The sequence below is a fragment of the Peromyscus californicus genome, unplaced genomic scaffold, assembly GCF_007827085.1.
Source record: "Peromyscus californicus insignis strain IS unplaced genomic scaffold, ASM782708v3 Scaffold_19__1_contigs__length_69161282, whole genome shotgun sequence".
NCBI classification, from domain to species: Eukaryota; Metazoa; Chordata; class Mammalia; order Rodentia; family Cricetidae; genus Peromyscus; species Peromyscus californicus.
This window is the reverse complement of record NW_026294491.1, coordinates 1,390,698-1,531,050: the sequence shown is the minus strand read 5'-3', so window position 1 is coordinate 1,531,050 and position 140,353 is coordinate 1,390,698. Positions and strand designations below refer to the sequence as shown.

The following is a 140,353-nucleotide window of genomic DNA, read 5'->3' as shown; positions in this document are numbered from 1 at the left end:
TGCACCAGAGGATGATTTGCAACAGGAGACCTTCAGTGCTTATCTGCAACAGATACTCCAGCAGAATCCACCGATAAAAAATTTAAAATACATAAAACAAGGGAAAGAATAGAATGTGGAGAGGAGAGATGAGCCCCTAGCTCCCCCCTTTTTACTTTAGCAAAATATGTTTTTAAGGTATGATGGCAGCGTTCTACTATAGCCTGTCCTTGAGGATTATAAGGAATACCAGTCTTATTAATGACAGAAAAATCTTGGCAGAATTTTGAAAATCCCTTACTGCTGTAGGCCGGACCATTATCAGTCTTTATGCATTTTGGTACTCCCATGTAAGCAAAAGCATGAAGACAATGATTCTTTACATCTTTAACCTTTTTCCCTGAATGGGCAGAAGCAAAAATTAGAGAAGAATATGTATCAATCAATAGACACATGGACATATTGTAATTTCCCAAAGGAAGGCACGAGTGTGACATCCATCTGCCACACATGATTAGGTAAAAGTCCTCGGGGATTAACTCCCAAATGAGGAACAGGTAAAAATTCAGCACAAATAGGACATGATTCAACTATCTGGATGGCTTGTTCCCGGGTTATGTTTGTATGATGACGAAGAGATCAGCATTAAGATGATAACATTGATGAAACTGAGTAGCCTTTTCAAAGGCACAACAAACGAATGTGACAGCCATATGAGTAATGGCATCAGCCCTCTGATTACCTTTGCTTAGAGGTCCAGGCAATTGGGTATGAGCTCTAATATGGCCAGCATAAAGGTTATGTGAGTGGGACCATATGAGTCCTTGCACTTGCAATAAATGTTCATGAATGGGAGAAATGGATGGTATGTAGGCTGCTGTCTCCAACGGCATAACTGCATGTGCCACATATTGGCTATCATATTAACACTCTCATCAGAAAACATCTGTAAAGCAAGCAACAGTGCCTGTACATCTGCCATCTGGGCAGAAGTGCCCTGGACTTTCATTCTCTTCACTATGTTACCAGAAACTACCACAGCAAAACCACTTGAAGTGCCATCAGTAAATACCACACAGGCCAGAGGAATAGGAGTCATCTGTACTATCTTGGGAAATATAACAGGATGCAATTTAAAAAATTGACACACATCATTGGATGGGTAGTGAGTATCAAACCGACCCTGCATAGAGCATGTCAATATGGCCCAATCATTATCATTAGCTTGCAACCGTGGTATTTGAGACTGGGTGTATGGGGTCACCACAATATCTGGCTCCTTACCAAAAGTTTGAACACTGATCTTGATTCTTTTAAATATAATCTGAGCAACAGCCTGAGGATAAGGAGTAATGGTTTTTGCTGGAGAAGATGGGGAATGTACCCATAGAATAGGACCTGTTTGCCAAAACACTCCAGTAGGTGAATGAGAAAAACAAAATATCAAATACAATAAGGGAGAAGAAAGATCTATATATTGCATGTGAGCCTGCTCCAGGGCCTCTTGCACACATTGTAGGGCTGTACGCCCTTCAGCTGTTAATTCACGGGGAGATAAAGGGTCAGGGTCGCCCTTTAAGACATCATACAAAGGATGAAGTTGACCTGTTGGAATCTTTAAAGTGGACCGAAGCCATTGAATATCTCCCAGAAAGGTTTGGAAATCATTAAGCGTGCGTAGCTGATCCGTACGCAGAGCAATCATTTGTGGACATATGCCTGTTCGTAACAATTCATGACCTAAATAATGATAGGGAAAGGATACCTGTACCTTTTCTGGGGCTATTTGTAAATTAGTCAGGCTAAGAACCTCTTGTAATTTAGAAAAGGCATCAAAAACAAGTTTTTTATCTTTAGCAGCCAATAAAATATCATCCATATAGTGAATTATATAAATATCTGGAAAAGCTTTTTGAACTGAAGCTATGGCCAAAGACACATACATTTGACATATAGAAGGGCTATTGGCCATTTCCTTGGGGCAAGACCACCCACTGATATCTCTGATAAGGTTCTTTGAGATTTTCTGATGGAACACTAAAAACAAATTGAGAACTGTCCTCGGGATGCAAAGGAATGGTGAAGAAACAATTCCTCAAGTCAGCCACAATTAAATGTTTAGGAATTGCCACAGGGGCAGGCAAGCCAGGCTGTGTTGCTCCCATGAGAAGCATGGTTTTATTTACAGCTCTAAGATCTTATAATAGCCTCCACTTTCCTGACTTCTTGAAGAGGTCAGTTGGGATCTCAGGATTCTTGTGAAATTATAGATATATCCAGCAACAGAATCCAATAATCTTTCAATCTTAATCCCATATAATTTTATTTTTAATTTAGGTTGTTTATCATTGATAACTGTTTGTCAAAACACCTTTTCTCCTGTACTTCCAAAGCCTCCAGTTCTACATATAGGTGCCATTTTGCATTTAAAATATGAAAGTAATAATAATTGAGCAATTCTATCACCAGCTTCTTTTTTTTTTTTTTTTTTTTTTTTTTTTTTGGTTTTTCGAGACAGGGTTTCTCTGTGTAGCTTTGGAGCCTGTCCTGGACTAGCCCTGTAGCCCAGGCTAGCCTCGAACTCACAGAGATCTGCCTGGCTCTGCCTCCTGAGTGCTGGGATTACAGGCGTGCGCCACCACCGCCCGGTCTATCACCAGCTTCTATTTCCATGGTCCTTTTTACATATGCCAATTATAAAAACATTAAATACAATCTCATAGGATTTGAAGAGGTAACTTTAGGTAATATTCTTCTACAATATTTTTATAAAATCTTAAAAAGAGGATCCTTTTTTATAGATCCCAAGTAACACATTAGCACAAATAGCCAATTATTAACAATGTGGACCAAACATTTACCTGTATTTTATTTACTGGAAAAATAATTTTGTAACCTCTTTCTCAGTAAGAGATTATTTTTTATGGGTTTTTGTCCTACCAATCACATTTTTTAATAAGCTAACAACCCAATCCATTTCAGGTGTTATATTTCTATAGAATTCTAGAAAGCAACTTAAAGAGCAGAGTCAAATTTTCAGTAATGATCAACAGACAAGAGCATACCTAATATATAGTTCAAAATTATGAATTCTGTTCCTTTAGTGTATCTACCATGAGAATCAAACATTCATCCAAACATTTATTAAGACAATCAAAAGAATAGAACATCCTTTATACAATGAATGATTAATATCCCTGGAAATTCTAACAGCATTGACTTAACATTCCATGTCCTGACCGAAACCATTTTTCACCAGAAGTTGGGCCCATTTAAACTTTTAGTGCCCTTCCCTCCCTGGGCCTCTGCTCGCTTGGCGCTGGCTGAGGCTGCAGGCTTCGCTTTGGCTCTGCCTGGTGCTCCGGCTCTAGTGCCAGCGCCTGTCCGCCTGTCCGGGCCTGTGCCCCATCGCAGCTCTGCCTCCCACCTGTCTGGGCCATCTATCTGTCTGCATGAGCCTTTGTCCATCATGCTGGGCACACACACTTCCGTCATGCATTCCCGTTTAAGCTTTCTCTTATTCCCATGAAGAGATTACCTAATAATGCGTTATTCCCACCATAAGGGAAAAAACAGAAAAACATTTCCCATGAAGGGATCCTAAATATAGAATTATTCCCACTCTGAGGGAAAAATAAAAAAACATTTGAACCAAAGTCAAGCAAACAGACAACAAAACTTTAAGCTCTGGGCTTGCTTGCTTGCTTGTTCATCCAGCAGCAGTGAGGCCTACCTGCCGACTCTTTGTAATTCAGATGCTGCCCCTCTGTGCTGCCAGGCAGAAAGTGCTCAGAGTTTTAGCTATCCTGAAAATTCTAAGATTGGAAAGAGCGTTTTCTTCCTCCATTACCACTGGGAAGAGGCTTTTCTCTTCCCTTCATCCTTCCTCTACAGGGGTCCAAAATCTTTAGGCCTAGTTTCAAAATTTTTCCCTTTTTTACTAGGAAAATCTTTTTTTCTTGATTAAAATTTTCTCCCTTTTCTAATGGGAAATTTCCTTTTCTTCCCTCTTCTCTATTGGGAAGATTTCCTTTTTTATTTTCATGAAATCTTTAGCTGTCTTGCCCTATCTTAACTTCGGTGCTCTCCTGCTTCAGCAGTCCAATTAACTGACTGTGAGCTGGCTGCACCCATTTCAATTCAATTCACCCTTACCTTTTTTCTTCTTTAAAATGCTGGCCAGCCTTACTTGGGTGTCCATCAGCGACGTCCCTTCTTTCTCAGATCTCAGTAGAACCTCCATTTGTAGCCATAACACCAGTTCACCATATCCGAGCGAGGGGCTGTGGATTGAAAAACAGAGACGAGACAGCCGGTCATTTGCGTCAGCAGAATGCCGAATGTCATTTATTGAAAGAGGGAGGAAACCTTAAATACAGTCTTACAGCACAATGGGAGAACAGAGGGCAGCAGTTTGCTACTGATGTTTACAATCTTGCATCTAAGCTGTTAATGCCCAATATGTAGGATACACAAACAAGGAACTTCCCTTAAGCATTCAGGAGCGTGGAAACTGGCAGGGAATTAGCATAGGGAGGACATCAAGGTCAAGGTCAGCAAGCAAGGCAACAGCTACCCAAACTGGGGGCCAGGGCCCTACAAGAAACTATCAGCTCAGTTTCTACCCAAGACCTTCAGAGATAATTCTTCCCTCACATACTCACCTGCAGCAGTAGTATAGCGTCCTATTCCACCTGTGAGGAGAAAAGCTGTGAGAGACTAGGGAAGTCCTGGTCCCCAGCAAGCTTTCAGAATTGTGACTGCAGACTGGGTCAGGAGGCAAGAGGAAGGAGGCATGCAGGAAATGAACCAATGCCAGTCTAGAGGTCTGTCCTAGCAGGAACATTCCCCTCTGGCCTCTGATCTCTGAGAATCAAGTTCTCATCACCTCCATCATCAGGGTTATGAATGTGTTCTTCATTTTCCAAGTGCTTTACAGTAAAGTGATTGTCAGCATGTAGACCCAGAGATAGGCATGGGTGTGCACATGGGGTGTGTGTGTGTGTGTGTGTGTGTGTGTGTTGCTTCCCATTCACAATGCACCCTTCTGAACCTGCTAAATTATAACAACAACAAGAAACAAACAAACAAAAAAACCAAATCAACCAAACAAACAACAATAACAACAACAAAAACAAAAACCAGACCTTGTTCTTCCATACCTGTGTTCTTTCTCATCCAAATAATTACACCTCCAATGATAAAACCTAAGATCATCACAGCTCCAAGGACAGCACCAACAATGGTCATGATGGGGATGGACTGAGGAGGCTCTAGGAAAGAAAGGGAAAGGATGGGAAGGTGAGGGTCATGGTTCCAGCTCTCAGGTCTGACTCTGCCCAGGGTCTGTAGAAGGCTCCAGCTATCTTTGTCCCATTTGCACCCAAAGCTCTACTTACACCATCTCAGGGTGAGGGGCTCAGGCAGACCCTCATGCAGCACATGACATGTGTATCTTTGCTCCTCCCCAAAAGGCACCACCACAGCTGCCCACTTCTGGAAGGTCCCATCCCCTGCAGGTCTGATCTCCACAAGCTCCATGTCCTGTGTTTGTTCCTCCTTATCCCTCTACCAGGTCAGGGTGATGTCAGCAGGGTAGAATCCCAGGGTCCAGCACCTCAGGGTGACATCACCTTGAGATCTGGGGTGATGGGTCACATGTGTCTCTGGTGGGTGTGAGGAGAAGAGTTGGAAAGCTTGTGCATTTTGCATTCTTCCTGGGACTCCAGCAGGGTCCTGTGACCAACCTGGAAAGGGTCAGAAATGGGATGAAGGAGAGATGAAAATCTCCTGTAGCTTAGACACAGGATTCTTGTTGTGGGATGCCTTTCTGTATGCTGCAAATATGTGTGACTCCCATTGGATAACAAATCAAGCTGTTTTGACCTATGGCAAAAAAGCTTACAGCCAGGTGGGAAATTCAAGCAGAGATACAGAGAGAAGAAGGGTAGAGTTGGGAGAGACGCTAGCCCACCTGCCACCAAAGGAGAACAAGATCACAGCAGACCGGTAACTCCATGGCCACGTGGCAACATATAGATTTATAGAAATGGGTTAATTTAAGATGAAAGAGCTAGCTAGCAAGAAGCTGAAGCCATAGGTCACACAGTTTGTAATTAATGTAAGCCTCTGAGTGACTATTTTATAAGCAACTGCGGGACCGTGGGTGGGAGAGATTGGTCCCACCGCAGGGCCAGGCAGGACCGGAGAAACTTTTGGCTACATGTTCTGGATAATCTTATCTTTGGGAAATTGCAGATATGGGTGAAAGAGCCCAGGGTCATAAACTCTAAGTGTCACATCAGGAAAAAGGGACTTCTCTTCTGACTGGGTGAGGCTGAGGGATCCAGCATCACTGATGTCATACTCCAGAGACCTTGAGTGTGGACAGAGAGAACTGGACCTGAGCAAGGCTGTGTCCCACACAGGTCTTCAGACTGAAGGTTAGCTGCCTTGGTCATTTCAGGGACTTTCTCTTCTTCCCTGCTGAGACACACTCTGAACTGTCCTGAGAGAAGGGTGAGCCTGGGAGAGCCAGTCCCTGAAAAAGTGTCAGGACACGCCATAGAACTTTTCACCTCCCATATGGGAGAGACAGGGAGACGGGAATATTATGTCTCAAGGAGAGACACCCAGAGTTTCCTCTAAAGCCAGGAAGGAGACAAGGGTGCACACTCTCCACCATCCTATTTGATACAGTGATGATTTTATATAAGCTATCAGAATTAGACAGAAGATAGGCTTAAAGGAGATCCTAATAGGAAAGGAAGAAGTCACACTATTTCCAGACAACATGATTCTTTACTTAAAAGACCCTGTTGAATCCATAGGAACATTCTTGTGTCTAATAAATATTTATAGTTGCCAGATACATAAATCAATATAAAAATATAGCCTTCATTTATGCCAGCAGTGTATTTTAGAAAAAGTGATTCCAAAATGTACAACAGTCAACGTTATTCCAAAGACACTAACCAAAGAAATGGAAGAACTCTGCAATGAAAACTTCAAGACACTGACACAGGAAATCACAGAAGAGAATGTTAGAGGATGGAAAGACAATCCATGCCCTGGACTGGCAGAGTTAACATTGTGAAAATGCCCAAACTACCATCATCATTATATAGATTTAAAGCAATATTTCCAAAACCGATGTATTTCATAGTTTTAGGAAAAAAAGACAAGAATCTGTACAGAATGACAAACAATGTTCAGGTGTTACAATCCCAACCTCAAATTATACTAGAGCTATCTTCACAAAGACAGCCTGGAACTGACATAAAATAGACGGGAGAATAAGGCATAGGACAGAGATCCTGGAAACAAGATGACAAAGGTATGAGTGCTTAATTTTAGACAAAGAATGCAAAACACACATTGGAAAAAAGATCCCATTCTACCCATGAAGCCGCAACATTGTTTTTCTGCCTGAGAAGATGAATTTAGATTCTCACCTTTCACCTTGTACAAAAGTAAACTTGAAATAGAGCAAAGACCTTATTAAGTTCCAAACTTGAAACACCCAAACTTCAAGAGGACAACCTAGGGGAAACCCTTCCGGATACTGGGGTAGACAATCACTTCAGACTAGGACAATATCAGAGGAACTAATAAGTCCATATATTTGCATGAAAATAAAGTCTCTTCCCAGCATAGGACACAGTCAGCAGAGTGACCAGAAGCCACAACAGGAGGAAACCTGTACCAGCTGCAGACAAGGGACTAGAGTCCTCAGTTTACAGAGAACTGCAGAAACTAAATACCAAGGAACTACCATTGTCAATCAACTCATGGGGAGAGTACTGAACAGACAGTTATCTTAATAGTAGAGAAAAACACTAATAGCCAGTATTCTTAGTGTGTTCAGTACCTCTAGCCTTCACGAAAATGCAGATTAAAACTACTTTGAGGGGCTGGAGAGTTGGGTCAGAGGTTAAGAGGACTTGATGCTCTTGCAGGTTAGATGCGCTGTATGTAGCTCCAGTCCCAGGGGATCTGGCACCCTCTTCTGACCCCAGACACCAGGCACACATGTGGTGCACATCCACACATGCAGGCAAAACTCTCATCCACATAAAAGAATGAAATAAAAATGAAAATTAAAACTGCTGAGATAGCCCTTCACCCCATTCAGAATGGTTGTCACCAACAAATCTGACAGCAAATGCTGGAGAGGAAATGGAGCGAGAGGAGCCCTTACTCACTCCTGTGAGTGTGCGCGTGTGTGTACGCGCACGCGAGTGTGTAAATTAATACAGTCATTGTGGAAATCATTTCAGACATTTCTCAAAAAAATTAAAAATAGAACCACCATATGACCCATTTATTTTACTCCTGGGCAGAAGTCCATGTCCTACGGTAAGATATTTACACCCAATGGTTAATGCTAATTTGTTCACTAAAGAATTGGATTAAACCCATCAACAGATGAGTAAATAATGGGAATTTGGTATACTTATAAAATGGAATCCTATTCAGCTCTAAACAATGTAATCACAACATACTCAGAAAAATGGATGGACTTAGCATGTATAATATTAAGTGAGGGCAAACAATCTCAAAGGAAAAGTACATTGTTTTTCCTCATATGGGGGATATAGCCAACGATATATGAATATATGTAAACAAGTGTAGATATGTGTATACTCTAACAGGACCAAAAAAGAACAAGGCTAAATACTGGATGAGAAAGGAGTGAGTGCAGGTAATGGACTTGAGTTATGAAGCAGGTTATAAATCTAATTGTTTTCTAGTTCTAAATCTGTCATGGATTTTATTTCTTCCATTTTCCTTCTTCTTGCGTGTTGGTGCCCGATAAGTGCATGAATTATGTTGATATCGAATGTGTAAAATCCAAAGTGAATCTCTACAAGTTCATGGCTCCTCTAACTGTACAGAAATTCACTGAGGTATATAGCCTTTGTTCTGGTTAATTTCAGTGTGTGACTGTAGAGAGCCGTGCACGGCCGTGCCTCAAAGATGGCGTGGCGTCTGGCTTCTGCCTTCCAGATGGCAGGTGCTCCTTATTTGGCTAAGGCTAGGATCTGGCTTGCTTCCGCACACCTGGACCTAATGTGGCTTGCTTGCCTATGTCTGACCCTATCGGCATTATCCACGTGGCACTACGGGGTTGATTGCCCAGTGGCTATAAGGGGCGTGGGCTGGCTTTCCCCAGGAGGAAGATTGGAGGAGATAGCAGATCAGAGGAAGATCAGAGGAGAGAGGAGATCAGAGTGAGAGTGAGAGTGAGAGTGAGAAGATGGCTTTCCTCGGGGTCAGAAGATTGTTCAAGGTTCCTGAATAAACTGCTTGGAGAAGAGCCTGGCGTCGTGTCTTCCTTGCTGGTCGAGGCGGACGCGACAAGTGGTGGCCCATACGGGGAACCCTTTTAAGGCTCAGAACTCTTCCCAGTCAGGGCAGTGCACTGGTAAGTCCCCAGGTAAGGCGGGGATCCGCAATAAAAGCAGGAAATGTAGAGCCGTGACCAAAACGGATAGGGAAAATTAAGTAGAGCCGTGACCAAAACAGACAGGGAAAATTAAGTGGAGCCGCGACCAAAGTGGACAGGAAGGTTAAGTGGAACCGCGACAAAAGCGGGCAGGAAAATTAAAGAAAGTGAAAGCAGGTGAAGGAAAAACTGCTGCTAGTATCATGGGTGCAACTTCTTCGCACCCAATTTTTCTGGCTCTTAACGAGCTGCTCCTTTCAAAGAAATTAGAGATTAAGAAGAGTAACCCGGAGGTTTGGAGACAGGTTAGAACTGAAATACAGCTAGCTTGCCCAGTGTTTCTCAATGCCCAGACTCAACAGAGATACCATGACCAGATAAATCAACTAGCAACAAGGGCATGGAAGTCCGTACCTAATAAAGGGGAAGTGAGCGGCAACCTTACTAAGATCCTTCAGGGACCTATGGAAACTTTTTCAGATTTTGTGACCCGCATGGTCGAGGCTGCAGGCAGAATCTTTGGGGACCCAGATGCTGCGATGCCGCTTATAAAGCAGCTAGTTTATGAACAATGTACCAAAGAATGCAAGGCTGCGATCACCCCTTATAAGAACAAAGGTCTAGAAGTATGGATGAAAGTATGCAGAGAATTAGGGGGACCTCTAACTAACGCAGGCCTTGCGGCTGCAGTTATGCAACTTAGTAACAAGAAAGGAGGGAACACTGGGGCATGTTTTCAGTGTAGAAAAATGGGCCATCTCAAACGTAGCTGCCCTCAAGGAGAAGGTAACTTCTATAGTTTCATTAAAGAGTATAAATAAGTAGATATTAATATGTTATATGTGAGTTTGTAAAAATGTGTAAATGTTGAGTGTGAGTTTAGGCCTAAGCACATGTTATATGTGAGTTTGTGAAAAGGTGTAAATGTTGATTGTGAATCTAAGCTTAATGTATGTGGTGAAAGAACCTGAGACACAGAAGGTTAGTGTCCTAGCAGACTGCAAAGCAGGCAGTCTGAGCGGTTTTCAAAAGCAGAAGCCGCTAAGCTAAGAATGGTGGATGCCACAACCAGCACAACAAGGCATCCGCAGCTGAGATCTGTGGAAAATCAATGCAACACAGAAAAACCTGAGCTAACAGCGAAAACGGTGCGGTTTAAAATTACTGACTCCGCAGATGGGAGTACAATTAGTGGAGGATGGGATTCAAATTGAGTAACGAATATTCTAAGGAGTCTCAGGAAATTATGATAAAGATGGGATGTCATCCTAGGTTTGGTTTGGGGAAGTTTCTCCAAGGCAGAAAAGATCCAGTTCAGACGCAGAGTAGACCACCTAGGCAGGGATTGGGTTTTTCATAGGGGCCACTGAGGAAGGAATTCCCATTTCCTGGAAAACAGAGGACCCGGTATGGGTACCTCAGTGGCCACTTTCCTCTGAAAAGTTATCAGCGGCAGAAGAGCTAGTAAAAGAACAGCTTGAGACTGGACATATACGACCCTCTGTGTCCCCTTGGAATCCACCTATATTTGTCATTAGAAAAAAAAATTTGGAAAATGGCGATTGTTACATGACCTTAGGGCTATTAATAATCAGATGCAGGTCATGGGTCCAGTGCAGCGAGGGCTGCCGCTTCTATCGGCTCTGCCAGCCTCCTGGCATATTATTGCCATGAATATAAAGGATTGTTTCTTTTCCATTCCCTTATTTCAAGAATTTGGATGCCTCGGGAAGTTCATCAGCAGATAGGCATCATAATCCATACAGCCCTATGAAGGGCAGGGTGAAGTGGAAAGATATCCTCACGGGTAGCTGGCATGGCCCCGATCCCGTGCTGACATGGGCACGAGGTTCTGTTTGTGTTTTCCCACAGGACCAGCTAGACCCTATCTGGGTACCTGAACGATTGGTGCGACGGGCCCCTCAGACAGAGAGACGTGATGACACCCCGGAAGCTGATGTGCCTGATCCTGATAGCCTTGATCATGATCGAAGGAGTGGGCGGGATTAGGTGCCCTGGCAGGCCTACTGGTACTTGTCTCCCTGATGTGCCTGTGGTGCATTGTTCGTTTAAGGGTTTCTCAGCAGCGCAATGCAGCCATGATTATCCAAGCCTTTACAGCCATAGAGGCTGGACAGTCTCCCCAGGCCTGGCTGGCCGCATTAAAAGCTTTATCGCGCAGGATGCGAGGCTAGTGCACTGCACTTGGGTCTAGCTGTATTGCAAAACCCAAGAAGAGCAAGTCTAATTGCATGTGGGTTGATACCCTAATTCCCACCTCTGCAAAAAAGGGTATCAGACGGGTCAAGTGTTCTCTGGGTGGATGACACCTGGACTAACACCAGTACAATGTCCAAGTTGTTTTTTGGCAGAGATTAGACCTCTGCTCTTGCCTGCTGCTTAAAACAATAAAGGGGGAACTGTAGAGAGCCGTGCACGGCCCTGCCTCAAAGATGGCGTGGCGTCTGGCTTCTGCCTTCCAGATGGCAGGTGCTCCTTATTTGGCTAAGGCTAGGATCTGGCTTGCTTCCACACACCTGGACCTAATGTGGCTTGCTTTCCTATGTCTGACCCTATCGGCATTATCCACGTGGCACTACGGGGTTGATTGCCCAGTGGCTATAAGGGGCGTGGGCTGGCTTTCCCCAGGAGGAAGATTGGAGGAGATAGCAGATCAGAGGAAGATCAGAGGAGAGAGGAGATCAGAGTGAGAGTGAGAGTGAGAAGATGGCTTTCCCTGGGGTCAGAAGATTGTCTCAAGGTTCCTGAATAAACTGCTTGGAGAAGAGCCTGGCGTCGCGTCTTCCTTGCTGGTCGAGGCGGATGCGACATGTGACTTGTTCGTAATAAAGTTAAAAACATTAAAAACATGAAGAGACAGGGGCATGACCCCAGCTGAGGGGTTTCTTCTTCCTCAGGACTGAGCCCAGCCCAAGGGCAGAGGGAGGAGCTGCCCGCAGCCCTGCACCTGTGCGCTGCAGCGCATCCTTCCCGTTCTCCAGGTATCTGCGCCGCCACTCCATGCACGCGCCCTCCAGGTAGGCCCTCTTTCTCTCTGCAACACCAGCCTGCTAGAACTTGTGCCAGGTGATCTGCGCCGCCTTGTCCGCCGCCGTCCACGTCGTCAGGTCGTCGTTCAGGGCGATGTAATCGCGGCCGTCTTTGGCGTACTGACTGCACCCGCTGAGGAGGGCCCGTCCGACCCCACGTCACAGCCGGACATATACTGGATGGTGTGAGAGCCTGCCGGCACTGCATGGTCATTCATGCCCAATTGTCCTGCCTGGGAATATCCCCGCCCTGCGGCCCCGCCCACCCGCGAAATCCCCTAAACTGAAAGTGGAAGTGAGTTCCAGTCTGGCTCTCTAGTCCAGAGTCTATGTGGGTCTTACATTTTGGTAAGAACCTCGGACCTGGGACCCGGGGCGACTCCGGCCCATACGTAGGGACGTGGAGGGGTCGTGACCTCAGACCCGCGGTCACTCACCGCCCTCGCTCTGGTTGTAGTAGCGGAGCAGCGTCCTCAGGTTCACTCGGAAAGTCTGCACGTCGTTCTTGACTCCCCTCCCGCTCCACCCACGGCGCCCGCGGCTCCATCCTCGGGGTCTCCGCGTCGCTGTCGAAGCGCACGAACTGCGTGTCGTCCACGTAGCCGACACGGATGAACCGGGGCTCCCCGAGGCCGGGCCGGGACACGATGGTGTGGAAATACCGCAGCGAGTGCGAGCCTGGGGGCGGCGCGCGCGCGGTGAGACCCCGACCCTCCTCCCGGACCCCGGGCGGGTGCGCGGGCCCGGAGGGGAGCAGGGCGCGGGGCTCGGGACGCGGTGGAGAAGGGCGGGAGGGTCTGGCCGGGCGACGCGGGGACGCGGCTTCCCCGGGGCCGCCCCCGCCCTCCCCGCAGGGTCGTTTCCCTCCCGACCCCGCACTCACCCGCGCGGGTCGGGGTCGGGGCCAGGGCGGCCGCCAGCAGCAGGAGCAGCGTGCGCGGAGCCATCGTCCCCATCTCGGATCTGGTGCGTCTGAGTTCCGCGGGCTGCGTGGACTTTATAACCCGTGACCGCGGCGACGCTGATTGGTTCTCCGGGATCTCGGCACCCAGTGGGGGTGAGAACAGGACACTTGTCATCAGTGTCCGGGCAGAAGGACCCGACACAGGTTAGGAGCTGGAGTAGTGAAACTGGGGACCTGGGGATCCCCAGCCCTGGGCTCCCACCCCAGACCTCACCGCCTGGGGACTGAGACTTTGCTGAAAACACTTAAAATTGGAATAAAAAGGTAAGAATACTGCCCTACAATAGCTTCGGGCAGATGGGAAGCCAGGATAATTCCTTCTCTTTGAAAGCTGGGTCTTCAACTCAGAGTCCTCCGAACTCCACAGGAGAACTGTGGGAGAATTCCACTGACACAGGAAATCATAGAAGAGAATGTTAGAGGATGGAAAGACAATCCATGCTCCTGGACTGGCAGAGTTAACATTATGAAAATGGCCACACTACCATAATCAATCTACAGGTTTAATGCAATACTATCGAAATTCTGATATATTTCATAGGTTTAGAAAAATAGAAAAATTCATATGAATCACAAAGCCATGAACAGCCAACAACCCTAAGGGCTAAGAACACGGCTGGAGGTGTTACACTCGCAGCCTCAAATCATACTGCAGAGTTGTGATGACAAAGACGGCCTGGAACTGGGGTAAAATAGAAAAATCAAAGGAATAGAATAGCAGTCCTGGAAACGAGACGACAAAGCTGTGCATACTAATTTTCAACGAAGATTGCAAAAACACATATTGGGGGAAAAGAACCCGCTTACAGAAGATGCTGCAACACTGCGTTTGTTTCTACCTGAGAACATGAACTCAGAACCTTTCACCTATATAAAAAGTAACCTCAAAATGGAGCAACAACCGAAGTTCAATACTTGAAACACCTAAACTTCAAGAAGACAACCTAGGGGATACTCTTCTAGATACTGGGGTAGACAAGAGCTTATGATAGAACAACAGGAGCTCATTAGGCCATGTAGCAGCTAGAAAATAAAGTCTCCTCACACCACAGGGCACACTCAGCAGAGTGCACAGGAGCCACCATAGGAGAAAAACCAGCTGGACTATAGACAAGAGACTAGAGTTCGGACTTTGCAAACTTCTGCAGAGATTAAATACCAAGGCACTTGTCAATCCACAAATGGATGAGGGAACAGAATAGACAGTTATCTTAAAAAGAGCAAACCCCATAAATGGTCAATAAATATTTTTTAAATGTTCAGTATCTTCAGCCATCAGGGAAAGGCATATTAAAACTACTTTGAAGGGGCTGGAGAGTTGGCTCAGAGGTTTAGAGCACCTGATGCTCTTGCAGAGGACCTGGATTAGATGCACTGTATGTGACCCCAGTCCCAGGGAATCTGACTCCCTCTTCTGACTCCAGACACCAGGCACACTGGTGGTGCACATGCGTATGTACAGGCACATACTCAACTCATAAAATAATAATAAAAAATGGAGCCAGGTAGTGGTGGAGCACGCCTTTAATCCCGGTACTTGGGAGGCAGAGGCAGCAGGATCTCTGTGAGTTCAATGCCAGCCTGGTCTACAAAGGGAGTTCTAGAACAGTTAGAGCTGTTACACAGAGAATCCCTGTCTCAAAAAACCAAAACCAAACAAACAAATCGCCCCTACAAAAGAAGAAGAAGAAGAACAAGAACAAGAAGAAGAAGAACAAGAAGAAGAACAAGAAGAAGAACAAGAAGAAGAACAAGAAGAAGAACAAGAAGAAGAACAAGAAGAAGAACAAGAAGAAGAAGAAGAAGAAGAAGAAGAAGAAGAAGAAGAAGAAGAAGAAGAAAAAGAAAGGAAGAAAGAAAGAAAGAAACGAAAGAAAGAAAGAAAATAAAAACCTTGAGCTAGCACCTCTTACCAGTCAGAATGGCCGTCAACAAATCTGACAAGGAATGTTAGAGAGGATGTGGAGAGACAGGAGCCCTCACTCACTTTTTGTGTGTGCACGCGTGTGCAAATTAATACAGTGTTGTTGAAATCATTTTGAACATTTCTCAAAAGCTTAAAAATGGAACTACCACATGGTCCAGTTATCTCACTCTAGGGCATATACACCCAGAGAACTCTACACTCTATTGTAGAGATATGTGCCCCCCATGCTTATTGCTGTTTTATTCCCTCGAGCAAACAATTGGAATCAACCCAATTGTACACCAACATATAATGGTCTACATTCAGCTCTAAACAATGAAATCACAAAATACTCAGGAAAACGGATCGACTTGGAATGTACAATGCCACACAATTTCAGAAAGAAAATAAACACACTGTTCTTCCTCACATGTGGGGATTTAGTCGATAATACACGTCCACATGTAAACAAATGTACAAGTGGGTATAGTACAACATGACAAAAGGAGAGCAGGAAAGGGTTAGTACTGGGGAGACACAGGACTGAGTGCACGTAATGGACACGGGTTATGAAAAAGGACAAAAAGCTATTTATTTTCTACTTCTAATTCTTCCATGGATTCTCTTTCTTTCTTTTGGTGTTGGTGCTGGGTAAGTGCATAAAAAATATTTGATAATGAACTGTAAAATCCAAAGTGAATCTCCAGAGGTTCAGAATGGCTACTCCATCTGTATAGAAATTCACTGAGAGGTATAGAGTTCGTTCTGGTTAATTTCTGCGAGTGATTTTTTTTTTCTTTTTGTAACTTTTTTGTAATAAAGTTTAAAAAAATTAAAAACATGAAGAGACAGGGGCATGACCCCAGCTGAGGGGTTTCTTCTTCCTCAGGACTGAGCCCAGCCCGAGGCAGAGGGAGGAGCTGCCCGCGGCCCTGCACCTGTGTGCTGCAGCGCTGCAGCGTGTCCTTCCCGATCTCCAGGTATCTGCGCAGCCACTCCACGCACGCGCCCTCCAGGTAGGCCCTGACTTCCTCTGCAACACCAGCCTGCTCCCACTTGCGCCGGGTGATCTGCGCCGCCGTCCACGTCGTCAGGTCGTCGTTCAGGGCGATGTAATCGCGGCCGTCGTAGGCATCCTGACTGTACCCGCGGAGGAAGCGCTGGTCTGAACCCAAGTCACAATCAGTCATCCACCGGAAGGTGTGAGAATCTGCGGGGACCCCGCGGTCAGCCCCGCCCACCCGCGGTCAGCCCCGCCCACCCGCGGACTCCTCTAGAGTGTAGGGGAAACCCGGTCGCGGTTCGGGGCTTTCCGGAGCCCAGCGTTTTTGAGATTCCGCAGCCTCGGGCTGAACCTCGGACCCGGGGCGACTCCGGCCGGGACGTAGGGACGTGGAGGGGTCGTGACCTCCGACCCGCGTCACTCACCGCCCTTGCTCTGGTTGTAGTATCGGAGCAGGGTCCTCAGGTTCACTCGGAAAGTCTGCTCGTGGCCCTTGGCTTTCCGTGTTTCCCTCTCCCAATACTCCGGCCCCTCCCGCTCCACCCACGGCGCCCGCGGCTCATATCTCGGGGTCTCCGCGTCGCTGTCGAAGCGCACGAACTGCGTGTCGTCCACGTAACCGACTTCCATGTACCGGGGCTCCCCGAGGCCGGGCCGGGACACGATGGTGTAGAAATACCACATGGAGTGCGAGCCTGGGGGCGGCGCGCGGTGAGACCCCCGACCCTCCTCCCGGACCCCGGGCGGGTGCGCGGCCGGGAGGGGAGCAGGGCGCGGGGCTCGGGACGCGGTGGAGAAGTGTGGGAGGGTCTGGCCGGGCGACGGGGACGCGGCTTCCCCGGGGCCGCCCCCGCCCTCCCCGCAGGGTCGTTTCCCTCCCGACCCCGCACTCACCCCGCGCTGGTCGGGGTCGGGGCCAGGGCGGCCGCCAGCAGCAGGAGCAGCGCGCGCAGAGCCGTCGCTTCCCCCCCCTCCCCCCGCCCCGCTCCGCTCCACTCCCTCCCCCACCTCCACTCCCCCACTCACCCCTACAACTTCTCCCAGATCTACCCCAACTTCCCTTCCCTCCCCCACTACATATCTTTTTATTATTTCTTTAGTTTTTTAGAAGAGACCGTCTCACAGCAGATGTCCTGGTCCCCTGGTTCTTACCTTTGTTCTGACTCCTCTTCCTATTTGCTCCCTGAGCCCTAAGAGCAGAGGTAGTCACGTAAACATACTGACTGGGGCTGGGCACCCCGCGGCCAATGTCTGCATTCTGACTAGCTATGGCTTTCCGTAATGATCTTGGTCAGTGTCTGTAAAAAGAAGTTTCTTTGATGAGGGTGACAGCTACACTTATCTGTGCAAATAAGGATAAATATTTTGTTCTTCTAATCCTTACCCTGCCCTAGTCCTCCTGGGGACTTACCCTGGGGAAGTTTCTGTGCTGGAGCTGAGAGGAGGTTGGGCCAGTGGAGAGCACTGGCAACAATTTAGGGAGAACAGAAACATTTCAAAAGCATCCTGGGTGCTGGGTTAAAAGTTAAAAGGGCCAGAAAGCCGTCCAGGCCAGTGCTGGGTGCACACCTGGGTCCCTCTAGCAAGTTCGTCTTGAGATCTCAAATTGAGTCTCCAGAAACAGACTGAGGAAGGGGAGGAAGAGGAGGGAAGGGAGAGAGGGGGAAAATGTGTTTTTTTCCAACATAAGGCAAAGACTTGGGTGGTAATAGCACTGGATACCCCCTTCCCCTAGCGTGTTTTCCAGGTTGCAGTCTCCAGTCTCGGTCAGCACCCTGAGCACTTGTCAGAACGTGAGCTGCTGTGCAGGTCACAGGGCACAGGGGGCAGGGCACAGGGCGCAGGGGGCAGGGCACAGGGCGCAGGGTGCAGGGCACAGGTCACAGGGCACAGGGCGCAGGGTACAGGGGGCAGGTCACAGGTCACAGGTCACAGGGCACAGGGCGCAGGTCACAGGGCACGGCGCAGGGGGCAGGTCACAGAGTGCAGGGGGCAGGGCGCAGGGCACAGGGCGCAGGGGGCAGGTCACAGGGCGCAGGGCGCAGGGGGCAGGTCACAGGGGGCAGGGGGCAGGGCGCAGGGCACAGGGCGCAGGGGGCAGGTCACAGGGCGCAGGGCGCAGGGGGCAGGTCACAGGGCACAGGGTGCAGGGCACAGGGCGCAGGGGGCAGGTCACAGGGTGCAGGGGGCAGGTCACAGGTCACAGGGCACAGGGCGCAGGTCACAGGGTGCAGGGGGCAGGGCGCAGGTCACAGGGCGCAGCGCGCAGGGCGCAGGGGGCAGGGCACAGAGCACAGAGTGCAGGGGGCAGGGCACAGGGCTTAGGTCACAAGGTGTAGGGGGCAGGGGGCAGGGCACAGGGGGCAGGGGGCAGGGCACAGGGTGCAGGTCACAGGGGGCAGGGCACAGGTCACAGGGCACAGGTCACAGGGAGCAGGGTGCAGGGGGCAGGGCGCAGGGGGCAGGGGGCAGGGCACAGGACTTAGGTCAAAGGGTGCAGGGGGCAGGGCACAGAGCGCAGGGCACAGGGTGCAGGGGGCAGGTCACAGAGTGCAGGGCACAGGGCGCAGGGGGCAGGTCACAGGTCACAGGGCACAGGTCACAGGTCGAAGGGCGCAGGTTGCAGTGCGCAGGGCACAGGGTATAGGTCACAGGGCATAGGTCACAGGGCACAGGGCTTTTCTTTCCATTGCACTGGGGAGAAGTATTGCACAGTGGCTTTGTGGAAGCCACAGCATCTTTTGAGGTTGAGGGACATTAGCTTATCAAACCTTTGGGGAAGTAATGATATTCATGGGAAGGTCTGTGCCTGAAACCACAAACATTCTCCCAGTCACCACAAGGAGAAAGAACCTGCTGCATAGATGCCCCTGGGGGGTAGGCCAGGGGGGAAACAACGAAACAAAAACAACCCTTTCAAGTTCACTGTTTAGAAAATTCAGAGACTGGATGCTAGGCTGCCCCATGCTACCCTCATGCCCGCTCCTTCACACAGCGTGCAGTCTCCTGGGAAAAACCCACCCCTGTCCTTAGAGAAAAGAGTGGATCCCAAAGGTGTTACCTCAGCTTTGTACCCACACTTGGACCAATTCTTCCTGAACCTCGAGGACAGGGCAGTCAGGCTTGCTCAGCACCAGCTGCCCTACCAGCCTGCATCCCCAGGAGAATCCAGACAGTCTTATCCATTTCATTCCTTGTGGTTCCGGGGAACCTTGCAGTCTAATTTCAAAACGTCAACGAGGGGCTTCCAGAGTGGAAGCCTCACCTGCCCTGACAACTAGGTTGCTGAAGGGTTTCAAACCACAAGCTCTGTGGTTTCCTTAAAGGGTGTAGCCTTCACTCACCACATTTCTGATTAGATATTTTAAAAACCGGGTTTATCTGTGGGATTTGTGGCTAGTTCTAAAAAAAAAAAAGTGTTCATAATTTCACTTTGTTCTTCAAGCCACTGTGTAGTAAACTCAGGCAAGATATGGAGCCTAGCGGGTCCTCTTAGGTCATGGCTGTCTCAGCCTGCTGTAGACTCCTACCACCCTATTAAGGAAGCATTCAAGCCCTAAGAACGGCTTCCAGGCAGAGAGTGGATTACCAACTTAGTCTCTCAATATCCTACAGAGCCCATTCTTAAGATGGTCTAGGGTGAGGTGGGTTTCCATGACTGGAGGTCAGGGTCCTTCCTGCCCTCCCAGATTGGTATACCCTGGAGAATATTGGCATACCTGCCCAACTCAGCACGAGGATTCTCAAGCAATCATAACTCAGCTCAGCGCAAAACGGAGGAAACTTGATGTATTGTATTGCCAGCTTAGTTCCTGTTTCTTAGAATCACAAACCACAAAGCTAGAGGGAGTCAGGTTCTTTCTCCCAGGAGATTTAAAAAAAAAAAAAAAAAAAAAGGTATGCTGCAACCAGACTGTGGCCACCAGTGAAGATGAGTGTAGATTTCTACATCCTGTGTAGAAATTTGTGGTCTACCCTCTTCCTAATAAGGCTGATACTATCTCGTGGACTGGGGTGATGTTTGACATTTGATCACTCACAGTTCGCACACTGCAGTTGGTGCAGCACAAGGTGGATGGTCTGCAAGGAACCCAGGACCCTGGTCTTGAGTTGTAGGATCTAGTGCTCACCATGAACCACAGTCACTTCTTCTCCTTGGTAAGCAGATCTGGGGTCTGTATCAGGTGGGAAAGCCAGGGAAACCCCCATGTGGCTGAGCTCTCATTATTTAGGGGTTCAGAGTAGGATGGAAGGCCTGAGTTGGGCCCCGGGAGTGGAAAACTTTTTCCAATGATGAATCCTTGCTAGTGGAGGTCAATATTTCTGTAATTACCACTCAGTGATGGGGTGCTTTGAAATGCCTTCATCTAAGGCCAACTAACTGTTCAGGGTACCACACCTATCCTTGTCTAAGAACTGTCTCTTTAATTTTCAAGCGTAAAATGCTATATTAAAGTCATTAAGATGTATATGTGATCCTTATTGAATTGTCATGTTGGCCTCTGCAGTGTCCCTCCAGTAAGGGCACACCTGCTCTTCCCACACTCAGCTGTGGCTTTGCAGGTTTTTTTTTTGTTTTTTGTTTTTTTTTTTTTTTTTTTTTTTTTTTTGTGGCTGCTTTTCACAGAGCTTCCCTCTCTGAGGTAAGACATACTTTGCTAAATCTGATTTTTTTTCTTTGTGCCCTCAGGACATTTCTCTCTCCGGGTTGAGACTTCTTTGGTTCTCCTCCAATCCCATGCCTTGGGAGGCTGCCCACCATTGTGGTCACCACAGGAGTGTTGGTAGCTGCATCTCTCTGGCTGTGCCGGTAAGTGTAAGGATTATGTCCTTAATTACGTCACCAGCCTGAGACAGCACCCCAGCCTAAAAAGCAGGCGTGCCCTCTCTGTGCTCTCTTTCCTCCGCGGTCTCTCTCTCTCTCTCTCTCCTCTCTCTCTCTCTCTCTCTCTCTCTCTCTCTCTCTCTCCCTCTCCTCTCTCTCTCTCTCTCTCCTTCTCTCCCAATAAAGCTCTAGAAAGGTAACCATAGCTCATGATTCTTCCGCCACCGCAGCGCCACAGCGCCACCGCTTAACCAACAGTAAGTAGCCTTCTTAGCTTTTCTTTCACTTCCTTTTTCTCCAAGGAGAAGAACAGGATTATGCTGAGGGCCATGTGTGTAATGATGGTGCAAGGTATGTGGGGTAGAAAATTTGACCTATATTGATGAGTTCTCAAGCGGTTTGTCATAGCCAGTCTTATAAATGAGCCCTGATAGAGACAAGAGTAAGCAAGGCTGCCCACTCTCTCTTCACCCTCTTCATATTTCTGTATTCTCAGTGTCAAGGGACCCACCCTGCCTTGAATATGGGTTTCCTCTACCCAAGCCAGACCCTGTGATCCTGGGCCGCATTCTGCAGCCCTGCTACCTACTTCCTTCAGTTTTGCCTGTTGAAAACCTACTTTTCAGCCTCCCGGTGGTAATGCAAGTCTTTAATTCCAGCACTTGGGAGGCAGAAGCAGGCAGATCTCTGAGTTTGAGGCCGGCTTGGTCTATAGAGCAAGTTCCAAGACAGCCAGGACTACACAAAGAGACCCTGTCTGGAAAAACCAAAACCAATACCCAAATCAAAACAAAACAGAAAGCAGAGAGAGAGAGAGAGAGAGAGAGAGGAGAGAGAGAGAGAGAGAGAGAGAGAGAGAGAGAACATGCTTTTTTAAAAATGTTATTATTTGATGTACATCATGCTGCTTCAGACAGTTCTGTTTAAGCCTTTGTGTAGGAAATGTTTAATATTTCTGAGCCAAGCCTCCTCCCTAACACCCAGGAAGCTTTGTTTTCCTCATTCAGATATGGAGTACTTTTAGCTGGCTGGGGAGGTGGAGTTCAATTATTGACCTAAGGCAATCTTTCCCCAGCCGGAGCCATTTATTTTTCTCCGCCCCCCCCCCCCCCAGACAGGGTTTCTCTGTGTAGTCCTAGCTGTCCTGGAATGCACTCTGTAGACCAGGTTGGCCATGGATCAACCTGCCTCTGGAGAGTTGGGAAAGGTGTGTGTCCTGAGTCATTCCTTAAACTCTCTTAATTTTCTTTTCTTTTACATTTTGGTGTTTATAGGGACTTCATAATCCCTGTGAGTTTCAGTTTGCAACTTTCTATAATCTTTAACTGTTTTGCACGTGTGTGTCCCTGGTTTCTTCTTCTGTTGCTATGATAAAATACTCTGACAAATGCAGCATAAGGAGGAAGTGTATTTGGTTCACACTTCCAGTGCGTAGTCATGGAGTCAGGAAGATGGAGCAGCTGGTCCAGCCAGGACGTAGAAAGCTCCAAAGGCTACATTTAGCTAACTTTCTCCCTCCTATGTGGTGTAAGACTCCAGCCAAGGACAAATCACTGCACATATTTAGAATGGGTCTTCCAAACTCAATCTAATCAAGACAGTGCCTCCCAGGCGCACGGGGGAGTAGCTTAATCTTGATTATTAGTTAACTTAATCTTGTTAATTCCTCGGGGTATGCCTGGAGGCTACTGTCTTAGGTGAGGTCTGGATTTGTGTCAAGTTGGAGATCAATACTGACCACCAGAGTAAATTATCTCTTCACGCCTTCAGACTCCTGCTGGTTTTTCTGAGGGTCCATTTCTGCTTTCTGGTCTGTTTCACTGTCAGCGCTCCTCCACCTCTGCCTGCTTTCCTGGGTGAGTCCCTTATCCTCCTCAGATCCATTTCACACCTTTGTATAAAACATCTTTCAACTACCTGAAAACATACAAGGATAACTGTGGTAGAAGAACTTTACAACATTGGAATTTCTTCATTTACAGGGAAGGATGGGGAACCCGTGGGCAGGAACCAGATATCCAAGAGGAGGATCCATGCCAAGGGCACAGCAGCCCTCCTAATCAACACAGAGACTAAGTCATCCCCATAGGCTCCCCAGCATCTCTGGACAACAGCATCAGAGGCTGCAGACTACTGGGGCCACTACAAAACCCTGTTGTGGCAATATATTGTGTACCCCAATAAACTTGCCTGAGGATCAGAGGACAGAGCCAGCCACTAGATTAGACATAGAGATCAGGCAGTGCTGGCACACAGCCTTAATCCTATCACTCAGGAGACAGAGATCCACTGAGGAGTTGGCGAGGTGAGGTTGACTGTGGCTGTTCTGCTTCTCTGATCTTTCAGCTTTTACCCCATATGTGGCTCAGGGTTTTTTTTTTTTTTTTTTTTTTTTTTTTATAAGACCTTTTAAGATTTGAGCAACACGCCTATAATGGGTGATCAAGCAGAAGTGAAGTGATTGGAAACAAGCATTCTCAGGGATTATAGACCTCAGTTTCCTTCCCTAGACCATGGGTAGATCAGATGGCCTTTACAGACTTAAGGATTAGATGTAGAGTAGGGAACAATTTTTTTTCTTTGTGGGATAGGGAGAGGGCTCAAGACAGGGTTTCTTTGTATAGCTCTGGTTTGTCCTTGTGTAGACCAGGCTGGTCTCAAACTTAGAGATCCACCTGGCTGTGCCTCCTGGGTGCTGGGATTAAAAATATGTTCCACCATCCCTGGCTAGGAAACACTCATTTTATCAGGGACATAGTCATTGTCTTCTACTACATGTCCAGAAAATACTGAATAAATTCTTAAAACATCTGAAACAGCTGGCACTTCTGTTCTTTGGGAGTTGAACTAAAGGCAAGAATAGAAAAGGAGATAAAAGGAAGGGCTGGAGGGAGGCGATAGCCAGCAGGGTGGAGAAGAGGAGGGCAAGGCAGGAAAACAGAAGTGGTGTAAAGGTGGTTGCGGGGCAGAGGCACATCAGGGGAGGCCTTGGTATTGCTAGTGTGATGGAGCAGTGTCCAACCAAAACGTACCTAAGTCACAAAACCGAGGCAGCCACTAAGTCTAGCCACTGAGCCTGCGAGTCCCTGGAATAGTGGGAGGAGGGAACTGATTCCCCAAAGTTTGTCCTCTGAGCTTACATGAACCATGGCACCCCCTCCATGCAAATAAATTAGTAAATATAATATTAAAAAAATTCTTACTTGAACTTGGATGTTCCGTGCAGTCTCCCTGGTTTTCTCCAAAGGGCAGACAGCTGCATTCAGCTCTATTCCACCAGTACAGAGCCACGAAAAAATTTACATGAAAGCCTAATGGTGGGACAGTTGGTGTGGTCAGTACCATTGTATTTGCCTAATGTGCACCAGGCTGTGGGTTCTATATCCCCCAGGCTGGGGGTCAAGACAGTTTGTACCCAGCTGTGTTGCACAATATTTAAGCTATGGAGGGCTAAAGGTATGAGAGCCAAGGACACATGTGGCCATTTGTCTCTCATAGCACCTAGGGTGGGTGGGGTACCAATTGTGCGACTCTCTCTAAGGATGACTGAGGCACAGCTTGTGCCGACAGCTTCACTTGGGGCAGGAAGACAAGGAGCAGATTTTTGCCCCAGCTCTCCACTCAAACAGAATCAACAACAATTAAACAAATAGTACTTCTCAGAAAAAAAAAAAAAAAAAAGGTAAGTGGACTGTGCTCAACTGCCCCATACCCAGTGACTCCCAAAACCTCAGTTTCTTTACTAGGAGAAATCACTTCATTCAGGAAATGTAGTTCAATAGGGAAAAGCCAGCCTTGGGAACCCTTAGGCAGAGCTTCAGAGACTAAGACAGACAAATAGAAACAAGATACATTATCCTCCACATCAGTCAGGAGATTCTTCACCTCAGCGCTGACAGAACAGGTGCCCCCAAATCACAGAAAAGATAAGCCTGACTTAAACTGTTACTAATTCTTCCATTACAATCCAGGAATCACAAAAGAAACCATTGCATGAGGCAGACAGACTTCACATGTCCACAGCAGTGAGCTGTGCTTGAAAACTGGCTCCCCCTTCATTCAGACAGAGGCTGTTAAGAACATCTTTTGTAAACTTAATTGAAATGGAAATAATGTTGAAACTGAGGCTGTCAAGATGGCTCAGCCCATAAAAGCATGAAGAGCTGCTGCTGTGTTACCGATAAGACCTAAGTTCAAGTCTAGGAATCCACATTGGAAAACTAGATTTAGTTGACTAGTGTCTGAATGTGAGTCCAGCCACAGCACTCCTATGGGGAGATGGGAAGCAATGACTGAGGACTTGATTGAAACCTCCCCAAAGCAGCAATAATACATATCATGCAAAGCAAAACACTAAGAACCAAAGTGTCAGTAGAGACTAAACTCTTCAGAAATTTTCCTCTGACCACCATACATTCAGGGTTCTCTAGAGGAACAGAACTTATAAAGAGTTGGGAACCACAATATCTATCTATCTATCTATCTATCTATCTATCTATCTATCTATCTATCTATCTATGGGATTCATTAGAATGATTTTACAGGTTGTTGTCCAGCTAATCCAACAATGGCTGCCTACCAACAGAAGGTCCAAGAATCCTTCTGTTGTTCAGCCCATGAGGCTGGATGTCTCAGCTGGTCTTCAGTATATGTCAGTCTTGAAGAAGTAGGCTCTAATGCCAGTGAAGAGAGAGTGAGAACAATCAGGCAAAGAGAGAGCCATCTCCCTTTCTCTGTGTCCTTTACATAGGCTACCAGAAGAAGGTGGATCTTTCCATCTCAAAGATCGAGATTAGAAATGGGTCTTTCCACTTCAAATGACTTAATTAAGAAGAAAAATCTCACAGTGTGCCCAGACATTTGGGTTTTAGTTAATTCTAAGTGTAGTCAACTTGACAATCAAGAACAGCCACCCACACCCCTGTCTTCTTCTGTCAGATCTGTCTCTAAATAAATTAATCTGCAGGTAGAGGAAGAAGAGGAGGAGGAAGAGGGAGGAGGAGGACCAGAAAGAAGAGAAGGAAGAGGAGAAGGAGGAGAAAGAAGATGACAGGAGAGAACAGAGCCTCCCAGAGAAGCTCCTTAGCCTGTGAGACACATGGTACGTGTGGTAGATGACCATGGCTGAAGGTCATCTCCTTTTCATTCATCACTAAATTTTGTTGTTTTTGCTGGAGATGTAGCTCAGCTGGTAGAGGGCATGATGATGGCCAGGAGTTCAAGATCATCCTGGGCTACAAAACAAATGAAGCCAGCACAGGATACTTCAAACAGTCAGCTTCAAACCTTTTTTTGTCTGTCCTTTTCTTAGCCTGACAGTTCCACTTTCTGCTTTCTCTTCCTGCTTTGCTCTCCAAAAGGATACAAAGTTAGGGTCAGGTTTCCCCTCCACCGCCCTTTCCCAGCGCCCCTCTCCATTCCAGGTACCTACCAAAGTTCCTGGTGCTGTTCTTCCAGGGCTTTGCTGGAGCAGCAGAGACAGAGAGGAGTCTGAGCGCTGCCGCACTGCCACCAGTAATCACAACAGAACCAGCTGCATTGGAATGAAACAGACGCGGTAAAAACCCTAGCTCGCTGTTAAAAACCAAACAAAAACAAAAAAACAAAAAACAGAGTGCTAAACAAAACAAAAAAACAAAAAACAAAAGCATTTCTTGATCTTCCCGCTGCTGCTGCGGTCAGAGAAGGGTCTGCGCTCCTCCAGGGGGTGCATGGGTTTTTTTTACTGACACAAATTTCTCTCTCTCTCTCTCTCTCTCTCTCTCTCTCATCTCTCTCTCTCTCTCTCTCTCTCTCTCTCTCTCGTGGGGTGGGGGGTGAGTGTCTGCATTCCACCACATGCTTGTGACAGCTACAGTGTAAATTTCAAGAGATCTTTTGAAGGAGACCTCCACACAGCAGGCCGGGATTAGGCACAAACCACACCCAAACACCTGTTTCTACAGAGAGATCCTTTATTAATCAGGAAAGAAAGTTCAAGTGGCTGCTTTCTGACTCAGGCCAGAAAAACAGCAGCAAATGACCTTGCAGGTCTAACTCCCCCCCCCCCCCCCCCCCCCCCCCCCCCCCCCCGAGACAGGGTTTCTCCGTGTAGTTTTGGTGCCTGTCCTGGAGCTCGCTCTGTAGACCAGGATGGCCGCCTCCCGGTGCAGGTGTAATTTTTAAGAGGAGAAGGGGAGGTCTGTGTTAGAATGGGCTAGGATGTGTCGGTAAAGGAGGGAGAAGGGGAAAGGAGCAGGGGTATTTGTCCCGGGGGGGGGGGGGGGGGTAGAGAGGGGGAGACAAACGTGGCACATAGGCAAATGGTTTATGAAGGTAAAGGGTGAAAACCCTGTGTTAAGATGAGGTGTTTAATTTTAATTGAGCATATTAATTAGGTGAACCAAAGGGGGCTTTTGAGCTGGGTAGGTGGTGGTAGGTGCCTTTAATCCCAGCACTCGGGAGGCAGAGGCAAGCGGTTCTCTGTGAGTTTGAAGCCAACCTGGTCTACATACAGAGTGAGATCCAGGACAGCCAAGGCTACACAGAGAAACCCTGTCTCGAAAAGTCAAAAGGAGGGGGGGGTACTTTTTATTGCTAAACTTTGGTGGTCAGCCTCAGGAGGAAGTGGCCAAATAAGGGAATCGACTATTCTAGTTTTGGGAGTGTAATCTAGTGGTTTTTAGCAAGGCAGGAAGAATGGGAGAGAAGGGCAAGGCCTGCCAGAGGTCAGCTTTTTAAGGATTTCCCTGCACATGCGCACGTGGGCTTACGGAGCTACGCCACGCATGCACTGATTGCACCACACATGCACTGATTGCGTGACTGCACTGCATGCGTTTGTGCAATCACGCAGCACACTGATGATTTAAGACGGAAGACCCCCTTGCTTAGCTACTGAACTGCGCATGTGCGGTCATACAGCTGGAGTGGCAGAATCCTAACATACAGGAAGTAGCTTTCTCTTTGGATGAGGATTTCTAGTGGTAAGAATGTGGCTGGCTTCTTTCTGCTTTTCTGATCTCTCAGTTTTTACCCCAATATCTGGCTCCGGGTTTGGATATTAACATTGAAAATTCCAAATTTGGGCCAGCAGTGGCCATTTGTCCAATGTACATTGAGGCCAGATTTGTGCTAAGGGCAAAACAAGTGAGACCTGACTAAAATCTCACAAATTATACTTTTTTTTAGATTAGCCTGCAGCCAAGCTAAAGGTGTATCCTTTGGAGGATGATTTAGAACATATGGCTGTGGTGATATTTTGTATATACGCTAACAAATAAAGCTTGCCTGAAGCTCAGAGGGCAGAGGCAGACCGTAGAGGCCAGGCAGTGGTGGCACACACCTTTAATCCCAGCACTAGGTGGGGTTGAGACAGGGAGTGATATGGCTGGGCGGAGGGAGGAACACAAGGCAGGAGGAGACGGGCTCCTGTTTGGCCTGAGGATTTGGTAGAGGTAAGAACTATTGAAAGAGTTAAACATTAGAAAAGAGGAACGAGCCTCAGTCTCAGACCCCCAACCCCACAGCCTCAGCAGAACATTAGAAAAGAGGAACAAGCACCAGTCCCAGACCCCCCCCCCAAACTGTTAGCCTCAGCAGAAATATTCTTGTGATATTTCTTATGGCATCAGGAGAATAACCTTGTGATATTGTCTGGGTCTAGCAGAATATCCTGTGACTATTCTAGGAAGAAAAACAGCCCTCCATGGAAAGTCTCCATGGCTATACACCCCTCCCCGGTACTGACCTTTAAACTAGCCAATTATGTATTGCCCCGAATGCTATGCTAATATTATGGTTTTCGCCTTTAAAAGATGCCTGCAATTATTGTTCGGGGCTCCTCTCACTGAATTGTGTAGGGGGGTCCGTTTGCACAAACGATTAAAATAAAGCCTCATGTGATTGCAGCAACTGGTCTGGAGTCCGGTGTCTGGGGCGCCCACCAGAGAGGATAGTGCCCTGAGTCTAGGGTCTATCATTTGGGGGGCTCGTCTGGGATTTAGGGCGATCCCGGACCCCGAATTCCGTGACTAGTTGGAGGTAAGATTGAGCTCTCTCTATGTGCATTATGTCTGTTGTCTGTCTGGCTGATCGGTGCCCGTAATTTGTGCCTGCAGGACCTGAATCTGTTTTTGGATCAGTGGGGGAGGCAGACGTGCCCTGAGACCCCTGGTCCCGCCCTGGAGTCATACTCCAGGGTTGTCTGGGGGAGGAGAGACCCAGTGTCTCTTGTCCCCCGGGAGCAGGGCCATTTGCCGATCAGCGCGGTTTGTGTTGGGTTTGATTTGTTTTTGTGGTTTTACTGTTCTCCTCACTCTCTGTCTTCACTTCTCCCCGACTATTGGACAATCAATAACCACCCCTTTGAGCCTGACTTGAGACCACTGGAGAGACATCACAACCAGAGCTCATACTGCCTCCATGGAAGTCAAGAAACGAAAATGGAGGACTTTCTGCTCCTCGGAATGACCGACATTGGATGTGGGCTGGCCGAGAGATGGCACTTTTAATGTTAATATCATTTTGCAGGTCAAAGCTCGGGTTTATCAGCCCGGGCCCCAAGGACACCCGGACCAGGTGCCATACATTTCAGTCTGGGAAAGCCTAGCCAGGGACCCTCCACCCTGGGTGAAGCCTTTCCTTTCGTCTTCCCCATCCTCTGCCTCAGAGCCCAGATCCCTCCCCCATCCTCTGTCCCCCCTCATTCCCGTACCCTCCTCTTCCTCAGCCCCTCCGGTATCCTCCCCCTCTTCCTCTGCCCCTCGGGTATCCTCATTGTATCCTCTCGGGGAGCTTCAGAGGGAGAGGCCCAAGAGCCCACCAGTTTTACCTGATGGACAGGAAGATGTATTGTTATCAGATCTCCCACCTCCCTACGCCCATCCTGAGCCCCAGGGAGACTGCCAGCCCCCTCGGAGGGGGGCTACCCCTTCCGCCCCTTTCCCAGAGTTAGCAGAGAAGAGGGAAGAACCGGGAGAGCTTTCTCCGCCTCTGGGCGGCCGGCTGAGCACTCCGCGTGAGCGGGCGTGGGGAGAAAGGGGAACTAGGAGAACTTTCTCTGCCTCTGGGCGGCCGGCTGAGCACTCGCTGTGAGCGGGCAGGGGAGGAGGGGGAACCCGGAGAACTTTCTCCGCCTCTGGGCAGGCTGCGCCTGCGCCGCGAGCGGGCAGGGGAGGAGGGGGAACCGGGAGAACTTTCCCCGCCTCTGGGCAGCCGGCTGCGCTCCCGCCGTGAGCGGGCAGGGGAGGAGGGGGAACCGGGAGAACTTTCTCCGCCTCTGGGCAGCCGGCTGCGCTCTCGCCGTGAGCGGGCGGGGGCGGGGGGGTGGACCCGGAGAGCTTTCCCCCGCCTCTGGGCAGCCGGCTCGCGCTCCCCGCCGTGAGCGGGCAGGGGAGGAGGGGGAACCGGGAGAACTTTCTCCGCCTCTGGGCAGGCTGTGCCTGCGCCGCGATCGGGCACGGGAGACAGAGGGCGTCCTGGACTTCACAGGTTTTTCCCTCTCCGCTTGGTGGCTGGCCAGGTCCAATACTGACCATTCTCAGCCTCCGACCTCTACAACTGGAAGACTCATAACCCCTCTTTTTCCCAAGACCCCCAGGCTCTGATTGGGCTGATAGAGTCCATTTTACTGACTCACCAGCCTGTCTGGGAGGACTGTCAACAGCTTTTGCAGACCCTTCTCACCACGGAGGAGAGACAGCGCGTCTTCCCTGGAAGCCCGCAAAAATGTGCCAGGAGACGACGGCAGACCCACTCAACTACCCAATGAGATAGACGAGGCTTTCCCCCTGACTCGTCCTGACTGGGACTTCAACACCGTGGCCGGTAGGGAGCGGCTCCGTCTCTATCGCCAGATTCTCCTGGCGGGTCTCAAAGGGGCAGGCAGGCGCCCACACCAATTTGGGCTAAGGTACGTGCTATAACTCAAGGATCAGAGGAGGCCCCCCCGCAGGTTTTTTAGAAAGATTGACGGAGGGATACCGTATGTATACACCCTTCGACCCTCAAGTGCCAGACCGGCAGGCTGAGGTGATAATGTCCTTCATTGGACAATCGGCTCCGGACATCTGCACTAACCTACAGCGACTGGAGGGGTTGCAAGGATATACATTGCAAGATCTAGTTAGGGTGGCAGAAAATGATTTTTAACAAGAGAGAGACACCAGAAGAGAGGGAGGAGAGGATTCGCAGAGAACAGGAACATAGAGAGGACCAGAGAGATAAAAAGAGAAACAAGGAACTGACTAAAATCTTGGCCACCATAGTAACAGGGACAGAGCAGAGCAGGCCTAGGCAGAATAGAAACCTGGGGGACAAACGGAGGCTGCGAGTGGATCGCGATCAATGTGCTTCCTGTAAGGAGAGAGGACTTTGGGTAAGAGATTGCCCAAATAGAGGTCAACAAGGGAAACCACCAAAGCCTGTTCCTGTGCTATTGTTGGAAGAAGAAGACTAGGTGAGTCAGGGCCAGGAGCCCCCCCCCCTAGCCCCGGGTAACCCTTAAAGTGGGGGGCCAACCAGTGACCTTCCTGGTTGATACCGGAGCACAATACTCGGTCCTCACCCAGGCCAAGGGACCCCTCAGTTCCAAAAACATCATGGGTCCAAGGGACCACTGGGGGAAGGTTATACAGATGGACCACTGAACGGGAAGTCCACCTGTCCATGGGTCAGGTCACCAGCTCGTTCCTGCTGGTGCCAGACTGTCCATACCCACTGTTAGGAAGAGACCTCCTCTCAAAAGTGGGGGCCCAGATCCACTTCCATTAGAAAGGGGCTTTGGTTGCTAGCCCTGGAGGGCAGCCCCTCCAAGTGCTGACCCTACGTTTGGAAGATGAACACCATTTGCATGAAGGGCCCCCGGCACCAACTTCCCCAATGGACCCTATATGGCTTGCTGAGTTCCCCTCGGCCTGGGCAGAGACTGCAAGTATGGGGCTCGCTATCCAACAGCTGCCCCTAATAATAAATTTAAAACCCTCAGCTGCTCCCAGTATCTATCCGCCAATACCCCATGACTAGGGAGGCAAAGGATGGAATCCGGCCCCATATACAAAGGCTGTTACAGTTAGGCATTTTGAAGCCCTGTCAATCGCCATGGAATACCCCCTTACTGCCAGTTAAAAAGCCCGGCACAAATGACTACAGGCCGGTTCAGGACTTAAGGGAAGTGAACCAGAGGACTGAAGACATTCATCCTACTGTGCCTAATCCCTACAATCTGCTCAGCACCTTGCCACCCAGGTCACATCTGGTATACAGTGCTTGACTTAAAGAATGCGTTCTTCTGTCTGAGGCTTAGCCCTCAGAGTCAGTCCTTCTTTGCCTTTGAATGGAAAGACCCAGAAACTGGGTTCTCAGGGCAGCTGACATGGATGAGGCTGCCCCAAGGGTTTAAAAATTCACCTACTCTGTTTGATGAGGCCTTACATCAGGACCTGGCTGATTTCTGAGTAAATCATCCGAGCTTGACCCTCCTCCAGTACATGGACGACCTGCTCCTGGCAGCCGAGACTGAACAGGAATGCCTCAAAGGTACTGGGGCCCTGTTGAAAAGACTGGGGAAGTTGAGATACAGAGCCTCGGCCAAGAAAGCCCAGATCTGTCAGCAACAGGTGACCTACCTGGGATATCCCCTGAAGGGGGGTCAGAGATGGTTGACGGAGGGGCGCAAACAGGCTGTGGTCCTGATACCTCCACCCACGAGTGCCTGGAAGTTGAGAGAGTTCCTGGGAAGCGCTGGCTTCTGTCGCCTCTGGATACTGGGGTTCGCTGAGATGGTAGCTCCACTGTACCCCCTCACAAAAGCCAACATCCCTTTCACTTGGGGGGAAAGAGAACAGCGGGCTTTTGACGACATAAAAAGGGCCCTGCTGTCAGCCCCGGCACTGAGCCTCCCGAACATGGCCAAGCCTTTCACCCTGTATGTAGATGAACATAATGGAGTGGCGAAAGGGGTATTAACTCAAAAACTGGGCCCATGGAAGATACCAGTAGCCTACTTTTCCAAGAAACTGGACAATGTGGCCGTTGGCTGGCCCCCATGCCTCCGCATGGTAGCAGCAGAAGCCTCCCTAGTGAAAGACTCAGATAAACTCACCCTAGGGCAGCCCCTCATGGTGGTGGCCCCCAATGCCATAGAGACAGTGATCCGGCAACCCCCCCCGACCGGTGGCTCTCAAATGCTTGGGCCACCCATTATCAGGCCATGTTACTAAACCCCGAACGAACGGATTCGGTTCGGGACAGCCTCCTCCCTCAATCCGGCCACCTTGCTCCCTGAGACGGGACCCGAGTTCCAGGTACAGCAGAAGAGCGGGAGCGGCTATGGTTGATGGAACCTCCGTCGTCTGGGTGTCGGCCCTGGCACCCGGAACCTCGGCTCAAAAGGCTGAACTTGTGGCCCTAACCCAAGCATTGAAGGCGGCGCAAGGTAAGAAAGTCAACATTTACACTGATAGTCGTTATGCTTTTGCCACTGCACATATCCATGGGGAGATATATCGGAGGAGGGGCCTACTGACCTCTGCCAGCAGAGACATTAAAAACAAACAGGAGATTCTTGATCTCCTACAAGCCCTCCACCTGCCAAAGAAACTGAGCATTATTCACTGCCCAGGGCACCAGAAAGAAGAAAGCCCCATGGCTTGGGGAAATAGGATGGCAGATGAAACAGCGAGGGCTGCAGCCTTAGAGAAGCAGGTGCTCCTACTGCAGGCACCAGAGACGCAGTCTACACCTCCAGGATTTGAATACTCAGATGAGGACCTAGATATGGTTCAGCAGTTGGGAGCAAGATATGATGAGCAGGCCAGGGTTTGGAGGATCCAGGACAAGACGGTCCTGCCGTGGAAGATGGCTAGAGAACTAGTGGCTGACCTTCACAGGTGGACTCACCTGGGGCACAGAAACTCAAGACCCTACTAGAAAGGGAGGAACAGTTCTTTTTCATACCTAGACTAGACTCCCTGGTCAGACAAATCACAGGATCCTGCGTCCCCTGCACCAAGGTGAACGCAGGCCATCTCAAACTACCAGAAGGAGCCAGAATGCGAGGGGCACGACCAGGAACAAACTGGGAAATTGACTTCACTGAAATTCGCCCAGGCAGGACGAATTTGGAGCCAAGTATCTCCTAATTTTTATAGACACCTTTTCTGGATGGACAGAAGTGTTCCCCACAAAGCGGGAGACCGCCCAAATGGTGGTCAAGAAGATCCTGGAAGACATCTTTCCCCGTTTCGGCCTACCTAAGGTACTAGGGTCAGACAATGGCCCTGCCTTCATCTCCCAGGTTAGTCAGTTGGTGGCCAAGGTATTGGGGATAAATTGGAAATTACACTGCTCTTACAGGCCCCAAAGCTCAGGACAGGTAGAGCATATGAACAGGACAATTAAAGAGACCTTGACTAAATTAGCATTGGAGACTGGCACTAGAGACTGGGTCGAGCTCCTGCCGATGGCCCTGTTCAGGGTCCGGAACACCCCTACTCCTTTTGGGCTGACACCATAGGAAATCCTTTATGGGGGGCCTCCCCTGATAGCAGACCTGCTGGGGCTTAATATTGATTCTTTTGCTACATCTCCCAACCTACAGGCCCAGCTGAGGGCCCTACAGCTGATCCAGAACCAAGTCTGGAAGCCCCTAGCAGCGGTGTACCAGTCTAAGAGTCCAGTGGTGCCTCATCCTTTCCAGATTGGAGACTCGGTCTATGTCCGCAGACATCAGTCCGGGACCCTCGAACCTCGCTGGAAGGGGCCATATACTGTGCTGCTGACCACTTCGATCGCTGTTAAGGTAGACGGAATCGCTGCCTGGATCCACGCCTCACACGTCAAGCCAGCACCATCGGAGGACGGCGAGAATCCAGATGAGCCACACAGATGGAAGCTCCAGCGCACCCAAAACCCACTCAAGATAAGACTCCTAAAGACTGGATGATGGCCCTGACTGTGTTCCTGCCCCTCATGCTTCCCTTAGCCCTGGGAAGTCCCCACAATCCTCACGCCCCTCAGAAATTGACTTGGCAGGTGTCATCAGCAAATGGTGATGTCATCTGGTCCACAACCCATACAGCCCTGCCATGGACCTGGTGGCCCTCCTTGCACCCTGATCTGTGTCTCTTGGCTGCAGGATTGGACTCCTGGGATGTCCCTGAGATAGACCCTACATCCCCACCTAAACCAGAGTCCAAGGGCCAATGCCCAGGTGCAGGGATGGGGGGCGGCGAGGATATGGGTGCAGTCATCCCCAGTACTGGGTGGAGCTCCACACCAAGAATGTGTATGCCTGCCCCTGAAATGGAAGGTCCAGGTCAGAGATCCGCCGGTGCAGAGGAGCAAATAGTTTTTTCTGCAAAGAATGGGGTTGTGAAACGACTGGGGGATACCTATTGGAAGCCCAGATCTTCTTGGGATCTAATAACACTCGCTAAGGGTCACCTGGGCACAGGACTCACAAAAGATCACTGCCAAATGCATTATGGACGCAACACAGGTATCTGGACCGGGAAAGGGCCTTGTACTAACTTTTCCTGCAATCCACTTAACATCAGCTTCACTGATAAGGGCAAGGAAAATCAAACTTGGGTAAAAGGGAACCAGTGGGGAATCCGGGTCTATGCAGCAGGATATGATGATGGGCTCCTACTTACCATCAGACTAAAAATAGAGGCCCCCGACCCTTTGCCACTGGGGTCTAACCCAGTCCTGACCAATTTAAGCCCGGCTTCCTGGCCAACCCTGCCCCCACCTTCCCCAATGGTGGGGGCCGACGGAACCACCCCAGAACCACTCTTGCTGCCACCCCCTACAGAGCAGCGACTGTTAAACCTGATTCTTGGGGCCTTTCTTGCCCTCAACCAGACTGACCCGGGGCAGACTAATTCTTGCTGGCTATGCTTAACTACAAGCCCTCCCAATTATGAAGGGATAGCTATAATGGGAACCTATAACAATACCACCAGCGCTAATTCATACCATAGCACCCCACCTTCCCTTACTCTGACTGAGGTCTCAGGGCAGGGCACCTGCATAGGTAATCCACCCCAGTCCCATCGGAAGCTCTGTAATTCCACCACCCCCATCCCAAATACATCCTTCTATTTGGTGCCCCCTCCTGGGATATGGTGGGCATGCAACAAAGGCCTCACTCCCTGCATATCCACTCAGGTTTTAAAAGATACCAATGATTTCTGTGTCATGGTACAAGTAATGCCTAGAATACTTTACCATGGGGGGGGGGGGCGGGTCCTAGAAGACCACTATGGTCCCCACCTTACCCGCTACCGGAGGGAACCTATATTTCTCACCCTAGCTGTCATGCTGGGGTTGGAGGTTAGCAACAGGAGTTGGGACAGGGACTGCTGCCCTGGTCGGTGGAAACCAACACTATTGGGCCCTTCAAGCGGCAGTAGATGAGGATCTGCGGACACTAGAACAGTCCATCTCCAAATTAGAGCAGTCACTCACCTCGCTCTCGGAGGTCGTGTTGCAGAACAGGCAAGGATTGGACTTATTGTTTCTTAAAGAAGGGGCCTATGTGCTGCAGGAGGCGAAGAATGTTGCTTTTATGCAGATCATTCCGGGATAGTCAGGGTCTCCATGGCTAAACTGAGAGAAAGGCTTAACAAGAGACAGAGAGACTGAGAAGGTCAACAGGGATGGTTCAACAGGTCCCCCTGGATGACCACCCTGGTCTCCACATTGCTGGGACCCCAAGTCATCCTCCTCCTACTCCTGACCTTCGGCCCCTGTATTCTGAACAGGATACTCCAATTCATTCGTGATAGACTATCACCCAAGCATTGGTGCTAACCCAACAATACCAGGCCCAGCATACTACTGACAGCTTGTCCTAAAATTTAAAGATTTAAATTGGTCCAAAGAAAAAGGGGAGGATGAAAGAGTTGAACATTAGAAAGAGGAATGAACCTCAGTCTCACACCCCCAACCCCACAGCCTCAGCAGAACATTAGAAAAGAGGAACAAGCACCAGTCCCAGACCCCCCCCAAAACTGTTAGCCTCAGCAGAAATATTCTTGTGATATTTCTTATGGCATCAGGAGAATAACCTTGTGATATTGTCTGGGTCTAGCAGAATATCCTGTGACTATTCTAGGAAGAAAAACAGCCCTCCATGGAAAGTCCCCATGGCTATACACCCCTCCCCGGTACTGACCTTTAAACTAGCCAATTATGTATTGCCCCGAATGCTATGCTAATATTATGGTTTTCACCTTTAAAAGATGCCTGCAATTATTGTTCGGGGCTCCTCTCACTGAATTGTGTAGGAGGGTCCATTTTCGCAAACGATTAAAATAAAGCCTCATGTGATTGCAGCAACTGGTCTGGAGTCCGGTGTCTGGGGCGCCCACCAGAGAGGATAGTGCCCTGAGTCTGGGGTCTATCACTATCACTAGAAGCAGGCTGGCTGCTCTGCTTCTCTGACCTTTCAGCATTTACCCTGATATCTGGCTCCGGGTTTTTATTAAGACCAATTAGTATAATTTGGTATAATTTGCAACATAATTTGGGAGTTGTGGTAGGACAGAAACTTCTGCCTGCACATGGCAGCTTGGGGTAAATGGTAAAAGCAGGGGTCAAATCCAGCCACCTGGAGGCATCCTTGGGATTTTGGATTGACCAAACAAGACTGTAAAGTATGGTGGGTGTCCCCCAAATCCTACAGTTCCAGGAGTCAAGGGACCTCAGGGCTAGAAGAAAGTCCTTTGAGCCTTTGAACACGTAAGTCTCAAAACAAGACTGGGCTGGGCGGTGGTGGCGCACGCCTTTAATCCCAGCACTCGGGAGGCAGAGGCAGGCGGATCTCTGTGAGTTCGAGGCCAGCCTGGACTACCAAGTGAGTTCCAGGAAAGGCGCAAAGCTACACAGAGAAACCCTGTCTCGAAAAACCAAAAAAAAAAAAAAAAAAAAAAAAAAAAAGACTGGGGGGGCGCGCGCGCGCGGTTACCATGAGCCCCTTAGAATTAACTGGAGCCCTTCTGAGTTAGGTACCATGCATGGGTTATGTTCTGACATTTCGGCTGTGTTGGGCGTAAGGTCTTGTTGATTGGAGAGTGGCCTCCTGTCTGGAGGTCAGCCTTTGTCAGAGGAAGACAGAAGAAAAGTGAGAGGAGAGAAGGGTGGAGATGGGGAGTGAAAGAAGTGGCCTCCTGGGAGAGATGGAAGGCTTTGTGAGGCCCACTGGGGCCCAGGCTGGTGAGTGGATGGGAGGAATGGTGGACTCAGGTTGCCAGTGGACCTCAGATTCCCTTCCCAGATTCAGCACCATATGCTGGATTTCTGAGGCAGTGCAGAAGGAATAAAGACAGACAGGGGCCTAACCTTACAGCAGATGGTTGTGTTTATTGGCTTTACAATGGAGGAGGAGACTCTCTACCCTGGAAGTTGATCTATCTGCCAGAGAAAAAAGATGACTGCAATCCTTTATAGAGGGTAGGGTGATGATCAGAAATAGTTGTGGCATATAGCCCATGTAGCTCAAAGCCCCTTCTTATCTTTGGGCTTGCAAGGGAAGCTGGGAAGTGTAGTCTTTTATTAGGAGGATACTCTCAACCTGCACATGTATCTGTGAGACATGAGCCTGTTGGGCGACCAGAGAGGCCAGAAAAGAGTATCAGACACTCTGGAATTAGTTGTGAGTCACCCTGTAGGTGGTGAGAATCAAACCCAGATCTTCAAGAGAAGCCAATGCTTTAACTTCTGAGCCTTCTCCCCAGCCCCTCTGTATTGTTTGGAATGAAATGTCTGTTGTTATTTTCCGTATCTCCTCTAACAAGGTCATACCCACCAACCTAGAAGAGGCGGAGCCACAGCTCAGTGAGGTGTTGCTTTTGTTTCCCTGATCACCAAGGATGCTGTGTGTGTTTTCATAGCTCTGTGGTTTTCTGAACATGTTCAAAAGGACATTGAAAAACAAAATGCAGAATTTGATCTCAAATCCCACCCCGATTAGGAGTCCTCAGGACAGGAAGCTCATCACTAAGACACAAAATGCAGAATTTGATCTCAAATCCCACCCCATTAGGAGTCCTCAGGACAGGAAGCTCATCACTAAGAAACGCATGTGAGGCTGAGTACCACTCCTCCAAGTAAATAACAGGCTGACCAGGGGATCAGGAAACCTTGCCGACTTTTTTTTTTTTATTTCGGGGTCTCCTTACCTCTATACCCATCAGGGTGGTCAGACATTTCTGGGAGGCTGGAGGACCCATGACTGGCCTGGTCTCACTCTGCACTGGGTGTGTGCTACACAGCCCCAGAAGACCAGGGCTTCAGCTCAGGATGCCTGACTAGATGTGCGGTGCCCCAGGCCGTATCCACCACACTCCAAATCTTGGAAAAAAAAAATCACTGGAGGAAAGCACCTTCCCACACCCCAGGCTTCAGGGACCTCCTTCCTACACCCCACATACTGTACTCCACATCAGGCAAGGGTCACCCTGCTTCAGGGACGCCAGCCTCACTGGCAATCTGGTCAGAAAATGGCCAGTAACTGGCAGGGCGGTTTTTTTTTTTTTTTTTTTTTTTTAATTTATATTACATTTTAGTGCTTAGTGAAATTGGAGTGTGTGTATGCCACTGCATGCCTGTGAAGGTCCAAGGAGAAATTACAAGTCATCTCCCTCCCTCCACTGCATGCACTCCCAGAATCAGATTCAGGTGATCAGGCTTGGTGGCCAGCACCTTCCTCCACCGAGCAAGCTTTATCTCTGGCATGCTATATCGTTTTTAAGCTGTTAACTGCTTATTACTTTTCTGATTCATTTTTTAAAATTCAAATTGAATGGTTTTTGGTTTTTACAGTACACTGCTAAAACTAGCCCATTCATTGTGTTTTAGCATCATGCTGAAGTGTCTTATTTCCCCCTTTTTGAAGGCAGATTCCCTCTAACGCTCACGCAGTCACCGGAAGGGAGGAGCCCACTAGGGGTCAAATTACATTTCTCCGGACCTGTGACTCAGATTTCTTTTGCTCTCTGCTTTTGGGGTTTCGGAGGCTACAAGCCCGCGAGAGTCGGGTTTGTATGTGAGAATCATTTACAGAAGCAGTCACTCGTGGGTTCTCTCAGATACAGCAGCAGACACTGGGCAGACTGGAAATTCCTCGCCTCTGTGCTGATCCGATGGATGCACAAAATATCAGCGGACGCCGCCGACCCAAGCGTCCTCAGCACATCCTGCATCCCGCCAATTGCAGAACAAACCGGCGCTCGAGGCAGATGAACGCTCAGTTCCACCTCATTACCCTATTCTAGGAAGGGGAAAAAAAAGTCTTGACCTGTCTAGAGAATGTAAAGAACATCTTTTGTAAATTTCAATAAAATGGAATGTTGAAGTTGAAATAACGAAATTGAAGGAGGGTGGGAAGGAGAGAAAGAAAATTACAGCGGAGCTGGAGTGATGGCTCAGCGGTTAAGGACACACACTTCTGGCACCCAGAGCTGGGGGCTCACAGTACAGCTCCAGGGGATTCAACACCTTTAGCTTTTATGGTCACCTGGGCTCACATGCGCGCACACAATTAAAAATAATACAATTATTTAATAATAAAAATAATTTAAAGAGAAAAAATATTACAGACGGACATCACCCCAGATTATAGACACAAAAATCTTTCTCGAGAGCGTCTTTGGAGGTTCTAGCTGGAGAGGGGAGACTAGTCCTCCTCTTCAGGGAACGTTGTCCTCTTCGACTGAGAGGGCAGCTTCTGGAGGGATGTGGAGCTCTGAGGAAGGAAGAGGACGCCGCCTAGCCAGCTAGATCAGCTGAATCAACTAACGCTGGCGATCAATGGGGTGACAGATGTCGCAGTCAAATCTCACACCCACAAAAATCTTTCTTAACTAAAAAGATTGAAAAATAATTGCGTGTGTGTTTGCTAGGGCACACACGTGGAGGTAGAGGACAGACAGCTTTGTGGAGCCAGTTATCCATCACCCTCCTGTAGATTCTGGGCTTGTAAACCCCTTTTCCTGCTCAGCCATCTTGTCAGCCCAACATTATCTTTAACAAAATATCACGAAACAAATTTAGTTTCTGAAGTTAATATAAAACCAAAACAAACGAAAGAATGGTAAAACAACTCACCCAACACACCTAAAGTGAATTGCATGTATGCAGCAAATAATTGGAGTTAATTTTTTTATATCTTTCCAAAGACAGTAGTTTCAAAATATATATATTTTAAGGCTTGTTTCATTTTATATTCATTTTATATTGTTTTGTATCTACGAGCATTTTGCTTGCATGTACGTATGCGCACTGTGTGCGTGCTTGGTGCCAGTGGAACCCGGATTGTGGTGTCTGCTCTTCTGGGGCTGAAGTTACAGACAGTTGTGAGCCACTATTTTAGTTCTGGGAATCAGACCCAGGTCCTCTGTGAGAACAGTAAGCAGCCCCTCAAAAATGAGTATTTAAGAACAAATCTTACAAAAGATCCTAAGATCTCTGCAATACAAGAAGCACGGTGGGAGGAGTAAAGGAGACCCGAGTGAGCCTACCGGGCCAGAGACCGCTACCCCGCATTCATTACTTCCCGTTGCTGTAATTAAAACACCAGGACCCAGAGTGAGTTACAGAAGAAAGATTTTATTTTGGCTTATGGTTCCAGAGGGGGAAGGAGGCATGACAGCGGGCAGCTGGAGAGCGAAGCGGAGAGCTAGTATCTTCAGTAAGCCAGGAACACTAAAGGACAGAGCAAACTGGAAATGGGTCAAGACTATAAACTCTGCAAGCCCGCCCACAGGAACTCCCTTCCTCGGGAAGGCTGCAATCTAAAAGTTTCATGACTCCCCAAACAGTGCTACCAACTGGGGGACCACCAGTTCAAACGCTTGAGCCTATGGGAGGCATTTCTCATCCAAATCATCACAATCCCTAAACAGTCTTGCCGCTATGGTGGGCGTATCTCGCGTGGCAGGTCAGTATTGCAGCGTGCCGGGTCTGCAGCCGGGAAAGATCTCGGATGAGGGGACTTTCTTTCTCCGACTAAACACCGCTTCCTATCATTCCCTATCTCAGTAATACTATCGTATTATGAATCCATCAAGGGGTTAATGACTGTTAGGTTACAGAGGTGCCTGAGTATTTTTCCTGCATCTAAATATGTGTACCACGAGTGTGCCTGGTGCCCAAAGAGCTCAGAAGAGAGTGTCAGACTCTCTCTTTTTTTTCCTCCCCCCCCCGCCCCGCCCTTTTCGTCAGACTCTCTAGAACTGGAGTTACAGATGTTGGTGAGCCACCATGTGGGTGCTGGGCATTGAACCTGAGTCATCTGCAAGAGCAATAAAGTGCTGTTAATCACTGGGCCATCTCTCCAGCTCTAAGCTCTTTTTAGAAATTGTATTTTTTTAGTACGTTATAAAGCAGTAGGTCTCTACACCGTTAGCTTTGTTTATCTCTCCTTCCCCAACGCCTCTTCTCGTTTGTTTGAAACAGTGTTGAGCCGGGCGGTGGTGGCGCACACCTTTAATCCCAGCACTCGTGAGGCAGAGCCAGGCGGATCTCTGTGAGTTCGAGGCCAGCCTGGTCTACAGAGTGAGATCCAGGAAAGGCGCAAAGCTACACAGAGAAACCCTGTCTCGAAAAACCAAAAAAAAAAAAAAAAAAAAAAAAGAAACAGTCTTGTGCTCTGTAGTCCAGGGTGGCCACAAATTGGTGCTCCTACTCCCTCAGCCTCCAGAGTGCTTAGATTATAGACTTGTCCCACCATGCCCATCTTGACAACCTAAATCTTTTGGTGAGATTCATCAAATAGTGCCAGGAGTTTTCACTATATTTTCAGTCACCCGAAGAAATAAAAAACATATACGTCCTTCAAAAATACAGATGTAGGGGCTGGAGAGATGGCTCAGTGGTTAAGGGCGCTTGCTGCTCTTCAGAGACCCCAAGTTTGATTCCCAGCACCTACACTGGGTAGATTACAACTGCTGTCTGTTACTCCAGTTCCAGGGAACCCAACATCCTCTTCTGGCTTCCATGGGGTACCCACACATATGTAGTAGGTACATAGGTACACATAATACAAGTATAAAATAAAATCTAAAATAAATACGGATATACAAAAAGAATGAGTCTTTAGATAATGAGGAAGGTTCAATGTTTTTAACACACGTATATTTACAACATAAACAGTGTGTTAATGCACTTACCTAGACTCCAATTTGCAAAAAGTGTATAAAATAATAAGACATCTTTTAGTGGCTTTATGTAATTTATGCTTCTAGTATTGAAAATGATGTGAAGGGCTGGAGAGATGGCTTAGTGATTAAGAGCACAGGCTGTTCTTCCAGAGGTCCTGAGTTCAGTTCCTAGCTGGTTGTAATGAGATCTGGTGCCCTCTTCTGGCCTGCAGGCATACATGCAGACAGAGCTCTGTATACATAATAAATAAATCTTTTAAAAAATGATGTGAAGATGAAATATATAACATTACAAATCTTAAAATATAGTTCTTACAATTAGAAACAAAAAACAAGCAAAACCAAACCTGAGTCTAGACAGATGGCTCAGCAGTTAAGAACACTTGCTGATCTTGCTGTGGACCAGGGTTCTGGTGTCAATACCTACATAAATGGCTCACAATTGCCCATAACTCCAGTTTTAGGGTGTCTGATACGCTCTCTGGCTTCCTTGGGCACATGTGCTCACATGGTGCACATACACTCAAGCAGGCACACGCATATACACATAAATATAATAAATAAATCTTTTCAAAAAGCAGCATAACCATGTCTTCAGTGTGATGGCATTTCCAGTGAGGATTAGATCATGAAGGCTCTGACCTAATGGATATTAACCCCTTGATGGATTATAATAAGATGGCATTATTGAGAGTTAGGGGATGGTAGGAAGTGGAAGTCACCAGAGGACACATTTTGCCCTGGTCTTTCCCTCTACCTTTCTGGCTTCCATAATACCACTTTTCTCTGCCATGATAAATTAAAGTCTTTCACACCTTGAGCCAAAATCAGCCCTTCAGACCCCAGGAACCTTGTCACAATGACAAGAAAAGTAATAAATTCAGTATTTCTAAGCCTGGGTATGTTTTAAGGCTGTTTTGTGAGAATCCATTATGCCATCATTTTGTTTTGCCTATTGTGTGTGTATATGTGTGTTCATGTCCATGTATGTCGTGTGGATGCATATACCTATGTGTGCAAGTGCATGTGGAGACAGGGTCTCTTACAGGTTCCAAACTTGTTGAGTAGGCAAGGGGCTGGCTGGCTAGTGAGATCCAGGGATCCACCTATTGGGGATCTACCTCCCTCTGCCTCCCCAGTGCTAGGATTACAAGCATGTATTATCACAACTGACTGTTTATTTATTATTTATTATTATTTATTTACATGAGTCCTGGGAACAATTCATATCCTTGCAATTACGAGATGAGCGCTTTACTGACTGAACCATTCCCCTACCTGAATGTTTTTTTCTCTGTATTTTAATTTATAATAAAGGGTCAGGAAAGTATCCTGACAGTGAGACCAGGCAAATGCAATCACATAAGAATACCACTTTACTAATTGTAGACATGTGGATACAGAAGTGCTAGAGGCACTGATGGATTGTGGGAACATTAATTCAGATTTCCCCATACACAGGACTTGTCTTTTTTTCTTATACGCCTTCTTTTAAATTTTCAAATTTAGTTAAAATGTAATCACATAATCTTCCCCTTCCCTCTCCTCCCTCCAAGTCTTCTCCTCCTCCCATTCCTCCTATGTCTCCTTAATCCCTCCCAATAGATGGTCTCTTTTTCTGATTATTATTATGATTTTTATTATCATAAACATTATTTACCATGATGATGATTATTGTTGTTACACACACACACACACACACACACACACACACACACACACACATTTAAACACATCAATATATAAATATAACCTCTGGAGTGGAGCCCAGGACTAACCACTTTGTATTAGATAACCATTAGAGGGTTCATCCCTGGGGAAGACTAATTGTCCCTTTCTCAACAGTTTTTACTTGCTTATCCCTTTTCTAGGCGTGGGGCTCTCGAGTTTTCCTCCTTCCACATTAGTACGTCTATTGTCATTGCTCAGGTCTTGTTTAGGCAGCCGTCCTGTTGATGTATCATGGTGTAGGTACTCTGTCATTTCTAAGAGACACATCTCACAGATTTCCTGGTCCTCTGGAGTTGCAATCTTCCTTCCCCCACTTTCCTGGTGTTCCCTGAGCCTTGAGTGCAGGATTGTGTTGTGGATGTGTCCACTGGGGCTGGGGCCCCCAAGGTCAGTTCTCTGCATTTTGGACAGGTGTTGTTTTTGTAAAGATCTCTGTCTGCTGCAAAGAGAAGCTGATCTGAAGATTAGCAAAGGTGGCTCATGAACCAGGGCTTGTCTTTTCTAATATATTTTGCTGTTATTACTCCCAAAGTATTTATAATTGCTGATTAAATATCTTATATCCAGTAGGATGTGGTGGCTCAGCCTATAACCTCAGCACTTGACAGGCTGCCTGAGCAGGAGGTCACCATGAGCTCAAGGCCTCCCTGGGCCAAATAATGAGTTCAGATCAACTGGGGCTACAGAATAAAACCCTGCCTCAAAAAGCATGCCCCTCCCCCACAAAGAAAAATCCTTACCTGATTTTCAGTACTTCACATACAGTATTTGATGCTACTATGTGAGGCAGTCAAAACCAGCACCATTTCCTTTGTTGAGAATCCAATTTTTGAATTCTGAGAAACAGTAACATTTGGTCCTTCTCTACTCCTCTTGACAGTAATGATACTCATTTCCACCACCTCCCTCCCTCTTCCCCCTTCTCCCTCCACACCCTCCAGTGCTGGACACTGAACCCACAGTCCTGGGCAAAAGAGCTTTACCAATGAGTACACCACAGAAGTGGTTTCCCTCCTTCCCTTCCCTTCCCTCTTCTTCCCTTCCCTTCCCTCCCCTCCTCTCTCCTCCCCTCCCTTCCCTTCCCTTTCCTTCTTCCCTTCCCTCCCCTCCCTTCCCTTCCCTTCCCTCTCCTCCCCTCCCCTCCCTTCTTCCTTTTCCTCTTCCTCTCCTTCCTTCTTCTTCTTTTTCCTCCTCCTCCTCCTTCAACTCTGTGTCCCTGGCTGTCCTGGAACTCGATATGTAGCCCAGGCTAGCCTCAGAGATCTGCTGTCTCTGCCTACCCAGTGCTGGAATTAAAGGTTTTCAAAGTGAATAAATTTAAGGTTTAGACAATGATCTTTTTTTTGGGTAAATACTGAAAGTGTTCTTTTTGGTTTGACTTAATTTAAATGGACTAATCTTTTAGTTTTGAAAGGGCACACATCTTAAGTTATTTTCTCGGGGCCACTGGAGAAAGCTGTCATACACCAGGAACTTGTTTTCATGTTTGGTGCAGGAAACCCACTTTTGCACGCCCGAACCTTCATCCTCCGGAGAGTCAGAACTTCTTTTGAGAGAAGGTCTTGCTGTGGTTGAGGCTAGTTTTAAACTCCCAAGCTCAAGTGATTCTCCAGCTTCAGTCTCTTGAACGGCTGCCACTACCGTGCAGATCACAGTGCCAGGCTAAACTAAAGGTTTATTTCTTGTATTTGAAGTACTCTTTGATAGTAACCGTGGCCTGTAGTCCTTGGAACATGCACACAACCAAAACTGCTTCCTAGAGGAACCAGAACACATGAGCAGGCCATATTTATAAGGGAACTATAGTCATATGTATGTGTGAGAGCATGTACAAGTACCATGCGTGTACAGGAGCCCAAAGAGGTCATAAGATGTCAGATCCTCAGAACTGGAGTTATAGACAATTGTGAACTGCCATGTGGATGCTGGGAACCAAACCCTGGTCCTCTGCAAAAGCAGCAAGTGCTCTTAGCCGTGAAGTCATCTCTCCAGCCCTCCGGATTCTATTTTCCGCACGTGGAACTTGATCCTAATAGTCTCCTGCACAAGAGGAAATCTCTTGATTGAACCACAAGATCAAAACTCAAGCTTTCCTGCTCCTATGCTGGGGATGCAGCTCGGCTGACAGAGTGCTTGCTTAGCATGCCCACGATCCTGGGTTCAATCCTCAGCACCACATAAAAACCAAGTGTTTTGGTGAACGCATGTAACCCCAGAACTGGAGGCAGGAGGATCACAAGTCCAAAGTAATCAGTGCTTACATGGGAAGTTTAGGTTATAGGAAGTTTAGGTTAGCCTGGGCAAAAGACCCTTAAAAAATATTCTCTAGTTGTTATCCTGTTTGGGGCATGTGGTGGTTTGATTAGGAATGGTCCCCATAGACTCATGTGTTTGAATGCTTGGCCTATAGGGAGTGGCACTATTAGGAGGTGTGGCCTTGTTGAAGGAAGTGTGCCACTGTGGAAGGCAGGCTTTAAGGTCTCATATGCTGAAGCCATGCCCAGTGTGACACACAGCCTCCTTCTGCTGCCTTTGGATCAAGATGTAGAACTCTCAGTTCCTTCTTCAGCACCATGTCTGCCTGCATGCCACCATGCTTCTCATCATGATGAGAATGGACTAAACCTCTGAAATTGTAAGCCAGCCCCCATCCAATGTTTTCCTTTCTAAGAGCTGTCATGGTCATGAGGGTCTCTTCACAGCAATAAGGAACCCCGAGACAGGGCATGTTTGATTGTGCGCAGGCACAACACACACAGACGCACATACACAGAGTTGTCCATAAATTAGTGTGCAAGAGCCAAGGACCATCAGAAATGACCTACTGGAGAAGCCAAAGAACATGAGCTAAAGATGCAGACTCCAGGTACGAATGAGGTGTACTTTTAGAGCACACGTTCCTGGTGGCTATCAGTTGACCTAGCCAGGCACAATCTCTAGAAATGAACTGCCAAATATCATGGTTACCTACATAGTACTTTTTCTTTTCTTTCATTTTTATGTGCACATTTCTCTGTGTGAGGGTGTTGGATCCCCTGGAAATGGTGTCACAGATAGTTGTGAGCTGCCATATGGGTGTTGGGAGTTGAACCCGGGTCCTCTGGAAGAGCAGCCAGTGATCTTAAACCCTGAGCCATCTCTCCAGCCCTATTTAGTACTTTTATTTTTTATCCTTTTTTTAATTTTATAATTTAATTTTATTTAGTACTTTTAATGCTAATCATTTACTGACTTGTGGAGTTGGTGGAGAGCCTGAGTTGGGGGAGAAAGACAAACAAGGATACAGTAGATTGTTACAACCATGGTCCCAGGAAACAGAGGAACCCAGTGTTCTTGTCCTAGTACAGCCTCTTCCACATGGAATCTGGCCTTGGAGATGTGCCTTGCTTTGGCCAATGGGACATTAAGTTACTGAGTCTTCTGGAGCAGCTAGGGAAGTGACTCCTTCAAAATCCCAAATGCAGAATCATTGTTGCTTAAGGCACATTAAAAAGATTTTTTTTTAAAAAAAGATGCATTAATAGGTAAGTGCTATACAGGGTTAAGGTAAAATGAAAGAAAACTTCACTCCCAGGATAATGAATTTTGTTTCTCTATTTCTGTGGGTAACATGAAAGTCTGTCTGCAGCTAGCAAAGAAGTCAGTTTACAAATTTTGTACTTGAGTAGGCTCACTAGAGATATCAGAGAAGACATCTGAGTTTACCTATGGAGCATACTTAAGCAAACCTGCCATGTTTAGCACCTTTTATTTTAGTTCAGGCCTGAAGATTTTATAGATAGATGATTTTATAGATGACAACTCTGAGATGAGAAAAATGCCAAGTCCGAGTAGGTCCATGAATATGAACAGTGTCCACCTCCCCATCTCCATATGGAATCCATGAAGAAGGTACATGAGCATGGAAGAAATGCTGAAGCTTCATTTCCACACACATCATTGTATTGAGAATGCAGGGGTGACAGGGCACTGGAGTCTTAAGTCAAGGGCTGCTTAGTAGGACCTTGTGGTGTATGGAAACTGGGAATTCCCTGCATAGTAGAGTACAAAGATATAAGAAGAGGTTACTGTGACACCCCCCCCCCCCCCCCCCCCCCCCCCCCCCCCCCCCCCCCCGCCACACACACACACAGAGGAAAATGATATAACCAGCTGAAATGCCACAGAACACAAAGTCAAACAAAATTCAACTTTTATTTATCTGGAAAATGGAGTGAATTCATCACTGGTGTTTGAAGCCTGAGGCTGTGCATTCTCCTTAGGGAGGTGGGCTATGTTTGGCAGGGGCTCTGATGGTTTGAAATCTAGACAGTGGGGGAGAATCAGAGAAGAATTAGTTTCCTAAGACTGTGGCACCCCTTCCATTGATCAGGCTGACCTACCTTGCTTTTCAGCTCCTCCCCACTGAGCTTTCTCTTGGAGGCTCCCTCATCTTTCCCTACTGCTCACCTGCCTGATTTTCCAGTTGGGCTTCAGGCCGGTCACCCCAGAGCAGATGCTTGGGGTCATTGAGGAACCGCTGGCTGCGCTGGCATGTCAGGCAGGTCTGTACTGTCCAGCGCTGTCCCTTTCTGCCTGGGGTATAAGTGGGAAAAAGAAGAGAGTGCTTAGGCTTCTCACAAAAAAAGGTCTTGGCTTTTTTTGTTTGCAGTTTGCTTCCCGTCGTCTTCGGTAGGAATTCCATCTCATCTGCATTTAGAATGCAGATTTGGTATGTGTATGGAAGGCCCTGCACAAACATCAATTCCTTGGAACTCTAAGATGAAGTTCAAACTCTTTAACGAGGGCTAGCTTCCCTTTCCAGTCTCACATTTCTCTCCACCCTACCTACCTCGAATTACAGCCTCCTGAACATTATTTTCCTATAGCACAGATTCTCCCTTTAACATTATTTTTATTTATACTTATATTGTGTACATGTGTATGTGTTAGCATCACATGCATGAGTAAGCATATGTGTGTGAACAGGAGAGCACTCACGTGGGTGTAGGTGTGGTTAGAAACCTAGTTTGGGTGTCTTCCTTTACTACATTCCACCATATCATTGTGCGTCAGGGATCTAGATGTTTTCAGATAGACTGGCTGGGCAGAGAGGCTCCAGAATCTGTATGTCTTCACTGGCCTCCAAGGGTACTCTTACATGGGTGCTGGAGATCTGAAGTCAGGTCCTCATACTTGCCTATCAAGTACCTTACCCACCGAACCATCTCCCCAGCCCCTTGATAGCAAGTGTTCTTGTGTGGGAATCCTAATCAATGTCTAGCGTTTCTGTCTGACTCTGTTTATCACGACATACCTACTTCCCTGCCTCTGGTAGAAGTAACTCAGCACTCTACTCTCTTCCAATCAAAGCACTTAAAAATACTACTCCAGTAGCTGGGTGTGTTGTTTTACCTTGTAATCTTTAACACTAGGGATGCTGAGGCAGGGGATTTCAGGGAGTTGGAGGCCAATTTGCGCTACAGTTGACACTTGTGTCAAAAAAATCAAAACCAAAGAGAAAGAGAGGTTATGTGTTTTTGTTTGAGACAGGGTCTCACTATGCAGCCCTGGCTGGTCTGGATTATGTAGGTCAGGATGGCCTTGAACTCATGGAGATCACCTGCTTCTACCTTCCAAGTGCTGGGATTAAAGGCGTGAACCACCACGACTCACTCAGCCAGCAGTACTTAATGAATCTTATAAATTAAACTACAGAGTGTCATGTAGTTCAGGCTGGTTTGGGGGACAAATCAGCTGCAGAAAGCCTCCGCCTCGAGGAGGAAGGAGTTGCCCAGCCCACCCCGGTGCCCCTGAGGCAGCAGCACTCACGTCTCTGGCGCTGGATGCAGGTGAGGCCCGGGATGAGGAGAGAGGAGCAGCCACGACAGAGCGTCCTCTTCACCGAGGGGTCCCTGGGTGCGGAGGAGAGGCAGTCGGCACCCGCCCGCGCCCCGGGTTCCTCCCGCCAGCCCGTGCCTTACTGCCGCAGGACCAGCCGCTTCGCGATGGTCTTCTCCGTGTGGCAGTAAAACCTCGCCAGCGCCTGGTTCTCCGGGTTCTGCGAGAGGACGCAGTGTGCTGCCTGGGGACAGGGACGGCCACCCGGGTCATTCCGCGGCCGCAGCACCGGACTGCCACCCACCCGGACCGCTGTCTCACCTGGTATAGGAAGCTGAGTCTCTGGAAGGCCTCGCGGTCCTTCACCGGGCCCGCCATGAGTGCCTGCCCCTCTTCGCGGATGTCCCGCCCTAGACACGCGCAAAGCCTGTTGGGAACTGTAGTGTCGAGCCCGCGGCCCCAGACACCCTTGTCAGACACCGGGCAACCCCACTTGCCCTGTGGTTTGGTATTCCTCATATATTTACTAGGTAAGTAGGGCCCAGCGCGGCTAGTGGAGAAGGTAAAGGATCTTAAAACAGCATTTCCAGGACAGACATCTGTTCTCTTCATGTACGGAGAGAACTGTGCAGCAGACATCAGGCTAGATTTTCTCTACTTTCCTGAAGCCAAAGACAGATGGCTGGAACATCTACGGACTGATGTAACACAACAAAGCAGGCAATGTCTAGCTTCGCGTTATATTCCTGTTATCCCAGCACTCGGGAGATTGAGGTAGGAGTGCCATGAATTACATACAGGTTACAATGGTCCACATGGCTAGACCCTGACTCAAAATCAAAGAGTATCGGCGCCTGTGGGGCTGAAAGTGGGAAAGATCGTGTTATGAGGGAGGAAATAAGGAAACAGGACAAGACATCCCTCCCGAAAGAGCTCCTAGCTTCCTCCCACTTATTAACGAAGACACTTGCTTTTACAGTGCTGGCCACATGAACATTTCTTTCTATGGCACAGAAACCTGTCAATAGTATAGGCTGTCTCCCCTGATAACCATTAGTAACTATTCCCATTAAATGGCTAAAGCATCCAAAGTCAGAAGCAGAGGGATTCGAGCTCAATCCAGAGTTGAGGACATCAGTAAAAGTCAGGGGAGGCAGAGAACTCTTCCTGTGTCAGGGCTTCTGCCATGATGGGTGGAGTACCAGGCTTCCAGCTCAGAGTAAGGTGGTTAGCTGAAACTTACCCTGGATGGTGTTTTGTAAGGACCTTCAGGGTCGAATGAGAGGAGTGTGTTAAAATGTAGATTCCTAGGCCCACCCAAACCTCCATTAAGGACATATATTTTTCATACCCAGTGATTTTCACATAAGGCTACTGCCAAATTACCACACAACTCAGAGATCACATCAGTGGATCCTTTGTTCCATATTTTGATCAACCAAATTATCTTGCCACAAAGAACCACAGTCAAGGCACAAAGGTACGAGGAGAGTGGACAGCGTCCTGTTGAGGTGGTAGGAGGAACTGAAATGCCCTCAATGCAGCTTCTCGTCTTAGTCTTGTATGAAGATTACCCACGCAGCAGATAATCCAGGTTGTTTGGTTTGGCATGCATCACATTACCTTTTGTGACAACTTATGTACCCTATGGGTTGTTTATTTTGGCCTAACTTAAAGTGATTTACATTCTCTGAACCTTTAAGGGGGATGTCAAAGGGTGAAGGATGTTAATAGAAGCTAAGCTGTCTATCTGGCCCTTTGCTACACAAACCACCCTCTTCTACCCTGTTCTCATGGGGAGAGAAAGACTCTGTTACCTTTCTTCCTTTCTGGCTTGGACACCTGAGCCAGAGGACAAGGCAGACAACTTGGGAATAACTACTTTTAACATTCTTTAAGGCCAGGGCTTTGGACACACCATTATCTTTCCTCTACTATCCGACTCCTCTCCCAGTTCCCTTGGGAAGACAGTGGAAGGGCAGGTGTGTGTCTTGCAGGATCGTTTCCATCTTACCTCCGGAGGAGAGAAAGGTGAGCCTACTTCTTGGAGACGACCAACTGCAGGGAACGGGAACAACCATCTTTGAGACCTGGGTTCTCCTTTCTGCCCACTCGTTCCTTTTCCCCAAATTCCAACCTCTGGCTAATCCTATGGGTAATGGTAACATTACCCTAAAAAGAGAAAACCAAAGAAATCCCCCTCTTCTTCATTCATTTCTAGTAATGTTCCTTTAGCCTCTTCCCTGATCCTCCATCTAACTTTAATGTCCAATCTCTGCCCTCAAAAAAGCCTCTCAACTTCTAGACTCATGACAGCAACTGTCACTCATCTTTCCAACACAGAGGTATACAGATCCCTATGCGCTCCCACAAGGAACAAGGCTATTCTGAGTCATAGAAGCCTTTTAAAGGTTTCTATTTCCTGCATTTTAAGCAAGTTAAGACTCTTTTATATAGACTTTCTGTTTTTAGAAAAGCCCTTTTTTTCCCAGCCTGTCCTTGTGCGATAGGAAACCTGCTGGACACCAGAGATTACAATTCCCTGGGAGCCCGCTCTCCTACTACAGTAAGTAGGGACACTCATCTGTGCTCTGTCATACAGCCCAGTCCTATCTTTACTCCTTCACACAAACCATCCCAGAGACCAGGTGGTTTCTCAAGATGGCTCAGGACTGGAACCATGCAGACACCAAGACATTCCAGCAGGTCACAGTAAGGAAGGCCCATCACTCTTGACCCTGCCTCACCCCAATTCATCTCTTGTCACTCCCAATCTGTTGGGGGCCTGATGGTAAGTGGTGCAGCATTCTTCCGACCAGCCCGGATCCCTGGGTAGAAGAGGGGCCAAAGTTTTTCAGTAAAAGTATCGGTGAAGGTGTAGATATGTGAGCGGTCTGTGACGTTGTAAAAAGACAGTGTGCCAGCCTCGTAGTCTAGGAATATGCCCACCCGCTTAGGTTTCACCTTGATGTGCAAAGGGGTAAAAGGTGTGGTGGTGGCTGCATATTTGTCCCCGTTCCACAGCCGCACACGCCAGTAGCCAGTCTCAGGGAGTGGAGTCAGTTCGCCTTTTCTGCTCACAGAGTCCCGGCATACTCCCACTGCCCAGTGGGTCTTGTCGCCCACCTCCACCTCCCAGTAGTGTCGACCTGAGGTGAAGCCTTCAGTAGCCAAGACACAAGGGTAGAAAGTGAAACGCTGTGGTGTGTCAGGGAGGTCTCGGAGTCTTGTCTCCACAAACTTGACACTCTTCCGATCCTCTGACAGGACGAGGTTAGGATGAGCCGTCTCAGGGTCCAGAGTTACATCCGCTGGCGGGAGAAGCCAGAGTGGGGAGCTAGATGAGGATGGGAATGGCTAAACATCCCTGCCTCACTTTCCTAGCCTGCCTGTACAAAGCCTGGCCCCTGAAAGGTCCCCAGAACACTGTGGGTTGGTTAACTTCCTCAAATCATGCTTGCTTTCGCTGCACGGAAAAATGAAGGGCACTGTCTGCGGGAGGGCCAGAAAGAAGGTCCAGATCCAGTGAGCTGCAGGGAGTCCTGTCACAGTCCTGCTTTGTGACGCCTTTCCTACATGAACATTGATGATGTTCCCTTTCACTTTCCTGGCTAAGACGGTGTGAGTCAGGAATCCTTTAACATTTCTAGGTCCCTATTTACAGCAGATGACACCTAAGGCTTCTTCTCTGAACTCTATGATTTAAGGTGAGACTGAAAGCTGGTGACGGGGCAGTTAGGGTGGGCATGAGAAAAATGGAGCCCACTGGAAGGATCTTAACCTTCCACTCCTTTGCATGCCCTATGCCAGTTTCCTTTTGGGAACAACTCACCAATTAGCTGTTTAAGGATTTTCCTTAGGGCAAAGTACTGCCGGGGGAAATTGCTGAAGTTCTTTTCCAGCTCTATAGATACTGAAGTCACCTCCATGGTCTTCACCTTCTCACATCTAGGAGGGATGGGAGATAAAGAAAGCCAGAAGAGGGTCAGGGGGAGCTCCAGCCAACTGAATATGTGAGTGGTGTCATCTTTAGAGAAAAGTAGAACCAGACCTCTCCCACTCTCCTTCATCCTGGAAGACAGCTGCTTCCTTTCATAGAAGCTATGTGGTTCCCCTTGACAGGTCTGTATCTTGAGAATGAGCCTCAGGACTTCTTGGAATATTCTTACATTTCATGCAAATGGACAATCACCCCTCCACTACTGGATTCCTGTGCTCCCAACCCTTTTGCCCTCTTGTTTGGACACAGCTCTACCCACAGGCACAAGCAGAATCTGGCTCCCCATTATCACTGCTCTGACCAAACACGACCTGATATCACTCCTAATGGTTCATCCTTCTCAATATCTCACTCAGACACTGCAAGACTTTCCCTTTCTTACTTCTTCCAAGTCATTACTAAACTGTAGCCTCTAAGCCAAGACCTAACTCAGAGAGACAGAGTCACTTACTTTTCCAGGGTACTTTTCACATCCTAGAGGAAAAGAGAAAAGAAAGTAAGATTGGTCCTAGAATTCATGGGTCATGAAGGTTCTCCTACCTCCCCAAAGTTCTAGATCTTCAAGCTTGGCACCAGGCAAACTGAGGGTCCCAGTGCAAGGGACACACTTCAGGTGGACCTAAGTGCGTGTCTCTCATGGAATGCCCAATTTCAACTGTTGGTCATAACAAAGCTTGATAATATCATTTCCAAACGGATTCCTGTACATTTGTCTTTCTTCCTCAAAGACACTGGAGGCTCCCTGCAAGGCACAGAGGTTGTCTGCTCTTTTGTCCCCCAAATTCCAACCACACACCTCAGCATCACTGAGAATCAGTACAGACAATTCCAGACTGGTGGCACAGGATGCTTCACACCGTGGTTTGGATATCCCTGTCTAGCACTGGTTAATAAACACTAATTTATATCAACCCTGATTTGAGACTGGGATTCAGATGACACACACAACAAATCTCACCCTGCAGAATTTCAAGTTTAATGCAGTTAGCAGAGCACACACAAATGAAAGACAAAGGGGTAAATACCAAGCCACATAAAATGTACACGTAAGCGTGCAGTGGGACTGACGCAAAGGTCAGTCATCTTATCCGAGATAATGTGCTTCCTACAGCCTTGTCATCACCATGAGTCTGCCTCAGACAGACGGTATCCGACATGCTAGAGGTGGCAATGCACTCTTTACTACTTACACACACTGTGAGTATCCTTTAAATTATGCTTCATACCCCTGCTTTAGCGCTAGGTAAGTTAAGTTCTAGGACTGGAAAGTAAGGGTAACTGCATTTATAAGAATTTGAATTTATAGTTTATCACTAAGTAGAATGGACATCTGTCTTCTGAAAAAGGTTATCTTTTTGGGGGGTACAAATTACATACACTTAAAAATTTTCATCTCGTGTATGAGAGTCTTGCTTGCGTGTGTGTATGTGCACCATGTGCAAGCAGTGCCCATAGTGGCCAGAAGAGGGCGCTGGAACCCCTGGAGCTGCAGTCAGAGTGCTGTGAGCTGCCATGGGTGGGGGGGCGGAGAACTAAACCTGGGTCCTTCCAAAGGATGCAGTGCTCTTAACCACTGAGCCATCTCGCTAGCTCCAAGCATATCATTTCTGAAAAGACCTAAGGATATAAAAGTTTTTTAAAGGGGATGGTGGAAATCTGAGGTACCCCACTCTAGAAAAAGATTCTTTGCACACATCTGGAAGAAAAATCTGGGCTTAGGGAAGCAGAGTAAGAGAGGGTACACCTCCGACTGACAGGATGGTCTGCACAGAGCTAGACTGCATCTGACCCGAGGACCCACACAGGGGCAAAGCCGAACCTTGAGCATCTCGAAGCCCGACTGTAAGCACTTGCCCTCCACCTCAGCAGCTAAGTGGGCCAGGTCCCGGCGCTTGTCCCCAAGGTGAGCAGCATTTTCTCGAAGTCTCTGTAGAATGTCCTGCTCCTCTTCTTCCAGTCGTGAAAGGAGCGTCTGCTGTTCTTCATCCAGTCGCCTGTGGAGTTCTTCAAACTCCTTTAAGATCTGCTGCCTGCGGCTCTCCACTAGTCTCTGAGAACAAGGGAGGACGCTGTCAGGACCAGGAGGTATGAGGGAGTTTCTCTCAGACCCGGTCACTGGGGAGATGTTAGTGGCATTCTTGCTTCTCTTCCTGTACGGCATACTGTCACCTGCACATCCCCAACAGATGACTTGCTAGTGCAAATCAGTGGAATACTTAACTTTTTAAACCTAAATTAACCTTTTATATTTTAATAAAATACATTCAAGATTCAGGGACTCAATGATGTGATGATATCCACTGTTAAAGTGCAAATACTAGAAAGCCAAAGATTTCCATCATTAATAACTGTGACATATTAACTTGATAAAAACCAGAGAACAAATAAGAAACTATCAGAATCAGTAAGTCTAATGAGTTGGTACAAAGTCTATACTTAGACTTCAGGGCTGAACTTGTTTTGGTTGCTGTTTCTGTTTGTTTTTTTCCAAACAGGGTCTTGTAACATAGCACAAGCTGGCCTTGAACTTGGGATCCTCCTGCCTCAGTTTCCAGAGGTATGTGCCAGCATGCCCCCTCTGAACATGTTAAACAGTTTAAGTCATTTCTGACGGGATTGAGAATTCCTGGAAAGAATTCTGCAAAGGCTAACTGATTAGAACAGCAGTGATATGGAGAGAGGTTGGACTGTTGCAGGCTATCTTTAGCCATCTAAACCTCCGTGCTGGACCTAACACTCTGTGATTAGCAGATAAAACATGTATTAATATAATAAATCCCCAGTTTTCACTAACCAAAAGACTAAGTGTCATCAGACAGTATCTGAGGCCTATAGCTGAGATCACTCTACCTTGCTGTAACTACCTATTCAATGTTCTACCAATGTACTTGCAAAGTGCCTCACTTTATGGCTTTCTTCATTCTGTTCTATAAAAACTTCATGAAACTGTTTCTAAGTTGAAACATGGAATTTGGGGTAACCTAAATCTGTGTTTCAAGGCCATAGTCTCTCATATTTGGCTCCAGAATAAATTCTTATCTCCTTTGAGGGAGGTGACAGTTGGTTTTTGTGTTGGTAGAGAATAAGTATTTCCCATCCCAGGATCATGTTCCAGATATTTTTTAGTAAATTTGTTGCTTAAAATTTGAAAGATGCTCTTGATAGCAGCACATACTTTTACTGCTAACAAACATCCTTGAAGTTTGAGAGTACAGGACTCAAACAGCAGTCATACCACTTTCTGAGGGTTATCAGCACATCCTCCCTCTATGCCTTCCTGTAAGTGACCTTCTCAGGGAAGGAGTCTCACGTCCTTGTGACTGACAGGGAGGCATCAACTCAAAAGAGAAATAGAGATGGGACTCTGAAAGAAGTGGACAGGGACAGAGAGTCAGGCTCAGGCTAAAGAATGGTTGGGATATCAATATGAGCCTGTGGGCCTCATTAGGACGGCAGTCCCGTTCTGAAGCTACTCTGGGCAGACAACAGACTAGCTTTCATTACGGGCCATGTGTTGCTGTCTCAGGTGGGCAATGGGACAGGACGCCTTCTCACCTTTGTCCTGGATATAGACTCTCAATGTGTGTGGTGTTAGAAGCAGATGTGCTGAATTATACTCATGAGGACTATCTTTTGGGAGCCAGAGAGATGACTCAGTGGTTAAGAATGCTTGCTTCTCTTCCAGAGGACCTGAGCTTGGTTCCCAGCACTCATATTGGGTAGCTCAAAACTACCTATAACTCTAGTTTCAGGGGATCTGATTTGTCCTCTTCTGGTCTCCGAGAGGATGTGTACACAGGTGTTTGTGCACACATATATACATATACACAAAAATAAATCTTAAAAAAAGAATACTATATTTTGGTTTTCTTAGACTTTTACCATGTCACCAAGCTGCTTGAGGTGTTTGACTCACATCTACTTCAGAATGAACCTGTATTTATTTCATTTAATAATATCACATACAGGTGCAAGCATATATTCTAGCTGGAAGTGGTGTGCATGCCTTTAATCTCAGTACTCAGGAGTCAGAGGCAGACAGAGCTCTATGAGTTCAAGGCCAGCCTGGTCTACATAGAGTTCTAGGCCAGCCCGAATTACATAGTGAAATTCTATCACAAGACAAAAACAAAAACAAAACAAACAAACAAAAAAACCAACAAAAAAAAATCACTCTATGATGTTACTAGATATGACAGTCTCTTTAAAATTACGTAAGTAGGTTATGGTATCTGAACTTTTTCTTTAAAAGTTTTGATTTCAGCAGAGCTAATTATAAACTCCATCCCTACTCAGGAGATATAATCTTACTACATAGCCCAGGCTGGCCTGTGCTGGCTCTGAACTTGTGATGTGAACTTGTAATATTACTGCTCCAGCCTCCTCTGAGATTCTAGGTGTGCACCACCACCACGCCCAGGTGATAAACTTGCATTTTTTTTGCCTGCTGTGTTGGTAAACGGATACCACACCCTCAGTTCTTACATACTTTTTAAATTTTTAATTTAATTCTTTTAACAGGGTCTTACTGCAGTCTTGGCTGTCCTCACTTGCAATCCTCCTGTCCCAGTCTTCTGAGTATTGGGATTATATGCATGTGTTGCTTCTATAAACTGTTTTTACCACACAGCCATCTCTCGTCTCCCTACAACTGTTTTAAAGGGGTTACTGAGTCCAGTTCTGGAGGCTGAGGTGAGAGGGAAGAAAGGGAGAAAGGGTAGAGAGGACAAACCCAAACGATCATAAAGGAGTGTTTTGAATTGTAGTTTTTGTTGTTTTTTCAAGACAGGGTTTCTCTGTGTAGACCCAGCTGTCCTGGAACTCACTCTTTGGACCAGGCTAGACTCAAATTCACAGCGATCCACCTGCCTCCACCTCTGGAGGGTGGAGGGGAGGGCGGCTCTGGGATTAAAGGCGTGTGCCACCACTGCCCAGCAGTTTTAAACACCACTAACTGGAAAATTTATAATTAAAGACAACTATATTATGCTTTGGCTCAAATACTATCATGGTTTAAAGGAGAAATACCCTCCATAGGTTCATGTATTTGAACACTCTGTGTCCAGATGGTAGCCCTTGGGATCTTTGCGAAGGTTATGGAAATTTTTGGAGGTGGAGCTTTGCTGGAGGAAGTATGTCACTGGGGACAGGCTTTGAGAGTTGACAGCTTTACTCTACTTCCTGTGTATGGTTGGAAAATCTGACTTGCCAGCTTCCTGTTCCTGCTGCTATACACTGCCTTCCCTGCCATTATAGACTTTTTCCCTCTGGAACTGCAAGCTAACATAAAACTTTTCATCCTTAAGTTACTTTTGGTCAAGGTATTTTACCAAGAACTCCATAGGTAAAGGCTGAGGAAGGGAAAGGAATTCTGGGAATGAATCAACATTACCTTAGATAACTTAATTGTAAGGATGTAGTTCTAAGCCAAATGTTATGGTGCATGCCTTTATTCCTAGAACCTGGGAGGCAGAGGCAGGTGGACCTTGGTGAGTTTGAAGCCAACTTGGTCTACATAGTGAGTTCCAGGCCAGCCAAGGCTACATACAGTGAGACTCTCACAAACAAACTGTGGTTCTGTGGGGCTGCAGAGTTAAAGAGCATTGGCTGTTTGTTCTTCCAGAGGACCTGAGTTCAATTCCCAGCACCCACGGCACTTGCAACCATTGGTAACTCCAGTTCTGGGGGATCCGATGCCCTCTTCTGGCCTCCTTGGGCACCAGGCAGGCACATGGTACCCAAGCATACACATAGGCAAAACACCCATACACATAAAATAAAAAATAATTAAAAACTAATAAGGAAACAAAAGGTCACTGAACAGTCCTGGGACTCTTGCTCAGCTCCTCCCTCTCTCCCCTGTGACCTCTCCAAATTCTCTTTCCTCCAACCCCTCTAAGAAGCTCCCATCCCTGCATTCTTAGGAGATCCTCTTTCCTTGCTTGGGGGTGGGAGGAGGAGAACACTAGGCGAGAACTCCTGGGACTTGGCAGAGGTAAGATGTTTAGTCTGTTTACATAAGAAGTATTTATTATTGTATGTATAATGTGTGTATACACACAAGAGTATGTGAACACATGGGCCACAGTGTGGAAGTCAGATGTCAACTCTGTGGATTCACTTATCTTTCTACCTTCATGTGGGCTTCGAGTCCTGATGCTTGCACAGCCATTTCACCAGCCCCTTCATTTCTTATGTCCTTCTTCTCAGTATTTAACTTACGATAAGTAATTTAAGTATAGTGTTTAATGCTAAACCTAATGAAACATCATTTTGAGAGAATAGCAGTTTTCCAATTAACTGGTAGATCACATAAAGTGTTGTTGATTCGCTCATAGACAAATACCCAGCCAAGCTGTGAAGGCAACAGATTGCCTGCTCTACCTTGAGCTCTCCTGGCTTCTTTTCTTCAGAGGCTTTGCAGCAGGTGATCTCCTGCAGCTTCTGCTCCAGGGGGTCCAGGCACTTCTGCAGTTTTTCCTGAGGGTTGGAAGAAAGTAGGAGAGGAGATATCTAGAGTTAGTTGATATATCATTACTCAAGAGTTTAACCCATTTATTATTTCTCTTGTTGTTGTCAAAGATTGTTTTAAGTCATGGTAATATGTATGTGTCTGTCTGAGTGTATGTGCAAATGCGTATGACAGTGCCCATGGACGCCAGCAGAGGGCATCAGATCCCCTGGAACTGAAGTTATAGGTAGTGGTGAACAGCCATCTAGGAACCAAATTCAGGTGATCTGCCAAACTGGTAGACATGCTCTTAACTGCTAAGTCATTTCTACAGCCCCGATTATTCTTCCTTTGAAGTACTTAGATCAAACCCAGGGCCTCAAGCATGCTAGGCAAATGTTCTACCACTAAGGCCCATTTTTTACCCCTAAATCATGTAATTTCTAGCCTCTCATCACTTCTTGGTCTAACTCCCTTCCTTGCCTAGAACTGGACCTTTTACAGATCCCCTTTTCCCTGCCATTGGTTTGTCCCCAACATGTTTGTGGCACACATGACTTTCCTGAATCTAGTAGTCTAGCTGTTATCAATAGTTTCCTTTACCACTCTATTTTCTTTTCTTTTTTTTTTTTTTATTTTTTGAGACAGGGTTTCTCTGTGTAACAGTCCTAGCTGTCCTGGAACTCACTCTGTAGACCAGGCTGGCCTTGAACTCACAGAGATCCGCTGCCTCTGCCTCCCAAGTGCTGGGATTAAAGGCGTGCTCCACCACCCAGCACCACTCTATTTTCTTATGGACAACTGCCTATCACATTCAAAATTATCTGTTTTGTTTTGTTTTTGGTTTGTTCTGGTGGTGCTGAGAATCCATGCAGGGTGTACACTAGGAACAGTCTCTTATCAGGTTACACCCTCCTTTAGCCAGAAGCTTCCTTTTATACCTCAATATCCTTCATTTATTGTCGTTGTTTCATGGTAAGGTCTCCAGCAGCCTGGCCTGGCTTCAAACATGTGGTCCTGAATGGCCCTCAACCCCATCCTCCTGCCTCCACCTTGAGTGTTGGGATTACAGTGTGTGTCACGACGCCTGTCTTGATGTCCTTTTTACCTCTGCTTCCATCCAGGTCTAACCAACTTATAAACAAAATAAAACTTGACTGTAAATTACCTCAAATATTTTTCAAAATTTTGTTAATTAAGCAGAATGAATGAAAATTCTAGACAGTATCATTTTTTATTCTTATTACTAGCAATTTAAATGTTAAATGTCATGCTACCCATTATAAGAAGACACAAACTGGTTCAGCTTAGTTTGCTGGAGATCAGTCTAAAGTGATGTTAGCTATTTCCAACAAATGAGAAAACAAACAAAACAAAACAAAAAACCAAAACATCCGGAGTAAACAGGCATAAACAAAGAAATCAAAATATTTTTCAGTTCTTCCAAACTATTTTTCAGATCCTTATGTGGTTTCACTCATTTATTTAAAATCTGATATATTCCAAAACTATACATACCAATACTCTGAAGACTCAATTGTATTGCAATAAGTCACAGAAATTTTTGGGTACTACTCACTATTCTTGTGAAGGACAACCGACCTGATGTACTAAATACCCATGTATATACTTCTGAGGGGAATATAGAGGAACAGAGAGCCTTGCCTAGGGAGCTGAAACCCCTCTACCCAGACAGTATGTGTTCTTCTTCTCCACACTGGCATGTGTCTGGTTGCCCACCTTGTATTCCTGGGTAGCATCATCTAGTGGCACTACGGTATGGGCCCGGTGGGTATGGGAAATTGCACATATCAAACAGACAGCCTCCTGGTCTTCATAGCAGAAGAGGCTGAGGGCCTCATGGTGCTGGGAGCAGAGGCTCTCATCCCTGATCTTCCGCTTGACTGTCTGGAGCTGCTTGGCGATTTCCACCATACTGCCTAGTTGTCGGTTCGGCCGGAGACTTCGGTACCGCGATGTCTTCCGACAGACAGGGCAGGGGAAGTCCCGCTCCAGGTCCTCCCACCAGCGGGTAATGCACGCCTTGCAGAAGTTGTGCCCACATTCAATGATAACTGGCTCCTTCAGATACTCCAGGCACACAGAGCAACTCGCCTCCACCTGCAGGTTCTCCAGAGCAGCAGCCGTGGAGGCTGCAGAGCCTCCAGCCTCCAGCAGACTCGTCTCTGCCATTATTTAACCTGGAGATAGGGAGAGCGGAAAGGAAAACATTAGTGGAGGATTACTTTTTTATTTTTGCACTCCTATCCTGACATTAGCTCCCATTAAGCTATAACTCTAGATTTAGCCCCATCTTGGTATTTCCCATCTCTTCCAGTGGATTCACCTGTTGCTCGATTTACAGCCTCTTCACTTCTAGCCAATACATTTTTCCGACTCAGCAAACAAAGGCGATCCCTGGTGCCTCTTTCGCCTTTGTTTCTCATTACAAACAGAAGCTTCCTTTAACTCTAATTTGACGTATTTTTCTAACAGATGAAAAGGACCCTGGTGTGGTGGCTCAAACCCAGAACCCAGCATTTCTGAGGTCAAGGCAGGGCATCATCATCAGCTGGAGGCCAACCTGGACTATATAGTGAGTTCCAGGAGGAACTCATTATTACTATTATTTTTTTTTTTTCCCGTTTTTCGAGACAGGGTTTCTCTGTGTAGCTTTGCACCTTTCCTGGGACTCGCTTGGTAGCCCAGGCTGGCCTCGAACTCACAGAGATCCACCTGGCTCTGCCTCCTGAGTGCTGGGATTAAAGGCGTGCGCCACCACCGCCCGGCCACTATTATTTTTTAAAAAGAACTTTATATATAAGCACTGCATCTACATAAAAAACGACTTATAACACATAGAAGTTTTGGTGTTATTATTATTAGGGCTTAACCTTGATTGTCTGCTACTCCTCTTTTTAAAAGGGTAACACATTGAGTGAATTATACCACAGCAACAAACTCTTTCCAGGGAATGTGAAATCATTCTTCCTTTCCCTGGACTAGCCGAAAGGAAGACAGCTCTCTTCTAGATGTTTCTCTCACGCATCTCATTTCTATTTGTGTGATGTTGGAATGGCTGCAACGCAGCAAACACATTTTCACTCTAAGAGACTACTGTTGAGCAGAGGGCAATAACTCTTTGAAGACAGCTGGCAAGTCCACTCTAAACATTCAGCGGTGAATTTAGTCTTTCAAGTCGCTGCTGATAACTAATTCCTCAGATATTCAGGGCACTAACTAGGAATTAAAAGGAAATTTGCCAGGTATGGTGGCACATGCGTATAATCCCAGTACCAGGGAGGTGAGGGCAAGAGCCAGCCTCAGTTATGCAGCAAGCTTGAGGCCAACCTGGATTAAATATGACCACCTTGTCTCAATGAACAAATAAGTAAATGGAAAGAGGCAAGCAATCAAAGCTCTTTAGATACAGCCTCAGGCTTGCAAATACACCAGAGAGATACAGAACACAAGGCTGGTCCCCACTTCATCCTTAAATAGTCAATACATAAGTCAACTTCTCTGGTCCCATAACCCCACTTCCGTTTTGCCCCAGAAAGGGACCAGAACAAAGGACGGAAATCTGGTAGGCCTAAACACTGACAGAAAAGTGGTCATGTAATGAATCGGAGTGGCAATGGTTATTACTGTATACTGGTGGTACAAATGGAAAAGTTTTAAGTAGGAGTGGCTAACTTATCTCCTGAAAAGGGAGAGAAGAAATTCAGATCCAGGCGAGTTCAGTTGGATGATTTCTTCTCTACTCATTAGAATCCAATTTGGAATAGTGACTCTGCCCCCCTCCCCAATCTTACAGACATTAGATAGCATCCTCATCTAAATGAATTGAATTATATGCACATTTAAGAGGCCAGGATGTATCTAAGTGGCAAGAACGAGAAACGGAGCCGGGCGGTGGTGGCGCACGCCTTTAATCCCAGCACTCGGGAGGCAGAGGCATGTGGATCTTTGTGAGTTCAAGGCCAGCCTGGTCTACAGAGTGAGATCCAGGAAAGGCGCAAAGCTACAGAGAAACCCTGTCTCGAAAAACAAAACACAAAACAAAACAAAAAAACAAAAAGAGAAATGGGCTCAGGGTTAGTGAAGAATGGAGAGGATTTGGAGCTGCTGCTGATGGAGAGGGCAGCCAGAGTGTGGCCTTGTGCTCCTCTGGCTTGGTCCTTCCTCTCTCTGCATTACTCTGTTCTCGGTAGAAGTACTAACTTCAGAGGCGTCCTGGTTTTGTCTTCTACCACGGTTGGGTACCACCTTGAGCAACCTCTCTTGAGCACTGGCCACAACTCTGTCCCACCCTGTCTCCATCTTCCCCTGCCATATCCGGAGCATGAGGACCAGAGTGAGGGGGGCACACGTCGTGGTTGGCAGGGAGCAAGGGATGCGTGTCTAAGTGAGGGAGAAGCGTGACGTGAAGGTGGGATGCCCGCTGCCAGGTCGCAGTCCAGACTTGCGGTGACTGCGTCAGTTTCACCCGGGGAGACCAGAGGCAGCGGGACAGGGGAACGGCGGGGTAGCCAAGCAACGCCGGACGCGCTGACGTCGCCGGGGCGGCAAACGTCCTCCGGGCCCGAGGCGGGCGGAGGCAGCTGTGGTTACGCGCCGGGCAGCTGACGCGCTCGCCGGGCGTAAGGCCGTGGCGTGAGCAGCCGGCGGGCAGGGGCGGGCTCTAGACCCCGCGCGGCGGCGGCGCAGCACCTACCTTCCCGGCTCCGGGTCCCGGAGTGCCGGGCGCGGAGCCGCCGGAGCACTGCCTCCCTCCTTCCTCCTCCCCTTCACCCCCGCCCCGCGGCGCGACACACAATACTCGCCGGAAGCGGAAGCCGCGCCGCGGCTCGTGGGAAGACAGCCGCGCGGCGCCCGGCCGCGGCGCCCGGGCCTAGCCGGGCCTGCCGCAGGTGGCGGCCGAGGGCCGCAGGTGAGGGCCGGCAACCGGCGAGCGGCGACCCGCCGCGTCAGGTGGCTGAGGTGCTGGCGCGCAGGTGACGGGAATAGTCCTCCGGAGACGGAGGGCCGCGCATGCGCCTGGCGGGATGCCGAAGCCCATGGCCGGCGGCGCGTCTCGGCGGGCAAAGCCGTGCTGTCACCTGGCCGGCGGGGGCTCAGGCTGCTCCCCGGTGGGGCTGGCAGCTGCAGAGGCCTGGGCGACTCCGGGTTATAGGCTTTGGGCCTCACTTTCCCGGCCTCTGGGTCAGTTTGGGGGATAGGGTGGCTGTTGAAGGCGGCGGCGGCGGATTACGTGGCTGACCTGAGAGGCTCTGCTGGCACGTCACTTCCGACGGGCTGAGGTTTAGCATTTTAATAGTGAAGGAGTAGGTAAGTTATCTTGGCTGCAGATTGAGGTGCGCCTCATTTCTGTCCTCTGGTTGGCTAACGTTCACGGAGTGCTTTCCCCGGCTGGAGCGGGCGTGTTGAGGTACGCCTCATTTCTGTCCTCTGGTTGGCTAACGTTCACGAAGTGCTTTCCCTGGCTGGGGAACTGGGCTGGTCCAGTGCTTTGCTGCTCACGCATCTGTCCTTAGATCCTTGGATGCGGGGCGGACCAAATCCAGTGTTCAGTAAACACTGGCTGAAGAACCACAGTTTCTTGCTCTGTGAGGTCTTTGGCTTGCGTTTCACCGGGAGAGCAGATAGAGCTTGTGGATGGATTCCGGGCTTGCACTGTAGCCTCCCAGTGTTTGGGAGCATCACAAATCTGTGATGATGAAGATTTTGTGGAAGGGAGTGGATTGGCGGGGAGGGAAAGTCTGATGGTACAGATGTACTCAGGAGGAGGTAGTACTAGGATGCATATGTGCACCACCAGTAGCATAGGAAGCTTGTCCCTCTGTTGTGAGATAGGCCTTTTCTGGGGAATAAACACATGCCTGCTCACCTCAGACAGGGCATCTACAGAGAACGAAGTATGGGTATCACTGAAGTCTCATTTGGTGAAGCATGAGTTTTGCTGCAGTTATTTAGAGGAATATGGGTGAGGGGTTACTTAAAGGAGCAGAAATGACTCAAGGAGGCAGTATTACCAGAATCCACCCCAGCATGGGTGACAGCTCACAAAGCTAGAAACCTGGAGTACACTCCACAGCTCAAAAGGTTGGAGGGTGTTCTTTCCTGGTGGCTCAGTTGGTCTGAGCATCTTCCAGGATGTTCAGCCTGGCCTTATTTCTTCTAGGCATTATCTGCTTCTGCTGGACTTTCTGAGAGTGGCCATCAACAGTCTCTACTCTTTAATATACTCTTGGGGAAGGGGTTTGGGAAATCTAGTCAGTTTCAGGGACTCCTGAAGCTATTTTGAGTTGTTTGCTTTGTGTCTTACGGTGCTTCCCTGTAATACTTCATTTCTCTTTCTGATATCCTGTTGTTTTACCTCTCCATAATCATCCTGTCTTAAGCCGTTTCCCTTGATGATGCAAGGTTTTAATTCAGAGAAATTGCTATGTAACACCCTCCCTACTTCATGCAACAACTGGCATGAATCATATTCGAGTGGATTTTAATGTGTGCCCTCCTTTTAGAGGAAGTGGTTCCTGTACATTTTGAGATTGTTCGCAAACACCATGAAGGTTTGTTTGTTTGGTTTTGTTTTTCTAACGATTGCATTTTGTGTAGTCCAGGCTAGACTTGAGCTCACCACGTAGCTGAGGATTGCTTTAAACTCGATCCTCCTGCTTCACTCCAGAGTGCTAGAATCACAGGTATTGGCTACCCCAGCTAACATGCATGTTTAACCCTCATACTTAAAGAGTCTACAGTTATTTTAATGTCAGAAAACACGCAGTATCTAAGGTTAAAGATTTGGGACCACAAATGGCAAATACAACAAATTGCTTCAAAAAATTGTCTTTTCTGTTTTTTTGCTTTACTCCCCTTTTATGGTAGCCAATTTCAAGAGTAAATTTGATAATTATTAGTTTTCCTCCACTTCATTGCTGTCATATTTGGCCATTAGGGATTATAAGCTACAGCAGTTGTTAATAGTTCACAAACATCTCATTTCTAACATAAGCTAGTTTGAAAGCCATTAACTAGTCTCCTGCCATTGTCCCTTAATCATGTCCCAGTGTAGCCTTTCCCACTGTGGTACCCTTTCTGCTCTGAGGACTCGCCCCCTCCCCCTTTAGTCTTGTGTCTTGAGAATTTTCTCTGGTCCCTGCCCTGTCCCTATCTTTCTTTTGAGTGCCCTTTGAGGTGTGTGGAGAAAAAGGCAAACAGGTTTGAGTTACCACGGTGTCTGTCTCCCAGAAGTTCTGTACTTACTGTAGCAGTTCATTAGTAAATGTTAACGGGTACTGCCAACCCACTCATGTGGTGCCCCATTTTCTGTTGTCTTGGGTCCCTCCATGAGTTGATGAGTTGAGGCTCATATCTGGTCCCAGGAGCTCTTTTTCTATTCTGGGAAGCTGGGTGGTGGGGATTTTAGTCTACTTGGGTAGCTTTCTGAGAGGTTAAAAAGTTAGGATTTTTCAGTTACTTGGTTTTTCTTGTCATCAGGATAGCCAGTGTTTTTATTTTTCAAGCTCTCTGTATTGCCAGGGAAACCTTAAAATAAAAACCAAAACCACAGTATGTCATGCTCTATAGAGTTGTCATGTTTTTCAGTGAAGGGCTTCGTTCCTTAGAAATGTTTTTTCCCTGCGTTTGAATGTTTGTCTTTACATCTGAAACTTGCTGGCAGGGTGGAGACCTTTAAGGACTGCCAACCTTGACTGATTCAGGTGGTTTTATATGTATATGTCCTCAGATTTCTCTCTCATGAATTGGACATTGCTTTTCTTTCAAGATTTCCGGCATGCTTTGTGCCTTTTAAAATTGTTCTTCTTGGTCTTTGACTAGACAAGCCTTTACTTCTGAGCTAGTTCCATGGTGGAATTTGAACTAGATATCTTTCAAATAAAGGGGTTTTTGATGTGGTTTTTCAGTTTTTCCTAAACCTTGGGTAGCGGTATGCCTAATTGTATATAAACCATTATAATCACTCCCTCATATTTAATTTTGCTTTCAAGCCCCCAAATAGGTGACCAGGTCACATTTCCATGCTTGTCTCTTTCCCAACCATAGCAGTTTCTCATGGTTTGGTTTCTAATTGCTGAGAGGTTGTGAAGTTTAGTCTCTGGTAGCCCTGAAATGGTATATAACATTTGGGGTACAAGCTCTTACTTTGATTTCAGTATTTGGTAGGATGGAGTAACACTCTGTTTCAGCTCTTCTGGAGAGAAGAGGCAAAGCAACGTGAGATCTGTGATAGGAGTCAGTGAAGTGGCTGGGGGGAAAGTAGAGACGGGATGTATTTGGTTAGTGTCAAAACAGACGTCAGGCCCCAGTTCTCAGAACTGGTCCCCGACATTCCTTCCCCACTAGTTAAATAAGGGCCAGTGTCTGTGGTCCTTTAGACAACACGCGTTAATTCATCCTTGACAACTTGCTCCGTTTTGGTCAAGGAAGTACTTCGTGGTGTGGGCATTTTCTTGGGAGCTGCCCTGTCCTGTTTACCGATAGCTTGCTCCTCCTATCCTAATTGACTACCCTGCTGTCAGGTTTTCCAGCTCTTCATCCATATGAAAGAAATATATCTAATGTAAAAAACGTGACCATGTAAATTGCTGCTTAGCAGCCTTTGTGACTATTTTATCTAAACATGTCCAAATACAGGCTCTCTCATCATTGATGTTAAAGAGCTGCCACTTGTTGCCCTGGTGATGGCCAATGGTATGTTGCATTAACTTCTTTTGAATTCAGGTGCAGCTTGAGATTTTTGTCATTATACTTGATTGTTGATCTCACTGGACCTCCGTGTGTGAGTACCAGGAAGGCGTGCGAGCTGTTAAAAGAACACAGGCCTCTCCCCAGATCCAGTCTCAAGTGTTAGGCACTTGAATTCCAGAATGCCTGTTGAACAGTCTGTAGAGGAGACACACCAGGGCCTGAGAATCCTGTTCTAGTCCTTGTTATTACAGGAATTATTAGGAGACCAGCAACATCTACACCAGCCTTGTCACAAACCTGGGATTTCTCACTTGTCAGATGACTTTCAGCAGGTTGTAGTGACAGCCCGGTGATAGCTGTGCACAGAAAAGCTGGGGCTCCTGCTCTTTGTGCCTTCTAGATGTGGCACTGGAACGAGGCAGTCTGCTCTGTGTGTGGGCTCTGATCCCACTGCTTACACCAGAGCACAGGGCTCGGTCCTTGTTCTGTCCATCTTCTGTAGCCGTCACTCCTTTAGTGCCCTCATCGCTTCTCAGGTCTAAATATTTTTCATATTGTCCCACCCAGATCATTTCTCAGCTCAGACATTTTCCTTAAATGTTCCACTGCCAACTTCCCACCTTACTGAAATATTAGTGGGCATTTCAACTCAGCATTTCCTACACTGTCTGCCACATCCCTCCTCACATGTCGTCGTCGTGTGTGTCCCCTCACCCCCCAGACAGGGTTTCTCTGTGTAGCTTTGCGCCTTTCCTGGAACTCACGCTGTAGCCCAGGCTGGCCTTGAACTCACAGAGATCTGCCTGCCTCTGCCTCCCAGTGCTGGGATTAAAGGCGTGCGCCACCACACCTGTCTTTCTCCTCACATATGTCATTGGCAGTCTTCCTTTCTTTTCTGGTGGCATCTGCGTTGCTTTCTTTTTTTTTTTAATATTTATTTATTTATTTATTTTATGCTGAATGCTGTTTATTGAAGGAGGGAAGAGGTCTTAAATACAGGCTTACAGCACAATGGGAGAACCCTGGAGGGTAGAAGTTCGCTACAGATGTTTTACAATCTTGCATCTAAGCTGTTAATACCCATTATGCAGGATACACAGACAAGGAACTTCCCTTAAGCATTCAGGAGCATTGTTTTCTTGGTACAGCCTGCCTCTCTGTATAATTCCTTTCTCATGCCCTGATATAGTGCATTAGGAAGAGCTCTAGGTCTTAATCTACAGACCAGATCCATAGTCCTCTTACTTCCTGCATCCCCACTGTTCATGCTGGGAGGAGAGACTTGACATTTCCAACCTAGTGAAGTTCCTGCAGTGTCTGAGTTCTCTTCTTAGGACAGAACCAGAACAATTCTTTAAAAAGTAAAGTTCTATGTTGTTTTGCTTAAAACTGCCTCACTCGAAGTAAGAATTCTTCTGGTAACTTCCAGTCTAGACCTGGCCATCCTCTTCCCTCAATAACTGTCCTCACCTCCTAGATGAAGTGATCTTGAATTACACTGCTTATCATCTACTTCTTCCTGTTAGAGCATTTGCTTCACAGGTTGAACATTTTGTTGCTAAAATTTCTAATCACCTGATCTTTTAGTGAGTTGTAATTTCTTTTGGTAGAAGTTCCTGCTTTGATGTTGATAGCTGCTGACCAAGGTGGTGGCTGCTTATAGTTGGGGTAGCTGTGGTCTTTGATTGAGACTGGATGTCATTTTGTAGCTCAGGCTAGCCTCAAGCTTAGGATTCTTCTCTTAGATTTCCCAAGAGCTGGGGTTATACTACTATGACAAGCAAGTTGATAAAAAGGAAACAAGACAGAATGATCAACTAAGTCTTAATTTCACAAAAGATTTCTCCTTAGCAAAGCCAGGCATGGGGTGTACATAATTACAACAATCAAGATGCTGATGCAGGAGGATTGCTGTGAAGCCAGCAAGGCTCTGTCTTTAAAAAAAATTTTCCTTCCTTTTCATGGCAGATAATGGTGTTTAGTGGCTTTTTACCCACAGTAAAACAATTTTCAGAATTGTAATTAGTTCTCTGAATCCTGCTGCTGCTTTATCAGCTGGTATATTTACTATCTAAATACTTGGTTCACATTGAACAATGTCTACAGCAGTGGTTCTCAACCTGTGAGGCTCAACCTGTGGGTTGCATATCAGATATCCTGCATATTAGATATTTACATTATGATTCATAACAGTAGCAAAATTACAGTTATAAAGTAGCAACAAAAATAATTGTATGGTTGGGGTCACCACAACACGAGGAACTTAAGGGTTGCAGCATTAGGAAGGTTGAGAACCACTGGTCTGCAGCATGTTCCAAGATTTCATTTTAAGAAACTCATACTTTATGACAGGGTCTGACTATCTAGATCCAGGTTGTCCTCAAACTTGGGGTCTTCCCATCTGTCTCTCGAGTGCTGGGCACACAGGTGTGCACCACCTCACTGGCCAAGAAACCACTTTCCCCAATCACTGATAGGAAGAAACTCATTTGTTATATTCTGTCATGTGTTTTCAGCAATTCAGTCACCTCTTCCCGCTGGGCCTCTGCTGATACTCCCATATCTGGAGCTGCTTCCTCCACTGAATTTTTGATCCTCTAGTGCAGTGGTTCCTAGCCTTCCTAATGCTTTAATACAGTTCCTGTATTAAAGGACCCTTTAATAAAGTGTTGTAGTGACACTCCCAACCATAAAATTATTTTTGTTGTTACTTCATTAACTGTAATTTTGCTACTGTTATGGATCATAATGTATTATCTGATATGCAACCCCTGTAAAAGAGTTGTTTACAGGATCCATGGGTTGACAATCACTTCTTTAGAGTCATCTCGGAGAGCTAGAACCAGCTTCTACACTGTAGCCACCTTCCATGAATCACAAATATTCTTCGTGACATCTAGAGTGGTGACCCCTTTGCAGGAAGTTTTAATTTACCTGGGTACCTCAGAGGAGTCACTCACTGTGGCAGCTGTGTCTGTATGAAATGCATTTCTTCAGTAGTTAAGATTGGAAAGGCAAGCTGATCCCTCAAGGCTACTGGGTGGATGTTGAGTTAGCAGGAAGCAGCCATCTAGTTGTATGTCTCTGAGTGCTCTTGAATGGTAAGTGTAACACGAATCTTAAAAGGTCGTATTAATAAAAAACTGGGGGCCAGCTATTGGGGTGAATTCTGAAAGGTCAGAGAAGCAGAACAAGCCACAGCCAACCTCACCTTGACAACTTCTCAGCCGATCCTGTTTTCTCAAACTGGAAGCCTCCCAAGTCTTCATCCGAATGGATCTCATCTGAACTACTGCTAAAAGCCTAAAAGCTTAAAAAGCTAAAAGCCTCAAATTCCTCGTCCTCATGCCTTATGTACCTTTCTGCTTCCTGCTATCACTTCCTGGGATTAAAGGTGTGTGTCTTTCCCAAGCAAGACATGAGATCTCAAGTGCTGGGATTAAAGGTATGTGCCACCATGCCTGGCTCTGTTCTCCAGTGTGGCCTTGAACTCACAGAGATCTGGATGGATTTCTGCCTCTGGAATGTTAGGATTAAAGGCGTGTGCTACCACTGCCTAACCTCTAATTAATATAGTGGCTGTTCTGTTCTCTGACCCCCAGATCAATTTATTGGGGTGCACAATATATTAACCACATATTGAACATATTGAAACTAATATTTTAAATGGAATATTTTTGGAGTAGTAGGTCTCAACAATGGGCTTAAAATACTCAGAAACCATGTTTTAAACAGATGTGCTGTCATACACGTTTCTCCATGTAGAGAGCTTTAATGTAACTTTTAATGGCGCTAAGATTTGAACAACCGTTTTCAGTTTGCAGTAACTAACTGTATTAGTCTCTTAACAGAATTAACTTGTCTTTTGAAGCTTTGAGGTGAGGCATTAGCTTTTCTCTACCCGTGAAAGTGGAATCTGGAGTCTTCTACTATATGCCTATTTTGTCTACTTTGAAAAATCTGTTGCTCAGCACAGCCATCTTCATTCTTTATCTTAGATCTTCTGGGGGAGAGCCTGCTGTTTCTACATGAGCTTGGAGACAGTTTCTGCCTTTAAGCCTTGGGAACCAATCTTTGCTATCTTCAAACATCTCTCAGAATTGTGGTTAGGGTCTTGTTCTGCATTAGGCTTTTTAATCTCCTACCCCAACCATACAACTTTTCCACATCAGCAAGAAGGTCATTTCATTTTCTTACCATTCATGTGTACAATGAAGTAGCCATTTTTCATTCTTCAGGAACTTTCCTTCATGTTCACAACTGGGCTAACTAGAGAGGCCTAGTAGTTTAGTTTGCCTGTCCCAGCTTTCAACATTTCTTTCTCATATAGCTTCTTCAAGTAGCTTATGGTTTAAAATGAGAGCTAGGACAATTCCTTTCACTTAAGCACTTAGAGACCATAGTAGGGTTGGTTGGTAATTTTAGTATTATGTCTCTGGGAATAGGAAAAGCCCAAGGAAAGTGCGATGGGGAATGGCCAGTCAGTGGAGCATCAGGAGACGTATTGAATGAGTGTGCTGTCTTATATGGGCACAGTTTGTGGTAACTAATGCAAATTTGGTATTAACAGCAAAGATCACAGATTACAGGTTGTCATGATTTATGTAATAATAAAATCCAAAGTTTTATTTGTTTTGTTTTTGTTTTTTCAAGACAGGGTTTCTCTATGTAACAGTCTTGGCTGTCCTGGAACTCACTCTGTAGACCAGGCTGGCCTCAAACTCACAGAGATCTGCCTGCCTATGCCTCCCAAGTGCTAGGATTAAAGGCATGTGCCACTACGCTCAGCAATAAAATGCCACAATCACCAGAATGTGACACAGAAATTGAAGTGAGCATGTGCTATTGGAAAAGTGGCTTTAATTGGCTTGCTTAATGCAGGAGTTGTAAAAACAAAAACAGTATCTGTGGCATGCAATAGAGTGAAAGCTCAACAGTGTGAGAGATGACTGTGTTGTTCAGTGATTGGTAGTGCACTACACCACCCTCTGTAGTAGCTTTCACCGCGGTGCCTCAGAGCAAGTGTTGTGCTGTGGCAGCTGCAGCACAAGGACCTCACACTGAGCTCATGGCCCCGGGCTGTTAACAGGTGCTTGGCTGTTAACAGGTGCTCGGACTTCCTTATCTCTATTACCCCAGCCTTCCTGCACCCTGCAGCAACGTAAGTACACGGTTTAGAAGGTTGTTAATAGTCGTATTTCCCAACCAAGGAATAATCTAAGTTAGGCTCTGTTTAATAAATTCTTGATGGGGCTGGAGAGATGGCTCAGAGGTTAAGAGTACTGACTACTCATCCAGAGGTCATGAGTTCAATTCCCAGCACCCACATGGTGGCTCACAACCATCTGTAATGAGATCTGTTACCCTCTTCTGTATACATAATAAATAAATAATTCTTTAAAAAAATAAAAATAAATTCTTGAGTCTGCACATGAGTCATTGTTATGATTGCTTGGGCTAAGGGGCAGGGAGAGGAGTAGCTGAGTAGACAGAAGAATGGCAACAGGAACTCATGTCAGATGATGAGCAGCTGTCAGATCCTTGCTAACTCTGGAATCCAGTTCCTTCATAAGGACTGTTATGAACTGTTGAAAGAAGAGTTCACTGGAAAGTTCTGGGAGGAAGCTAAGAAAGTGAGCCTACATGAAAGTTTGTGCCTGGAGACTGCAGGGCTTCCCCAGGCCTTGTGAGGCAATGCCTGACCAAACTCCTGATGCTGTCAAGAAAAAGGGACATCTGGGAGGAATGAGATAAGAGGAACATAGGAATAAGAAACACATAAGTTAGTTGGGTGATGGTGGCATACTCCTTTAATCCCAGCACGGGGAGGCAGAGCCAGGTGGATCTCTGTGAGTTCAAGGCCAGCCTGGTCTACAGAACGAGATCTAGGACAGGCACCAAAACTACACGGACAAACACTGTTTCGGAAAAACAAAACCAAAAAAAAAAAAAAAAAAGATGGGGGCTGAAGGTTGAAATCAGGCCTGATGCTAGGCTGTGTTGTCACATGTAGTCTTCACTGTGTATAGTCCTAACACGTAGGATAAGGCCCAGGGTCATAGCTGGGTTCCTGTGATCAAAGGTTCAGGTGGGAGAAAGCTAGAGAAGCAGAGATGACCCAGATGAAGTCTACAGTGGGCTGAGCACCATCCGGGCACAGCCCCTTGGATCCTTGGTCTTCTCTCCCAACCTGAAACAGACCCATACAGCAGAGGTAGATTCTGGAATGTTCTCGTTTTATTTCCTCTCCCAAGTTTGAAGCAACTTGCTATACACTAAATCATCAACCAACCCTGGGGTAAGAATTCAAACAGATTCATATCTAGATGCTCTTCTCAATAGGCAGGGATGGAGAATGCTAATCCCATTTTTGCCTGAACAGACTCACATTTTGCTGACAGGAGCTCACACATGGACATAGTCAGATGCCAAGTGCAGAAAGAAGTCAGGAGTTCTTCACGACATAGTGTGTTGTATGTGTGTTCACCTTTGTATGGCTCAGTTCCCCAGTGTCATGCTGTAGAGGAAAATTCATGAAAATGCAGGTCACTGAGTAGTGGTGCTGAATAGCCCACTGCATATTCACCCACCTGCATTCCAAACCCAGAAACCTACAACATGGTCCTGCCCCCTGCCACTCTTGTCTCTGAGTTCAGGTTCTTCTGTGTCTTAGAATTTAGAAGCCTTAAGTGCCCACAGGAGATGGGGGGTTGGAATTAAGGGCTCCTGTCTACTGTAAGGGTCTCAGGGCTAGCCCTTCCAAACTTATAGGTGGCCTGAATACAGCTGCCATTTCTGCTTGTAGAAAACAAAACCTGTTTTGTGAGAGGTCATGGAGGCAGTAGAGCCATGACAGCCTAAAGGAACCAGCAAATCTGGGGACATGGAGAGGTATCTTGAACCTCATGCAGACCACAGGACCACAGGGCTGGATAAATTAAGAGGAAGGGATTTGTGTAAGAGGACCAACTGCCCTTGTAGGTCAGTGTCTCCAGAGGGATCTCTGACCTGTAGGTGCTAGGAGCCAGGTCTTTAGGGCCATAGTCACCTTAGTAATAGATACTTTCTTATTTTTACATGATTTACAAAACACTGTTAGCACACAGGACTGGGAAAGTGGTGTTGGGCTTTTGATTCCCTCAAGAACAGACCACAGATGGCGGGTAAAGGTACTTCCTGTGCAAGCCTGTTGACCTGGATCTGATCTCCACTCTACAGAGTTGTCGGTTGACACGCAGACCATGGCACACATGAGCACACTGATAGCATGTACATTCACAATAAAAAACAGACCCCAATCATCTCACCGTTCCTCCTTGGTAACTTTCTCCACATCACAGCAATGACCACAGCTCCAAGGAGAACCAGGCCAGCAGAGACGACCACAATGGGGTTTATGTGCTGAAGAGGTGGAGCTGGAAATGAAAGGAAAGTGGGGGCCTTGGCTCTACTCAGGGTCTCCAGAGGGTTCCTGTTTTCCATGACAGCCTACCCCTCCTTACCCCATCTCAGGGTCAGGGGCTCAGGCAGCCCTTCGTGGTGCACATGGCATGTGTATCTCTGTTCCTCCCCAGAAGGCACCACCACAGCTGCCCACTTCTGGAAGGTTCCGTCCCCAGAAGGCCTGGTCTCCACAAGTTCCATGTCTTGGGTCTGCTCCTTCCCATCTCTCTGCCAGGTCAGGGTGATGTCAGCAGGGTAGAAGCCCAGGGCCCAGCACCTCAGGGTGATGTCACCTTCAGGGCTATGATGATGGGTCACATGTGTCTTTGGGGGATCTGAGAATTCAGAGGTTCAGAGACTATTACCTTCACTGAAATAGTGGGCTCATGTGACCATCCTGAGAATGGACAGGACACTTCGGTGGGAAAGAAGGCATAAAACTCAGGCTTCTAGGATACCCTCTACCTTGGAAAATCCTAGAATCAGTTCGAGCCAGCCCAGGGTAAGAGGCCCCAAGTCTCTGAAAGAGACATTGGGTTCTGACCTGGGGGGAGGCTGGGTGACTCAGAAAAATGTGACCAAATTTCCAAAGACACTGGAATGGGGCAGAAAACAAAGTGAATCTTCAAATAATGTCCAAGGCTGCTGGAGGGTTGGCGCAAACTGCTCATTGGTCAGTTACTGCAGCAACTGACTTCTCCCATCCGGGAGAGCAAGACAGGGCTTCTTGAATTGTCCAGAGAGAACCCAAGAAGAGTCGCCCAGACTAGACCCGAAGCAGGGAGATCTACACAGGGACCCAGGTGTTTGCTGCCACTCAGTACCTGCACGTTGCAGCAACTCTTTCCCCTTCTCCAGATGGCTGCGCAGCCACTCCATGCATGTAACCTTCAGGTAGGCCCTGTGGTGCTCTGCCTCATTCGTTGCCTCATATTCGCGCTGGGTAATCAGAGCTACCTTGTTTGCCGCAGTCCAGGAATGGAGGTCCTCGTTCAGAGAGATGTGGTCGGCTCCATCATACGCTGTCCTGTAGTACCCGCTGAGGAAGCGCCCATCACTGCCCATATAGCAGCCACGCATGGACTGGATGGTGTGGTACCCTGGAAGGCAAAAGTAGTAAGCCCGGAGGCCTGGCCCCGCCCGCTACTCTTGGACCCACCCCATGGAGGCCCACAAGCGGTTGAGAGTCTTCCGCAGAGACGGGTGAATTTCTCTAGCTCTGTGGGATCGAGGAGATGCACCCGGCAGTAGCCTTGAGTTTATGAGCCGGGTCCACTATTTGGGGGCTATCCAAGCCACACAGGGCCAAGTGGCCCGTACAGGGGTCACTCACCCGCTTCGCTCTGGTTGTAGTACCGCAGCAGAGTCCTCAGATTCTTACGGAAAATCTGCGCGTTCGCCTTGGCGATCCGAGTCTGCCGCTCCCAGTACTCTGGCCGCTTCTCTTCCATCCACGGCGCCCGCGGCTCCTCTCTAGGGGCCATCGCATCGCTGTCAAACCACACAAAGCGCGTGTCGTCCACGAACCCGAAGGCGATGAACCGCGCTTCCCTGTGTCCGGGCTGGGTCATGGCAGTGCCGAAATAACGCAGCGAGTGTGAGCCTGGAGGAAGCAAGACGCTGACGGCGGCTCCACCTTTGCCAGGATCTGGAGCTTTTGTGCCGGCCCAGAGGGGAGCTGGGAGCGGGGGTCCGGACAGGAAGCGGGAGGGTCTGGCCGGGCGCCGCGGGGACGCGGCTTCCCCGGGGCCGCCCCCGCCCTCCCCGCAGAGTCGTTTCCCTCCCGACCCCGCACTCACCCGCGCGGGTCCGGGTCGGGGCCAGGGCGGCCGCCAGCAACAGGAGCAGCGCGCGCGGTGCCATCACCCAGAGATAGAGATCTGGGGAGCATTTGAGCTCTGCGCGTTTTTTTTGGAACCCGGAACCTCGTACTGGCTTCTGCAGAAACCGGACACCCAATGGGAGTGGGAAATACCATCGCATCATAAGTATCTAGGCAGAAGAATCTGACTCAGTTTGGGAGACCAGGAAGTGAAACTTGTAGGAGGGGGGACATCTCCAGGGCTGGGCTTCTAGCCCCCTGACATCCTGACCGGGAGTGGGGGGGGAACACGACACGGACCTGGGCCTTTATCCTTCCTCCCCCTCTTCCAGCCCCAAGAGCTTTCCTCATGTTCTTTCTGACTCCAGGTTAAGAGTTGTCTTGGTCAGCTGTTCTCAGACTTTCTGGTCTCAGGATCTCCATGGGCTCTGAGGATTTAACGAGTTTCCCCAAGGAAAACATGTTTTTGTGAGTTATATGTGTAAATAATATTAGAAACTAAAGTCTTTTAAAATGTATTCCATTGATTTAGAATACTAACAAATCCATTGTGTTGACAAAATAAAATCTTACGAGAAATACTCATTTTCCAAATGAACAGTCTGAAGTGTGGGTCTTTTTGCACTTCACAAGTTTCCAAGTCTTTCTCTTCATCTGTTTCAGTAGAAGACTGATTGATTTTCATATACACTTAACCTGTTATTCTTGTTGAAGAATATGAAACAAACAGCTTGCCTTACCCGAATATGTAGGCGGAATATTTTAATGCTGTTATCAGATAATTGTGGATACTCATCTTTGATACCACAGTAAAATAAAAATGTATTAATATTTATTTAGACAGGGTTCATGAATTCTACCTTGGACTTGAAGTGAAGAAGGAGTGTTGATTCTGTTTCTGGCTGTGTGGCCAGCTTCATGTGCAAGTCTGTATATTACCTTAAATAAAGTGATTGCCAATAATGTACACATATGTGCATATAAACCTCCCATAATGTTTACAGTTACTGTAATTTCCACTCTGTAGTTTGAAGTAAGACACAGGTGAGACTTCAATCTAGAGTGGGTTTAGAGAGAAAGCAGCATTTGAGATTTACATGAAACTAAGCCATTTTCCATACCTTCTATTAGGCTTTGTTCCATGGAAGAGAAATTACACTCATCTCCCAGTATTGCATCTTACAATTGAATATATATAATATATCTGGAGATCTGCTCCAGTAGCAGAGTGTTCAGAGTGTTTTTCTGATAGGCTCAAGACCCTGGATTTGAACCAGAACATTAGGCTGCTGGGGGAGAATTGCCATCATCATTCCTGCTTGGCTATGGGCCTGTGTGCTGCAGAACTATATCCAAAATATAAGATGTGTACCACAAAGATAGGATAATGGAGTATTTTCTCTAGATTTGCACTGGGAATGTAATTCTTACCTGATAATTGTTCTTATTGTATATAGTTTTACTATGTTAGAGTCAAAACCTTCCCTTTTTATTTAGACAAAAGGGGAGAGATGTTGTGGGATATTTGATCACACCATGAGACACCCAGAGACTGTACTAATAAAGTTAACCTTGAATTGGAGCAGAGTCAGCTACTAGTTTTTAAGAATTAGTCATAAAGACTATGGAGGAGGTAGGATATGGATAAAAAGGCACAGGAAGGAGTAGGGAGGGACATGGAGATTCATGGGCTTTTTGTCAGCCCCTTTTTGGTCTGGAAAGTATGGAGGTCAGCAGGTTGCTCCTCCACCACTTCTTTGATTTATCAGGTTTTCACCCCAATATCTGACTCCCGAGTCTTTACTGGTAATAGAACTAAGGTAATATAACATGGCTCAGTTGTTAAAAGCACTTGTTACTCCTGCAGAAGACCTGAGTTTGATTCCCAACAACCACATGGAGATCTGATGCTCTTTCTGACCTTTTGGGGCCACCAAACACTCACATAATATGCAGACATACATGCAAGCAAAACACTCAAAAACGTTAATTAAATAAATCTCTTAAAAATTAAGAAAGAGAATTAAGGCACTGGGGCATGTCATGCATAGAATCAGCAATTATTTTGAACAATTTTTCATTTTATGTATATGGGTGTTTTGCCTGCATGCATGTCTTTGCACCACATGTATTCAGTGCCTGAGGGGGCTGAAGAGGTTGTTGGACACCCTAGGACTGGGGTTACAGATGGTTGTTAGCTACCATGTGGGTGCTGGGAATTGAACCCAGTCCTCTAGAAGAGCCATCAATGTTCTTAATCACTGAGACATCCCTCCAGCTCAAGAATCAGCAATTCTTACCATATTTTCAATCCAGAATGTTGTGCTTAAAAAGGTTTTCTCTGGATGTCACTTTAGAGTCAGTTCACCTCAATTTAGTCTTGGAAGGTCTCTTGAGGCAAAAGGTATGACTTAGGGCACCAGTGGATGTCTTCCTGGAAATCAATGTGTTGTTCCATCTGACCCAAGAATGGGGTATGGATGGCTCTAAGGGGATCTTTGGCACAGGAGTGGTCATTAAACACTATGTAGGTCTTGAGGCTGTACAGAAGCCTCAGCAGTTAAGAGCACTGGGTTTTATTCTGGAGGACCTGTGTTTGGTTCTTAATGGCTTCGTTAGATTTCACAGCTGTCTGTAACCCCAGTTCCAAGGGACCTGTGGCCCTCTTCTGGCATCCATGGACACTGGGCATGCAAGTGGTGCACAGACAGGCATACATGCAGGTAAAACACCCATAAAAATAAAAACTATGTTGGTCTTTGGCTAGTGAAAGTGAAGAAACATGGGTAGCATGCAAAGCAAAAGAGCAGAATGGAGCAGCTCAGTGGCCACTGCTTCAGGGAGTCCTTTGGTCACCGGCAGGAACGATGGCAGTAGCAGTTGGATGTAGGGTAGAGACAGCTTCATGCTACATGTGTAGCAGCCAAGGAGTTTTGTTCAGAGACCTTTACTCAGGCGAAGATAAGATTCTTAACTTGGGGGAAAAAAGAATTTAAGAACTACCAGTATGAAGCAAAGTTCAAGTTTATTAGGAGGAGGCATTAACAGATTTAAACATGAATAGAAAGGGAGGCACACAGAAAAGGACAGAGAAGATCGAAAGATGGATTTCAACTTCTCAAAGCAGAGCTGCTGTCTCAGTTGCTCTGATTGTGTTTACCCATTGAGCAAAAAAATGGAAAGAGTTTACCAAACAAAATTACCAAAATATCCACGTCCTTATTTTCAAGAAAGAAGAATAAATATATAGCTCATTGGAAACTAAAGTTCAGTCTCTAATGGGAGTTTCCCAAGGCCTGCCCGTCCTGGATCAGGAGAGATGACTGGGAAGGCACACATGTCAGTGTGGAGAGGAGTCATGCTCAGGTCTGGGCTGAACTCACTTCCTTATGCCATGCTGACAGGAGACAGACACTTGGACACAGTTAGATGCCAGTTGCAGAAAGAAAAGTCAGGAGCTTTTGAAGTCACACAAGGTAGGTGTCTCATACTACGGAAGAAAATAAGAACAAATTCTGAGTGAAGATTGTGACACTGAACAGGCAGCCATACTGAAGAAAAAAAAAAGAGATCAGTATAGGGAGTCACCGCTGCTCAGCAATGTGTTCTCTGAATACTCCTATCCTCTTGGGAGAGATGCATCAGATCCCTGAGCATTGTCCCTGACTAGGGCAGTATAGAATAAGACCTGTCAAGAGCCCACAGCAACGGGGCCAAGATAGAAATGTGTGAGCCCCCGCCCCCCCCAGGGGGGCATCTGTCGACCCTTACAAGGGTCTCAGGAACCACCTTCCACTTAATTATTGGCAGCCCAATTATAGACGCCTCTTTCCCACCTGTGGGAAGAACCAGCCACTGAGAGACCGGGAAGCAATAAAGTCACAAGAACAGGAGGAGATTCCTAGTCTAAACCCCAGGGAAGTTTCTAGAACTGTGACTGCAGCTCCATGGAAGGAAGAGGAAACACAATAGAAGACTGTACATACAGAAGACTAACTGGCCTTCTGTAGGTTTGTTCTCAGTAGGGATCTTTTCTGTGACATCTGTCTGTGGGGAATCAGAATCAGGTCTCCATCAAGAGGATGATGAGGCTATCCATTATTTCCTTTATGCTTTACAATAGAGTTAGTCAGCACAGAGGCCCCACCACATCCCCAGGTGTGTGGATACAACCTCTCTTATGGGGCAGGGTACATTTATAGCTTGGGCTTGAAATCCCTAGTGAGATAAGAACTCAAACCCTGCCCCTTCCTTACCTTTATTTCTTCCATATCAGAAAAATCACCATGGCTCCCATAACCAAAGCTCCAAAAACCAAGCCAATAAGAATTGCCATGAGGAAGATGATTGTCTGAGAAGGCTCTGATGAGGGAGAGGAAGGAAGAGTGAGGACTCTGACCCTTGCTCTCAACCCTGATTCTGCTCTGGTTCTAAAGGGTTCACACTTTCCCTGACGATGTACTCACTCAAACCCACTCCTTACCCCATCTCAGAGTGAGGGGCTCAGGCAGCCCTTCATGGTTCACATGGCATGTGTATCTCTGCTCCTCTCCAGAGAGAACCACCACAGCTGACCACTTCTGGAAGGTTCCATCCCCTGCAGGCCTGGTCTCTCCCAGCTCCATATCATGGGTGTGGTTGTTCCCATCCCTCTGCCAGGTCAGGGTGATCTCAGCTGGGTAGAAGCCCAAGGCCCAGCACCTCAGGGTGACATTCCCTCCAGGTCTTACTTGATGGGTCACATATGTTTGGGGAGGGTCTGAGGGGAACAAAATTCAGGCATTTTGCATTCCTCCTGGGCATTGAGCAGTGCTCATGTGACTGACAATCCCTGGAAAGGATGGGAAGGGAGGGGAGCAGACTCCACACAGCAGCCTAAACTCAGGATCTGGATGATGTATTCCTTGGGAAATTTCAGAATGAACATGAGCCAGCACAGAGCAGGAGATTTTGAATCTCCCTCTAGGTAAATAGACTTCTGGTTCTGACTGAGCAGGGTCTGAGAGACTCAGCAACCCTGGAGTCAGACATCCAATGCCATTATGCATGGATAGTGAACAGGTCTTAGAGAGGCCATGATTCACAATGCACATACGGAAGGGAACTGCTGCTTAACTGACACACTGGACTATCCTGGGAGAAGGGTGAATCCTCTGGAGAGATTCTCCCATGTTGAGTCAGGAAACTCAGGAGCATTCTTTCCCCCTTTGATGCAAGACAGTGTAAAGTATTCCAGCTGCTCCCTGCTAAGGAGGAGGCCTCAGGAGACAGGAGTTCTAATCTCAGAAGAAGGAGTTGACAAGCGGCGGCGGCCTCTCTTACCAGAGCGCAGCAATGTCTCCTTCCCAAGGTCTAGGTATCTGCGAAGCATTTCCACACACTCCCCCTGCAGGTAAATCCTCCAGCTCGCGGCCGCACCTTCCTCCTCCCAGCTTTGCCGTATGAGTTGAGCTGCCTTGCCTTCTGCACTCCAAGAGCTCAGGTCCTCATTCAAGGTGACGTAATCGTGGCCATAGTAGGTGAACCGGTAGTGACCGCCGAGGAAGCTCCCATTATTATCCACATTGCAGCCAAGCACCTTCTGTAGGGTGTGATATTCTGCCCCACCCCCATTCAGCCACCAGTCACTGCTGCTTCCTCCCTCCTGGGATTTTGTCCCAAACTAACCCCCTATCCAGGTCATAGGCCGTGCGCGTGGCTTAATCTCGGACCTGGGGAACCTGGAGAGAATTGGGCAGGACCATGAGGGCATGGAGTGATCTAACCTTAGATGTGGGATCACTCACCATCTTTGCTGTGTTTGTAGTAGTTCATCAGGACCTGAAGAAACTTCCGGTCGTTCTGTGACTTGTGCAAGGCTTCCTCTGTCTCCCTCTCCCAATACTCAGGCGGCTCCCGCTCCAGCCACGGAGCCCGAGGTCGCATCCTCGCTGTCGCTTCATTGCTGTCGAATCCCTTAAACTGTGTGGTGTCCACATAGCAGACATGGATGAATCGGACCTCCCAGATGTCTGGCCCATAAACCAAGGTGTCCAAAAGCTGCAGCCAGTGTGAGCCTGGGGACGACTCACATTGAGACCCTGACCTTTTCTGTCTGGACCCAGGGCCGGTTGGTGGGCTGGGGAGGGAGCAGAGCTGGGGTGGTGAAGGGAGAGGGGCCAGGGTCTTCCAGCTGGGGGGAGCAGGGACAGCCTGGTTAGGCGATGGAGGAGATGCAGAGATGGGGATTCCCAGCTGCACTCTGCTCCCCAAAAGGCTGTTTCCCTCCAGGCCCCACACCCACCTACACAGTTCTGGGTCAGGGTCAAGGCCACCAGCAGGAGCAAGAGGGCGCCGGGTCTAGGTGTCCTCATCCTTGGAGATGGGTGGTGTCTCAGACAGGACTGGTATCTCCCCACTTTGTACCTCTGATGTGGAGGAGGCTGACTGGCTTCTCTAAGAATTCCCAAAGGTGGTGACGTAGATCTGGTGGGATGGGTCATGGAGAGATGAACTCTTGGAAAATAAATATCTAGGGCCTTGCTTTCCCGCTTTGGACCCAGTTCTGTGGCCTGGTATCCTAGGATCAGTGTCTGAACACAAGTTACCTTACCCTGATCCCTGTCCTGGTCACAACATCCCTAAGTCCTAGCCCAGAGCCCAGAAAGTCAGTAATTCTCAAACATGTTGGTGTCAAAATCTCTACACACACTTAGACATTATGTAGACTTCAATGATGTTTGTACTCCTGTGAGTTATATCAATCCATACTTACCAGGTTAGGAACTAATATATCTACATCTGATTCAGTGTAGATATTAATAGCTAATTTCATGTAAGCAGGATAAAAAGAGAAAGAACTATTTTCCCAAATGAAATGATGCTGTGAGAAGATCTTTTTGGATACTTAACATTTCTGCGAGTCCTTACCTTCATCTTTCCCACTACAGATCATGTGGATTTTGTGTCTCCTTTTTAACAGTTTTGTTTTATTTGAATGGCAGAGACATACAGTTTCACAGACATAGTTTAGGAGAAACAATTTTAAGATTTGGATTTATTTGTATGTATTTTTGTGTCTCTCTGTGTATGCAAGGAGTGTGAACTCCTAAGATCTAGAAGAGGAAGTGGGAAACCCTGGAGCTGGAGTTTCAGGAACCTGTGAAGTGCCAGGCTCCAGTGCTGGGAAATCAACTCTGGTCCTCTGCAGGAACAGCAAGGGCTCTTCATAGCTGAGACATCACTCCAGGCCCAGCGGAATATTTTCCTTAACATCTTCAAATAATTTTAGTTTTCTTTTGAGACAGGTCTTAGTATGTAGCCCTGGCTGGCCTGGAGGTGGCTATGTAGACCAGGATGACCTAGAACTCAGACATCTACCTGCTTCTGGCTCCAGATTGCTGGGATTGAAGCAATGTGCCAACAAAGTAGGCTAATCACAATTTTTTCCTCTCTTATATGTCACTAATTGGCACAGGTGGTGCTTTCTTAAGATTTTTTACACTGTGGGCTTGATACATCACTGTGTCCTTCAACATCTGCTGCACCCACATCTGTAGGAGAGTCTTGTGTATTGAATGAACACAATGTGAGTGAATGTTATTATTATTAATAATTAATTAATTTTTTTATTTTTGGTTTTTCGAAACAGGGTTTCTCTGTAGACCAGGCTAGCCTCAAATTTGCAGAGATCCACCTGTCTCTGCCGCCTCCCGAGTGCTAGGATTAAAGGCGTGCACCACTGCCGCCCGGCTAGAGTGAATGTTATTTATTGTTTTTTATAATTTATTAATTTTTATTTTATGTGCATTGGTATTTGCCTGAATATATGTCTGTGTGAGGGTGTAGGAACCCCTGGAACTGGAGTTACACACAGTTTTGAGCTGCCATGTGGGTGCTGGGATTTGAACCTAGGTCCTCTGGAAGAGCAGCTGGTGCTCTTAACCACTAAGCCATCTCTCCAGCCCGAGTGAATGTTTATTTTAAAATAGGATTTCTTTGACCAACTCCTTTAAGTACAAGTTATCAAAAACTCAGTCTTTAATATGGCCACACATTTCATAGAGAGCTTTGGGAGCTTCAAGTGCTCAAATCACTAATGTTATCTTGAGAGCTTAGATTTTTATCTTTGTTGGAGTCAACTGGGGAAGAGATTGGTGGGTGCTGAATTGACTTATACTTTTAGAGGAAGACAATACACCTCTAAATATATTGCAAAGGAGTGCAGAGAGGGCAGGAAGAAGAGCTCCACCAGCTGTGATGTGGCAGCGGATGCAGGTGCAGTCTGATAGAATCTCCAGAGAATGAACTAGGGAAAGTTGGACAACGTATCAGAAGAGGTGAGTGATGGCCAGAAATCTCTAGCTTATTAGCAAAGAAATATAGGAAATGTTATAGAACAGAACAGGGGAAAAGTCCTCCTGCATGTACTTAAACTAAACCTCACATCATGATCCTAAAGATCAACTTGGTGGGTAGCTGGTGTGTGTGTGTGTGTGTGTGTGTGTGTGTGTGTGTGTGTGTGTGTGAGAGACTGACCTCTTTGCTCCTCTTCCCTGTCCCCAAACCTCCTTTCTTTGCTTTACTCTGTTCTCACCCCTTCAATAGGCTTATTGTAAATGGGTGGTCAAGACTAGCTTATTAGGGCTGTCAGAAACCAGGTTTTGACCCCAAAGAATTCTGTTGACAATACCACGGAGAGTCTTGTGTTCAGGTGCCTTCATGTGGAACAGTGACAGAAACACCCCCTGCTGCTGTCAGAGACAGGGAACACACAAAGGAGAGTGACACCAGACTCATATGCAGTACTGAGGACATACTGCCAACTCTGTAGAAGCACGAAACAAAATCTGTTGGGGCTGGGACACACGGGAACACAAAAAATCGGAACACGCCGGGCGGTGGTGGCGCACGCCTTTAATCCCAGCACTTGGGAGGCAGAGGCAGGCGGATCTTTGTGAGTTCAAGGCCAGCCTGGTCTAGATGAGCGAGATCCAGGAAAGGCGCAAAGCTGCACAGAGAAACCCTGTCTCGAAAAACCTAAAAAAAAAAAAAAAATCGGAACACATGAAAAATCTGCCCGGAATAAGCTGGGGTGATTTGGACAAAAACTATCAGAAGTAGTGAGTGATGGCTAGAATCCTGTAGCTTATCAGCAAAGTATAAAAGGAAACCTAACAAAACAGAAGGAAGAAGTCCTGAGTTCATGAAGAGGGATTGGTGGGTCTAGGTTCCACTCCTAGTGAAGGGACTGGAGCTATGGGAAAGACAGAAGGCCCCTGGGAATCTCCATTGCTCTCTCAGTAACAGATATTTTAAGGTGGGAGAGAGGGCACAAGGGAGGCGAAAGTTGCAAGCATCCACAGCAGGAGAGATCCTGGAAAACCATCTCCCCTCAGTCCCCAACCAGAGCAGTAGCCGAGTGCCGTTTTCCGAAGACTTCTGCTGAGCTGGTAGCTGTTTAGCCTCAGACCCTCCAGTAACCACACTCTCGGGACGGTCAGAGCCCATGCATGGGACTACATACTGAAACCCGGCAGGGTTCCCATACACAGTGAGGAAGAAACTTTGAATCAGACCATGCAGAATTCAGTGTGGTAGAAATCTTGTCAGAACCAGAGTCTGCACAGACCATTGACACAGGTGCCGAGTGTGTGCTCACTAATGTCAGTAAGGTCCTCATAGAGGCCAGGTCAGTATTCAGACTGCCAAGGGCATGGCTAGAGTGTGAGCAGCATCTGAGACCTGACCCATGGGTGCCTAGTGTGGACTAGTGTGCCTAGTGATGTGGACTGCCACATCACATCTTCAGCGATGTGAAATTGCAAAGGATTGCCCAGGGATGCAGCAGATATCTAGGAACCCAGGAAGGAATACCGAGGGCATCAAGGCTGCAAGCAGCAAGCAGGTGAGACTGTTCAGACTTTATATCCCGCACAGCTCTCCTTCTGTCATCTATTCCTCCTCTGTTTATGATGCACTCGGTTTCACACTGCCGCTATATTGTCTCCAAAGACAATGCATTTAATGCAGCAAACACAGATTCTATAAGGTTATTGAATATCATTTTCTCTATAGATTTTACTCATTTTTAGTACATGAATCCATCATCTACCCTGGCAAGAAATTGCAAAAACAGTATACACATCCTTCCTTTCAAGAAGGAAGTATGAAGTTGTAGTTCAATGAAATCTAAAGTTCAGTAAGTGATGGAGCTTTCTAAGCTAGCCTCTGCCGAAAGAGAGGGATGGCTGAGAAGCAGTGAGGCTCACTGTAGGGAGAGCTCAGTGCTCTGGGCTGGACTGGGTTCCTCCCTTGAGAACATTGTGCTGATGGGAGACAGATACTCTGAGTCCGATGCCAATTGCAGAATGAAAAGCCAGGAGCTCTCGAAGGAACAGTGGGAAAGGGAGAACCAGAACAAATCCTCTACGGTTGAGTCCAACACAAGGCTCTGTCCCATCATGTAAAATAAAATAAAAACAAAAACGGAAAACAAGGAATAAATTCACACCTGTGTCTGTGAGTGGTGACACTGAGGAGCCCATCGCATGCTCAAACTGTCTCAATCCTGAAATCAGGATTACTGTCCCACAGGCCCTGCAGGGTCACATCTTTATAAAGTTTTGACAGGAGCCTCTGCGTCCTAGCGTTGGTCTTGCCTGGGAAAAAGCAAAACATGACCTGATCAGACCTGACAGGAGATGGGACTAAGCGTGTGTGTGTGAGTGTGTGTGTGTGTGTGTGTGTGTGTGTGTAATGGTAGCCTGAGCTCCTCCGTGGACTCCTGCCTGCTGTTCTATCCAAATCTCAAGGATCAGACTCCACAGTACTTACCGTCAGCCTGAACAGAGGTTCCTCATATTTGACCTTTGGGAAGAAAACATTTTGTGAGAGTCCAGGTAGGAAGCAGACTTTATTTTTAAACTATTTGTGTATTTGTTTATTTTTACACCTGTTTATACCCACCTAAGCACATTTTTAAGCATACAGTTTAGAGTTTTTTTCTGGTTGCTATGCCCAGATTGCAGGGACCCCCAAAAGACCAAATCCAGTATGTAAAAGCAAAGAGATTGTATTTTCAAGCTCAGAGCTTGGACTCTTTGTCCAACGCAGCAGTGAGAGCAGAGAGCCCAGAGCCCAGGCAGGGTGGGGTTTTTATCATAGCAGAGGTTGGGTGAGGGGATTTCCAGGGTTCAGGACCTTGATTGGCTGACATTTGTCTAGGGGTATAGGGAATGTTTGGAATGTCAGGTATATCCCCTTAGATGCAGACCCCACTGGGTGGGGTCAGCTGATGGCTTTTCTTGGGTCCAGGTGTTGCCTGCCAGAAGCTGTGTCTGGGCCTCTAAGCCTGTAATAGCGGCTGTGTGGTCAATCTGTTTTGGGCCCCTCCCTTCCCCCACACGGTCCGCACCTGACTTTTTAAGCACCTGCAGCTGCACACTTGCAGTGGTCTTTGATGCATGAACCAAACCTTAAACTGCTCAGTGGCAGCTAAGCCCTCCTCCACATGGCCACATGGTTCCACCTAGCACATGGCCTGGCACCTGGCTCCACCCACTTAGGTTTGGTGAGAGTGGAGCCCCACGCCTATGGGCCAGGGCCTGGAACTGTCTATCTGCCCTAGCTTGGGAAGTTTCTAGGTCCATGCTGCCGTAGGCATTTCTACTTAATCTCCCGCTACCAAGTAGTGCACGGCCCGCTGCTCATAAACCCCATTCAAGTGCTCGGTAGCAGGGCTTCTTAAAAGAGCCGTCTCCTTCAGCAAATCCTACCGGCGTGCGCCACCAGCACTCGGGAGGCAGAGCCAGGCGGATCTTTGTGAGTTCGAGGCCAGCCTGGGCTACCAAGTGAGTTCCAGGACAGGCGCAAAGCTACACAGAGAAACCCTGTCTCGAAAAACCAAAAAAAAAAAAAAAAACCAAAAAAAAAAAAAAAAAAAAAAAAAGAGCCGTGCCTCTGCCTGCCGTGAGCACCTAGCCTGCTTGCAACTTCCCCAGCCTTTTCAGGCCCTGTGTAGATTGACCTGCTGGACGCTGGGCGCCATTTGTAGTGCTACTTTTTTGTTGGGACCGCCAGTCTGCAAATAATGACATGGAAGCTTATTATTAATTATGAAAGCTTGACCTTTAGCTTAGGCTTGTCTCAACCAGCTCTTATAACTTAAATTAAGCCATTTATATTAATCTATGTTCTGCCACATGGCAGTTACCTCTCTTCCATCTCATTCCTCCTGCTTCCTCCCATCTGGCTGGCGACTCTGCCTTCCTTCTTCCTGGAGTTCTGTCTCTGCCCGGAAGTCCCACCTATACCTCCTGCCTAACTATTGGCCATTCAGCTTTTTATTACACCAATCATAGCAATACATCTTCACACAGTTTACAGATATCCCACAACATTCCTCCTCCCCAGAAGGCACTACCTCAGTTGCCCACTTCCAGAAGGTTTCATACCCTGCAGGCCTGGTGGTGTCCACCATCTCCATGTCCAGGGTATCATTGTTCCAATTCCTCTTTCAGTCAGGGTGATCTCAGCAGGTGGAAGCCCAGAGCCTAGCATTTCAGGGTGACCTGATGGGTCTTATGTGTTGTGGGGAGTCTGGGGAGAAGAAATGGGAAATTTGGACATTTGACATTCTTCCTGGGGTTTCAGCTTCTGTGATCATCACTGGAATGAGTGGGGTATCTGGGATAGAGAAGGATACAGCCTCTACACAGGAGCCTACATTCATGACCTAAACAATCTATTCCTTGGAAAGTTTCTGAATCCTTGTTAGCCAGCACAGAGCAGGAGGCTCTGGGTCTCCCTCTAGGAAAAACAGACTTCTGGTTCTGACTGGGTGGGATCTGAGAGACTCCACCACAGTGGAGCCAGAACTACAAAGGTATTGTGTTTGGGTAGAGATCAGGCCCTAGAGAGGTTAGCTGCAGATTGAAGGAAACTGCTGGTTGGTAGACAGATTTTGAACTTTCTTCTGGGAAGGGCAAGCCCTCTGGAGAGTCCTTCTCTTGTGCTAAATCAGGAAACCCTGAAGCCCTCTCCCCCTTTGATGCAGGATGGGACCAGTCTTCAAGGTGATCCCAACATGTCTCCTTAGGAGACATGAGCCTCAGTGTGAGAGAAAATGGAGGCATTTCCTCGTGGCCCCTCTTACCTCTGAGCAGAAACATCTCATACCCAGTGCCCCGCAGGGTGTGGAGCATCTCCATACACCTCCTCTGCAGGTAAGTCTTCAGCTGGTATGCCAATCATCCTCCTCTCATGGTGCCTGAGGATCTGAGCTGCCTGGCCGTTTACAGTCCAGGAGCTCAGGTTCCTTGGGGTGCTGTATCTGTGACTAGGGTAGGTAAGCTCACAGTACCCTCAGGGAAAGCACCCTTTTGTGCCCACGTCACAGCCATGTACATTCTTTAGAGTATGATACCCCGGTCCTGCCGTTGCAGTCAGACTAGCCTCCACACAATTGCCCCAAGACCTTTTTGACCCTAAACTGCACCCAGAACTGGGTCTGGTCACCGAGTCTCTCCAGGTTCCAGAGTCTCACAGGTCAGTTTGATGATAAGGGGCAAGCTGTGACTTGGGTCTGTCTGTCAGGACATGGAGGGGTCCTGACCTTTGAACCAGGGTCACTCACCTGCAGAACTCTGGTTATAGAAGCCGAGCAATTTCTTCAGTTTGTCTTTGAAACCCTGTGTGGTTTCTGGGACTTTCTGTGTCTGTTTCCCTCAATACTCCTACCCTTCCTTCTCCATGAAGGGCTCCAATGGCTTGGTCCTGTTTCTGTGGAATCCCACAAACTGAGTATTATCCACATAGCAGCAACAGAAGGCCACGCCTGGCAAGAGGGTGTAGAAATACTGCAGCGAGGTGTGAGCCTGAGGATGTACCTCATCCTCCTCCTGGAACACCTTGTTGAAGCTTGGACCTGGAGAGGAGTGGGGGTGGGGGATGGGTCTCGGCAGTATGGAGAAGGGAACTGGGCAGAAACCACCCAGTTGGTGGAGCAGGGAGGATGTGATGGGCAAAGCGAGGCACAGCTTCTCTGACGATTCACCCTCACTCCCTCCTGCAGAGGCTTCTGACCCCTCACTGCTGACTTCAGGGTCATGGTCCTTGAAGCTGTGAGGAGCAGTGAGGACCGGAAGGAGGGTGCAGGGCACAGGTGTCCTCATCCTGTGTGTTGTGTGGAGTGTTAGTCTCCGAAGGGAATGACAGAGACCTTGGTGGGTTGAGTAGTAGAAAGATTAACTCCTGGGAGCAGCATTTCTAGATCCCTGCTTCCTCAAGTAGACCCAACTCTTGGGCCTGGTACCCTATGAGCATTGTCTGGGGATGAATCGATTTAGGTTGATCCCTGTCCTCCTGTTTCTGTTCCAATCCCAGATGCTGGTATGATAGACATATTCGAAGAAGGAATGGGGAATTGAGGCCTATGTCCTTCACTGAAATGTCTATTCCTGGTCCCTGATTTTGTCTTATTCTTTGTGCCACAGTGTCATGTTGCTTTCTTGGCTGGTCCAAGCCTTTGATTCCTGGTTATTTTAGGTCATAAGGAGAAAAAGGACCTTGGGATGGGAGTTGGCTGATTTGTCAGTGATATGGAGAATGTGTCTTCGGTGAAGAGTCAGAGGTTTACATTAGTGTGGTAACCATGCTTTCAATCTCAGCACTCAGGACACAGAGGCCTGATGAGCCTCCCCAACCCTCAAACAAAAGTGATACTATCTGAAGATGTCAATAAAAATCTTACCCCTTTGGCTAGAGATATGGCTACATTGTTTGAACCACCAAGGTTGGAATCCTGAAAGTTCGGGAGCACACAACCTCCTGTGCATTACACGCCACGGTTTCTAACACCCTCCTCTGGCCTCCACAGACAACTGCATCCCAACATTCACAAACACATAGACACACAAACATATATATATATATATATATATATATAAAATAAAAAATGAATCTAAAATTATCCTTCCTGCGTATTTCAGTGAAGCTGCATTTCCCACACTGCACATAAAACTAAAAGGTTAAAAAGGAGAATCCAAAGCGTCACTAGTAAGAAATATGAGGAAAAGGACAGGCAGACATAGAAACATCTACTATTTTCACCATATCATATTTTGGAAAATAGTTGTTCCCTTTTGTAAACATTCTGCTTACATGCACTCTATTATTAATGTATTCAATAAAGCAAATGTTTCAAAATCCTCAGTTCCTAACATAGTGAGCATAGATAGGTATAATCCACACAAGCGTTAATACCTTTGAGGGCCAATCAACTTCCAAGACTCTATAGACATGTCAAAGTTTGAGAACTGACACTCAGGGGCCTCTAGGCTGGACTCAGAAGGGTATTGTGACCAGGACAAGGGCAACAAAGACCAGAATAAGCAACTTTTCCCCTGACACTGCTCCCAGGATCCCAGGTCCCAGAGCTGGGTCTGAGCCAGGAAAGCAGGACCCTAGAGAACTCCTCTGCCAGGAGTTCATCTTTCCATGTCCCAATCTCAATGCTTCATTGAGAATTCTTAGAGAAGCTAATCAGCCTCATCCATATCAAGATTATAAATGGAACACAGACTAGCAGAGACTCAGTGTCCACTCTTCAAGCAGGATGAAGACCTTTGTCCCTGAGGCTCTCCTCCTGCTGCTCTTGGCCAACCTGGCCCTGACCAGGCATCTATAGGGTGAGTGTGGGTGTCAGGAGGGAAAGGATCTAACCTGGAAGACAAAATGAATTCACCCCTGGGCTGTAGTACAGGAAGATCTGTCTCTTCCCTAACCCAGCCAGGACCTGTCCCTTACCTATTTTACATACTATCCCCTGTCCCTGCTCCCTGCTCTCCTGGGAGGAATGTGGGGAGCATCATAGGATGCTAAGTGGGGTGTCGAGATCTAAAGGCTTACTTCACCTAGGTTCACACTGGCTGAACTATTTCCAAACTCTCCTCACCTGGCCTGGCCTTGTGGAGCCCCAGTTCATCATTGTGACCTTTGTGGATGACACACAGTTTGAGAGATTCAACAGTAGAGAAGAGCCTCCAAGGCTGGAGCACTGTGCACCATGGGTGGATCAGCAGGAGCCAGAGTACTGGGAGTGGAGGACAGAGCAGGCCCTGAGAGAAACCCAAGTGTTCATAAAAAGGCTGAAGAAAATGCTCAATATCTACAACCATAGTTCAACTGGTGAGTGAGCCCAAATCAGAAATCCCAAATTTCAAGCTCCCAATGGGGTGGCCCTAGTGTGTCATGTTTGAGATTCACCCCAGGGAAATGTGACCCATGGAGACTAGGCTTAAGAGAGCCTTGGGACACTGACCTGGCTTTTTGTGCAGTGTAAGTCCAAATCCAGCCATTTAGAAAGAAGAGGGAGAGAGGGAAGGAGGGAGGGGGAGAGAGAGAGGGAGGGAGAGAGCCACTGGAGGGCCACACCAAGGGACCTGGCCTGTGGTAGTGGCTGAGAGTGAGGGCTTGGCCAGGATATCACACAATTCAGAATCTGTATGGCTGTGATTTGCTGTCTGGAATGTACTCCAGTCACCAACAATTTGAATTAAACTTCAACCACCACGATTACATCACCCTGAATGAGGACCTCAGCACTTGGACCTCCGTTGGCAAGGCAGCTGAGATGCTCAGGCTTGAGTGGGAGGAGTCAGACTTTTCACAAGTGGTGAAGACTTACCTGGAGAAGCAATGTGTGCAGTTGCTCCTCTCACAGCTGGACTAAGGGAAGGAGACTTTGCTGAGAACAGGTAAGTACAGATACTGCCTCATCTGCTCTGAGACTGGAGCTCCTGTCTCCTGAGGATTCCTCCTCAGCAGGGAGCAGCTGGAATAGGAACTCAGTCTTGCATCAAAGGGGGAAGAGTGTCATGGGTTTCCTAATTCAATAAGAGAGGGACTCTCATAGTGTAGGGGCCCTGGTCTCCTCCCATATTGAGTAAAGTCGTTGCCTGCTTGCTGACCTTGACCAGATGTCATCCCTATGCTAATTCCCTGCCAGTATCCCCCCTCCTGAATGCTTAAGGGAAGTTCCTTGTCTGTGTATCCTGCATATTGGGCGTTAACAGCTTAGATGCAAGAATGTAGAACGTTCTGTAGCGAACTTCTGCCCTCTGGGGTTCTCCCATTGTGCTGTAAGCCTGTATTTAAGGTTTCCTCCCTCTTTCAATAAACGGCATTCGGCATTCTGCTGAGGCAAGTGACCCGCAGCCCCTCTCTCGGACATGGTGAACGGGTGGTGGTAGCGCGGGCGTTATCGCTGCATCATAGGGCTAAGCCTTCTCTCAGGACACTTGAGTTTTTCATTTAAACAGCAATACCCTTCCACTTGCTTTGTGGACCACAAGCTCTCTCAGGCCTGTTTTCTGTCCATGTACTTTGGAGGTCTGAGCCCAGTGTTGTTGAGTCTCAGTACCCATCCAGTCAGAACCAGAAGTCCATATTCCTAGAGGGAGATCCAGAGTATCCTCCTCTGTGCTGGCTCATGCTGAATCTGGAGCTTTCCAAGGAATAGTTTACCCTATCCTTATCCTGAGATTAGGCTGATGTGTGGGGTCTGCATCTCTCCTTTAAGTCAACTGTCCCATCATTCAAAACAAGGTTACATGAGCACTGATGGAGCCCCAGGAAGAATGCAAAAAGCCTGAATTTTCCAATTTGTTCCCCTCAGAGATCCCACAAATACATGTGACTCATAAGACCAGAGCTGATGGGAAAATCATCCTGAGATGCTGGGCCCTGAACTTCTACCCTGCTAAGATCACTCTGATCTGGAAGAGGGATGGGAACAACCAGACACAGGACATGGAGATGATGGACACCAGGCCTGCAGGGGATGGGACCTTCCAAAAGTGGGCAGCTGTGGTGGTGCCTTCTGGGGAGGAGCAGAGATACACATGTCATGTGAATCATGAAGGGATGCTATTGGTGAAATTATTAAGGCCACTCCACGTAGTTAAAAGGAAGATTTATTTAGTGGATAACTTACAAATGAAGAGATAGGTACGTCTCCGGGTTTGGGGAAGGTGTATTGCACGCAGTCCAGTGGTGTTCTCTGGAGTTCTGCTCGGTCAACCTCCACCGTCAAGGATCCAGGAACAGAGAGAGCTGGCCCATCCAGATCTCGGGTACCCAGGCACCTCCCTTGGCCCCACCTTGTAGGCGTGACAGTTGCCAAAGCCTCAGTGGGGCTTGGAACTTCCAGATCAAAGCTGGAATGGCTACCCACTATATTGGATGCCTGAGCCCTTCACCCTAAGATGGGGTAAGGACTGGGTGTGAGCACAGAGCCTATCACAGAGAGAGTGGAAGGCTTTGGGAGAAATGGAGCAGGGTCATGACTGATAGTTGGAGCTCAGAGGACTCACTGTCCCTTCCATTCTCTGTCAGAGCCTCCACAGCCCTCTGTCCCTGTCATGACAATTGTTACTGGCCTGGTTCTTGGAGCTGTGCTTATGGGAGCTGTGGTGACTTTTCTGATATGGAAGAGGAGGGCTAAAGGTAAGGAAAGGGCAGGGTCTGAGTTCAAGTCTCCATGGGAATATCAAGTCCAACTGAGAGTGTGCCCTGTCACATGAGAGCAAAGATTCCTCCACACAGTTGCTTATTCAGTCTTGTTCTGATGTGCTGACATTGACTCTATTGTGAAGCAAATAATACACAGATTCATCACTGCAGTGATAGAGATGGCAGAGACCTGATGCTTAGCTCTCAGAGGTCATATGGAAAGGTTCCTACGTAGAACACATATCCAGGAGTCCAGTTAGTCCTCCTCATGTACAATCTACCCTCAGTTTTCCTCATTTTTCTCTGGATCTGCAGTTACAGTTCTGGAAACTTCAGATAAGGACTAGGAGATCCCTCTAGGCCTTCAAGATCCTGCTGCCTCCATGAGCTGTAATAAAAGGGATTATTCCCAGGGGTAAACGGTGAGGCAGCTGTGTTCAAGCTTGCCAGTTATTGTACTGGGGGCTCATCTCTGAGACACCTGTGGCAGTGTATACAGGAGCCATGGAGGTTCTCAGCCAGCCCACAGCTCCTCATCAGTTCAGTCTTCAGAGGCTTTGACTTGGTCTTATTTTACTTTCCTACTGGGGGTGGGGAGGGTAAAGTTCCTAGGATGTCCAGTCTTCTGTTCCAGCTTTAAAAAGTGACACCCTAAAGGGCCTGGTGTGAGACAGGGAGAGGTCAGAGGATAGAACCCTGGGGTGTGGGCACTTCTGAGATTGGGACAGTCTGAGTGTGTGACGGGCTGTTCAGAACGTCACCACTGAAGACACTGATCTGGATTTCTTCCTTGTTCTTTTCTTCTACAGGATAAGACAGCTGGACTGAGTCTAACAGGATTTGTTCTGGTTTCTCCTTTTCCTACTGTGGCTTCAAGACCTCATGCCTTCTCTTTTTCTATGTGATGGTGGCTACGTGTCTGTTTCCTCTGAGCAAAATGTAAGCAGGTGACGAGTTCAGCTGAGCTTTGAGCAACAACAGGCCTCACCCCCACCCTGACCTTTGTCTCTTCCCCAGTCATCTCTCTTCTTCCAATAGCGTCAGGGCTGGGAAACCCCAATTGCTGATTGTAGTTTAGTGTAGTTTTCAATGAGCTACTACTTCACGCTTCTGTCGGGTTTTTGTTGTTGTTGTTGTTTTGTTTTTTTCTGAGACAAGGTTTCTCTGTAGCCCTGGCTGTCCTGGAAATAGCTCTGTAGACCAGGCTGACCTCAGACTCACAGAGATCCGCCTGCCTCTGACTCTGGAGTGCTGGGACTAAAGGCATGCGCCACCACCTCCAGGTGCTTCTGTCCTTAATTAAGCTTTTTTTTTTTTTTAATGTTCGTGCAACTCCTTGCCAGAGTGGGTGTCCTAGAGACGAGTAAAAGGTGATGGAGAAAATAAAGGCTCAGAATCTTATGGAATTAATGTGTGCTGTGCCAAGTCTATTGCCTGTTGTGGCAGTTGGAGTCAAGTGTGGAGTCAAGTGTGGTCTGGGCTGTGCACAGTTGTTGATCAGAACACCCTGGGCTTTCACACAGTCTCCTTCCACCTGGGTCATCTTTTCAGCTTCTCCAAAATAACTCCTCATGTTAAAACTGTGGTGATATTCTGGAACTCTTTGTCTTAATCAGGGCTCTGGTAACTCCTTCTCACAGGATGGGGATGCTCTATAGACACACAAATCCCCTTTATGAACTCAGGATGTTTTCCTTGTTCTGGTTTGTAAAATTTCCTACTTTACTTTGCTAATGTTTTCAGATATGTCTGGTCATCGCTCACCACTTCAGACAGCTGTTACTGACAAAGGCCCGTCTATTCCCTATAGATTCTAGAGGACTGTGGCTGTCTGTCTTGTTGTCCTCTGTCCCAAGGAAGTGGGCATCCCAGTTTCATCTGTTTCTGTTTTCTGTATCTACAGGGAATGAGACCTTTTTTTCCAGTACTGAGTTTGAGTCTGCAATCATTCTCCCCAGGGTCACCCCACTTTCTGATAGCACCAGGGGTATGTCTTTCACTGTCCTACAGGGCCCATGGACCCTTTACCAAGGAATCTCCATGGTGTTGTCATCAGACATTTTAGGGTCACAGCCTGGTTTCTGACAACTGTAATAAGCTAGAATTGGCCAATACAATGATAAATAAAACACAAGGACAGTAGAAAGATCAGAGAAAGGACATCTGTTAAATATGGCCACAGTGGAAAGAAGAGCAAACAGACCTAGTGACTCATTCTGAGTCTCCAGGTTCATTCATCTCTTGGTCAGTTTCAGGTTTAAATATAGAGAAAGAGGACACTCCCACCCTTTCTTGCTCTCCAATTTTCCTATTTTACTTTACTAATAAACCAGAGAATTCTGGACCTCACTCATCTCTTCTCAGAGCAGTTACCCGACTTTCCCCAGTTTATTCCATGAAGATTCTCTCTGTGCCCGTGTGTCCTCCTCCATCATGGGTTTCTTATCCTTGAACTCTGCATTTTCCCCCTCCTAACTTCTAAGTGCTGGCATTAGAGGTGTGTGCCATGACATACAAGCCTTCTGAGAAGCTGTAAACTATGTCTACTTATCTATGTCTATAAGAGGTGGCACAAATTTAGCAAGTGATTTATACAGGTCGGAAGTGTACAATTAGTATATGAATTTTAATTTTTTTATTATTTATTTATTTTTGGTTTTTCGAAACAGGGTTTCTCTGTGTAGTTTTGGTGCCTGTCCTGGATCTCACTCTGTAGACCAGGCTGGCCTTGAACTCACAGAGATCCACCTGGCTCTGCCTCCCGAGTGCTGAGATTAAAGGCATGAGTCACCACTGCCTGGCGTGAATTTTTATTTTTATCGTGGTTATTGTTGTATTAAGACACGATCTCATGTAGCTTAGGATGGTCTTGATCTCCTGATATTTATGCCTCTTCTTCTGAAGTGCTGGGATTAGAGGCATGCAACCACCATGTCCTGTTTCAATATGATAATTTTGTAAATATACTCTTAGAGAATAAATTTAGTAAAAAAAAAAAAAAGGGGGGGGCATTAAACAGCTTCATGAGCAGCATTAGTCTCCATTTCATGGAATCCATTCCCATTTAAAAGAATCAATGGCAAAAAATTAGGATTGCCTACACTGGGAATGATATGGAGAGTGGATCATGATAATCTCCCAGAGATTTGTGCCATCAGTATCTCTGGACTCCTGTCCACAGGGACTGAATGGCATGCCAGGAAACTGCACACAAAGAAACTCTTTAAAGACAAGTACTTGTTCAAAATAGAGACCTGCAGCCACTGCCCTGTACAGCTGGTGGTTCTTTTCTTCTTCCTACCCACACTGCACTCATTTGGAATATACTTAATGAACATATTCTCTTTCTTTCTGTAACCTTATAATCCAATCCTGAAACAACTTCACTGTTAATTTCTTCTGTCTGAATCTGAATTTCTCTATAATTCATTTTAATAGGTTTAACAGGTTTTTCTAAAACTTTTATCCTGGCACTTAAATTGACTATCTTTTTAAATAGCAAAATAAGGATAAGAAAAGTAATAATGTGCATAATTCAATCAACATTAATCTTCTCATATAGTTGTTCCATTGTCAGACTGCCTAAAATTTCAAACAAAGCTCAATTTTCTTCCAATGTACACATAAAACCCATTTTTTTAAAAAAAATCTCTTTTAATTAGTTTCCTTTAAAATATCTGATATCTTAATTGACTTACCAAGTCTGCGTAGAACAGTAGAGATCCAAGGGAATTTCAAAACCACTACCTAGTGTCCGAAACCAGAGAGAGAAAGAGAGAGAGAGAGAGAGAGAGAGAGAGAGAGAGAGAGAGAGAGAGAGAGAGAGAGAGAGAGAGAAAGCATAGCCACGTTCTGGCTAAAAGCTTAAATCCAGCCACGTGTTCCCGCTTGAGCTGAGTCGAGCCTGGGCTCAGGCTTCCTTAAGCTCCGACCACATGTGTTGGCGTTTCCGTGTAGCTGTTGCAATTACAGTCGAGTGCAGCCGACCAGCAGGCCTGAGTTGTTTGTAGCACCGGCTTTAAGCAAGTAGCTCCAGCTGCAGTAACCGCTTAATGTAGCTAAGGTCAGTTGGGCCTGAGTCCTAAGCCAAGCTAGGAAGCCGGGCCCGCCCAGGTGGGAAACCGGACCCACCGCAAAGCCAAGTGGTTTTTAATGAATTCTTGCCACATGGGTGCCAAATGTAGATGTAACCATCTTGTTAAATAAGAAACACAGAGCCAATGCAGAGATGAAAGCCCAAGAGGTCAGAGTAATAGCTAAGCGCTAAAAACCTTACCCTTCACTGCTGCTCCTGTCCTTCCCTCCACAAGAGACCTACTTCCTGTGTGTTTGTCCTTTTTATTGACTTTCTATTCTGCCTTCTCATTGGTTGTAAACCCAACCACATGACCTCCTCGGCACTGCCCATCTATACAGACCTCCAGGTCTTCTATGGTTGGTATTGAGATTAAAGGCATGTGTCTCCATGCTGGCTGTATCCTTGAACACACAGAGATCTGCCTAGCTGTGCCTCCCAAGTGCTGGGATTAAAGGCATGCACCACCATGGCCCAGCTTCTGCTATGGCTTGCTATTAGCTCTGACCTCCAGGCAATTTTATTTATTAACACACAAATAAAATCACATTTCAGTACAAATAAAATATCACCATAGCAGGAGGATGTCTTTGAGTTCCAGAGCAGTCTGATTTACACAGCAAGTTCCATGCCAGGGAGATTTACATAGTAAGACTCCATCTCCAAGAAAACTATCATCTGAAGATGTTAATGAAAACATTCCTCCTGCAGCAGCTGAGAGGGCTCAGCAGTGAACAGCACTTGCTGTTCTTGCAAAGGACCAGAGTTGGGTTCCCAGCACAGACATTAGCCAACTCACAGCCTCCTGTAAATGCAGCTCCAGTGGTTAGGGTGACCTCTTCTGACCTTCACAGACAACTGTACTGGGTAGTGTAGAACACACCACACACAATCATAAAATATATACAACCTACATATTTCTGTTAAGCTGCATTTTCTTAAATTTCAAATAAAAAAACTAGTAAAAAGACAGAAAATCCACCCATTTTTTAGTGAGAAAGATAAAAGTATTTTTTATTTGCCAGAATATAAACATCCATAAAAGACCTATTCTTTCCACTATAATTATGCTTTGAAAAATAGCTAATCTTCTTTTAATATATCCTTCTTACATGCAGTTGGTTATTAATATCTTCAATGAAGTAAATGCCTCAAAACTTTTGGTTCATAGCATAGTAAATATGGATTGATAAAAACCCACATAAGCAGAATTACATCGAGGCCCATTCACTTTCTAAGTGTGTATAGAGATCCTGACATCAAATAATTGGGAATTACTGACTTATCCTTCCCTGAGATGGACTCCAAGTGTAGTTGGACTTTCTTTTCCACCGCCAGCCCCAAATAAGGACATGGAGACTTATTAATTATGAAGTCTTGGGGCTTAGCTCAGGCTTGTCCACCAGCTCTTGTAACTTAAATTATCCCGTTCATATTAGTCTACGTTTTGCCTCGCGGCTTTTGACTTCTCTTTCCCTCTGTATGTCCGACTCCTTCCATGTCTCATTGGCATCTTTCTCTCACCTAGAATCATCCGGAATTCCTCTTTTTCCAGGAAGTCCCACCTATCTCTCCTGCTTAGCTCTTGACCATTCAATTCTTCTTATTTTTTTATTATAGCTTTTACTTTTTGTTACACCAATCACAGCAACACATCTTCACACAGTGTACAAATATCCCACAATAAGCAAGATGTTGTGAAAAGGACCTGTAGGACGTGGTAATCGATTGTCCCCAGACACTGCTCCTGGGATACCAGGCCCCAGAGCTTGTCTGAGGTGGGAGAGTGGGACTTAAGAGATGCAGCTTCTAGGAGTTCATCTTCCCATCACCCACTCTCCAGTCTCTGTCACTCCCACAGAGAATTCTAGGAAAGGCCAGCAGCCTCCCTGAAGTCACACTTATAAATGAAAAGGGACATGTCCAAGTCAGTCTCTGCTCATCACTCGAATGAGGGCCACTGTGCTCTGTGCTCTCCTCTGGCTATGGGAGACAGAACTGATTTAAATGCCAGGTCTGGAGGGGAATGATCTGAGAAACTACAGCACCTAACAAGGCTTCTCTCCATTGTCACCCAACCAAACTCTCCTGGCTTTTCCTGCTGGACTGCCCTGTCCAGCCCCCTTCTCCACCCCTTGGGTAAGCCCTGAGCCCTATTCATCTCAAGCTAGTGCATCTGCCTGGGGCCCCAGGAGGAGGGCTGGGATATCACTGTCTGCGTTGTTTCCAGTTCACACTCCGTGATGTGTTTACAGACCCTTGTGTTCATCTCTCTATTAAACCAATCAGAAGGTGCCTTAGGCAAGTGAAGAGGGACAGAGACACTGAAAGGGAAAAAATCAGTAGCCATCTTGACAGACGCTTCCTCCTCCCCTCCTCCAAAGGTATTTGCTGACCAGCAGTTTTAGAAGTGACCAGAAGTTGAACTTATAAGGCTGGGACAATAAATCTATGTATCCTGGACTTGGCAAAACAAGATATGGGGAGTAATGGGCTCAACTGACCTCAGAGGAGAGTAGGACTGGAACAATAAATCTGAATGTATATATCCTGGGTTCAGCAAAAGCAGGACATGGGGAGTAAAAATTTATATCTCTGCAGATACCCTGAATCCTGTTAGCCATCAGTAACCTCATGCTTATAGTTCAGCCAGTAACTTCAAAGAATTGCCTCACCCTTAGCTCCCTCATCCAATCCCAAGCTGCACGTAAACCTTTCCTATATAAACCCCTTAAAGTGAGTGCTGGGGGAGGGGGTGGGCGTTCTCCTCCACCTGCTGTGTGGGATGTAGGATGCAGACCAAGCTTGCTTGTTTTGTTATTAAAAACCTGTGTGCTTGCATCGGATATTGGCTCTGTGGTGGTCTTTCTTGGGGGTTTTGTGACCTGGGCACAACAACACACAGTGTACAAAAAGATTATCCCAATAGGGGATCATTGTCCACCCACTCCCTACCTTGTGCTGATATACAGAGGTCTTGCTATTTCTTTAAACTGATATCCAGAGGTAGCAATACCTAGCCACATCTAGGAACTCTGAAACCTGTCTTTTTCTCTTAATCTTTGAAGTTGGCATCTGAAGGATGACAGCAATCCTACTCTGAGAGAGGCTCCTAGAGCCTCCTTTCAGTTGGTAGCCAAGATAGGTAACTTCTGATATACAAAATTGGACTTTCTTAGCTGACATTCCATAGCTCAAGGCCTGAAACTCTTGCAGAAGTCCTGCAGTGGCTCTTATAATCTGTTTTCCCTGGGAACTTCTGACAAAAGGGCAGGAAGTTTGCATTTCATATTTTTAAATCCCGGGTAACCTGGTCCAGGTATGTTGCCCACTGTAACCTCCCATTGGGTCTGTCCATTTAAAAGCAAAGACGGGTTGACTCACTTCTGCCAATGGGAGGCTGAAGAACACATCTTTCAGGTACAAGATAGTGTACACCACACCTGTTTCTCTGGAAGAATCAGACTCATGAGAATTAGAGGTCCCATGTTTCTTCACAGGCAGAAGAGGTATATTCCAGGGTGACCTGCAGGGTACCAGGATGCCTGTCTCTCCAATCTAGGCCATATGGACTGCAATTTCCCCTTTTCTTGCCAGGGTCATGGGGTATTGTTTAATCTGCATGAGGGTTGCTGAAATGGTTAGTTGAATTTGATGTTGGACCAATCTTGAGAGTTTGCTATTTCCCATACCTCCCGGGGATCTTTGTTATGTAATCCAACTGTATCTTGTGCTTGGGGGTAGGACTTTCAGTTAAGAGATGTTCTTCTGACAGATGGTAAGACACTAATATTTTGCTGGGTTTCTGTAACTCTATGTCTCATCGGCAGAGAAAGTGATGGTGGCTTTCGGATTATAAAAAAGATCTTGCCCCAATCACTTCTCTGTTGTTAAACCTCCCTTCAGGGAGCTGGAGAGATGACTCAGTGGTTAAGAGCATTGACTGCTCTTCCAGATGGACCCGGGTTCAATTCCCAGCACCCACATGGCAGCTTACAACTGTCTGTAACTACAGTTCCAGGGGATCTGACACCCTCACACAAACAAAACACCAATGCACATAAAATAAAAAATTAAATAAATTAAAAAAATGACAACATCCTTTCATCTACCTCCAGCAACTGGAACCTATTTATAACTTTAAATTTTTGTAACTTTCATAACTTTTTCTAATATCTGGAGTTGACAGGGTGACAAAGGAAATCTTTAATCCTTCTAAAAAGGACCTAGTGAAAGTTGGTTAAAGTCTTGGTCAGTGTTGGACAGAGGGGAAATTCCGTTCTATCCAGGCTGCGCTGTGCCAGCAGTAATCCCTTGCACCCCTTTGCATTACACTTAGGAAATCTCTTATCTTCCTACTCCAACATAAAATTTGATACCAGACACCAGAGGGTGAGTGCAGGGTCCAGAGGGGAAAGTCCTCTGCAGAGCTGAGCAAGGGTGCAAGGGAAGCAGCTTCTCTGCCCTTTTCCAACAAGACCCTCCTGCTTCCCTAATGATGTGGGTCCCTGCAGCGAGCTCTCCTGCTCTGTGCACCTCCTGGGTGTCTGGTCCTGGTGAGGGTCTGACTGTCATCACTTGCCACCCTTGTGCTCACAATCTCTGTGACCTTACTATACAGGTCTGGGCTCCCAGAGGATGGGTCCACCACTTCAGCTAAGTCAACCACCTGTATTTTGTGGGATTACACAGTGGTGTGGAGATTCTCAGGATGCAGCCATGAGTGCAATGGGTGGAGGAGGAACGATGGGAGCAGCAGAGGCAGAAAGCCCTGCACATCCCATCACTGAGTGTACCTGAGGATCCAGCTACATGATAAAAAATAGAGAAAGGATGGAGAGTGACCCAAGTCAGGAGGCAAGACTAAGTCATTTCCAAACAAGTGACCATGGCACCTCAGGTCTCCAAGCTCATGATAATCTACCAGATCTCTGTGCCTGCCTATCTAGATTCTTCTCCTCTACATGGAGTGAATGACATGCCAAATGTCTTCACAAAATGACTTCACAAAAAGAAAGTCCTTATGTGAACACTGTTTGTTCAAATGGAGACCCTGCAGCCCCTGATACACACAGTGGATAGAACTCTTCTTCCTGCCCACCCTGTAGTTATTTTTGCAACATACTTAAGAAAGCTATGCTCTTTCTACTATAACATAAAATGTGAATAAATTATTTCTCCTGTAAGGCTTTCTTCAGTTCACTACGGCAATGATAAACTCTAGTCTCTCAGAACATTATCTGTTTGAGAGCACTTGAATTCCTTACCATAAACCTAATCACTTCTGAATGCTCATATTTTTTTGGGGTGAAATTGTTGCTAATACTGACAACTGAGATTTGATAAAATTTATTTAAATGTATGAGCACCGACAACCTCTAAACTCAGTCAGCACTATTTTACATTTTAAAGTAACATTTTATCAACACAACATCCACTCAATGAACAAGACTTTCCAGTGACATGGATGCAGCAAACTATGAAGGATTCAGTGATGTTTCAAGTTCCAGAATGTAGGTAGCATCTGCATCAACCTAGTGAAGTGTCAAAGATAGAAATCTCCAACTAAACTATGTGGTGACCTATGCTTCTATCTCAGTACTCAGGATGTCTGTGAGTTCCAGGCCAGCCTCAAAAAAGGTAAAATGATTTGAGGATGTTAATAAAAATACTCCCCCCTCCCATCCCGTGACTGAAGAGATGGCTACACTGTGTAGAATTGCTTGCTTCTCTCGAAGAGGACCAGAGCTGGAGGCCAGGAGTCTGGCTGCTCACAGCTTCCTGTGCATCCTCCTCCAAAGTTTGTAATACCTTCTTCTCCTCCATAGGCAATCTCACTCCTAAATTTCACACAGACATAGACACAAACAAACGCATGAACAGGAAATAAAGAGAAATCTGAAAAATATTCTTTCTGTCTAGTTCTGTGAATCTGCATTTCCTACACTGCACACACAAAACTGAAATGTTAAAGGGAGAATCAAAGGAACTTGTGGGAAAGCTGAGGATAAGGACAGGTAGACATGTAAACATCTATTATTTTCACCATATCATTGTATTTTGGAAAATAGTTACTACTTTCTTAAACATTCTACTTACATGAGATTTGTTATTAATATGTTCAATGAAGCAAATGTCTCAAAATTCTCAGTTCCTAATGTGGTGACCATGGATTGAGACAGTTCACACAAGCATGAGTACCTTGGAGGGATGATCCATTTCTGAGCCTGTATAGACACATCCTGACATCAGTGTTTGAGAATTACTGACTCGACGGCCCTTCAGTTTGACTCAGAAGGATGTTGTGACCAGGACCAGGTGTGACCAGGACCAGGAGGACAAGGACCAGGGTAAGTAACTCACTGCTCCTAGGATACCAGGTCTCAGAGCTGGATCGGAGCCAGGAAAGTAGTGCCCTAGAGATTCCGCTAACAGGAGTTCATCTTTCTGTGACTCAATCCCAATGCTCTCTATCACTACCACTGGGAATTCTTAGAGAAGCCAATCAATCTCTTGCATTTTAATATTATGAGATGAACACAGATTCTCACTGACTCACTCTCTACTCTTTAAGCAGGATGAAGATTCTCGTACCCCAGGCTCTCCTCCTGCTGCTCCTGGTCACCCTGGCCCTGACCAAGCATCCAAAGGGTGAGTGTGGGAATCTAAAGGGAAAGGACCTAATCTGGGGAAGCAAATGGACTCTACCCTAGGGGTGCAGCACCAGAGAAGCCTGTCTCCTCCCTAGCCCAGCCAGAAACTTCGGTTCCCTTCTTCATTTTGCATCCTGTGCCCCCTGTGCCTGGGCCTGTGGACTGGCCTGGACCAGGTGGAGGATAGAGCTCTAAAGGCCCACTCTACCTAGGTTCATACCAGCTGTGCCATTTCCAAACTCTCCTGACCTGGCCCGGCCTCGAGGAGTCCCAGTTCATCTCTGCCAGCTATGTTCATGGGATTCAACAGCAGAGCAGAGACTCAGCGGATGGTGCACCAGGCACCATGGATGGATCCGCAGAAGCCAGAGTATTGGGAGGATCAGAAACAGAGCATCTTGAGAGAAAAAACATTCTTCAAAGAAGTAATGAAGAAAGTGCTCCACATCCATAACCAGAGCATGGCTGGTGAGTGAACCCCAATCAGAAACCCCAACCTTCAAGCTCTCCTTAGGGTTGTCCCAGTACGCCATGTCCGAGGTTCACCCCCAGAATATGTAACCCAGGGAGACTAAGCTCCAGAGATCCATGGGACACTGACATGGGTTTCTGAGCAGTTTAAGTCCAAATCTGGCCACTTAGAAAGGCCACGTGGGAGGGACCGACCCACTGGAGGGCCCCACCAAGGGTCCTGGTCCTGTGGGAGGGGGCTGAGAAAGAGTGCTTGGCCAGGACATCACACAATCCAGAGGAGGTATGGCTGCATTGTGTTGCCTGGAGGGTACTTCAGTCGCGGGTTCCATGAATTAACCTTCAGTGGCCATGGTTACATCGCACTGAACGAGGACCTGCACACCTGGACCTTGTCCGGCAAGGCTGCTAAGATGCTCAGAGGAGAGTGGAACAAGACAGGTTTTGCACAAGTGGTGAAGACAAGGATGAATGCGTCGAGTTGCTCCTCGCACAGCTGGACTATGGGAAGGAGACTTTGCTGAGAACAGGTAAGTACAGACACTGCCTCATCTGCTCTGAGACTGGAGCTCCTGTCCCCTGAGGATTCCTCCTCAGCAGGGAGCAGCTGGAATACTAACTCAGCCTTGCATCAAAGCAGAAAGAGTGCCATGGGTTTCCTAATTCAATGAGAGAGAGGGACTCTCATAGAGCTAAGCCTTCTCTTAGGACATTTCAGTTTTTCAATTAAACAGCAATATCCTTCTGTAGATGTATCCAACCTTCTTATTAAATAATAAACACGGAACCAATGCAAAGAAGAAAGCCAAGAGGTCAGAGCTAAGAGCTAAAACCTTACCCTTCCTCCTGCGGTGGTCCTACCTCTCCGAACCAGAGCTACCCCTGTGTTAAAGTCTTTATATAGAGTTCCTGTCCTGCCTTCTCATTGGTTGTAAACCCAACCACATGACCGCCTCCTCATGGCCTGTCTGTATAGGCCTCCAGGTTTTCCATGATTGGTATTAAGATTAAAAGCATGTGTATCCAATAATGGCTGTATCCCTGAACACACAGAGACTTACCCAGCTCTGCCTACCAAGTGCTGGAATTACAAGCGTACGCTACCACTGCCCTGCTTTCCTATGGCTTGCTAATAGCTCTGACCCCCGGGCAACTTTATTTATTAACATACAAATAATATTTTAATACAAATAAAATATCACCATATTTCCCCTTTTCTATTTTAATAAAAAGGAAAAAAAAGAAAAAGCTTATAACTAATATAAGAAAAACTATATACAAAAGTACAATAACTATATACAATATATACAAGTAATAAATACCTAAACAATGTCTAGTCCATTTGTATTTGACAAATTCAGAGAAAATAATTTCATTATCTATCCTATTTTGGTAAGTCCAAAATGTATCCTAATTAATCTTCAACTATAACTAACTAAACTTCAACTATAACTAACTAATCTTCAACTCCCTCAGAGACCCAAGAAGGAAATAATATTAGCTAACAAAAATAAAAACAGGAAGTGCACATAAGCAACTTCCAAAAAATTTGTGAGTTGACAGAAACAGACAGCTGTCTGGACAGTCACCTGAGGTTTCTCCGAAGTGCTGGGGCATCATCTTCAGCCTATAGGCTTAGCATATCTGACAGACTCATTTGTGAAGTAGGATGTACACAAGGTCAACAGTTCAACCTCACATTGAGTGAGAGTAGTCCATGTACCAGTACCAGAAACACCTGAATTCCACTAGTGTCATGTCATGATTCAGGATTTTAAATTCTGGAAATTGTTGATGGTTTTTTAATTCAGCTGTCCATTCTTCTTGGCTGTGTATATATGGCTTCATCTCAGCATCCCATTCTTCTCCATATCCCTCCATCAAATGCCAGTCTACTATTGAGAGGCGTGAGCTTAGTTACTCTTCAAGAATAACTGTTTCAGCTACTGTTCCATTGCACATCAAAAGCCATCGGCCCACTGCCTGTTCAGCTGCCTTCGAAGAAAAGGGCACTGTACCTTTTTCGAATTGCGAAGGCCACTTCAGGGATGGTGCCATATTGTCCTGGCCTCTGAAGATGCCTTTTGATAAAGCCATAACCACACTTGTTTTGGCAAGAATCAGTAATCCTTTGTTTTATGTCCTGTCTGTCCATTTTGTCCTGTTGATTCGAGGATACTTTGTTGTCCAGTGGCTAACTTTTGCCACAATGAAAGTTAACTCCATATGCAGTTTCTTCAATGCCCATTTTTTTTTTAATGTAGAAAAAAATTCTCTTTTAAATAGATATGTTAATTGACTTACCAAGTCTGGGTAGAACAGTAGAATCCCAGGGAATTTCACAGCCACCTGGTGTTCGAGGTGTGAATCCAGCGAGAGAGAGAGAGAGAGAGAGAGAGAGAGAGAGAGAGAGAGAGAGAGAGAGAGAAAGTGTAGCCGCTTGAGCCGAGTCAAGCCTTGGCTTTACAGGCAGGGGCCCTGTTCGGCAGGGCAGGCCTGAGTTGTTTGTAGCAGTTGCAAGTAGCTCCAGCTGCGGGTCAGTCAGGCCTGGGCCCAAGCTAGGCAGCCAGGCCGCCCAGGCTGGAAACCGGACCTGCCGCCAAGCCAAGCCAAGCGGTTTTTAATGAATTCTTGTCACGTTGGGCGCCAAATGTAGATGTATCCAACCTTCTTATTAAATAATAAACACGGAACCAATGCAAAGAAGAAAGCCAAGAGGTCAGAGCTAAGAGCTAAAACCTTACCCTTCCTCCTGCGGTGGTCCTACCTCTCCGAACCAGAGCTACCCCTGTGTTAAAGTCTTTATATAGAGTTCCTGTCCTGCCTTCTCATTGGTTGTAAACCCAACCACATGACCGCCTCCTCATGGCCTGTCTGTATAGGCCTCCAGGTTTTCCATGATTGGTATTAAGATTAAAAGCATGTGTATCCAATAATGGCTGTATCCCTGAACACACAGAGACTTACCCAGCTCTGCCTACCAAGTGCTGGAATTACAAGCGTACGCTACCACTGCCCTGCTTTCCTATGGCTTGCTAATAGCTCTGACCCCCGGGTAACTTTATTTATTAACATACAAATAATATTTTAATACAAGTAAAATATCACCATATCCTTCCACTTGCTTTGTGAACCACGAGCTCTCTCAGGCCTGTTTCCTGTCCACCATGCACAATGACTTTTGGAGTCAGAACCAGAAGTCCATAATCCTAGAAGGAGATCCAGACTCTTCTCTGTGCTGGCTTGTGCTGGTTCTTAAACTTTCCAGGGAGTAGATTACCTGACCCATATCCTGAGTTTAGGCTGATGTGTGGGGTCTGCACAACTCCTTCAAGCCAACTCTCCCTTCCATTCAAAACAAGGTAACAGAGCATTGCTGGATTCCCAGAAAGAATGCAAAATGACTGGATTTTCCAATTGTTTCCCTCAGACACTCCCAAAATACTTGTACCCCAAAAAGTCAGAACTGATGGAAAAATCATCCTGAGATGCTGGGCCCTGAACTTCTACCCTGCTGAGATCACCCTGATCTGGAAGAGGGATGGGAGCAACCAGACTCTGGACATAGAGGTGATGGACACCAGGCCTGCAGGGGATGGGACCTTCCAGAAGTGGGCAGCTGTGGTGGTGCCTTCTGGAGAAGATCAGAGATACACATGTCATGTGACTCATGAGGGGCTGCCTGAGCCCATCACCCTAAGATGGGGTAAGGACTGGGTGTGAGCACAGAGCCTATCACAGAGAGAGTGGGAGACTTTGGGAGAAATGGAGCAGGGTCATGCCTGTTAGTTGGAGCTCAGAGGACTCACTGTTTCTTCCATTCTCTGTCAGAGCCTCCTCAGCCCTCTGTCCCCGTCATGACAATTGTTACTGGCCTGGTTCTTGGAGCTGTGCTTATGGGAGCTGTGGTGACTTTTCTGATATGGAAGAGGAGGACTAAAGGTAAGGAAAGGGCAGGGTCTGAGTTCAAGTTTCCATGGGAATATCAAGTCCAGCTGAGAGTGTGCCCTGCCACATGAGAGCAAAGATTCCTCCACACAGTTGCTTATTCAGTCTTGTGCTGATGTGCTGACATTGGCTCTATTGTGAAACATAAAGGAAATAATGAACAGATTCATCACGGCAATGATAGAGGTGGCAGAAACCTGATCCTCAGCTGTCAGAGGTCAGATGGAAAGGTTCCTACGTAGAACACATCACCAGGAGTCCAGTTAGTCCTCCTTATGTACAATCTACTATCAGTTTTCCTCATCTTTCTCTGAATCTGTAGTCACAGTTCTGGAAACTTCAGATAAGGACCAGGAGATTCCTCTAGGCCTTCTAGATCATGCTGCCTCCATGAGCTGTAATAAAAGGGATTATTCCCAGGGGTAAACGGTGAGGCAGCTGTGTTCAAGCTTGCCAGTCATTGTACTGGGGGCTCATCCCTGAGACACCTGTGGCAGTGTATACAGGAGCCATGGAGGTTCTCAGCCAGCCCACAGCTCCTCATCAGTTCAGTCTTCAGAGGCTTTGACTTGGTCTTATTTTACTTTCCTACTGGGGGTGGGGAGGGTAAAGTTCCTAGGATGTCCAGTCTTCTGTTCCTGCTTTAAAAAGTGACACCCTAAAGGGCCTGGTGTGAGACAGGGAGAGGTCAGAGGATAGAACCCTGGGGTGTGGAGACACTTGGGATTGGACAGTTTGAGTGTGTGACAGGCTGTTCAGAACGTCACCACTGAAGACACTGATCTGGATTTCTTCCTTGTTCTTTTCTTCTACAGGATAAGACAGCTGGACTGAGTCTAACAGGATTTGTTCTGGTTTCTCCTTCTCCTTTTGTGGCCTCAAGATCTTATGCCTTCTCTTTCTGGTCATGTGTCTTTTTCTTCTGAACAAAATGTAAACAGGTCATGAGCAGCAACAAGCCTTCTCCCCATATATACTGTGTGTCTTCCCCAGTCATCTCTCATGTTCCAACAGAGCTGGCAAACCTCCATCCCTGATAGAACCGTAGTTTTCACTGAGCTACAACAACTACATGAAGTTTTCATGCTTCTTTCTTGAAATTAAGCATTTTTCATGGTTGTGCAACTTCTTTCAGAGTGGGTGATTGATTAGTGTACTAAAAATGAGTAAAGTTTATGGAGAAAATAAAGTCTCAGAACATTATGGAATCGTGTGTGCTGTGGTAAGTCCATTGCCTCTGGTGGCAATTGGTTGCTGTGTGGAGCCAAGCGAGGTCTGGGCTGTGCACAGGTGTCACTCTGTCAACTCTAGGCTCTCACACAGTCCCTTCCCACCTGTGTCCTCTTGCTACCTCCTCATCCTTGTTCTTTAACAAACCTGTTCACCAGGACATGTGATCAAAAAATCTCAGGCATTTGTAGGGTCTGTCCAGTGTCTGTGCTGTTTTTTCATGTTCAGGCTTGAGTCTGATATTCCATTCAGGGATGTTTTGATTCATGTTTCAATGAGAATTATACTTGTTTTTTTTTTTTTTTACTCTTTTTGGTGGGGCCCGCCACCCAGATAAATTCACATGGCTGCTTATTCTTAATTACAAATGCCCGGCCTTAGCTTGGCTTAGTTTCTTGCCAGGTTTCCTTAACTTATCCTGTCTACCTTTTGCCTCCAGGCTTTTCTGGTTCTCTTATTTCTGTAAATCTTACTCTTACTCCATGGCTTGCTGTGTAGCTGGGTGGCTGGCCCCTGGAGTCCTCCTCCTTCTCTGGCTGCTAGCCCTCTCCTCCCAGATTCCTCCTCCTATATATTCTCCCTGCCTGCCAGCCCTGCCTGTCCTTTCTCCTGCCTTGCTATTGGCCAGTTCTTTATTAGACCATCAGGTGTTTTATACAGGCGCAGTAACACAGCTTCACAGAGTTAAACAAATGCAGCATAAACAAAAGTAACACACCTTAAAATGGTCTCCTGCAGTTTTCAGCTCTGTGTGTGTCATTGTCTTCTTTCATCAACTGTCACTGACACCAGTAGGAAGCATTTCTGTAATTGTCCCACAGTAGATCTCTGTGGTATTCTGTCAATACAAAACAATTCTGTCAAAGTTGTTAGGGTCAAAGCCCAGTTTCTGACAGTCATGGGTGTTATAACATGTATGTAATACCAGCACAGAGGAGGTCTGTTAATAGGATGTTTGCAAGTTCAAGATCAACTTCGACTACATACTGAGACCCTATTCCAAAGTAAGTTATTAAAAAAATAAATGAATGAATTAAAAACTAGTGTAAGTGATGAACATAACTGTGCTGTGCTAATGCCGAGCCAAAGAAACCTCAGGTAGTATCTGAATTTCAGACAGAAAGTAGGCCAGTGTAAGGAAAGTTACGTGGAATACACAAATAGGGTGACGAATGATGATGAATGACTTAAATCTCTGGAGGATTTCACAGTAGCGCCTGAAGCCTACGCATGGGATTTCAGAGCATCCGTTCATCTTTAGTGAAACTGCAAACCCTTCAAAATGAAGTAAAGTTATCCAGTGCTAAACCCCATCTACAGAAAGGGCACAGCAGACAGAAAATAAGGAGTGGTGTAGCTGATGACAATCGCATCATCAGAAAAACTAACATCATTGACACCTGTAATCCTTTATGCAATGCCTGAGATACAGAGAGTCTACTCCAGTCCCCATAGAACATTCACCAGGACAGACCACATCTGGGGCCCTAAAGCACACTTCAGAATTTTCTCTTGCCTTCTTTTCTGGATCCCAGAGGCCTGGAGAGTGTTGTGCACATAGCAGCTTCTCCTAGGACCAGAGTCTCCTGAAGTGGGGACCTGGGCAGTGGAGTCAGGTTTCTGAAGATGTGATGGGGTCCTTTCTGAGGTGATGTTTTGTTTGTGTTCTAACAAATAAAGCTTGCCTGAAGATCAGAGGGTGGAGTTAGTTAGCCATTAGTTAACCTAGAGGTCTGGAGGTCTGTACAGACAGGAGATAGAAAGTGATATGGCTGGGCGGAGAGAGGGATATAAGACAGGCAGAGACAGGAGCTCTGCCCTTTTTGGTCTGAGGAGTTGGGGAGCTAAGATGTGACTTGGCTGCTCCTTTACTTCTTTAGTCTTTCAGCATTTATTCCAATATCTGACTCCAGGTTTTTATTATTGAGACCAATTAGAATTCACACTACACCTTTCTGCATGTGTGTCTGCACAACAGACTACCTGCCTCAGGCAAGGAGCACATTTCCTAGTAAACCCGAGTCATTCAACAACAGGGTACAGCAGCAATCCTCTACCCAAGAGAGGACATGTGAGCTCCGTATCCCCTGGCCTCAGTAGGGGTGCCCTGGTCCGCTTTCTCTACTTGAGAGCAGAACCTGATTAGCCCCCTTCTCCATCCTGCTTCTCCTTTTATGTGTCCTAACTTTTTGGTAACCTAACTTTTTGGCTCACACATGTAGGACCAGGGTCCAGATTGAACAGAATCAGGGGCTCACCTCTTAGTGCCCCCAGATTCACATGCCATGTGGTATTTCCATAACAAGGCATCCAGGCTTAGCCTCTGGGATGCTTCTTAGACCTCAGGCCCTCAGGCAAGAAAGTGATTTGCAGGATGAGTCTCAGGTTCAGAGAATGGACAGATTGATCCTGAGCATGGCAGCAGTAAAGGAGGGTCTATTAGGGATATGGCCAGACTTTCCCCATGTGCCTGACGTCCTAGCTCTGATAGTAGAACCAGAGAGAGGTCTTTGAGGGACCACTGGCTTGATGAAAATCACAAGGATCAGAATTCACAAACCCTGCAAGTCCCCTCTAAGAACAACTGTCCTTGGATCCACAAGTCCAACTTCTGACCCCAGGTTGGAGTTGTTTGTTATTATCTCTGATGAAGTTAGGGTCTCAAAACTCAGTTCCCAACACAGTCAGTATGGACCGATAGAAGCCACATAAACTTGTTTACCTTGGAGATACACAGGAATTCTAAGTGTATATCGACACCTTGAGAACTAAATGATCTAGGACTGTTGACTTATTGGTCCCTGGGCTGTGACTGAGGAGGAAGTTGTGACCCAGGCCAGGAGGACATGGATCAGGGTAAAATAACTTGTCTCCGGACACTGCTTCCAGGATCCCAGGCCCAAGAGCTGGGTCAGAGTGAGGAGGCAGGCTTTAGTTTATTTTAGTTTTGTCAATTTGTCACAGCTAGCTTTATACTGGAAGAGGAACTTGAATGGAGAAAATGCCTGCATCAGAATGCCTAGGTTGTAAGGCATTTTCTTGATCAATGATTGATATGGGAGGGTCCAACTCACTGTGAGTGCGGCCACTGCCAGCAAGCAGCATTCCTCCATGGATATTGCTTCGGTTCCTGCTTCAGGTTCCTGCTGGAACTTCCTCAGTGATGGCATGTGACCTGGGATTCATCAGATGAAGTAAACTCTTTTTTCCTCAAGTTGATTTTCTTCATGGAGATTTGTCACAGCAATTGAAAAGCAGACTAACACAAACCACCACTGGGCATGTATGACAACTTCACAGCTACCCAAACTTGTTTTTGACAGAGGGCATTGGTTTATGGGTTAGTTTTAGTTTTTACTTATATGTATGTTTGTGTGTGTATAGTACATGCCAATCAATTGGAGGTGCATGTACTATAATCTAGGAGAGCACATCAAATCCAATGGAGCTGGAGTTCCAGGAGGTTGTGAGTAGCATTTTGTTAATGTTTGGAAATGAACTCATGTCAACTGTAAAAGCAGTTAGCATTTTTAAAAGCTAAGCCACCTTTTCAATCCCAGGGTAGTTACATTACTCTTTGCTGGATTCCAGGGCCTGGAACAAGGCCAGGCACTTGGTAGATTCTCCAACATTACCTGGGGTATATCTGAGAAGCAGATCTTCTAAAAGTGGAGCCTAGAAAAGGAAAGGCTGGTTGCTTGTTGATGTGGTGGAGATCTTTATGGTGATATTTTATTTGTATTAAAATGTTATTTGTATGTTAATAAATAAAGTTGCCCGGGGGTCAGAGCTATTAGCAAGCCATAGGAAAGCAGGGCAGTGGTGGCATACGCTTGTAATCCCAGCACTTGGTAGGCAGAGCTGGGTAAGTCTCTGTGTGTTCAGGGATACAGCCATTATTGGATACACATGCCTTTAATCTCAATACCAAGCATGGAAAACCTGGAGGTCTATACAGACAGGCCGTGAGGAGGCGGTCATGTGGTTGGGTTTACAACCAATGAGAAGGCAGAACAGGAACTCTATATAAAAACTTTAACACAGGGGTAGCTCTGGTTCCGAGAGGTAGGACCACTGCAGGAGGAAGGGTAAGGTTTTAGCTCTTAGCTCTGACCTCTTGGCTTTCTTCTTTGCATTGGTTCTGTGTTTCTTATTTAATAAGAAGGTTGGTTACATCTACAGATCTTCTCTGTCAGGTATGTGAGACATTCTATCCAGCTCAGGCCTGGATACCTTCCTCCAGCAAGTCCTGGAGACCCCTCTACACCTGGACACAGCACCAAGCCTCTGGCCAAGTGCTGAAACCTGAGCCACATCTGACCTCACAGCCCTTGGAGTCAGCAGGGAGGGACAAGTTAGGTAGAGGAAGTCTCCTTCCTCCTGCATGTCTGATGCTTTCCATTTCTCCCCTAACCTTGCAACAGCTATGCAGCCATGGAAGCTGCCCCAGGCCACAGACCCAAACTATGGCATCAATGTAAGATCAGAACTAAGCAATGATGTCTGTATGGACACAGATGTGACAAGAGGAGGCCACATCTGCATAGGACCCAAAAAAATGATAAGGGTAAGTACACTTTGGTCCTTAATCTTAGAGATATTAAATGGTGGCCATAACTTAGATGGTATGATGTTGTTTAGAAGGTTCCCCATGGGTATACAGAGTATTGTGCTGCATGTCTGGGTCTTGAGGGTCTGTGGAGGGTCAGCCTGGTGTCATAGGGAGACACTGGGGGATTTTTGCATTGGAAATCATCAGAGATATGTCAGTAGTACATTATCTTTCTCAGCTCCTGCTGCTTCTACTCTTGGCCTTCTTTGGGCATGGTGTGCATGGCCACTGACAGAGCAGCCAACTCCCATCCTAAATTCCTTCACCTTCCCTTAGATCCCTGTGATCTGTGAACACTAGGAAGCCAAGGCTTAATGCAGGTGGCCTCAGCCAATAAAAAACTGTGACACAACAGTGAGGCAATGAAAACCCATAATCAGGGCCAGAGATGGACACTTCAGTGAGGTACATAGTCCTTTATTTTACTTTCCCTCCTTGATTCTGTCAGCTCCATCAGCATCTGGGCTAGGACTCAGAAGGATGTTGTGAACAGGACCAGTACAGAGATCACAGTAAGCAACTGTTCCCCAGACACTGCTCCCAGGATACCAGGCCCTAGAGCTGGGTCTGAGTGGGGAAGCAGGGCTCTAGAGAGTCCTCTCACAGTTGTTAATCTTTCCATGACTCAACCCTCCGGGTCTCTGTCGTTCCCATTGGGAATTCTTAGAGAAGCATCATAGTTATAAAGTGGCTAAGAACAAGTCTGGACCCCCTCTGGCTATGGTATTTCTCTGTCCTTTCCTCTGAGGCTGACCTCCTGCAGCCCTGGTTCATATTCAGAGTGGTGGGCTACTTGTAAGACTAGGTAATGGTGGGAAACAATAGAGATCTTGTACTTGCTCTGCCACTACAGCCTGGGTAGGAATGGTGACTGTCACCAGGCAGATAACAATCCAGCAACTCAGCAGGGGTCTCTGTAAAATGGCTTGTGGCCACTGCTCTGGTCAAGTATTGACTGGAAAATCTGTTCCATTGTCTCTCCTGTGCTGTGGGTGCTTGAAAGTTTTTGAAAATCTTTTGCTTGCCTCCCCTTCTGCCCCTTTAATTCATTCATTTTCTTCGTTTTTATTTTGTTTGCTTGTTTGTATTTAAAGACACGATTTTTCTGTGTAGCCTTGGCTGTCCTGGAACTCGATCTGTAAACCGGGTTGGCTTAGAACTTAGAGGTCTGCCTGCCTCTGCCTCCTGAGTGCTGGGATTCAAGGCATGCACTACCACTGCCTGGCTATATTTTATTTGTGTATGACACTTTTTCTGTGCGCCATGTTCATGCTTAGTGGCTGTGGAGGACAGAAAACATGTTTGGATACCCTGTGAGATGGTTGGGTGCTGGGAATTGAACCCAGGTTTCCTGGAAGAGTGGCCAGTACTTTTAATACCTAGGTCATATATACAGGCCCCTTTAAATGTTTGTTCCTGTCAGAACTATGGAGATATCCTGGAACTGACTTAAACAGGGCTTTGGTAACTCCTTCTAACAGGGTAGGGGGTCCTCTATAAACACCACAACCCTACTTTAGGAATTCAGGATGTTTTCCTGGTCCCAGTTTATAAAGTTTCCCTCTTTAAGTTGCTGATATTTTTAGAGACGTCTGGTCCTCACTCACTACTTCTGACATCTGTCCCTGAACTTGGAAAGTGTTCCCTGTAGATTCTAGAGGACTGTTGCTGTATGTCCTGTTGTCCTCCATCCTGAGGAAGTGGGCATCCCAGACTCATCTGTTTTGTTTCCTGTATCTACAGGGAATGAGACCTGTCTTCAATGCTGAGCATGAGTCTGGTGTGATTCTCCCCAGGTGTCCCTGTTTCTGGGAACAGAGGTGTTTCTTTCATTGTTCTCCAAGGCCCATGGACCCCTGACCAAGGCATCTCCATGCCATTGTCATGAGACATTTTAGGGTCAAAGCCTGTTTTCTGACAGCTGTAATAAGGTGCGATTGGCCGATACAATAAGGCAAGCAATGTCACACATACAGTGAAAATTAGAGAAAGGATGTTCATTAAATGTGGCCACAGTGGGAAGAGGAGCAAACAGGTCCAGTGACTCACTCTGAGTCTCCATTTCATCTTTAGCATCCTGACATGAGGTTAAATATGGGGAAAGAGGACTTTCCCCCCATTTTGCTCTTTAATTTTCCTATTTTACTTTCCTAATAAACTAAAGCTTTCTGGTCATCACTCACCTCTTCTCAGTTACCCGACTTTCCCCAGTTTATTCCCTGGAGATTCTCACTGTTTGTGCCTGTGTGTCCTCCTCCATCATGGGTTTCTTATCCTTGAACTCTGCATTTTCCCACTCCTAACTTCTAAGTGCTGGCATTACCGGTGTGTTCCATGACACACAAATATTCAGAGAAGGTTTAAAGTATGTCGTCTATAAGTGTTGTCAGGAATTTAGCAAGTGACATATAGATGTAGGAAGTGTACTGTTACTGTGTGCACTTTTTTTTTTGTGGTTATTGTTGTATTGAGACAGGGTCTCATGTAGCTTAGCATGGTATGGATCTCCTGATGTTGTTTATGCCTCTCCTTCTGAAGTGCTGCGATTACAGTCATGTAACTACCATGTCTTGTTCTAGTGTAAGAATTTTGTTAATAAATTCTTAGAGAATTTTTTTTTATTGAAAAAATTATGGGATAAACTGTGTTATAAGCATTGAGAGCCTAAATTTCATGGTGTCCATTCCCAGTTAAAAGAATCAATGACAAAAAATTATAATTGCTTATACTAGGGATTACATGGACAGAGGTTCATACTTACCTCCCAGAAATTTGGGCTCATCACCATCTCTGGACTCCTGTGCACAGGAACTGAATTGCCAGGAAATTGCCGGGAAACTGCACACAAAGAAACTTGCTAAAATAAGTACATGTTAATAATAGAGAGCATGCAGCCACTGCCATGTACAGCTGGTGGTTCTTTTCTTCTTCCTGCCCACACTGCACTCCTTTGGAACATACTTAATGATTATATTCTCTTCCTCTTCTAATAAACACTGTAATCAATCCACGGACCACCAATACCTTCCCTTGTCAGCTACAATGATGATTAAAATCCAAGTCAACAAGAAAACATTGGTAATTATCTCACCATAAATTTGACAACTTCTTATGCTTGTGATATTTAGAGACATATGTGGTGATATTGACAATTGACTTTTTGATAGTTTTTACTTAAATGTTCTAATATTGAAGATCTAAGGACTTGATTAAACCAAGCTCTCCTTTAAAATTAAGATTTATAAACACAGCACACACTCAATGTACAAGGCTCTCCTGTGGACAAAGATGCAACAGATGATGAAGAATTTAATCATATTTCAAGTCCACAGTGTAAACAACCTTGAAGAAATACTGCTGTGTCAATTTAGAGAATGTAAAATGTAAAAATCTACAAGGAAAAAAAAAGAAAAAAAATCTACAAGGAGCACAGTGTGGGGACCCTGCCATTTATTCTTAAGTTTTAATGACTTTTATGTGCATGGGTATTTTGCCTGCATGCATGTTTATGCATCATGAGCACACCAGAAGAAGGAATGGGGCCCCCAGGGACTAGTCACAGAGAGTTGTGACCAGCCATGTGGATCCTAGGAATCCAACACAGGTTGCCTGGAAGAGCAGTCAGTACTTATAGCTGCTAAGCTAGCTCTCCAGCCCATTCCCTATGCCCGTCATCTCAGCATTCAGGAGGCAACAGTAGGAGGATGTCTCTGAGTTCCAGACGAGTCTGACCTACACCCCAAGTTCTAACAAGGGAGATTGATACAGGAAGACCCGTCTTCAAGAAAACGTTCACCATCTGAAGATGTTAGTGAAAACATTCCTCCTGCAGCAGCTGAGAGGGCTCAGCAGTGAACAGCACTTGCTGTTCTTGCAAAGGACCAGAGTTGTGTTCCCAGCACAGACATTAGGCCACTCACAGCCTCCTGTAAATGCAGCTCCAGTGCTTATGGTGACCTCTTCTGACCTTCACAGTCAACTGTACTGGGTAGTGTAGAACACACACACACACACACACACACACACACACAATCATAAAATATGTACAACCTACATATTTCTGTTAAGCTGCATTTTCATAAATTTCAAATAAATAATTGTTAAAAAGATATAAAATCTACCCATTTTTTAGTGGGAAAGAGAAAAATATTTGTCAGAATGTAAACATCCATAAAAGATCTATTCCTGCCGGGTGGTGGTGGTGGCGGCGGCGGCGGCACACGCCTTTAATCCCAGCACTCGGGAGGCAGAGGCAGAGGCAGGCAGATCTCTGTGAGTTCGAGGCCAGCCTGGTCTACCGAGTAAGTTCCAGGACAGCTAGGACTGTTACATAGAGAAACCCTGTCTTGAAAAAACAAAAACAAAAACACAAAAACAAAAACAAAATCAAGAAATCTTTTCCTTCCACCATAATTATGCTTTGAAAAACACTTAATCCACTTTAAAATATCCTTCTTTCATGCAATTAGTTATTAATATCTTTAATGAAGCAAATGTCTCAAAACTCTTGGTTCACAACATGAATTGATAAAAATCCACATAAGCAGAATTAAGTTGAGGTCCATTCACTTTCTAAGTGTGTGAAGAGATCCTGATGTCAGAATGATCAGAAAATACTGACTTATTCTCCCCGGGGCTAGACTTGGAAAGATGCTGTGAAAAGGACCAGTAGGGTAAGCCATTGTCTCCAGACACTCTCCTGGGATGCAAGACCCCAGAGTTGTGTCTGAGCAGGGAAAGAGGGACTCTTTCTCATCACCCATCTACCAGTCTCTGACACTCCCACAGAGAATTCTAGGAAAGTCTCCCTGAATCAGGATTATGAATGAAAAGGGACACGTCCTATTCAGTCTCTGCTCATCACTCTATTGAGGGACACTGTCGATGGCCATGTCAGAGGAGCTGCAGGCAGCAATGGAGCCTAGGAAATACAGCCCAGAGGATAACAAAGCAGCTCTGAGTGCATCCTGGAGAGGCAAAGCCCCAGGAGGATTGTTTCCAGAACGCCCCTTGCTTCTGCTGTGCTTCCTCCTGCGTGTGCTGTCCTGTGCCTGCTGTGTTTGGAATGGTGGGATTACTATATGAAGGGATCCCACTGTGTCTAACTAATACAGTGTGACTGTTTTTTGGGAAAATCTTACTCCTCACTGAGTAATTTACGTACAGATCATAATGAAGATGATTTTTATAAGATCAGTGATTAGTTAGATCTATGATTTAATTAGACTTTCTGATTTAGCCTAAAAGAAACAGATAGTTAGGACAGTTAGTAAAGATGTTTAGGGACATGATTTAGGTTATTCTGCCAATTGCTCTAATAAGAGATACAGAAAGGGCAAATACAGGCTAAAAGCTACCTTCTGCTTTGTTAGATGTGAGATTTGCAGAGGATGGAAAATAAGAACAAGGAAGTTTCATGCATTACAGACCCACAAATTCTGCCTGTGGAAAAACAGCCTGATGATCAAAGACAACAATTATGTCACTACACCCAAGGTTAGGCCTGAGTTCCTTGGTCCTGTAACTTACAGAGTTAGTCACAGGCCCCAGTACGCACCTTGAAAAAACAAAGTTGTGAAAGGAGATTATTGTGTGTAAAGGAAAATAGATGGTGAACTGACCACTCATTTCAAGTTTCTCTAGAGTAAGGAATAGAAATCTGTTCCACTGAAATCGTAAACAGCTGCTTGCCAGTACAAAAGGAACTGGTTGAATTACACTTAGCTTGCTTAAAACTTTGTCAATCGGTAATAAAAGAATCATTGCTTGGGGTGAAGATGTTGTGGGAAAATCAATACAAAGAAAAATGTTTAACTACTTGTTGGCTTCTAAGGAAAGCATGCAATTTGTGATCTTAATGTGATTTCTTCTTATGTAAAGCTTTTAACTTGTTTTTTGAAAGTATGTAACTAGTGGTTGTGAGGTGATCTGTTTTTGTGTTGAAATCTGTATTGGGAGGTATAAAGGGATAAGAAAAAAATAAAAAATAGAATAGGAAAGGAAGGAGTAACGGGAAAAATCAGGGGAAAGGTAGAAAAACAAAAGGGAAAACAACTGGGAAGAAAGAGAAACAGCAGCTAAAAGAAGAGAACACAGAAGACAGGGAGAGCGAAGGACAAGCAACAGAGAAGACACAAAGTGAAGAATCAGTCTTGGGTAAAGTCTAATAAAGTTCAGGTGAAGTTCCTTCGCTCGTGTCTGCTTCAGTTCTAATGGCTGGTCCAGTCCACACCTCCTCAGTTCCTCTGATCTGCTGAGAGCCTGCTGAGGGCTGGGCCCCTGGGCAGCAGGCCACTGCTCCATGCCCTCCTCTGGCCATGGGAGACAGGGAACCAGACTAAAGCCTGTGAGTGCCAGGTGTGGAGGGGAATGGTCTGAGAAGCTACAGCACCTCACAAGGCTGGCCTCCATTGTCACCCAACCAAACCCTCATGGCTTTTCCTGCTGGAAGTCCTGAGCCCTATTTCACCTCCAAGCTAGTGGACCTCAGGGGTCCTAGGAGGAGGGCTGGGATCTCACTGTCTGAATGGTTTCCAGTTCACACTCCTTGAAGTTTTACACATCCTTGTGTCCACCCTGGGCCTCTGAGAACCTTGTTTTATTGCCTTAGGGTATATAGATCATGAGCATTTGTTGGGCCTCAATTCATATTGGAGTTCAATAAAGGAGCCAGGTGGATGAAGGAGGGGGCAGAGTATGGGAGCAGGAGGCATGAAAAACAAGGGGCAGGGAGTCAGAGAGAGCACGTGGAACCTGTTTCTAGTACCAGAGTAAAGACTATGAGTGAGACCTGGTACAGAAGTCTCACATCAAAAACTGGAGGAAGTCACCTGGATTTCAGTCTGAGATTCGGCCCTAGGCTGTGGGACTGGCAGAGACGCCAGACCTACTGGTCACGGTTTGCTTTCCATTTCAGTTTATGTCTAAATCCCACCGGTGGGAAGGACAGGGCTATGTCTGTGACAGTGAGTGCTCCAGCTGTCATTGGAATTCTCACTGTATAGACAACGTATGATGCCCTCCTGGCTGCTTCAATGATATGGGTCATAGTTTGAGTGAGAGTGGAGCCCATAGGCTCGCATGTTTGAATGGTTGGACCCCTGGTAGCAGAACAGTTTGAGAAGGCTTGGGAGATGTATGGCCTTGTTGGGGGAGGTGTGTCATTGGGAGTGGGCTTCGGAGTTTCAAAAGCCCACACGAAGCCTACCCCACTCCTGCAGTCTGCTGATCAGATGGGAGCTCTCAGCTACCCCTCCAGCACCATGTCTGACTGTCTGCTTCTATGCTCCTCCCCCAAGCTGAAGGTAAGGCAGGAAACTCTCCCATCTGCTCTGAGACTGGAGCTCCTGTCCCCTGAGGCTTCCTCCTCAGCAGGGAGCAGCTGGAACACTTACTATGTGTGCATGAAAGGGGGAAGAGTGCTCCTGGGTACCCTGACTCAGTATGAGAGAGGGACTCTCCAGAGGGTCACACTTCTCTCAGGACAGTTCAGTTTGTCAGTTAAGCAGCAGATCCCTTCCATTTGCATTGTGAACCATGCCCTCTCTCGGGTCTGTTCACTGTCCACACACAATGGCATTGGAGGTCTGACTCCAGGGTTGCTGAGTCTCTTTACCCACCTGCACCAGCACCACCACACCCCTACCTCCCCAACCCAGACAGAACCAGAAGTCTATTTTCTTAGAAGGAGATCCAGAGTCTCCTGCTCTGTGCTGGCTCATACTGATCCTGAAATTTCCCAAGAAATGGATTATCCAGATACTGACTTTGGGTTGCTGTGTGGTGTCTGCACCCTTCCTCCAGCATGGTTCTCCCATCCTTACTAGGGATGGTCCCATGAGCACTGCTGGATCCTCAGGAAAAATGCTAAATGTCTGGATTTCCAATTCGTCTCTCCAGACTAGTACCCTTCTAAACACTTGTGACCCGTGAACTCACATCTGAAGGAAAACCAGCCTGAGGTAATGAGCCCTAGGCTTCTACCTGCTGAGATCACCCTGAGCTGGTGGAGTGATGCGAACAACCAGACTCAGGATGTGGAGCTGGTGGTGACCAGACGTGCAGGAGACAGAATCTTCTAGAAGTGGGCAGCTGTGGAACTGCCTTCTGCAGCTGAGCAGAGATACACATGTCATGTGACTCATGAAAGGCTGCATGAGCCTCTCACCCTGAGATGGGCAAAGACTGTCTATGACCACAAAACCCATTCACAGAGAAAGTGGGAGCCCCTTGAGAGACCTGGAACAGGGTCAGGACTGAGAGATGGAGGTTAAGAGTCCTAGTCAGAGCCTTCTCAGCACACCATCTCCATCATGGCAATTGTTTCTGTCCACATTCTTGGAGCAGTGGTTATGGGAGCTTTGGTCATTTTTATGATTAAAGGAGAATGAAGGTAAGGAATAGTCAGGGTCTGCCCCAGCCAGTGGGGTCTTCAACGGGGACCTAAAGGGAGGGCCGGCGAATGAGAGGGACAAGAGACACAAAGAATGAGAGCAAGACAGGATGTCTGATCAAGCTCCAAAATTTTATTTTTCTCTCAAGGCATATATAGATAGTCAAAGGGGCTTGCAAGCAGGAAGGGACTTAATTATGGGCTGTTCAGCCAGCAGGGAATGTTGCTCTGAGGGTTATCTATCTATTCTTGCCTAATTGCCTAATTGCTTAACTGCAGCTCATTCACCTGATTTCTGAGAAGAGGTTCTGGTGCTATGGAGACTTAAGCAAGGCCTAGATCTAAGAAAAGAGGAGAGAAGCCCAAATATGGCAGCATGTGTGTCAAGGGTCGCTTAGGCTTATGGCTCCTGTCAAGGGTCCTGATTTTCTTCCCCTGGGATTTCAAGGCCAACTTCTGTATGTGCTCTGTCCATAAGAGGAAATTTGTATTCACATACAAGTGCTTACTCAGCCTGGGACCTATGTAAAATGCACAGAAAATAATGTGCAGAGTCATTGCGCCGATGATGGAGGTGATAGACTCTCGACTCCTTGAAATCTAGGGTTAGAAGGAACGGAAGGTGCTGCTGAGAACAGAACTGCAGGAGCACAGTTGTTCTTATCCATATTTGCTGTCCCATCTTGTCTCCTTCCCTCCCTTGGATCTGCAGTTACAGTTAAGTAACATCCCTGGGATGAGGACCAGGAGATTTCTCATGATCCTCATGACCCTACTGTCTCCCTGGATACTTACAGGATGTTTTCTACCCACAGTTCAATGTTGGGACAGTCCTGATCAGGCTGCAGGTAAGTATGGTAGGGGCTGCTTCCAGAGACCCTTATGGTTTCACTGACGGAGCCCTGGAAGAGCTCAGCCACCCCATACCTCTTCAATATCCTGTGGGCTTTGAGTAGGACCTCTTAGGGTTTTATCCGGTGGGAAGAGTACCTAGGATACATGGGCTTCTCTCACAGCTTTAAAGAGGTGAGACTGTGAGATTGTGGAATAGTCAGAGGACAGAGACCTTATCCTGACTCTCAGTTATTGGGACAGTTTGAATCTGTGACGGGATGATCAAAGTGTCACTACTCACAGAGACTGGTCTGAATTTTTTTTCTAATTATTGTCTTCTGCAGGTGGAGACAGCTGCCTTGTGTGGAACTGAGCAATAGAGACTTTTTTCTGGATTCCCCATTTTCTACTGTGAGTTTGGGAACTCCAGACTTCTCATTCTGCAGCCCACATTGGCTGTGTCCAAGTGCCTGTCTCTTAAATACCTAATGTAAAAATGTGAGACTCACAGCCCAACCATGTGTCTATTCCCCAGTGTGCTCTCCAGCAGAGGCAAAACTGGGACCTTTCCATCCATGACTGCACTCTATTGTAGTCGAAGTAACACTCACACTTTCTGCTTGACATGAAGGGTATTATGTATATGGCTTTGCATTTATTGCCATGCTACTATGGAAAATCGTTAAAAATTAATAGATAAAACACAGGTTGAGAATGTGATAGAATTGTTATTTTCTGAGTCAAGACTATTGCCTTTGGTCAAAGACAAGAGATCTGTGAGGCCAAGTACGGTCAGGGATGTGCCCATCTATGGCTTAGGCCACCATGGCCTTTCCATGGTCTCTCTCAGCTATGTCTTCTTCATGAATCCTTAGTTCCCTGTCTTTTCAGTAAGTCTGTTTTGCCAGGGTGTGTGATCAGAAGGACTCAGATATGTTCAGAGCCTCATGCAGTATTAGGGAACTTGGCTTCACAGTCGGATTTCAGATAGAGGTTGGTGTCAGAACCATCAGTTATAATTCCACATTTGAACAGGGAATTGTGTCTTTCCTAGAACTGCAGGGTCCCCAGTCTTTGACAACAGCAAGAAGTGTTTCTGTCATTGTCCTACAAGATTCACAGAGACCTTCAGTTCAGGAGACTTTGTGTCACCAGAGTTGTGAAGGTCAAAGCCTGGTATCTGATAGCCCTGGACCCTAGACTTGGCCATCTCTCCACAGTAAGCCAAGGAAGGAGATAAGCAGATTGGAAAATAGAAAAAGGACACTTATTGAATGTGGCCATGTTGGGAATAGGAACAAGGAGGTCCGGTGACCCCCCATGGTCATCTTTAGGACCCTGGCAGGAGACTTATGCTCAAATACAGGGCAGGAGTGATTGCCCATCCCTGAAACACCAGCAGCTTAGGCCTTCTGTTTCTTCATTGTGAGATACTTGATTAAATCCAATCTCACCAGGCCCATGTTTCAGAGATCAGGCAGCCACAAAGGCAGGCCCTGTAGTCCTTCCTTAGAACCCTTTCCTTCTCCAGAGAACTCTGTTTACAACTCAGTGCCAGGGCTGTGTTCACAGCTCACTCTCAGCAGTGCCTCCCTTGAAACATTAGAACTGAGTTAGAGCCCCAGCACCCAGCAGCCAAGTCAAAGGAAGGTCCCAGGCCCTTATACTCCAGCATTGGGGAGGTGGAGACAAGAATCCTGGAGCTTGACTGCCAGCAGCTCGAAACATCTGTGAGCTCCAGGCTGGTGAGAAACTTTGTGCCAAAGTATGTGACCAGCATCCTTAGGGAGGATAACCCGTGCTGACCTCTGGTATTTCCTTATATGTTTCAGTCCCTCTTGTGTTTGTATCCAGGAGAACAGTTGTCTGAAGTCAGAAGAGGGCACCAGAAACCGTGGACCCAGAGTTGAGCAGCTTGTAGGCTGGGAAGCCTGGTTGATGAGAACACACTCTGGTCCTCTGCAGGAGCAGCAAGTGCTCTTCACTGCTGAGCCCTCTTCCAGCTCAAGGAGGATTTCTTTGATGAACATCTTCAGATAATTGTCAATTATTTTTTGAGACAGGGTCTCACTATGTATTCCTGGCTGGCCTGGAACCTGCTGTGTAAACCAGGCTGGCTTTGTACCTACAAAGATACACCTACCATTTCCTCCAAAGGGCTGGGATTAAGTGCATGAGCTACCACACTGGGTCCCTGTAGATTTTTACCTATGATATGTCTCTAAGCTGACACATGTGGTACTTGTTAAGGATGTTTATTCTGTAAACATGAATTGTCATTGAACACTACACAGTACTCAGTTCGTGTCCACGGGAGAGTCTTGTGTGTTGAGTGGTTTTCATGTTAATAGATGTTATGTTATAAGCAGGGCACGGTTTGTCCAAGTCCAGAGATCTGTCAGTGTTCACACATTTCAATAAATACTATCAAATCTCAATTGTTACTGGTATCACAAATTTTGCCAGCAAATTTAAAAACATTAGGAAGTAGTTAAGTTTATGGCAAGGAATTCAATTGCTCAAAAATCCTAGTGTTCTCTAGAGAGCTTAGATTTTGTCATTGCCGGAGTCAACTGGGGAAAGGATTGGCAGACAATGACTCGATCTCATTTTATGCTGCAGTATGAAGAGAAGAGATTTAAGTGTGCTACCAGGGCATGCAGGATTTTGAGAAGCAAAGAAAGCCAAATATGGCCTCTGACCACAAGATCTAAGACATAATTCTTTGCCAGGGTGCAAAACAGCTTTCATCTTCCCCAAGAACAGGCTCTGTGTTCACATACACACTACTTACCCCATCTCAGCCCTTCAGGGTATGTGGTTCTCTGCTGCTGTCCATATGGCACCACTACAGCTGTTCACTTCTGGACAATTCCATCCTCTGCAGGCCTGGTGCCCACCACCTCTGTGTCCTGGGTCTGGTTGTTCCCTTCTCTCTGCCAGATCAGGGTGATCTCAGCATGGTAGAAGCTCAGGGCCCAGTCTGGGATCCCTCACCATTCTGGCTCTGTTGTGGACTCAGAGTATAAACTAGAGGTTCTTTATCAAAATTCTCTCAGATGCACAGTGTAACTGTGTGGTCATAGCACGGGTGTGTGAGTTCACGCGGGTCCATGGAATGAAGTCTCAGAAGCATCTTAAGAATGAATCTAGCCTTTCATGGCTGCAGGGGGTTTCAGCCTGGAAGGACTGGAGCACTCTTCCCTTCACCTAGGGCAGTTTTATTTCTCTCCAATACGGTTTAGCCAGTTAATTTCCATATGCTCAAAACACCCTGAAAGGGGCTCCTAACAATACAGTGCCAAGTGCAAATTCCTCGATTTCTCAGGTACCACGGTTTTCCCGGTTTCCTGAATCAAGTTTTGCATAGGCCTTTGTATCCTTGGGAAACTGGGAGACAAGATTCACACAGAGGACAGCAAGAGAAACAAAAGGTGTCTGCTAAACAAAAGACGGATTAGGGCTAGGTGCTGCTCTCTGGAGCCAGGCCAGGTGCAGCTCAGCGGGAATGCCACCACAGCACAGGTATTTCCTTGTCTCTTGCTCCAATACTTTGTCCCGTCCTTCTTCATTTCTTGGGCCTAAAAATGTTATAGGCCCATTGAATAAATGTTCAGTGTTGGGCATGTCAGTTAGGGAAATGGGGTTCATCATTTCTTTCCTTCCTTTATCCTCTCAGCCAGATTAGCACCTGGGCTCGGACTCAGAAGGATGTTGTCAGCGGGACAAGTACAAGGATTAGAAAGATCAACTTGTCCCTGACACTGCTCCCAGGATACTAGGCACCAGAGCTGGGTCTGAGGTGGGAAGCAGGGCTCTAGAGAATCCTCTCCCAGGGCATAATCTTTCCATGACTCAACCCACCAGGTCTCTGTCACTTCTACTGGGAATTCTTAGAAAATCTAGTCAACTTACCCTGATCAGTGTTATAAAGGGGATAAAGACCACTCTGGACTCAATCTATACCATTCATTGAGGATGAAGACCTCTTTACTCTTGGCCCTCTTCCTGCTGCTGGCAGCCAATCTGGCCTTAACTCAGACATGGGCAACTGAGAGCAAGTCCTGAGAGAAACAGCATCTGTCTGAAGCACCCAGGGTTCTGTGCAGCACCACTCCAGTCAAGGAGAAGCCTAGCCTTGTTCTACCTCAATCAGACCTGCCTGTCTCCCCTACTAGACAGCCCTCCTGGGTCCCAGGAGGAGGGTGCAGTCCTGCTGCTCACTCCCCCAGGCTCACACTGGCTACGCTATTTCTATACCTTCCCTCTTAGGTTGGCCTCCTGCAGCCCTGGTTGCATGGTTGGCACTCAGAACATGGGCAAAAAAATGGAGAAAGCAAAATTGTATCTGTCCATGACACCAGGTTGAGCCTCCACAGACTCCCAAGACTCAAGCATCAGTACAATACCATGGACACTTTGTGGGGGGACTGTGGTGGTTTGAATATGTATGACCCCCATATGCTCATATATTTGAATATTTGGTCACGAGGGAGTGGCACTACTTGAAGGGATTAGGAGGTGTGGCCTTGTTGGAGGGAATGTGTCACTTCCAGTTGGGATTTCTTTGGATTGCCATTAGTATAGTACTTGTACTCTTGTACATCCCTCATACTATATAATTTTTAATCTGTTCATTTAGTTTTTTAGTTTTAATAACTATCTCTGGAGATAGTTTTTCAGAATGTAGCCCAGGTTGATCTTGAACTGGCAACAATTCTTTAGACAAAGCATCCACTGTGGTGGGATTGAAGACATGTTCTGACCTGGGGCTGTCAGAAACCAGAGTTTGACTCTAACAACTTCAGTGTGAATACCACAGAGATCCATGTAAGGACAATGACAGAAACACTCCCCACTGCCTTCAATGACAGCAGACACACAGAAGAGAATGACCCCAACTCAAACACAGTACTGAGAACAAGGGTAATTCCTGCAGAGACATGGACTGCCAACACGAAAGAACAGCACAGACACTGGAAAAGGCCCTAAGAGTGTCCGGGACTTTTTGACCATATTCTGGTGAAACATGTTTATTGAAGGAATAGGGCTGAGGTACTAGCAATAAAACACAGGTGAGAAGTGATAATGTGAAAGCCGAGGGTGGACTGAGAAACAATTCCATATCCCAGGCCACGTGGCTCCACACAGCCTGGAACTGTCGTTATAGGCAATGGAATTAACACAATAAACACAAATGTTATAAGATTCTGAGTCTTAATTTTTTCCATCTAGTTTTACTCATCTTTAGTACACAAATCAATCACCTAGCCTGATGAGAAGCTGTACAACCCTAAACAAATTCGTACTTTCAAGAAAGAAGCATGAAGTGTAGCCAGCTGGTGTTGGAACTGGGGAGATGAATGGAGAAGACACACAGTAAGTGTGGGGATGGGGATTGTTGCTAATCAGGGCTCTAATGAATGCATCACCTGCTTACATTGTGCTCACATAAGGGACACATAATCAGAGTCAGATGCAGAAAGGGAAGGAACCAGCTCTTAAAGCCACAATGGGAAAACAAGAAACCAGAACAAATCCTGTATGGCGCAGTACCACATGAAGACAGCTGTCTTATCCTGTAGAAGAAAAGAACAGGAAGAAACTCAGATCAGTGTCTTCAGTGGTGACGTTCTGAACAGCCCATCACACACTCAAACTGTCCAATCCCAAGTGTCTCCACACCCCAGGGTTCTATCCTCTGACTTATCCCTGTCTCCCATCAGGCCTTTTAGGGTGTCACTTTTTAAAGCTGTAACAGAAGACTGGACATCCTAGAAACTTTACTGCCCAGTGGAAAGTGATACAAGAGCAGATCAAAGCCTCTGAAGATAGAACTAAACGAGGAGGTATGGGCTGGCTGAGAACCTCCATGGGATCCTGTATATACTGCCACAGGTGTCTCAGGGATGATTCCCCCCTTTGTAATTACTGGTAAGTCTGAACATAGATGTTTCTTTTAACTCCTGGGAATAATCCCTTTTCTTAGAGCTCATGGATGCAGCAGGATCTAGTTGGCTTAGAGACATCTCCTGATTCTTATCTCAGAGTTCTCATCTCAGGGAAGTTTGCAGAAGTGTGACTGCAGATCCAGAGAAAGATGAGGAAACATGATGGAATACTGGACATTAAGAGGACTAACTGGGGGGTTGGGGATTTAACTCAGTGGTCGAGCGCTTGCCTAACAAGCGCAAGGCCCTGGGTTCGGTCCTGAAAAAATAAATAAATAAAATAAAAAAAAAAAGAGGACTAACTGGACTCCTGGATATCTGTCATATGTAGAGATTTTCCGTATTAACAGCTGAGGATCAGGTCTCTACCACCTCTATCACTGCAGTGATGAATCTGTGCATTATTTCCTTTATGCCTCACAATAGAGTCAATGTCAGCACATCAGAACAAGACTGAATAAGCAACTGTGTGGAGGAATCTTTGCTCTCATGTGGCAGGGCACACTCTCAGCTGGACTTGATATTCCCATGGAGACTTGAACTCAGACCCTGCCCTTTCCTTACCTTTAGTCCTCCTCTTCCATATCAGAAAAGTCACCACGGCTCCCATAAGCACAGCTCCAAGAACCAGGCCAGTAACAATTGTCATGATGGGGACAGAGGGCCAAGGAGGTTCTGACAGAGAATGGAAGGAACAGTGAGGCTTCTGATGTGCAGCTATCAGTCATGACCCTGATCCATTTCTCCCAAAAAATCCAACTGTCTCTGTGATAGGCTCTGTGATCACTCCCAGCCCTTACCCCATCTCAGTGTGATGGGCTCAGGCAGGCCCTCATGATCCACATGACATGTGTATAGCTGTGCCTCCCCAGAAGGCACCACCACAGCTGCCCACTTCTGGAAGGTCCCATCCCCTGCAGGCCTGGTGTCCATCATCTCCATGTCCTGTGTCTGGTTGCTCCCATTCCTCTGCCAGGTCATGGTGATGTCAGCAGGGTAGAAGTCCAGGGCCCAGCACCTTAGGGTGATTTTCCCATCAGCTCTGACCTTATGGGTCATGGATGTTTTGGGGGTATCTGAGGGAAACAATTGAAAAATTCAGTCATTTTTCATTCTTCTTATGGATTCAGCAAAACTCGTGTGATAATGTGTGGAATGGATGGGAAAGCTGCGGTGGAGGAGGAGTGCAGACTTCACCCTTCGGCCTAAACGTAGGATGTGAAGAGGATAATCTATTCTTTGGATAGTTTGAGAATCTGTGAGAGCCAGCACAGAGCAGGGGCCTTTAGATCTCCCTCTGGGAGATGGACTTCTGGTTCTGACTGGGTGGGGATGGAGGGATGCAGCAATCCTGGAGTCAGACCTCCCCAGTCATGGTACGTGAACAGTGAACAGGTCTGTGAGTGGGCATTGTTCACAAAGCAGATGGGGTGGGGGGAGAGTGCTGCTTATTGGACAAACCGAACTGTCCCTTCCACTGAATCAGGGAACCCAGGAATACTCTTGCACCTTGGTGGCAAGGCAGAATCCTTATTCCAGCTGCTCCCTGCTGAGGAGGAATCCTCAGGGGACAGGAGCTCCAGTCTCAGAGCAGATGGGCCAGTTCCCTTCCTTACCTGTTCTCAGTAAAATCTCCTTCCCTTTCTCAAGATAGTCTCGGAGATTCTCCACGCAGGTGTCCTCTAGGTATGGCTTCAACAATTCCGAAAAATCCTGCATCTTCCACTGATACCTGATGATTTGAGCTACCTGGCCGAACGCAGTCCAGGTGCTCTGGTCCTCATTCAAGGCGATGTAATCCCAGTCGTCGTAGAATAATTCATAGTATCCGCGACGGAAGTACCCTCCATGCATCACTGAACATCCATGTACCATCTGGACTGTGTGATATCCTGGCCAAACCCCCACTCTCAATCAGTCCCACAGGCCAGGTCCCTTGGTGGAGCCCTCTATTTGATCGGACCCGCTCATTTGGCCTTTCTTATTGGCCAGATTTGGATTTCAGCTGCACAGAAATCCAGGTCAGTGTCCTGTGGCTCTCTGGAGCCTAGTCTCCATGAGCCACATTTTCTGTGGGTGAACCTCAGACATAGTGACTAGGGGCAATCCCATGGGGACCTCAAAGACTGAGATTTCTGATTCAGGTTCACTCACCAGCTGTGCTCTGGTTGTGGATCTGGAGCACTGCCTTTAGTTGTTCTGTTAATTGCTTTGTGAATTTCAAGGCTCTCTGTGTCTCATACTCCCAAAAATCTGGCTTCTTCTGATGCATCCACGGAGCACGGGGTTCCATCCTTGGATTCTCTGCTCTGCTGTTGTATCCCATGAACTGTGTGTCGTCCACATAGCCAAGATAGGTAAAGTAGAAATCCACAAGGCCGGGCCAGGTCAGCAGGGTTTGGAAAAACAGCATCGAGTGTGAACCTAGGTGAGGTGGGCCTTTAGATGCCTAATTTCCTCCTAGAACCCCATGCTGATGCACGGGGGCTCCAGGTTGGGGGGCTTGAGCAGGGGTCAGGATCAGAATGCAGAATGGAGAAGGGAATAGGCTGGACTGTCTGGGACAGAGGTGGAGACAAAGTTCCTTGGTTGTGCTACCCTAAGGTAGGAGTCATTTTGCTCCTCCGGGTTAGGAAATTTCTCTACCGACACCCACACTCACCCTCTAGATGGTTAGTCAGGGCCAGGTTGACCAGGAGCAGCAGCAGGAGAGCCTGGGCTGCAAGGGTCTTCATCTTGTACGATGAGTGCAGACTGAGTCTCTGCTTAGTCTGTTCACATTACAGTCTTGATGTGGAGGAGTCTGATTGGCTTCTCTAAATTCTAGGAATTGCCGATGGTAATGAAACAAACCTTTTGGATTGGGTCATGGAGAGATGAAAACCTGGAAGAGGAATCTCTAGGGCCCTGCTTCCACAACTTAGATCCATCTCTGGGTCCTGGTATGCTTGAGCAGTGTTGGGGGACAAGTTGCTTATCCTGATCTTTGTCCTGCTGGTCCTAGTCATAATATCCTTCTGTGCCCAGCTCAGAGGCCATCGAATCAATGATTCTCAAACATGTCTGTGTCCGGATGTCTACATGAACTTATGTTATGTACATTATATCAATCCATGTTCATCGTGTTAGGAACTGAGAATTTTTGACACATTTGCTTAATTGAACACATTAATATCAAATTTCATATAAGCAGAATGTTTATAAAAATAACTACTTTCCAAAGTACAATGATATGGTGGAAAGATGTTTACATTTCTGCCTGTCCTTGACCTCATCTTTCCCACTAAAATTCCCTCAGATTCCGATTTTCCTTTTTAATGCCTCTGTTTTCTTTACAATATGCAAAATACACTTTCACAGAAATATACAGAAAGAATATTTTTAAGAGTTATTTTCAGTTGGTGCTGTGTGAATGTTTGTGTGTTTATGTGTGAGTGTGGGGGAGTGCAGTTGTCTCTGGAGGTTAGAAGAGGGTGTTAGAAACCCTGTAGTAGGATGGACAGGAGGTTGTGAGCTCCCAGACTTCTGGAACTCCAATTCTGGTCCTCTTTACAGAGTAGCCATCTCTCCAGCCACAGCGGGCATATTTTTATTAATGTCTTCAGATCATTTTCCTTTCTTTTGAGGCTGACCTACAATTCACAGACATCCATATGCCTCTGCCTCTCGAGTGCTGAGTTGAAGGTGTGGGCTATTTTGCTGGGCTCATTGGTGATATTTCTCTTTGAGACATCACTAGCTTGACAAAGGTGGTACCTACATTCTGGAAAATAGGACATCATTGGATCCTTCATAATTTGCTGCATCCATGTCCACAGGAGAGTCTTGTTCATTGAGTGTATGTTTTGTTAACGAATGTTACTTTCAAAAGGTAGACTATTGCTGACCAAGTTTATAGGTCTTTCAGTGTTCATGCATTTAAATAAATATTATTAGATCTGAGTTGTTAATATTAGCATGAATTTCAACAGAAAAATCTGTAAGCATTACGACATGGTTAAACTTATAGTGAGGATTTCACGTGCTCTCAAAATGTTCTCCGTAGAGCTTCGTGTTTATCAATGCTGTAGTGAGCTGAAGAAGAGCTGGGAGGCAAAATGATTGATTCACATTTTATGTTATAGTAGAAACAGCATAGAGTTGTTGCAAAGCACTACATGGTAGGCAGGAAGAAGAGCTCTAGTGGCTGTGTATGGAGTGGTTGAAGGAGCTCTACTTTGGACAAGTACTGTTCATTAATGTCTTGTGTGTGTGTGTGTGTGTGTGTGTGTGTGTGTGTGTGTGTGTGTGTGTGTGTGCAGTTACCTGGTATGTCATTCACTCCATGTGGATGAAGGAGTCTGTATTGTCAGACTTAACTGTCTGGTATGTTAGCCTGAGCCTGGAGACCTGAGCTGCTGTGATCCCATGGATGAGGATGGCTCTAGGTCTTGCTTACTGACACTGGTCACTCTCCATCCTGCCTCTGTTTTATTTCTAGAAGCAAGATCCTCAAATACACCCAACGATAGGTGACTTCCTGTCTGTACTACTTCTGTTATTCCTTCTCAACCCATTGTGCCCCTGCTGCATCCTGGGAATGTCCACCTCACTGTGGAATCCCACAAACTCCATGTGGTCCACTTAGCTGAAAAGTAATGAATGAGTCTCTGGGAGGCCAGACTGGGACAGCAGAGTGTAGAAATCCACAGAGATTGTGAACCTAGCAGTGGCAAGTGATGAAAGGTAAACTTCTCTAGGGTCACACTCTAGGAGCACAGGCCAGGAGGGAACAAAGCAGGAACCTGCCTAGCTTGGGTGGCAAGAGGGTCCTTTTGAGCAAGGACAAAGGCTGCCTCCCTTGCACCCTTTCTCAGCTCTGCAGAAGACTTTTCCCTCGGCTCCCTGCACTCACCTTCTGGTGTCTGGTGTCACAGTTTTTGTTGGAGTAGGAGAGAAGAGATTTATTAAGTGTGTTGCAAGGGATTAAAGGGTGAACAGGAAGAAGAGCACCAAGAGCCTAGGTGATCACCAACAGCAGAAAGAGAGGCTCGTGGGTCTTCATCCTGAATAATGGCTCAGGTTTGAGTCTCTACTGGTCTCTGTTTAATTTATAACCTTGGCCTTAGTGAAGCTGAATGTCTTCTCTAAAACTTCCCAGTGAGAGTGACAGCGGCCTGTTGGGTTGGGTAATGGAACAATTGACTCCTGGGAGCAGCACCTCTTGAGTTCTGAATTCTCTACCTAAGTGCTGGCACCTGGTGTCCTGGAACAGCGTCTGAGCACACACTGCTCTACTCTGATGCCTGCCATTCCAGTCCTGGTAACCACATCCTTCTGAGTCCAACCTAGAAGCCAGGAAGTCAGCATTTCTCATATGCCTTGATGTCAAGATCTCTACATAGGCTTAGAAATTGTGTACACTTCAACAGTAATTATGCTTACGTGGGTATCAACCCATATTCACCATGTTAGAAACCAGGAGTTTTGAGACATTTGCCTCATTGGAGATATTACTAATTGATTGTATGTGGAATATTTCAAGAGAGAAGTAACTATTTTCCAAATTTAATTGATATGATAAAAGACAGATGATTAGGAAGTTTACATTTTTGAATGTCCTTTTTCTAACCTTTCTTATGTATCTCTCTCTCCTCTCTCCTTCTCTCTCTCTTTCTCTGTCTCTCTCTCTCAACTTTTTGGTTTCTTTTATAGCCTGGAATGTACAGTTTCACAGAAATATGTGAGAGGAATTTTTTACATACACATTAATTTTTGTTTTTTTTTTTGTCACCCCATTCCCCTTCTGTTTGCATGCCAGAAATGCAGTTGCCTGGTGAGGCTAGCAGAGGGAAACAGAAACCACAGACCTGGAATTTGAGGAACCTGGGGGCTGGGGAGCCTGGGGGAGAAGAATACACTCTGCTCTTCTTCACTGCTGAGCCCTGCCAGATGTTCATGAACATCTGCAGACCATTGTAGATGCTGTTGTGAGCAGGTTCTTACTATGCAGTCCCAGATTGCCTAGAACTTGTTATGTAAACCAGGCTGCATCGCGTAGCAGTACTTTCTCCTTAGGACCGCCAGCTCACAAATAATGGCAGCGAGACTTATTACTAATGAATGCTCAGCCTTAGCTTAGGCTTGTTCCTAACTAGTTCTTATAACTTAAATTAACCTATATTTGATAACCTGTGTTCTGGTAAGAGGTTTGTTATCTCATCTCTTTACAGCCCCTCCTGCTTCTTCCACATCTGGCAGGCAGCTCTGCCTTTCTTCTTCCCAGAGTTCTCTCTCTTCCTGGAAGTCCCACCTATACCTCCTGCCTAGTTATTGGCAGTTCAGCTTTTTATTACACCAATCACAGCAATATATCTTTACACAAGTGTCCAAATACCCCACAACATCACT

General features: G+C 46.7%; 7 protein-coding genes, 1 long non-coding RNA gene and 3 pseudogenes across 14 annotated transcripts in view; 3 read left to right on the top strand and 8 right to left on the bottom strand.

The window, feature by feature from the left end:
* The window catches only part of LOC128114248 (H-2 class I histocompatibility antigen, Q10 alpha chain-like), a 59,110-nt gene extending 44,072 nt beyond the window's left edge, over window positions 1–15,038 (bottom strand). The window contains exon 1 of the mRNA XM_052744093.1: window positions 13,361–15,038. Within this exon, the coding sequence (XP_052600053.1) occupies window positions 13,361–13,556 (196 nt within the window). The 5' untranslated portion in view covers window positions 13,557–15,038. The remainder of the gene's footprint in view (window positions 1–13,360) is intronic.
* LOC128114250 (H-2 class I histocompatibility antigen, K-B alpha chain-like) lies at window positions 12,138–12,907 on the bottom strand (annotated as a pseudogene).
* Window positions 15,039–15,334: 296 nt separating the features above from the next.
* LOC128114252 (H-2 class I histocompatibility antigen, Q9 alpha chain-like) lies at window positions 15,335–17,073 on the bottom strand. Its single transcript, XM_052744097.1, has 2 exons — window positions 16,776–17,073; window positions 15,335–16,557 (listed from the first exon to the last, which is right to left on the bottom strand). The coding sequence occupies exons 1-2, from the start codon at window positions 17,032–17,034 to the stop codon at window positions 15,935–15,937; spliced, it is 882 nt and encodes a 293-aa protein (XP_052600057.1). The 5' UTR covers window positions 17,035–17,073; the 3' UTR covers window positions 15,335–15,934.
* LOC128114253 (uncharacterized) lies at window positions 16,256–23,532 on the top strand. Of its 2 annotated transcripts, none has more exons than XR_008219736.1 (3): window positions 16,256–16,363; window positions 21,041–21,160; window positions 23,158–23,532. It is a non-coding gene; the product is annotated as an uncharacterized LOC128114253 (long non-coding RNA). The 2 variants fall into 2 exon arrangements; XR_008219735.1 differs by lacking the exon at window positions 16,256–16,363 and adding an exon at window positions 20,225–20,508.
* Window positions 23,533–49,229: 25,697 nt separating this feature from the next.
* Rpp21 (ribonuclease P/MRP subunit p21) lies at window positions 49,230–52,163 on the bottom strand. 2 transcript variants are annotated; one of them, XM_052744087.1, is made up of 5 exons: window positions 51,196–52,163; window positions 51,018–51,118; window positions 50,866–50,948; window positions 49,504–49,629; window positions 49,230–49,358 (listed from the first exon to the last, which is right to left on the bottom strand). In XM_052744087.1, exons 1-5 carry the CDS (start codon window positions 51,511–51,513, stop codon window positions 49,252–49,254), a joined length of 735 nt encoding a protein of 244 aa, XP_052600047.1. In that variant the 5' UTR covers window positions 51,514–52,163; the 3' UTR covers window positions 49,230–49,251. The 2 variants fall into 2 exon arrangements, with proteins under 2 accessions (XP_052600047.1, XP_052600048.1); XM_052744088.1 differs by lacking the exon at window positions 51,018–51,118 and having other exon boundaries at window positions 49,504–49,625.
* A 112-nt stretch (window positions 52,164–52,275) lies between these two features.
* On the bottom strand, window positions 52,276–75,723 carry Trim39 (tripartite motif containing 39). 4 transcript variants are annotated; one of them, XM_052744082.1, is made up of 8 exons: window positions 66,043–66,145; window positions 63,066–63,526; window positions 61,259–61,354; window positions 56,694–56,924; window positions 55,326–55,348; window positions 54,707–54,822; window positions 53,622–54,185; window positions 52,276–52,932 (listed from the first exon to the last, which is right to left on the bottom strand). In XM_052744082.1, exons 2-7 carry the CDS (start codon window positions 63,516–63,518, stop codon window positions 53,638–53,640), a joined length of 1,467 nt encoding a protein of 488 aa, XP_052600042.1. In that variant the 5' UTR covers window positions 63,519–63,526; window positions 66,043–66,145; the 3' UTR covers window positions 52,276–52,932; window positions 53,622–53,637. The 4 variants fall into 4 exon arrangements, with proteins under 4 accessions (XP_052600042.1, XP_052600041.1, XP_052600038.1 ...); XM_052744081.1 differs by lacking the exon at window positions 66,043–66,145 and adding an exon at window positions 66,589–75,723 and having other exon boundaries at window positions 52,276–54,185; XM_052744078.1 differs by lacking the exon at window positions 66,043–66,145 and adding an exon at window positions 66,152–66,246 and having other exon boundaries at window positions 52,276–54,185.
* A 532-nt stretch (window positions 75,724–76,255) lies between these two features.
* Window positions 76,256–83,771, bottom strand: LOC128114242 (H-2 class I histocompatibility antigen, Q10 alpha chain-like). 2 transcript variants are annotated; one of them, XM_052744084.1, is made up of 6 exons: window positions 79,283–83,771; window positions 78,817–79,086; window positions 78,308–78,583; window positions 77,543–77,818; window positions 77,348–77,455; window positions 76,256–76,557 (listed from the first exon to the last, which is right to left on the bottom strand). In XM_052744084.1, the coding sequence occupies exons 1-6, from the start codon at window positions 79,467–79,469 to the stop codon at window positions 76,553–76,555; spliced, it is 1,122 nt and encodes a 373-aa protein (XP_052600044.1). In that variant the 5' UTR covers window positions 79,470–83,771; the 3' UTR covers window positions 76,256–76,552. The 2 variants fall into 2 exon arrangements, with proteins under 2 accessions (XP_052600044.1, XP_052600043.1); XM_052744083.1 differs by having other exon boundaries at window positions 76,256–77,455.
* LOC128114201 (H-2 class I histocompatibility antigen, Q10 alpha chain-like) lies at window positions 83,564–86,220 on the bottom strand. The gene is made up of 5 exons (XM_052744029.1): window positions 86,215–86,220; window positions 85,092–85,644; window positions 84,628–84,903; window positions 83,789–84,064; window positions 83,564–83,667 (listed from the first exon to the last, which is right to left on the bottom strand). The coding sequence occupies exons 1-5, from the start codon at window positions 86,218–86,220 to the stop codon at window positions 83,564–83,566; spliced, it is 1,215 nt and encodes a 404-aa protein (XP_052599989.1).
* A 5,016-nt stretch (window positions 86,221–91,236) lies between these two features.
* On the top strand, window positions 91,237–101,081 carry LOC128114200 (H-2 class I histocompatibility antigen, Q10 alpha chain-like; annotated as a pseudogene).
* Window positions 101,082–108,344: 7,263 nt separating this feature from the next.
* On the top strand, window positions 108,345–114,147 carry LOC128114247 (class I histocompatibility antigen, Gogo-A*0201 alpha chain-like; annotated as a pseudogene).
* Window positions 114,148–134,450: 20,303 nt separating this feature from the next.
* Window positions 134,451–136,698, bottom strand: LOC128114199 (patr class I histocompatibility antigen, A-126 alpha chain-like). Its single transcript, XM_052744028.1, has 4 exons — window positions 136,626–136,698; window positions 135,580–135,870; window positions 134,764–135,039; window positions 134,451–134,638 (listed from the first exon to the last, which is right to left on the bottom strand). The coding sequence occupies exons 1-4, from the start codon at window positions 136,696–136,698 to the stop codon at window positions 134,451–134,453; spliced, it is 828 nt and encodes a 275-aa protein (XP_052599988.1).
* Window positions 136,699–140,353: the final 3,655 nt, after the last annotated feature.

Coding starts and splice junctions, on each gene's coding strand:
- Rpp21 (XM_052744087.1), bottom strand. CDS start 51,513: ATGTCTGCTGCACAGTTCTCTCCGTACATGAAGAGAACAGATGTCTGT. Junction 49,630..50,865: donor CTGCATCCAGCGCCAGAGAC/GTGAGTGCTGCT, acceptor CTTATACCCCAG/GCAGAAAGGGACAGCGCTGG. Junction 49,359..49,503: donor CCAACTGGAAAATCAGGCAG/GTGAGCAGTAGG, acceptor CCCACTGTCTAG/ATTTCAAACCATCAGAGCCC.
- LOC128114242 (XM_052744083.1), bottom strand. CDS start 79,469: ATGATGCGATGGTATTTCCCACTCCCATTGGGTGTCCGGTTTCTGCAG. Junction 78,584..78,816: donor CTACAACCAGAGCGAAGCGG/GTGAGTGACCCC, acceptor TTTGCCTTCCAG/GGTACCACACCATCCAGTCC. Junction 77,456..77,542: donor GCCCCTGACCCTGAGATGGG/GTAAGGAGGGGT, acceptor TTTCATTTCCAG/CTCCACCTCTTCAGCACATA.
- LOC128114201 (XM_052744029.1), bottom strand. Junction 84,065..84,627: donor GGAGACATTGCTGCGCTCTG/GTAAGAGAGGCC, acceptor TGTTCCCCTCAG/ACCCTCCCCAAACATATGTG. Junction 83,668..83,788: donor GCCCCTCACTCTGAGATGGG/GTAAGGAGTGGG, acceptor CTCCCTCATCAG/AGCCTTCTCAGACAATCATC.
- LOC128114252 (XM_052744097.1), bottom strand. CDS start 17,034: ATGTGGTATTTCTACACCATCGTGTCCCGGCCCGGCCTCGGGGAGCCC. Junction 16,558..16,775: donor CTACAACCAGAGCAAGGGCG/GTGAGTGACGCG, acceptor GGGTCCCCGCAG/ATTCTCACACCTTCCGGTGG.
- LOC128114199 (XM_052744028.1), bottom strand. CDS start 136,698: ATGAAGACCCTTGCAGCCCAGGCTCTCCTGCTGCTGCTCCTGGTCAAC. Junction 135,871..136,625: donor CCTGACTAACCATCTAGAGG/GTGAGTGTGGGT, acceptor ACTGATTGAGAG/TGGGGGTTTGGCCAGGATAT. Junction 135,040..135,579: donor GGAGATTTTACTGAGAACAG/GTAAGGAAGGGA, acceptor TGTTTCCCTCAG/ATACCCCCAAAACATCCATG.
- Trim39 (XM_052744081.1), bottom strand. CDS start 63,518: ATGGCAGAGACGAGTCTGCTGGAGGCTGGAGGCTCTGCAGCCTCCACG. Junction 55,349..56,693: donor CGGGCTTCGAGATGCTCAAG/GTTCGGCTTTGC, acceptor CTTTTCCTCTAG/GATGTGAAAAGTACCCTGGA. Junction 54,823..55,325: donor GTGAAAAGTACCCTGGAAAA/GTAAGTGACTCT, acceptor CATCCCTCCTAG/ATGTGAGAAGGTGAAGACCA.